The sequence below is a fragment of the Carcharodon carcharias genome, chromosome 15, assembly GCF_017639515.1.
Source record: "Carcharodon carcharias isolate sCarCar2 chromosome 15, sCarCar2.pri, whole genome shotgun sequence".
Lineage (NCBI taxonomy): Eukaryota > Metazoa > Chordata > Chondrichthyes > Lamniformes > Lamnidae > Carcharodon > Carcharodon carcharias.
The window spans coordinates 83,005,205-83,149,383 of record NC_054481.1 but is presented as its reverse complement, the minus strand read 5'-3'; positions in this window follow the sequence as shown (position 1 = coordinate 83,149,383).

Here is a 144,179-nt window from a genome sequence, read left to right as displayed (position 1 = left end):
AAATATCTTCTACTGACATTTGATCTACTTGGCCCACCTCATCCCTATAATCAGGTTTAGCAGTGCCTTATTTCCCATTGGACTGGAAACACACTGCTGTAGAAAATTTTCTTGAACACACTTTAGGAACTCTTGCCCTCTTTGTCCTTTACACTACTACTATCCCAGTCTATATTCAGATAATTAAAGTTCCCCATTATAACTATTCTATAATTCTTGCCCTTCTCTGTAATTTCGTTGCAAGTTTGTTCCTCTTTGTCTTTCCCACTTGTTGGCAGTCTATAGACTAAACCGATCAATGTAATTGCACCTTTTTTGTTCCTTATCTCTAGCCAAATAGATTCTTTTCTTGACCCCTCTGGGACATCCTCTTTCTCCAGTGTTGTAATATTGTCCTTCATCTATTCTGCCATCCTTTCCCATTTCCTGCCTTTCCCATCTTTCCTGAACACCTTGTATCGAGGATTATAGCAAGTTTCCACCATTTTGTATCTGAACTGATAAAACCTGTCCGAGGACAGCCACTAATTAATTGCAACTTCTGTTTAGAACATGGTAAAACTTTATACTGGTAACTCAGTCTGCAAGCACAGGCTGGTTTGAGGGTTTTGAAAAATGATTGACCTTTTACAAGATAGAGTGTATTTTATAACTGATAAAATGGTAGCAAGATTATTACACTGGATATTATTTTATCACAGACTCTAAATGTAAATAAAGATCTGAAAACCAGAATGGGATTGTTATTGTGTGTGCTAGTGCAGGGTCCTTTGAGGCTGATTGAATTTCCCAGATTTGTATCTGATCCCGGTAAGGGCCAAAAGCACCAGTTGACTGTGCTCAACACAGAAGCACAGTGTAAAAATCAGTGTAGGTTTCAGCTCATGAAGAGCATTTTTGCCAGTTTACGAGTTCTCCTTTGCATTTTGCATGTGTAACCTACTTCATCTTTAAACTACATTGAAGTGCAGCAAGTTAAACTGTGTGATCAGAAAATACTGAAAAACTTCACACATTGTCCAAATGCTAAGAGTAAAATTGTCCCCAAAGTATTAGTTAAAATTGAAATAGAGAAACACTTGGTCAGGAGCATTTTATACATTAAATGAATCCGTTTATTGGGAGATCACAGTTGCTGATATTAGTGGATGAGTATTTAACACATGACCCTCTGTCTAGTTTAAAGTGGAGCCATTAACCTATTTAATTAAGTGCCAATATTTTCAACAGTAATTTTAAGAGTCATCTGTCAATGAAAACAGGCTTCATTCCCAGATGGTTATTAAAAGCCACTTTTAGGTCAGTGGCAACCAGGCTACTGGAACCTGAGTGTGGGTAGGTGTTTTAAGGACTGGTGATGCTTGTACAGACTCATTCCTACTAGTGGGCCAATGGTCAACTGACAAAAATGTGGCAACTTGGTTTAGCTGTCACCATCTGACCCCTGAATCAGAAGGTTGTGAGTATAACCATTGAGCATATTTTCTGGGCTAATTCTCCATTGCAGTATTGAGTGAGTCTCTGGAGGTGCCATCTTTTGGATGACATGTTAAACTGAGCTCCATGAATCCCATGGGTGGATAGGAATGATCCCATGATGCTATTGGAAGGTGCACAGGGCTGTTCTGCTGGTGATCCAGCTTACGTTTAGCCTTCAACTAACAGATTATCTTGTTATTTATCCTATTGCTGTTTGTGGGATCTTGCTGTGTAGAAACTAGCTACCATGTTTGCTCAGAAAACAAAGAGCAAACTTCAAAGGTATGGGTGGAATTTTCCCATCCTGCCTGTGGTGGGTTTTGAGACAGGCGTAAGTGGAGAATCTAGTGGAAGCCAAAAAATCAGAATCCCCTCACGTTGAAAACACTTTGCAATCCTCCTGATGGCGGGTTAATGGTGGATCAGGTTTCCTGCTGACTAGTGGTGTGAATGCCATTTGCATTAATTCCATCTCGTGAAGGCTCATTAAATATGCTTCTCACTGTAATTACATGGTGCCTTCCAATTGCATCATGCCAGCGGCAGATCACACCGGTCTGAATCAAGCTTGATGAAGAGCAGCATGCAGCAGTCTGACTTTACTTCGTTTGCGACTTTGAGGTAAGTGCAACATTCATAGCCTACCTGCCACACCGCTGCGCCGGGCTCATTGTGATGCCTGTGGAATGCCACACTGCCGGGGGCGTAGGGTTGGTGTGCTCCCGGTGGGTGCCTCTGTTGTTCTGAAGCACACAACTGTGCAGTGGTATTGAGCCAGGGGTGAACATTCAATCAGAGACCAGCATTTTGACTTGGAGAGGTGGGAGGTGGTGGCCTAGGGTTGGTCTGATCCTAGTGGGTGCCTCTGTTGCCCTGAAGGACACCATTATGCAGCGCGGTACTCAGGCAAGGCTGAATGTTGAAACAGAGACCAACGTTTTAACCGGGGTTGGGGGGGGGGGGGTGGTGGACGGGAATGGTAATGGACACATGGGGGGCAAAGGGGCAGGAGGACTTTGCAAGAGGGTGGAGGAGGAGGGGGAATGATGGCAGGCATAGGGGAGACCAAGGAGGGAGAAGTTGGAGTCCCATAAGGGAAACTGAAATGTGGACAACAGGGGGGTGGATGGGATATCAAATGCATGAATGGGAGGGGATGTATGCAGTCTCCGGATTAGGAAGGTGGAGGAGTGTGATAGTGTGCAATGGAGGGATGGGTTTCACTGAGGAGGGGAGGTGGGAAGGGAGACTGTGTAGTGACCAGTCATGAGGCCAATGGGGAACAACTGAAAGTCAAAATTCTTGTTCTGGGGCCAGCAGGTTAAAGTCAGAGAGTAGAGACATTCCTGGGGCTCACAGTTAATAATGAGAGTAGAAACAGTCCTGGGGTGCAGTGGGCCATGGTACAAGGCTATGCATGGTACACATGTTGTACTCCCTCTCCAGGGAGGGGCAAGAGTTTTGTGCTCAATTGGGATAATGCACAGCTTGGTGGGTAGGGCTTGTCTGGCTCTGTACGGGGCTGCAGATGGGATGGTAATGGTTATAGGAGGCATCTGCAGCCTGTATTTGGGAAAAATATATTAAAGCGGGGGAGGGGGAGTATGTGAAACGTTCGTGGCGATGGGGCAGGGAGTGGTGGGGTTCTCCCCTATAGAAGACCCTGCACACAGATGGAGACATTGGAGGTCCACATGGGGCATGGGCGTGTCAGTGGTGATGGGCTCAGGGGGAGGGTAGGAATGTCGATCACAATAATGATCGGCTCCAGTGTCACTGGGAGAGGCTGGAGAATAACCAGAGGCAGCTTTACCTTCACATTGTGAGGTTCCAGGTATATTTCTGGGACACAGATAGTGAGAGAAGGAGCAACGAAGTTGGTCTCGAAGTAATTATGGAGAACCACCATCTTGCGCTCTCAAACTAATAGCGCAGTTGTAAATCGAAAGTAGAAGCAAATCTGCATGGGAGGGTCCTGAGGCAGTGTGGGAGGAGCACATGGCTGGACTAAGGTGCCCTTTCTGGGGGCGCCCTCTAACTTGCTGGTGCCGTAAGATTAAAACTGAGTAAGAGCTGAGAGAAAGGCATTGGAACCCATGCCTTTTGTCGTGCTGTAACAGGGAAATGTAGGAGTCACTGGCTTAACATCACAGTCACTGCATTTCAACTTTAACACACAGAAATGTGAAATTTTGGAATGCAAGCAATCGTAAGCACGCACAGGTGCTATGTACTTGGCACCCATCAATGTACGATTTTCATGCGCTTTCCAGTATTTGCATTCCTAACAGGCCAAAGGGCATCCAGCCATCAATCATGAGCAACTTATTGTTAATTAGTATGCCAGATCTGAGAATGGAGCATTGAGCTCGGTCAGATCACACATGTTATTCAAACCTCCAGCCATTGTGGCAAGTCTCAGGGATGGTATCTTGGTCACCTCGATGTGTCTGTTAGCGCCTCAGATACAAGGCTGCATCAGCAACAAGGCTAGTCGGTCGAAAGCCATGGTAGACCAATACATTTTCTATTGGTTCAAGATTGTGAGCTTCAAAATGTTCTCCTGCTATTCATTAATCTATTTGTTCTATAATTTCAGAGAGAAGGACAAAACAATTATGGATCCAGGGCTCAATGCTGCCTTTTGAAGGGTTCTAATAGAATGGAGGAGGAGAAGAAAGGAGAGGTGATGCTGAGAGTAGCTTCAGGAGGAGCCCTTGCCTGAGGTCCATGGTGCAGGGGAGCCTCAGCAAGAAGTGGAGGATCAGGAGGATAGACCCAGACGGTGGAGGCGACTCTTGAAGAGGACTCTCCTATTTGCAGATGAGTGAGAGACAATGCCACACACGTCTACACTTGCCCCGAGCTCTGGTAGATCACATCTGCCACATTCTTTGTGAGGAATTAAAGCCCTGTTTAGTGGAGGCTATCTCCTGCCAGTGGCCTTGATAGTGACTGCTGTGTTCAATTTCTTTGCCTGTGGATCATTTCAGGGATCCACAGGGGACCTGTGTAGCATCTTGCAGTCCACCACACATAGATGCATCAAGGAGGCCACAGATGCCCTCTACAGCAAGGCACATCACTGTGAGGTTTACACTCACTGGATAGCCAGGCTGCGAGGTGTGCAGATAACTCAGGCTTCCCAAGAGTACAGGGTACAATCGACTGCACACATGTGGCTTTGAGGGCTCCATCGCAGCAGCCCCTGATGTTTATCAACCATAAAGGGTCCTTCTCCATCAATGTTCAACTGGTCTGTGATCATTGGAAGCACATCATGCATGTTTGTGCCAGATACCCTGGGAGTTGCCATGACTCATACATCCTGAGTCACTCCCAGGTGCCTCACATATTCGAGGGGCCTGAGCGTATACAGGGCTGGCTGATGAGGATAGGGGGTACCCGCTCAAACAATGGCTCATGATACCTGTGCATCAACCTCAGAGTGCCTGGGAGGAGAGGTACAACGCAGCTCAGAGCTCCACACGGTCCCTAATCGAGCAGACCATTGGCATTCTGAAGGTGTACTTCTGATGTGTGGACCTGCAGTGGGGCTCTGCAGTACTCTCCACAGAGGGTCTCCTGCATCACCATTGTGTGTTGCGCCCTTCACAACGTGGCGCTGCAAAGGGGTGATCCCTTGTCAGATGGTGAAATGCAGGAGGATGAGAGCTCCTCGGGGGATGAGGGCAGGACGGCCAGGAACCTGACGAGGAAGATGAGGGTCAACTTCCACAGAACAATGCCATCGAGGAACCTTGACTTGAAAGATGTGCACCAGATTCCAGGAGGAGTAAAGTGAAGGCAAGGGGAGATGGCCACTTCCCTCCTGTCCTTTACTGACACTCCATTGCATTGAAAGGGATATCCAATCAGTCAAATCGAGAACTAGTTCAGCATTCAGACTTCTCCCAGATTTAGAGATCCAAGGGACTAATGAGAATGAGTTGAAGGAAATTAGTATTAGTAAGAAGGCTGTATTGGAGAAATTAATGGGACTGAAAGTTGTTCAGTCCCCTGGACCTGATATTCTGCATCCCAGAGTTTTAAGAGGTTGCAATAAAGAACGTGAAGTCATTGGTGATCATTTTCCAAAATTCTATAGATTCTGGAATGATTCCTGAAGATTGGAAGGTAGCAAATGTCACCCCATTATTTAAGAAGAGAGGAAAAGAGAAAACGGGGAACTACAGACCTGTTAGCCTTATATCAGTAGTAGGGAAAATGCTAGAATCTATTATAAAGGATGTGATGAATGGATACTCGGATATTCATGATCTGATTGGGCAGAGTCAGCATGAATTTGCGAATGAGAAATCATGTTTGACGAACTTGTTGGAATTTTTTGAGGATGTTACTAACAAAATTAATAAAGGACAGTCAATGAACGTAGTATACTTGGATTTTCAGAAGGCTTTCGATAATGTCCTCCACAGGAGGTTGATTAGAAAAATAAAAGCACATGGGGTAAGAATTAATATACTGGCATGGATTAAGGATTGGCTAACAGGCAGAAAACAGAGAGTAGGAATAAACGGGTCATTCTCGTATTGGCAGGCTGTGACTAGTGGGGTACCACGGGGTCAGTACTTGGGCCCAGCTGTTCACAATATATATCAATAATTTGGATGTGGATGATACAAAGCTAGGCAGGAATGTGTGTTGTGATGAAGAAGTAAAGCGGCTGCAGGAAGATTTGGACAGACTTAGTGAGTGGGCAGATGGAATATAATGTAGAAAATGTGAGGTTATCCACTTTGATAGAAGGAACAGAAGTGCAGAATATTCTATAAATGCTAAGAAATTAGAAAGTGTAGATGTACAAAAGGACTTGGGTGTCCTTGTCTATAAGTCATTGAAAGCTAACATGCAGGTGCAGCAAGCAATTAGGAAGGCTAATGGAATGTTAGCCTTTATCACAAGAGGATTTGGACAAGCCAAGTGAGTGGGCAAATGCATGGCAGATGCAGTATAATGTGGATAACTGTGAGGTAGCAAAAACAGGAAGGCAGATTATTATCTGAATGGCTATAAATTTGAGAGAGGGGAATGTGCAACGAGACCTCGATGTCCTCATATACCAGTTGTTAAAGGTAAGCATGCAGATGCAGCAGGTGGTAAAGAGGGCAAATGGTATGTTGGCCTTCATAGCGAGAGGATTGGAGGACAGGAGCAGGGCTTTCGTGAGACCACACTTGGAATATTGTGTGCAGTTTTGGTCTCCTTATCTGAGGAAAGATGTTATTGCTATAGAGGGAGTGCAGCGAAGGTTTACCAGACTGATTCCTGGGAAGGTGGGACTGACATATGAGGAGAGATTGAGTCGGTTAGAATTATATTCACTGGAGTTCAGAAGAATGAGGGGGGATCTCAGAGAAACCTATAAAATTCCAACAGGACTAGACAAGGTAGATGCAAGAAGGATGTTCCCGATGGTGGGGGAGTCCAGAACCAGGGGTCACAGTCTGAGGATACCAGGTCGGCCATTTAGAACTGAGATGAGGAGAAATTTCCTCACTCTGAGAGTGGTGAGCCTTTGGAATTCGCTACCACAGAAAGTAGTTGAGGCCAAAACATTGTATGTTTTCAAGAAGGAGTTAGATATAGGTCTTGGGGCGAAAGGGATCAAAGGATATGGGGAGAAAGCGGGAGCAAGCTATTGAGTTGGATGATCAGCCATGATCATAATGAATGGCGGAGCAGACTCGAGTGGCTGAATGGCCTACTTCTGCTCCTATTTTCTATGTTTCTATGATTTGAGTACAGGAGCAGTGAAGCCTTGCTTCAATTGTGTAGAAGCTTGGTTAGACAGCATCTGTGTGAAGTTTTGGTCTCCTTACCTCAGAAAGGAGATTATTGCCATAGAGGGAATGCAATAAAGGTTCACCAGACTTGCTCCTGGGATGGAAGGACTGTCTTATGAAAAGAGTTTGGTGAAACTGGGCCTGTATTCTCTAGAGGGATAGACAGGGTAGATGCAGGTAAGATGTTTCCCCTGGTTGGGGAGTCTAGAACCAGGAGACACAATTTCAAAATAACGAGTAAGCTACTTAGGACCGAGATGAGGAGAAATTTCTTTACTCAGAGGATTGTGAATGTTTGGAATTCTCTACCCCAGAGGTCAGGCCCAAGCTCAGTCATTGAGTATGTTTAAGGTAGACATTGATAGATTTCTTATTAACAATAATGTAAAGGGTTAAGGGGATAGATTGGGTAAAAGGCATTGTATTGTTGATCAGGCATGATCATATTGAACGGCAGAGCAGGCTCGGCAGGCTGTATGGCCTTCTGTTTCTATGTTCCAATGTTCCTAAATGGCTGTAGGCCCTGCCAATATACCGGCAATAGTACTGAAGACTTGTGCTCCAGAACTTGCCATGTCCCTAGCTAAATTGTTCCAGTACAGCTACAACACTGCATCTACCCCACAATGTGGAAAATTGTCCAGGTATGTCCTGAACAGAAAAAGCAGGGCAAATCCAACCTGGCCAGTTCCCGCAATCTCCAACAAGAGAGAATCTAACCATCTTCCCTTTACATTCAATGGCATGTATCATCACTGAATCCCCCACTCTCAACATTGACCAGAAACTGAACTGGACTAGACATATAAATTGGTTTAGGATTGCTTAGCTCTGTCTAACACATGCTATAAGAGCAGGTAAGAGGCTAGGAATCCTACGGTGAGTAACTCACCTCCTGACTCCCCAAAACCTGTCCACCATCTACAAGGCAGAAGTCAGGTGTGTGATGGAATACTCCCCACTTGTCTGGATAAGTGCAGCTCCAACAACACTCAAGAAGCTTGACACCATCTAGGACAAAGCAGTCTGCTTGATTGACACCACATTCACAAGCATTCACTCCCTCCACCACTGATGCACAGTAGCAGCAGTGTGTACCATCTACAAGATGCACTGCAGGAATTTACCAAGGGTCCTTCGACAGCACCTTCCAAACTCACGACCACTACTATCTCAAACAGGCTTGTACAACTTTTTCGCCCTGGGGGCCACATTTGCATGTTTTCTCACTCTAGAGGCCCAATAGCAAAATTTCAAAAGATGAGGTTTGGCACAACAATAAACTGAATTTCAAAAAAAAGTTAAGGTATTAAGGAAAGAAACAATTGCTGAACACAAGTACAGCGATGTCATAACAATAAATTGTTAGATGATAAAAGAGTAATTAATAAAAATGACCAGAGTGTGAGAGGGTCAGAGTGTGTGTATCTGGCTTCCTCCTAGTCACAGGGTGCTCGCTCACTCAACCCCTCCCCTCTGAGTGGTTGTGCATGTATGTGTTGGTGCGTAGTGGTGAGACAGAGTGAGAAACCTGAGACCTGACTTAAGGCAAACTCACCCCCTCTCGCACCCCCACACACACACACACTCAGTCTCACACTCCCACCCCCCCCACCCCACACACACACACACTCAGTCTCACACCCTCCCCACACACACACTCAGTCTCACACCCCCACATACACACTCAGTCTTACACCCCCACACACACACTCAGTCTTACACCCCCACACACACACACACACTCAGTCTCACACCCCCACACACACACACACACACACTCAGTCTCACACCCCCACACACACACTCAGTCTCACACCCCCACACACACACACACACACTCAGTCTCACACCCCCACACACACACACACTCAGTCTCACACCCCCACACACACATACACACTCAGTCTCACACCCCCACACACACATACACACTCAGTCTCACACCCCCACACACACATACACACTCAGTCTCACAGCCCCACACACACATACACACTCAGTCTCACAACCACACACACACACTCAGTCTCACAACCCCCCCATACACACACACACACACACTCAGTCCCTCACCCCCACACACACATTCAGTCTCTCTCACACACACTCAGCCTATCACTCCCACATACACACCATGGCACTGATTCCTCCCTGGGCCTGATGTGACTTCGCCCTCCCCAGGCCGTCAAAACTGCGCCGTCCCGAGGCCCGAAGTACCTGGCTCCCCGTCTCCAGCCTCACCATTGCTTGACGCCAACCCCACCATAGCCCGGTAACTCTCAGCACACTCACCTGTGCCGGTGTTCACTGCTCCTCCAATCAGAGACTGTTTCTCTCCCTCATTTGCTGCTGATAGGCTCACTAGTGTGCAGAATCATGCAGAATCTTCCATTGGAACTCACCTGTTTGACAAGAATTTTGAAAACTACACTGGGGGCCACATAGAGTGGCTTTGCAGGCCGGACCATATGTTTGATAAGCCTGATCTAGAAGGACAAGGGCAGCAGACACATGGGAACACCACCACCTGGAAGTTCCCCTCCATCCTGACTTGGAAATATATCGCTGTTCCTTCACCGTTGACTCCCTCCCTGACATCACTTTGGATGTACTTACTGCAGAGGTTCATTAAGGAGACTCACCACCACCTTCTCAGGGGCAGTTAGGGTTAAGCAATAAATGATGCCACATCCCATGGATTAATAAAAAAATGTGCAGCATGCTTGGGAGACATAGGTGCCCAAAGTCCTCCACTGCTGGGTTTTCCCTTATGTCACATGTGGATCTATTGTAAACTAATTCGTAGAGATGAATTTCTGTGATTCATCAGCAATTCCCATTAACATTGTATGAATTGGCTGCTAGGATAGTAAAAGACAAACAAGAGAAAAGCTAGTTTGATTACAAATATATGAATGAGGCCCCTCAAGCCTGCTCTGCCATTCAATAAAATCATGGCTGATCTGATTGTAACCTCCCAATAACCTTTTATGCCCTTGCTTATCAAGAATCTTTGTAGCCCTGCCTTAAAGATATTCAAAGACTCTGCTTCCACTACCTTTTGAAGGAGAGAGCTCCAAAGACTCACAACGCACTGAGAGAAAAAATTTCTCCTCGTCTATGTCTTAAATGAGCAGACCCTTATTTTTAAACAGTGACCCTGAGTTCTAGATTCCCCCACATCCCTTTCTACATCCACCCTGTCAAGACCCCTCAAGATCTTATATGTTTCAATCAAGTCGCCTCTTACTCTTCTAAACTCCAGCGGATACAAGCGTAGCCTGTCCAACCTTTCCTCATAAGGCAACCCACCCATTCCAGCTATTAGCCTAGTAAACCTTCTCTGAACTGCTTCCAATGCATTTACACTCATATATAAGGAGACCAGAACTGTACACAGTACTCCAGATGTGGTCTTACGAGTGCTCTGTACAGCTGAAGCATAACCTCCCTACTTTTGTGTTCAATTCTCCTCACAATAAATGATAATATTCCATTAGCTTTCCTAATTACTCGCTGTAATGGCATACTCTAACAATTTCTATGTTCCTATAATTAGGATTCTTTTGAACACCACTTACTGTATATGTTTCAGTAATAGTCGATCATGTGTACAAGTCAACCCTTGTTATTTACCACCTGTTCATTGCCTCTCCCGCAGTCTGGCTCTCCCCGCACCCCCCCATCCCCCCCAACCCTCCTGCTCACTGCTTTCTCTCCCAAAACCTCACTGTGAGCCAGGGCTCAGAAGAGGGGCAGTGAGAGGAAGGAAGTGAGTGAAAGGAGCTGTGAATGGGAGAGAGCATGGGGAGGGGAAGGGGCTGTCCAAAATGGCGCTGATGTGATGCATGCTCCGCCGGCCCTGTTGTGAAACACGCCCTGAAGCGTACCCAAGATTTCAACCCCTCAAACACATTACACGTGTATAAGTCGACCCCCTACTTTTTGCCTAAAAATCTGGGTTCAAAAAGTTGGCTTTCATACGAGTGAGTATATTTGTGGCTGGATTTCTGATATTTCTGATTTTGAAACTCTGAAAGGTGTTTGAGCCTGACTATAACTTGACATGATTAACAATAAATATTACGTACTGTATACTGGTGCACACCAACTGTTACAACTCCTGTTGGGACAGAAGTGCTTAATCTTATCATTCTCAAAACCACTAAGAATGGATCCCTGACCTAAGAACGTCTTATCCATTCAGAAAATAAAAATGTTCTTAATTTTCTAAACTAATGTTGAATGCAATTGAAGAACACCAGAGCAAGGAGATGCACTGTGAAGCACTTGTGTGAAATGCATACGGTAGTCACAGAACTCTGGAAATATGTTACAGGCACCAAGGGGTTAATGATCTGCATCGGCGTCTGGTTAGTTGGCAGGTAGGTAGACCCTTTGGGCACCTTATCAGGAGATTGAAGACAGAGCTGCCTTATGCTCTGGTTAGAAGGTATGTAATGAATGCATTAATCAAAGTTTTAATTGCATCATGACTATTTATGCAAGTTAGTAGAACAAAGCTAAACCTCAGCAAGCCACACTCCCATCTGAATGGGTTTGGTTTTTGTAAGCCTGCTGTAATGAGCAGAAAGAATGGATTAAGTTGGTACTTTCCACAACCTCCCTGGTTCTGTACAGGTTTTCCTGTTGCAAATGTCATCTTTTACTTCATAGAGCGGAACATTTCATGAATAATGTTATGTATTATATTGTACAAAATCAGAAACTTGCACTTAAATAGCACTTTTAACATCATAAATTCACCAGATATTATCAAACAAAAATCTGACACTGAACCACACAAGAAAGTGCTGAGGCAGGTGACCAAGTTCTTGGTCCAAGAGATAGGTTTTAATAAATGTCCTAAAGGAGGAGAGAGGGCAGAGATGCTGAGGGCGGTGGGTGGGGTGGGGAGGGGGCAGGGGTGGCAAATTCCAGAAGTTAGATCCCAGGCCCAAATGGTGGAGCAATGGAAATCTAGGATGTTTGAGAGGCCAGAATAGAAAGATGGCAAAGATATCAGTGGGTGGTAGGGCTGGAAGAAGTTACAGAGATAGGAAGGAGTAAGGTCTTGGAGGGACTTGAATACAAGGATGAGAATTTTAAATTTGAGGTGTTGCTGGACTTGGAGTCAGTGTAGATCAGAGAGCACTACTGAGATGCAATGGGTGAATGGGACTTGGTGTGAGCTAGGTTATGGGCAGCATAGTTTTGGATGAGCTGAAGTTTATAGAGGATGCAAGGCGTGAGACTGGCCAGCAGAGTATCGCAATAGTCAAGTATGGAGCAAAAAAGATCATGGGTGACTGTTTCAGCAGCAGATGGGCTCAAGCAGGTAGTCTTGGTAGTGGACATGATATGAGGTTGGAATATAAGCTCAGGGTCAAATAGACACCAAGGGCTGAATTTCAGAGGGCGTATACTGCTTGCCCCCTAGTTGCAAAAGTCAGACACCAGCTGATCACATTTAAAAAAGGCTGCCCCTCAGTGATAATATGCTGCTGGTGGACTCAGCAAGCAGAGAGTGGGACGTCTGCCCCTCAGTGGGAGGAAATCCTGCCCTCGAGAACTGCTGGCCTATCAGTCCCAGCAGCACATTGCTGATTACTCTGTTTTTCTTCACTATGTGTCTTTCATGGCCCTCTTCTGCGACAGTGTCCTGCTCCTGATCCCATTTTAACTTGTATGAATGCAGTCAGCTCAGCTCTGCTGTTCTACCCTTTCCTGTTATGCCCATACGATACTTGTTCTTTCAGTGTATCAACAATGCACCCAACTCAATCTCCTTGCTAAAAAGGCAAAATAGTATGGGTGCTAGAAATCTGAACTAAAAACAAAATGCTGGAAATACTCAGCAGGTCATGGGGGATTTGTGAAGAGAGAAAAACAGAGTGAACATTTCAGGTCAGTGAACCAGAGCCATTAAATTTCTTCCAGTCAGCTTGTGAAGGAGGAGACTAGAATCAATCTTTACTCAGTTTTATTCATTACAAATGTAGAGTTCCTAACTCTATAAACCATCACCAGTGTTAATAAGTGTCTCTTTATATCTCTATTTGGCACCAATAAACCAATTAAGTGCCCCATGTGAGAGGGGCACTGCAGTGAGGGAAACAGAAACTTGAAAATGGAACTTATCAAATTAAAATGTGCTTTCTGGTATCGATGATGCACTCCAGCACCCACCCTCCGCTCAATGCCCAGCGATTGCAGACGGCCTCAGGTGTACTGGTGGAAGAGTGTCTCTTATGCTCTTTTGAGTAATTGATAAACAAACCAACAAATTAACTAATTAACAACCGTTAAAGGGGTACTGCAATTAAACAAAACCTAAAAGGAAACCCATCAAATTAAAATAACAATAATATTGAGGGTCTGATGATGAACTCTCGTCCTGGGGCATCAATCAGTTGTGGAAAGCCTCAAGTGTACCAGCGTGTACACCATATGCTCCCTCTCCAAGAACAGCTGGGCACAGGTGTAACCACAAAAGAGGGGCAGTCAGTACAGCCACCCACTGCTGCCTGGACCTATTAATGGCCATCTTGGTCAGGCCCAGGAGCAGGTTGAAGAGGAGGTCCTCTTATCTGCCTACTCCCTCTGTGCATCGGGTGGCCAAAGATCAGGAGCATGGGGCTGAAGTGCAAACCAAACTTGAGGAACAGCCCCCTCAAAAAGTGGAACAGGGGATGCAATCTCACAGATCCATGGAAAATATCAAGGCTGCAGAAATTACAGGCAGCCCTTGAGTTCTTAAACCGATTTAATCTATGATTACATGTGACTACTGTGTGCAACGCCCTCTACACCAAATCCCTGATGGAAAAAGGGATGGGGTGGGAGGTGCTTCCACAGCTGTGACACTTGGGGAGTGGGGGGTGTCTGAACCATTACAGTATGCAAACATGAGGAGATAGAGTACTACATGTGCACAAACTTTAAAGGTCTGTCCTGTGCAGCCCAGGACAGTGGACACAGATACAGGTCAATCCCATAACATAAAGGATGCTTGGTCAGGCTCAGAGTCTCCCATCAGGTCACCTCCCCCAACCAGATGGCAAGATGGAACACCACAAGTGTCTCTTTATATCTGCACAAATAATTATTTAATGAGTGCCTGTGTGCACTTAACCTTAATTCATACAACTAATAGGACTATCAGGTTTGAATTCACACCTCAGTGTCAGTGCTGCATGTTATCTTCTGCTATCTAGCTCTCCAGTTTAGCTCCTTGCTGAAGAGTATGGTAGGTCGCACAAGTACAGTTGTTTCACATGGTGATATAGCTCTGGGCCGGATCTGTGGACCCATAAATTTGGGTGACAGTTGGTCTGTGTAACCCACTCCAGGGTGCAGGCAGGCTGCTGACTGATCTAGAGGTTGCCAGAGGAATGGTCATTCAGCCCCAGGCATCATCCCTGAGAGATATGGAAAGAAGCAATAAAAGGAACAAGTCAGTGACAAGCTGCAAAATGGTGAAAGAATTACAGCATAAACAAGATAAATAGACCTGAAAATATAAATTTACCGTCATTGATAAACTAAGAAACAGACAGCTTTAAAGATCAAACTTGTTAAAGGCAGCAAATCAACTTGTTAGTGCCTGACTTTTATACAGGTGAAACATTTGGGAGGGAGCACCCACCCCTACATGTTTTGTGACCTGTAGTGAAGTCAGGTATTCAGGATTGTGATCCTCCTGAATCCCTGGACTCCTTGGTCAGAAATCACCAAGCCGCACACTCCCAGTCCATTCCCAGGAATCTCCCAGCGTATTCCTAGTGCATTCCTAGCACATACACAGCCCTGTTCAAATACCTTCCCAGTACAATCCTAATACAAACCCAGCACACTCCCATGCACAGCCATTCACTCCGATGTGCACTCCCAACACATACCTACCAAACTCCCAACACGCTCCCAGCACACTTTCAGCTTTTTCATGCTGCCCCCAGGTTTTCCACTAGCGTCATAACGCTGTAACGGACACACATACAGATATTCATACCAGCTTCACGACAGAACCCCTTCACAAAAGCGTTTTTGAAAATTGCGCAGATTTTATTTTATTTTGTTGAAATATTGTGTGAAGAGACTGCCAGGCTGGAGTGAACCCCAAGCATAGCACCATTAGGGAGGTGAGTTAGCATAGAGTTAAAGTGACCCATTCACTGGACCATCTGCTGCTAATAGCAACATCTGCACAATATAATCCAGATCACCAGCAGTGCCAGATTTAAGTCAGTTCCTCCAGTAACATAGCCTGGCTTCATCATTTAAAGAAAAATATTCTTTTTTCAAAAATGTGAAGCAGATAAAAGGAGGAGAATAATAAATTGAATAATTCTCTGCAGCTTCCATTAAATCTGATTGCAGTAAATAAAGAAATTGCATTTCTGTAACACTTTTAATAATGTCAGGATGTCCCAAAACATTACAGAGCTAATGAAGCACATTTGAAGTTTAGTCACTGTTGTCCTGTAATAGTGAGGAACTAACAGCTGATTATCAGTGCGCTCATGCAATATATTGTTGTTTCCTTGGGACTGTGTAGGAATTGAATGAGTTTGAATTCCACCATTAAATGATAGAAATGTTAGCCTGAACTCAGTCAGAGTTTCAAGTACAGATCTTTCTCAGGGTGATGGAACAATTCCTTTAATGGATTTGCATCAGTGGATGAGTGAAGGTGCCAGAGGTAGAATGGAAACTGAGAAGGGGAAAAGTCAGGAGACAGGTGGTGAGTTAGAGAAATGGATTAATGTCCAATCAGATATGGGGTTGAAAAGTGACGGGTGACATTGATACAGCCATGACTCCCTGAGAGGTTACGGGGCTTCACACAGTGCTGAGTAACTCAGCAGAAAGGTGGTTAGATATCAGAAGAAACAAGCTGTCAAGCATGGGAGTTGTTTAAAGTTTCTTGTGTGATGCCTGGTTAGAAAGATTTAACAAGACTCTTGTGCAGTGCATGATTCATTTTTTTGTTTCGCTCAGAGACATTTATATATTTTTCTTCATCTCCCTTGATGGAATTAGTTATTTTGAAGGTAGGCAGCCTCTCCCACTCACTCATCAATTCTCTTCCATCTGGTCTACCTCTTCTGTCTCTTTCAGGCTGTGGCCAGATTTGAGTCAGCTACTGTTTGCTGAAAACACTGCCTATGATGTATCTTACTGCTGTGGGTTAGTGCTTTCACAGGGTGTGGGTCTGGGAACCGTGGCCTCACACTGCCTGATTTTCTGTCCATTTACGTGACTGGGTAAAAAATCAGCCTGAGTGAGATGAGTGCTGTTAAGCACTGAGAGCATCTGATCAGGGAATCTACCCTCTAGAGGCTAAATCTGTCCTCAGCCTGTGTCTGTGGCCTTTGTGGTTCTGCAGACTTGGATTCTCACCTGGATTTTCTCTCTTCACTGCCCTAGCCTATCAGGCACAATGACTTGATGGGTGTGAGTCTACCTCAGCCTAGCGCCTATTTCTTACTCAATCACAATTAACAGCAAGTGAAGAGAGCGCTAGGAGTGCATGTACCTCTGCCACACTCTGTTAACTCAAAAGTTATTGCAGTTCTGTAGATCTTCCTTGAGGTTTTCCCTGCTTGGTTGATGCACTGTAACTGCAAAGCTGAAAAATGAAAGAGCTCACTGAAATGTCTTCAGGTCAATCAACATCCAACAACATGCTCTGAAAACTCTGCTCACACTTTGCTGGCTGTGACAAATTCCACTACAGCAGCTAAGGCCATCCACAACATTCTAAAACAATCAACAGCTTTCTAAATAAAACCACCTACAGCATTCTAAAAAAAAGTCAATTTGTCCTATCTCCCAATTTTAACAGATCCTTTATAAAAATCCAGGATCCAGAGCTGCATCTTTACCAAAACTTCCAGATTCACTGATATGTTTGCAATTGTTTCCCTAGTGGGAGTGATCAGAGGATATCTAATACCCCTATATGAATAACTAATACTAAGATACAGATGGGGCAGCTATAGTGTATCACGATGATCAGTGCTGTCATTGTAAAGCTCATTAATGGGGCAGCTTTAATTGCCATTATTCATTGAGTGTACAGAAAATTCCGTTGTCATTCTCATGCCTCAGGCACAGACTGTGAGTAATGACAGAAGTGTAATGTTATTTATGTTCTGATGTGAAAGTTATAAGGAGTGCCCCCTATCAGATTAGTAAAGGAAGATTCTGATATCATATAATGGTCAGCAATAACACCACAATCACAACCTGTCACTGGAAAATGACAAGAGATATTTCAATCCACCTGCTCCAGCTAGAGATTCCTGTCTGCTAGGAATAACGTAGCTCTCAAATTCATTGCAGACCTCCACTGGAGCCACAGCTCGAACTTGCTGTCAGTGGTCAGACAAAGGTCAGACAGACCCACTTCTGCCTCAGTTGGTCAATACTTGTGACACAGCTGCCAATCACATTACAAAATGTATGGTCAGTGTTCGTGAATAAAGTGGCAATGATTTATTCATTAGATTTGGGGATATAATGCAGGAGATTTTCTGTGAATGAGCAGGACTGGTACTATGAAGGAGTGTGATGTCATGTTTGAACTGTGTCTGATAACAACTCAGTGGTACTGTAGCATTGTGAATTGCTGAGATCCATCATTAACACCTTCTTCGTAAAGAACAAAATTGCCTGTCCCCTGCAAGGCATTCCGATTTTATGTAGGCTGCAGATATTTATCCATCTGTCAATATCATACACCTGTCCATCATTCAGGGCCAATTGGAACCAAACCCAGCCATCAGGAGACAGTCCTGGTCAGGTGTAACACTAGTTTTAAGTCTTGCACAGTCCTACTTAGTCAAAGGAATGTTTCAATCTTATTTGAAAAGCTACAAAGTGCATCTAAAATAAATTATTCAAATAAAATGTTATTGGATTTTCAAAAAATACAAATAATATATATAAGGCCCAATTTTAACTTGTCCATGTGGGTGGGTTTTGGATGGGTTAAATTCAGGCTGATATATCTGAATGTGGGTTTGAGAAAGAGTGTGAGGAAATTATTCTTGTTACAAATGTTATGCTCTTATCAACTTCAGGATCTTATCAAGCTGAAGGAGACACAGTGAGAGGGACTGGGTCTAGGGAGAGAAAGAGAGAGAGAAAGACAGAGATGGAGATCAGAGAGACAGAGAGAGAGACTGCGGTCAGAGAGAGTCTGAGGTCTGAGAGAAAGAATGCGGTCAGAGAGACAGTGAGAGAGACTTGGGTCAGAGAGAGAGAGAGACTGAGGTCAGAGAGAGGCTAAAGTCAGAGATAGAGAGCAAGAAAGAGAGAAACTGAGGTCAGAGAACGAGAGACTGAGTTCAGAGAGAAGAGACTGAGGTCAGAGAATGAGATAGAGATTAGGGTCAGAGAGAGAGAGTGAGACTGAGTTCAGAGAGAGAGTGGGACTGGGGTCAGAGAAAGAGAGAATGAGACTGAGTTCAGAGAGATGAGGCCACAGCTGGAGTACTGTGTGCAGTTCTGGTCGCCATGTTATAGGAAGGATGTGATTGCACTGGAGGGGGTGCAGAGGAGATTCATTGGGATGTTGCCTGGGATGAAACATTTAAGTTATGAAGAAAGGTTGGATAGACTTGGGTTGTTTTTGTTGGAGCAGAGAAGCCTGAGGGGCGACCTGATCGAGGTGTACAAGATTATAAGGGGCATGGACAGGGTGCAGCTATTCCCCTTAGCTGAAGAGTCAATCACGAGGGGACATAAGTTCAAAATGAGGGGTAGGAGGTTTAGGGGGGATGTGAAGAAAAACCTTTATACCCGGAGGGTGATGATGGTCTGGAATGCACTGCCTGGAAGAGTGGTGGAGGCGGGTTACCTCACATCCTTTAAAAAGTCTCTGGATGAGCACTTGGCACGTCATAACATTTAAGGCTGTGGGCCAAGTGCTGGTAAATGGGATTAGGTAGGTAGGTCAGGTGTTTCTCACATGTCGGTGCAGACTTGATGGGCCAAAGGGCCTCCTGCACTGTGATTCTGAGAAGAGACTGAGGTCAGAGTAAGAGAGAGATAGACTGAGGCCAGAGAGAGTGAGACTGAGGTCAGAGAGAGAGACTGAGATTAGAAAGAGAGAGAGAGACTGATGTTAGAGAGAGAGAGAGAGAGACGCAGGTCAGAGTGAGAGAGAGACAGAGTTCAGAGAGAGAGAGAGAGAGAGACAGGTCAGAGAGAAGAGACTGAGGTCAGTGAGAAAGAGATTGAGGTTAGAAAGAGACAGGGAGAGAGAGACTGAGGCCAGAGAGAAAGAGACTGAGGCCAGAGAGAAAGAGACTGAGGCCAGAGAGAAAGAGACTGAGGCCAGAGAGAAAGAGACTGAGGCCAGAGGGAGAGAGACTGAGGCCAGAGGGAGAGAGACTGAGGCCAGAGGGAGAGAGACTGAGGCCAGAGGGAGAGAGACTGAGGCCAGAGGGAGAGAGACTGAGGCCAGGGAGAGAGGCCAGAGGGAGAGAGACTGAGGCCAGAGGGGGAGAGACTGAGGCCAGAGGGGGAGAGACTGAGGCCAGAGGGGGAGAGACTGAGGCCAGAGGGGGAGAGACTGAAGCCAGAGGGAGAGAGACTGAAGCCAGAGGGAGAGAGACTGAAGCCAGAGAGAGAGACGGAGGTTAGAAAGAGACAGGGAGAGAGAGACTGAGGTCAAAGGGAAAGAGACTGAGTTTAGAAAGAGACAGATACTGAGGCCAGAGAGAGAGACTGACCTCAGAGAGAAAGAGGGACTGAGATCAGAGAGAGAGAGAGAGAGAGAGGTCATAGAGAGAGAGATTGAGGTTAGAAAGAGAAGGAGAGAGAGGCTGAGGTCGTAGAAAGAGATACTGAGGTTAGAGAGAAAGAGAGCAAGACTGAGGTTAGAAAGAAAGAGACTGAAGCCAGAGAGTGAAAGTGAGACTGAGGTAAGAAAAAGTGAAAGAGAATGAGGCCAGAGAGAGAGAGCGAGAGAGAGACTAAGGTTAGAAAGAGAAAGAGAGACTGAGGTCAGAGAAGGAGAGAGAGAAAGACAGACCAGAGAGAGAGAGAGAGACTGTGGTCTGAGAGAGAGACTGAGGTTAGAAAGAGGGAGAGAGACTGAGGCCAGAGAGAGAAAGTGAGACTCAGGTCACAGTGAGAGAGAGACTGAGGCCAGAGAGAGAGAGAGACTGAGGCCAGAGAGAGAGAGAGACTGAGGCCAGAGAGAGAGAGAGACTGAGGCCAGAGAGAGAGAGAGACTGAGGCCAGAGAGAGAGAGAGACTGAGGCCAGAGAGAGAGAGAGACTGAGGCCAGAGAGAGAGAGAGACTGAGGCCAGAGAGAGAGAGAGACTGAGGCCAGAGAGAGAGAGAGACTGAGGCCAGAGAGAGAGAGAGACTGAGGCCAGAGAGAGAGAGAGACTGAGGCCAGAGAGAGAGAGAGACTGAGGCCAGAGAGAGAGAGAGACTGAGGCCAGAGAGAGAGAGAGACTGAGGCCAGAGAGAGAGAGAGACTGAGGCCAGAGGGAAAGAGGGACTGAGGCCAGAGGGAAAGAGGGACTGAGATCAGAGAGAGAGAGAGACTGAGGTTAGAAAGAGACAGAGAGAGAGGCTGAGGTCAGAGAGAAAGAGAACGAGACTGAGGTCAGAGAAAGAAATTGAGGTTAGAAAGAGACAGAGAGAGAGACTGGGGTCAGAGAGAAGAGACTGAGGTCAGGGGGAGTGATAGAGACTGAGGTCAAAGAGGGACTATAGTCAAAGAGAGAGAGACTGAAATCAGAGAGAAAGAGAGAGGGACTGAGATCAGAGAGAAAGAGATTGAGGTTAGAAAGAGACAGAGAGAGACTGAGGCCAGAGAGAGAGAGAGACTGAGGCCAGAGAGAGAGAGAGACTGAGGCCAGAGAGAGAGAGAGACTGAGGCCAGAGAGAGAGAGAGACTGAAGCCAGAGGGAGAGACACTGAGGTCAGACAGAGAGACACTGAGGTCAGAGAGAAAGAGACTGAGGTCAAAGAGAAAGAGACTGAGGTTAGAGAGACCAGGGAGAGAGACACTGAGGTGAGAGAGAGACACTGAGGTCAAAGGGAAAGAGACTGAGGTTAGAAAGAGACAGACACTGAGGTCAGAGAAAAAGTGACTGAGGCTAGAGAGAAAAAGACTGAGGTTAGAAAGAGACAGAGAGAGATACACTGAGGTCAGAGAGAGGGAGAGGGAGAGAGACTGAGGTCAGAGAGAAAGAGGCACTGAGTTCAGAGAGAGAAAGAGAGGTCATAGAGGGAGAGATTGAGGTTAGGAAGAGAGAGAGTATGTGGTCATAGAGAGAGATACTGAGGTTAGAGAGAAAGAGAGCGAGACTGAGGTCAGAGAAAGAGACTGAGGTCAGCGAGAAAGAGACTGAGGTTAGAAAGAGGGAAAGAGACTGAGGTCAGAGAGAGAGAGCGGGAGAGAGACAGGTTAGAAAGAAAAAGAGAGACTGAGGTCAGAGAAGGAAAGAGAGAAAAACTGAGGTCAAAGAGAAAGAGACTGAAGTCACAGAGAGTGACTGAGTTCAGAGAGAACGAGACTGAGGTTAGAAAGCAAGAGAGAGAGACTAAGGGAGACACTGAGATTAGAGAGAGAGAAAGAGAGAGACCGAGGTCAGAGAGAGACGGATTAAGGTGAGAGAGAACAGCACTGATTGAGGAGGGAGAAGTATAGTCTATATGTTTGAGGACAAGTGAATGTGAGAGGGGATGGAAAGGGAGTGTTTAAGGACCTCATTTTCCCTTTGACCCCCATTGCAAATGTATCCTACATCTATTTTTGACTCCTTTCTCTACCATACCCAGCCCTCATCTAAAGGCAAATGAGAAACAGAAAGAGATTGACCCAAAGGAGAGAGCAGGAAAAGCAGAGTTAAGAGTAGAGAGAAAGTGAAACAGAAACAGAGATGACAGAGAGAGCAACTGTAACACAAAGAGATGGGTAGAAGTGAGAGAGAGCCTTGGATCAGTGGTAGCATTCTTGTCTCTGAGTCAGATGATGTGGGTCCATGCTGCACTTCAGAGATTTGAGCAGATAATCCAGGCCTACATTCGTAGTGCAGAACTGAGAGTGCTGCATTGTTGTCGCAGTGCAGAACTGAGAGTGCTGCATTGTTGTCGCAGTGCAGAACTGAGAGTGCTGCATTGTTGTCGCAGTGCAGAACTGAGAGTGCTGCATTGTTGTCGCAGTGCAGAACTGAGAGTGCTGCATTGTTGTCGCAGTGCAGAACTGAGAGTGCTGCATTGTTGTCGCAGTGCAGAACTGAGAGTGCTGCATTGTTGTCACAGTGCAGAACTGAGAGTGCTGCATTGTTGTAGTGCAGAACTGAGAGTGCTGCATTGTTGTCGCAATGCAGAACTGAGAGTGCTGCATTGTTGTCGCAGTGCAGAACTGAGAGTTCTTCCCTCTTCAATGGGTGTAAACAATCCCACGACTCTATTGAAGAAAGACTGGGGACTTCTCCCCAGTGTGTTGCCAAGCATTTATCCCTCATCTGACAATTATAACAGTTGTTCTGGTCATTGTCTCGTTACGGTTTGTGGAAACTTGCTACACACAAATTGGCTGCCTTGTTTCCCACATTCCCACAGTGACTACACTTCAGAAGTATTTCATTGGCTGCCCATTACTGTACTGAGGGATTGCTGCACTGTCAGAAACGCTGTCTTTTGGGGCAGATGTTAAACCAAGACTTCTTCTGCCTTCTCAGGCAGATTTAAAAGATTTCATTGCATTATTTTGATAATGAGTAGGGGAGGTATATCTAGTATCCTGGCCAATATTTATCCTTCAATCAACATCACAAAGCAGGCTATCTGATCATTATACATTGCTGTTTGTGGGAGTTTGCTGCGCATATAATGGTTTCCTACATTACAGCTGTGACTAAACTTCAGATATGCTGACCACCATGACTTACGAAGATTTTCTGGAACCACTAGAGCTATCGATAGACCAAGGTCAAATGGGCAAAACCTCCTTTGTTCGCAGGATAGTGTCTCTCTTCTTAAGGGTAGCAATGCCATCCGTCAAAGTTGGAAAGAATATTTTCAACAACTCAACCGTGAATCCACAGTGGCAATTGATACTCTCCAGGCTATCTCCCAGTACCCTGTGGTAGAATCTATACATGAGCCACTGTCGATGGGAGAGCTGCAACAAGCGATCAAATGGATGAATAACACCTAAGTCTGTAGCCCTGATTTTATTCCAGCTGAGAACTTCAAAGTTGCTGGGCTTTTGATCGCATCAAGACTCCACACACTCATCCTACAGATATGGGAGGACAAAGAACTCCTGACGCAAGTTCTCCTGAATCACCTACTTCCCATGGCTGAGGAAAGACTCCCAGAGACACAATGTGGGTTTTAGGTCTTCCAGAAGAACCTCCAACATGGCCTTCGTCGCCAGAAAAAATACAAGAAAAATGTTGAGAATAACACCAGGCATTTACTGACCTGACTGAAGGATTTGGTTCAATAAATCGCGAAGTTCCATGGAACCATAGAAAAGTTATGGTACACAAAGAGGCGATTTAGCCCATCATGCCTGTGTCAGCCAAAAAGAGGAATGAAAGGAACTAACTGCTCATTTTAATCCCACAATCCAGCACCTGGTCTGTAGGCTTGCTGGTTACAGCACTTCAGGTGCAAGTCCACATACCTTTCAAATGAGTTGAATGTTTCAGCGTCAGCCACCAACTTAGGCAGAGAATTCCAGGTGTCCACCACCCTCTGGGTGAAAAGGTTTTTCCTCATGACCCTTCTAATTCTTCCACCAATCACGTTAAATCTGTGCCTCCTGGTAATTTATCTCTGCTCGAGGAAACAGGTCTTTCCTGTCTACCCTATCTAGGCCCCTCATAATTTGGTACACCACAATTACGTCACCCCTCAGCCTCCTCTGTTTTAAGGAAAACAACCCTAGCTTATCCAATCTTTCCTCATAGCTGCAATTTTCAAGCCCTGGCAACATTCTTGTAAATCTCCTCTGGACTCTCTCTCGAGCAATTATGTCCTTCCTGTAATGTGGTGACCAGAACTGTACACAAAATTCCGGCTGTGGCCTAACCAGCATTTTACACAGTTCCATTATTACATCCCTGCTTTTGTATTCTATACCTTGCCCAATAAAGGAAAGCATTCCATATGCTTTCTTCACCATCTTGTCCACCTGTCCTTCCACCTCCAGGGATCTGTGGACATGCACACCAAGGTCTCTCATTTCCTCTACCCCTCTCAATATCCTCCCATTTACTGAGTATTCCCTTGCTTTATTTGCTCTCCCCAATGCATTACATCACACTTTTCCGGATTGAATTCCATTTGCCACTTTTCTGCCCACTCAACCAAACCATCGATATCATTCTGGAGCTGACAGCTATCGTCTTCACTATCAACTACACGGCCAATTTTGGTGTCATTTTGCAAATTTCCCAATCATGCCTCCCTCATTTAAGTCTAAATCATTAATATATACTACAAACAGTAAGGGCCCCAATGCTGAGCCCTGTGGAATGCCACTGGAAATCACTTTCCACTCGCAAAAACATCCATTGACCATTATCCTTCGTTTCCTGTTACTGAGCCAATTTTGGATCCAACTTGCCACCTTACCCTGTATTGCATGGGATCTCACTTTTCTGACCAGTCTGCCGTGTGGGACCTTGTCAAAGACCTTACTGAAATCCATGTAGACAACATCCACTGCACTACCCTCATCAACCCTCCTTGTTGCTTTCTCAAAAAATTCTATTAAGTTAGTAAGACACGATCTTCCCCTAACTATGCTGACTATCCCTGATCAATCTGTGCCTCTATAAGTGACAGTTTATCCTGTCTCTCAGAATTGATTCCAATAATTTGCCCAGCACTGAAGTCAGACTGACTGCTCTTTTCTTGCCATCCTTTTAAAATAATGGTACAATGTTTGCAGACTTCCAGTTCTCTGGTACCTTGCCTGTATCTAGTGAGGATTGGAAAATGATCCTCAGAACATCCTCCTTGGCTTTCTTTAAGAGCCCATCTGGCCCTGGTGATTTATCCACCTTCAAGGATGTTGGTCCCTCCTGTACTTCCTCTCTCATGCTTATTGTATCTAATATTTCACACTCCTCCTCTTTCACTAGAATTTCTCCATCATCCCTCTCCTTAGTGAAGTCAGAGACAAAGTACTCACTGAGAACCCAGCCCACATCTTCACCATTAACGCAAAAGTTACCACATACATCTCTGATAGGCCCTACCCTTTCCTTAGTTATTCTCTTGCCCTTAATGTACAGGTAAAAGATCTTTGGGTTTTCTTTGATTTTACCTGCCAATATTGTTTTGTATCCTGTCTTTGCTTTCTTTTTTTTATTTCGCTCCTGTACTTTCTATTCCCCTCCAGGCTTTTTACAGTTTTAAGCTTTTTTGTGACTGTTGTAAGCTTTCTTTTTCTGCTTTATCTTACCCTGTATGCTTCTGGATAACCAGGAGTCTTGAGATTCAGCAACCCCACTTTTTTTCTTTGTGGGGACATGTTTACACTGTACCTGTAGAATCTTGCTTTTGAATGCCTCCCACTGGTCTGTCACTGATTTCCTTTCAAGTAGCTATATCCAGCCCACTTTCGACAGACCACCTTGCAGCTTTGTAAGATTTGTCTTCCCCTAATTTAGAACTTTAACTCCTGTTCCATCTTTGTACTTTTCTATAATGATGCTAAATCTAACTGTATTATGGTCGCTATCTCCAAAATGATTCCCCACTTCATCCACTTGCCCAACTTCATTTCCTAAGACTAAATCTAGAATTGCACCCTCTCTCGTTGGGCTTGTTACATGCTGGCTAAAAAAGTTCCCTTGAATGCAGTTCAAGAATTTTGCGTCCTCTGTGCCCTGTTCGTATTACAATTAATATTAGGGTAGTTGAAGTCTCCAATTATTACTGCCCTATTGTTTTTGCACTCAGAAATTCTTGCTCAGAAAGCAGAACCTCAAAAGGAATAATCTTGGGATTGCTTCCTGAGTCACGGGCAAACTGGCATAGAGTAACAAAAGTCAAGGAGTTAAAATGCATGGCACAGAGACTGGTGTGTGAGGAATGGGTTTCAGTTCATGGGGCACTGGCACAGGCACTTCTACTGGGGTAGAAAGGAGCAGTTCCGGTGCGACGGGCTTCATTTGAACCATGCTGGGACCAGTGTCCTGGCAAATTGAATTACTAGGGCTGTAGAGAAGGCTTTAGACTAAACAGAGGGGCTGGGCTGGGGGGTGGGTGTGGGGGTGTGGGGGAGGGTTCTGGAAAGTGGATGCGTAGGCTTATAAAGGCAGCCTTGCAGGGCAGCTATTTAGGTAATGATTTCCAGATTGGGACAGAGTGTACAAACATAAAAAAACAGCAGTGAATAGGGTCAAAAGGGGAAAAAATTGTAAAAATGCAAATTAATGGCTCTTTACGTAAATGCACGTAATCAGAACAAAATAAATGAATTAATGACACAATTAGAGGATAATGGGTATGATCTTATAGCCATTACAGAGACATCGTCACAAGGAGGTCAAAGCTGGCAACTAAATATTCAGGGGTAAGTGACTTTGCAAAAGGACAGGCAGGAAAGAAAGGGTGGTGGGGTAGCTTTGTTAGTACGAGATGGAATAAATATGATAGCAAGAAAGGATCTTGCATCGGAAGATGTAGAATCCATATGTGTGGAGTTAAGAAGTAACAAGGGGAATAAGATACTGTCGGGAGTAGACTATAGGTCTCCTGACAGTAGTTATACTGTAGGACAGAAAATAAATGAGGAGATAATGAGGGCATGTAAAAAAGGCAGTACATTAATCATGGGTGACTTTAATCTTCATGTAGTTTGGGAAAATCAAATTGGCAGAGGGACACACGACCAAAAACTCAGAGTGTTTTCGGGACGGTTTCTTAGAACAATATGTTGTGAATCCAACCAGGGATCAAGCTATTTTGGATCTGGTAATGTGTAATGAGAGAGGTTTAATAACTTATCTCAGAGTATAGGAGCCCTTAGGAAACAATGACCATAATATGGTAGAATTTAGCATTCAGTTTGAGAGTGAGAAACTTGGGTTGGAAATAACTGTGCTAAACTTAAATAAGGGTAATTACAATGGCATGAGGACAGAGTTGACTGGAGTAGACTGGAAAAGCAGTTTAGCAGAAAAGACGGTTAATGAACAATGGCGGATGTTTAAGAAAATAGTTAATGACTCTTAGCAGTGATATATCCTAGTGAGGAAGAAGGATTCAAGGAAGGGGATAAACCAACCTTGGTTAACCAAGGAAGTTAAGGACAGTATCAAATTGACAGAAAAAACACAATGTGGCAAAGATTAGTGGTAAGCCAGAGGATTGGAAAAGTTATGAAAACCAACAAAATATGACCAAAAAATAATAAAGAGGGAGAAAATAAACTTTGAGGCTAAACTAGCAAGTATATAAAAATGGACAGTAAAAGCTTCTTTAAATGCATGAAAAGTAAGAGAGAAACCAAAGTGAACATAGGCCCCTTAGTGAATGAAGATGGGAAAATAATAATGAGGAATCAGGAAATAGCAGAGGAGTTGAATAAATACTTTGCTTAAGCCTTCAGATACTACTAGCATTCCAAAAATACCAAATAATCAAGGGGCAAAAGAGCGGGAGGAAATAAATACAATAACTATCATTAGAGAAAAAGTGCTAGGGAAACTAATGGGGCTAAAGGCCGATAAGTCTCCTGGACCTGATGGATTGTATCCTTGGACATTAAAGGAAGTAGCTACAGAGATAGTGGATGCACAGCTAATAATCTTCCAAGAATCCTTAGATTCTGGAAAAGTTCCAGAGGATTGGAGAACTGTCAATTTAACACCCTTATTCAGAAAGGGAGGGAGACAAAAAAAAGGTAACTATAGGCCAGTTAGCTTAATATCTGTCCTTGGGAAAATGTTGGAGTCTATTATAAAGGATGTAATAGCAGAGCATTTAGGAATACATAATCTAATCAAACAGAGTCAGCATGGCTTCATGAAGGGGAAATCATGCCTGACAAATTTATTAGAATTATTTGAGGAGCTAACAAGCAGGATAGATAAAGGGGAACCAGTGGACGTAATATATTTGGATTTTCAAAAGGCATCCAAAAGGTACCGCACATAAGGCTATTTAATAAAATAAGAACCCATGGTGTTGGTGGTAGTATATTAGTATGGATAGAGGATTGACTAACTAATAGAAGACAGAGAGTTGGGATAAGAGGTGGGGGGCATTTTCCAGATGGCAGCCTATAACTAGTGGAGTGCCACAGGGAGTGCTGAGGCCACAATTATTTACAAAATATATTAATGACTTAGATGAGGGAAGTGAATGTACTATCACCAAGTTTGCGGATGACACAAAAATAGGTGGGAAGGCAAGTGGTGAGGATGACACAAGGAGTCTATAGAGGGATATAGACAGTTTAAGTGAGTGGGCAAAAACTTTGCAGATAGAATATAACATGAGAAAATGTGAAGTTGTGCACTTTGGCAAGAAGAATAGAGGAACTGAATATTATTTAAATGGTGAAAGACTGCAGAAAGCTACAGCACAAAGGGATTTGGGAGTCCTTGTGCATGAATCCCAAAAAGCTAACATACAAGTCAACAGGTAATAGGGAAGGCAAATTGAATGTTGGCCTTTATTTCAATGGGAATGGAGTATAAAAATAAGAAAGTCTGGCTAAAACTACCCAAGGCACTAATTAGACCACACCTAGTACACTATGAATAGTTTTGTCCCCTTATCTAAGGAAAGATATACTGGCATTGGAGGCAGTCCAGAAAAGGTTCACTAGGTTGATCCTGGGTATGAAGGGATTTTCTTATGAGGAGAGGTTGAGTAGGTTGGGCCTGTACTTATTTGAATTTAGAAAAATGAGAGGCGACCTTATTGTAACATATAAGATTCTTGAGAGAGTCTAGGACCAGAGGGCATAATCTTAGAGTAAGCGGGCACCCATTTAAAACAGAGATGAGGAAGAATTTTTTCTTTTAGGATGTAGTCAATCTGTGGAATTCTTTACTGCAGAGGGCTGTAGAGGCTGGGTCGTTAAGTATATTCAAGGCTGAGATAGACAGATTTTTAATCAGTAAGGGAATCAAGGGGTATGGGGGAAAGGCAGGAAAGTGGAATTGAGGATTATTAGAGCAGCCATGATCTCATTGAATGGCGGAGCAGACTCAATGGGCCGAATGGCCTACTTCTGCTCCTACGTCTTATGGTCTAAATTTGCATACATATTTGCTCTTCTAACTCCCTTCCACTATTTGGGGGCCTATTGTACTCTCCTAGCAATGTGGCTGCCCCTTTTTTATTTCTGAGCTCAACCCAGGTGGCCTAATCTGATCCTTCATTTAGTATATCATCCCTCCTCACAGCTGTAATTGATTCTTTAACACCCCACCTTTTTTATCCCCCTCCCTATCCTGCCTGAAAACCCTATATCCAAGGATGTTGAGCTGCCATTTTGCCCCTCTTTAAGCTAAGTTTCTGTTATAGCGATGATATCATGCTGCCATGTGTCAATCTGGGCCCTCAGCACTCTGGCTTTATTTACTATGTTCCTTGAATTTACACATATACCTTTTAACACTGCCAAATTCCTGTGCTGTATACTTTTTAACCTGTGTTGCTTCTGTCTTTCAGAGTCACTTACTAATTTTTTATCTCCTGTTCCCTGCTCTGAATTTGCCCTCAGATTCCCACCCCCCTGCCAATGTAATTTAAACCCTCTCAGCAGCACAAGCACATCTCCCTGCAAGGATGTTCATCCCAGTCCTGCTCAGGTGTTGTCCATCCGGCTTGTACAGTCCTATCTTCCCCACAACCGGTCCCAGTGCCTCAGAAATCTGATGCCTTCCTTCCTACACCAGCTTTCCAGCCACGTGTTTAATTGTTTTATTCCCCTATTTCTACACTCACTAGCATGTGGGACTGGGATTAATCCTGAGATTACTACTTTAGATGTCCTGCTTTTCAATCTCCTTCTTAGCTCCCTAAAATCTGCTTCCAGGACCTCATCCCCTTTCCTACCTAAGTTGTTGATACCAATGTGAACCACAAACTCTGGCTGATCACCCTCCCCCAGAAGAATGGCCTGAAGCTGCTTCATGACATCCTTGATCCTGGCACCAGGGAGGCAGCATACCATCCTGGAGTCACATCTATGGCCACAGAAATGCCTGTCAGTTCCCCTAACTAACAAGTCACCTATTACTACAGCTGTTCCCCTCTCTTTCTCCCCTCATGTACAGCCGGGCTGCCTGTGGCATCATAAACTTGGTTCTGACTTCACTCCTCCAAGGAACCAACATCCTCACCAACTGACAAGTGGGACCGCAGGGTACTCCTGCACTATCTGCCTAGTTCTCTTGGACTGCCTGGCGGTCACATATTCCCTTTCTGCCTCAAGGCTCTTTAGCTGCACTTGACCACCTCTCTGAATGGGCTATTCATGTAGCTCTCTGCCTTGTGGACGCGCCACAGTGACTCCTGCCACTGCTCGACCTCTGCAAGCCAGAGCTCAAGTTTCTGCAGCAGGTGACACTTCCTGCATATGGTGTCATCAAGGACACTGGTAGCACCCACAACTTCCCACATATTACAGGCTATGCATTCCACATGACTGAGCTATCCTGCCGTAGCTTCAACTTACTTCCCTTATGTTAACTTCATTTTACATTTGTTTCCTTATACTACTTTATTTTACCTAGCCTTGACTTAACTTTACTCTCCTATTGCTTTTGCTTCTTACTTAAATTTAAATGGCTACTTCTTTTGAAAAGCATCTGTTTTTCTAATTTTCATCTACTTAAATACCCTTCCGAACAGCAGTTTCTCATAAACCAATAACTTTATGTTTCTCCTGTGATGTTGCTCTTGGATTTTTTTCATACTCAGCCGTTTCAAGCAGCTTTTCAACTCCTGGTCTCCTGGAAGCTGACAAATGTAGAGAAAGAAAAAGAAAAGAGCAAGAAAAGAACACCTCTCTCCCCTCCTCACTGAACTCCCTTACTCACTAAACTCAGATACAACTGCACTCAGTACCAGTGCACTTAACTCTCGTATTTATACTACTGAGATTCAGATGAGCCTTTTATGTGGCAGTTACTATGTGGCTCTGTGGGTTTATTTGGATGTCCAACAAACTTCATCACAATCCTGCAATTGCTTCACGATGATATGACTGCAACTGTCTTGAGTGGGAGATCTGAAACAGACGCTTTCATAATCTGGACTGGGGTCAAAAAAGACTGTGTGATAACCCTCATATTATTTACAAATAACTGACAGTGGCTGTTCACCTTATCAAAGATCAAATTCCCACTGGTATAATTACTAAATACCGTCTACATGGAAAACCCTTTAACCTTGATCGCCTCCATGACAAAATGAAACTGACCACCTTACAGCCACAGTGATACAAGAGAGTGCTAGAGAAATCTCATCAGCAATGCCTCTGCCGCATCCTCCAGTTCAATGTGAAGAACATTGAACAAATGCTCATGTCCTTCTTGAAGTCAGCTCCCCAAGCATTCAGGCTAAACTTCTGCAAAATGAACTCTGATGGGCTGGACATTGTGTCTGGATGGCTGAAAAGTGTCTTCCCCTCCAGGTCCTGTTTTCTCAAGTCTCAAATGGCCAGCGTTCCAGGAAAGGACAAATAAACTGCTTCAAAGACACTCTGAAGTTCACCTTGACATTAATGACTGGGAGGGGCTTGGTGCTAATTGCTCTAAAATACAAGAACTTGTCCATCAAGCTACACCACGCTTTGAGTAACAACATCTGAATGATGAGGCAGAGCGACGACAGAGAAGGCAAGAAAAGGAAACAAATCCTGCACTCCCGATCCCACTATCTCACAGGATGTCCTATCCAATGTGCCCAAAGATCTGTGAGTTGAGAATTGACCTGCATTTTCAGTCACATGAAGACCCATGGCAGAACTCACAACCCTGAGGAGACTCATCCTTGAATCAAGGGACAGCCGAGGACAAAAACACTTCAGAAGCACTTCATTTGCTGTAAAGTGATTTGGGATTCTGTGAGGTCATGATAGCCGCTATACAATACAGAGATAAAAACAAAAAAACTGCGGATGCTGGAAATCCAAAACAAAAACAGAACTACCTGGAAAAACTCAGCAGGTCCGGCAGCATCGGCGGAGAAGAAAAGAGCCGACGCCCCGAGTCCTCATGACCCCTCGAAAGAACTTGAGTTCGAGTCCAAGAAAGAGTTGAAATATAGAATATTCTAAACTGTGTGATTTTGAAAAGCGTAGATGAGCAGAGAAACCTTGGTGGCCATCTGCACAAATCCTTACAAGTGGTAGGACAATGTTTTAAGTTATTTCATGGGATATGGGTGCCACTGGCAACACCAGCCTTTGTTGAGTCGAATATAAAAGCAAAGAGATCATGCTAGAACTTTATAAATCACTGGCTCAACCTCAGCTGGAGTATTGTGGAGAATTCTGGGCACCACACCAGAAAAAATGTAAAACTTTAGAAAGTCTTCAGAGGAGGTTTACCAGGATATTAACAGGGATCAGGGGCTTCAGTTATCAGGAGAGATTGGACAAATTTGGACTGTTATCCTTGAAACAGAGAAGGTCGAGAGGTGACCTCAGAGAGGTTTCAGGATGATGAGAGCTTTTGATAGAGTGGAGAGAGAAAAGCGATTCCCTCTGGGGAGTGGATCAATAACCAAAGGTCAGAGATTAAACATCATTAGCAAAAGATCTTGAGGGGAAATGAGGAGAATTCTTTTCATATGGAGAGTTGTTGGAACTTGGAAGCCACTATCTGAAAAGGTGATGGAAGCTGATCCTGTAAATAACTTTAAGAGGAGTTGGACAGATACTTGAGGATAAACTTGAGGTAAGAATTGGGGGCATGGATTGGTGCTTGAATAGTCTTTTGAAGAGCCAGCACAGGCATGACAGACTCAATGGCTTCCTTTTGTGCTGTGAGTTTCTGTAATTCCGTGGTATGTGTCTTTTTCCTTTCTCTCCCTGACTGAATCTGTTTATGTATGTTTATTTTGTACTAGCCAGGTGGGAGTTAAGCACAAGTGTAGTGTTCAGGCAAAATGGGTTAAGAGGTTGGGGGAAATTGGATCAGGACAGCAGATGGAATTCTGGAAAACTCGTCTGGAAAAAACAGTGTGCATCTCTTCGAGATAGAAAGCAGGATGCTCCTAACAAGTTAAACTGACACAGGAGCACTTTAATTCTCACTGCCTCGGAGACCATCCTTTCTATAAAGGAGGTGAATAAATGGTGCTAATCTATCTCCCTGAGAGTAACAAAGTCTTCTTTATTCTTATCATCTACTGTGTTCCTGCTGATAGAATAAAATCAAAGGCAATCAAGCAGATAACAAAAGGGCAGGGCAGGAAATGAGATTCTGAAATGGAGGCCGTTCTGAGCCCAGCCCACCACCTATGGCCTTGCTAAAGTTAGTCCTATATAGCTGACAGAATGTTTTTTTAAAAACATAATACCATGAATTATGCATTATTCATAAAATATATACTATGCATGTATAGCGTCTGTGAATTTTAAATGTCCAGCAGTGACTCTAATTGAAACCTTGGTGTTCATTAGGCCCCACACAAACCACGAGCTTTGGTCCTATATTGAGCTTGAGGTGAAAATCCTTCCAATCTGAAGAAACTCTCTCCTAACTTGCTCTGAGTGGGACAGTACAAGCTCTGTTAAAGCAACAACATCTATCAGTCAAAGAAGCAGGAATAGTGTTAGGGTACAGCAAGGACTCTGGAGGTGGAAGAGTACTGGGAGGTGCCATGGTATATGGGGAGATATGAAGGGTACAGGAGGGGGAGTGTACGGGTTGGGGGTGGATTACAGGGGGGAGTATGGGGAGTGGGTAGTATGAGGAAATGAGAACAAGGGTGAGTATGGGAGGGTGTGTGCAGGGGCAGTACAGGGGTACAGAGGGTCTGGGCAAACTGCAGGAGGAATGCAGATGGCTACATACAGGACGTAGGTAAAGGGATAATCGGGGGTGGGGCGGGGGGTGCATGGAGAGGACTCACTAGCAGCTCCTCCAGGGCAATTAGGGTTGGACAATAGATGCTGGTCTCATCTGTGACACCCACATTGTATGAATGAATGAAATAAAAGAATGATGAGTGACATCTTCATACTTGAGCAAGCGCTTGAACTGACAAGATAGCATCAAACAGCCATTACTACTGTCTGCCTGACTGCCTCCCTCCTTCCTCATGATACTTTCCCCTGTGCCCTCCCTGTACAAGGGGATACGTGGTGCCAGGCAAATGGGATGGATATGGGAGCTTGAAGGATACAGGGGGATACAGTTGGGTTATGGATGTATGCAAAAGATGTGCAGAGAGGAAGAGGACTTACAGTGGGGCAGTACAGGGGACAGTAGGTGTCTGCAGTGCGGAGCATGGGAGTACATGGAGGTTTCAAGGGGAATACGAGGGAGGGGAAGTGTACAGAAGGGTGTGTGGGCAGATGTACAGAGGAGAGTGCAGAGAGGTGGAGGGGGAGAGTGTGACCTGGAGTACAGAAGGATACAGGGCAATGTACAGGGGGAGCACGGGGGGAACATGGGATGCAGAGGTGGTGATGGTATAGGGAGAATACAGAGGAATGTGGAGAGCGTACAGAGGATGTTTTTTGAGCAAGTTCAGTTGAAGAACAGGGAGTGTATAGAGGGAATACAGGTGAAGAACAAGGAGATTACAGAAGGCTTACAAGGGGGTTATAGGCGAGTGTGGGAGAATTCAGTGGACCACAGGGGAGCACGGGGGAGTACATGGGGATTGCAAGGGGAGTACAGGGGAAAGTGTAGTGTGGAAGCCGGGAGACAGTGGGTGTATAGTGGTAATGGCTGTTCAATCGCTTGCTCAAGTATGAAGGTGTCACTCATCATTCTTTTATTTCATTCAGTCATACATCTATTGTCCTTGTGGGGGTACTTACAATACATAGACTGTAGAAGTTCAAGATGCTGGTTCACCATGACCTGTTTATGACCAATAAATGCTGGCCTTGCCAATGACACTCACATCTGAAAAATAAATAAATGAAAAGAACACCCAGAGTGCTGTTAGGAAAGAGAGTTACAGGATTTTGACCCAGTGACAGTGAAAGGAACAGTGATATAGTTCCAAGTCAGGATGGTGAGTGGCTTGGAGCAGAACTTGCAGGCAGTGGTGTTCCCATGCATCTACTGTCCTTGTCCTTCTGGGTGATAGAGGCCACAGGTTTGGAAGGCGCTGTTGAAGGAGCCTTGGTGAGTTGCTGCAGTGCATTTTATAGATGGTACACACTGCTGCTACTGTGCGTCGGTGGTGGGGGGAGTGAATGTGAATGTGGTGTTAATCAAGTGGGCTGCTTTTCCCTCGATGGTGTTGAGCTTCTTAAGTGTTGTTGGAGCTGCACTCATCCAGGCAAGTGGGGAATATTCTAACACACTCCTGACTTGTACCTTGTAGATGGTGGACAGGCTTTGGGGCGTCAGGAGGTGAGTTACTCACTGAGTTGTAGGGCTGAATTTTTATAGAGGAGGTGGAAAACTTCCGACTCGGCAGACCTGTTTCCTTTAAAAGGGTCCTTTCCCACCATATTTTCATTTTGGGGAGGCATGGGTAGGATGGAGATTGGCCTGCCACCTCTGGAGGCAATAGAGGAGGCAGTGAAGGTGGACCAATGGCAAGGCTGGCAGGCTAGAACACCTGCCTCTGTTTACTGGGAAATCAGCCCAGCTTTAATGATGAATATCAGGCCCTCAAACCATCATTCCTCACACAACCACCATCCCACATGCCTCCTCTATACCCTCTCATACTCTCCATGCTCCCTCTATACCCCATGATTTCCCCATCCACCCTCTATACCCGCTATTTATCTTCCATAGCCACTTACCCAGTATCCACTATAGTCAGACCTCAGGATGTCTTTGAAATGGACTTTAAAAGAAACAAATATTTAACAATCTAATAGAAAAATAGAAACATAGAAAATAGGAGCAGGAGTAGGTCATTCAGCCATTCGAATCTGTTGTATCATTTATTATGATCATGGCTGATCCTCTATCTCAACGCCATACTCCCAATTCTCTCCCCATACTCTTTGATGCCTTTTTGGTCTAGAAATCTATCTATTTTCTTCTTAAATATATTCAGAGATTTAGCCTCCACAGTCTCTGTGGTAGAGAATTCCATGGGGTCATCACCACCTGAGTGAAGAAGTTTCTCCCCATCTTAGTCCTAAATGGCCTACCCTGTATCCTGAGACTGTGATCCCTTGTTCTAGACCCCCCAGCCAGAGGAAACATCATCCCTGCATCCAGTCTGTCCATCTCTGTCAGAATTCTATATGTTTCAATGAGATCTCCTCTCATTTTTCTAAACTCCAGTGAATACAGGCCTAGTCAACCTAATTTCTCCTCATACGACAATCCTACCATCCCAGGGATCAGTCTGGTGAACCTTCGCTGCACTCCCTCTATGGCAAGTATATCCTTTCTTAGGTAAGGAGACCAAAACTGCTAACAATACTCCAGGTGTGGTCTCACCAAGGCCCTGTACAGTTGCAATAAGAAATCCTTAGTCCTGTACTCAAGTCCTCTCGCAATGAAGGCCAACATACCATTTGCCTTCTTAACTGCTTGCTGCACCTATATGCTTGCTTTCAGTGAGTGATGTACAAGGACACCCAGGTCCTTTTGTACATCAACATTTCCCAATCTATCACCATTTAAATAATACTCAGCCATTCTGTTTTTCCAACAAAGTGGAATACTTCATACTTATTCAACTTATATTGCATCCGCCGTGTATTTGCCCTCTTACTCATCTTGTCTCAATTGCCTTGCTGCCTCTTAACACCTTCCTCATCACTCACATTCCCACCAAGTTTCGTGTTGTGAGCAAGCTTGGAAATATTACATGTGGTTCCCTCATCCGAATCATTGCTATATATTGTAAATAGCTAGGGCCCAAGCACTGATCCCTGCGGTACCCAATAGTCACCACCTGCCACTCCGAAAAAGACCCATTTATTCCTGCTCTCTGTTACCTGTCTGCTAACCAATTCTCAATCTATGCCAATATATTACCACCAATCCCATGTGCTTTAATTTAACACACTAATTTATTATGTGGGACTTTATCAAAAGCTTTCTGAAAATAAAAATACACCACATCCACAGGTTCTCCCTTATCTATTCTAATATTTATGTCCTCAAAAAACTCTAGTTGGTTTGTCAAACATGGTCCCCCTTTCATAAATCCATGTTGGCTTTGTTTAACCTTGTTAACATTTTCTAAGTGCCCTGTTATTACATCCATTATAATAGACTCTGCCATTTTCCTACTACTGATGTTAGGCTAACTGGCTGTAGTTCGCTGTTTTCTCCCTCCCTCCTTTTTTAAATAGTAGGGTTATATTTGCCAAACTCCAATTTGCTGGGGCTGTTCTAGAATCTACAGAATTTTGGAAGGTGACAACCAACGCATCAGCTATTTCCATGGCTACTTTAGTACCTTGCGATGTAGATTATTGGGCCCTGGGGATTTATTGGCTTTCAGTCCCACTAATTTCTGTAGCACTGTGTTTTTAGGAATACTAATTTCCTTCAATTTCTCCTTCTCATTAGATCCTTGGCTTCCTAGCATTTCTGGGAAGTCATTTGTGACTTCTCCCATGAAGACAGAACTGAAGTAGTTGTTGAATTGCTCTGCCATTTCCTTGTTCTCTATTATAAATTCTCTTGTTTCAGACTGTAAGGGACCTACATTTACCTTCACTAATATTTTTATTTTTACATGCTTATAAAAGCTTTTACAGTCTGCTTTTATATTCCTAGCAGGTTTATTATCAGACTCTATCTTACCTCTCTTAATTAATCTCTTGGTCCTGCTTTGCTGAATTCTAAACTGCTCCCAATCCTCAGGCTTGATATTTTTTCTAGCAACTTTATACGACTCCTCTTTGGATCTAATACTATCCTTAATTTCTTTTGTTAGCCATGGTTGGGTCACTTTTCCTGTTGTGTTTTTGCCCCAGAAAGGAATGTGTAGCAACTGCATTGCATACATTCGTTCCATAAATATTAGCCATTGTCTTTCTACCTTTTAATGAAGTTCCCCAATCTATCTTAGCCAACTCATGCCTCGTACCTTTGTAGTTGCGTTTGTTTAGATTTAGGACCCTAGCTTCAGAACGGACTACTTCACTTCCCAGAGATAAAAACAAAAAAAACTGCGGATGCTGGAAATCCAAAACAAAAACAGAATTACCTGGAAAAACTCAGCAGGTCTGGCAGCATTGGCGGAGAAGAAAAGAGTTGACGTTTCGAGTCCTCATGACCCTTCGACAGAACTTGAGTGAGTCCAAGAAAGGGGTAAAATATAAGCTGGTTTAAGGTGTGCTGGTGGTGGGGGGGGGGGGGGGCGTGGGGGGGGGGGGGGGGGGGTTGGGGGGGGGGGTTTGGGTGGGGGGAGAGAGAGAGAAGTGGAGGGGGTTGGTCTGGTTGTAGGGACAAACAAGCAATAATAGAAGCAGATCATCAAAAGATGTCACAAACAACAGAACAAAAGAACACATAGGTGTTAAAGTTGGTGATATTATCTAAACGAATGTGCTAATTAAGAATGGATGGTAGGGCACTCAAGGTATAGCTCTAGTGGGGGTGGGAGGAGCATAAAAGATTTAAAAATATTTAAAAATAATGGAAATAGGTTGGAAAAGAAAAATCTATATAATTTATTGGAAAAAACAAAAGGAAGGGGGAAACAGAAAGGGGGTGGGGATGGAGGAGGGAGCTCAAGACCTAACCTTGAATTCAATATTCAGTCCAGAAGGCTGTAAAATGCCTAGTCGGAAGATGAGCTATACCTTGAGTGCCCTACCATCCATTCTTAATTAGCACATTCGTTTAGATAATATCATCAACTTTAACACCTTTGTGTTCTTTTGTTCTGTTGTTTGTGACATCTTTTGATGATCTGCTTCTATTACTGCTTATTTGTCCCTACAACCAGACCAACCCCCTCCACTTCTCTATCCCCGCACCCAAACCACCCCCCCCAACCCCCAACACACCTTAAACCAGCTTATATTTCACCCCTTTCTTGGACTCACTCAAGTTCTGTCGAAGGGTCATGAGGACTCGAAACGTCAACTCTTTTTCTTCTCCGCCGTTGCTGCCAGACCTGCTGAGTTTTTCCAGGTAATTCTGTTTTTGTTTTGGATTTCCAGCATCCACAGTTTTCTTTTGTTTTTATCTCTGTGTTTAATTGACTGCCACTGCTCTTCAAGAAATGCCTACCTCCTTGAAGAAGTTCTGTTCATCTCTGCGACAAGATTTTCGTATCTCTCTTTTGTCTTGCTCACCTTCATTGCTTTCCATTTCCCTCCTGGTGTTTGACAAGGTGTTTACTAAAACCCGCTTTCATAGCCATATCTCTTTTCTCAGTGACTGTCTCCGTCTCCGACTTACCCCACGTGGATTTCAACTGAAATTCCACCCCTCATGTTTCGAACCCACCCAGGATTACAGGTATCTCCGGGACATAAAACGTTTCTCGGACTGCTGTCCCCGTCACATTCTGAAATCCACACTCAGTGCCATGCGCCGCCATATGAACACACTCGACCTCTCCCTCCAGCAGCACCGCCGTACCCTTTTTCAAAGCTGCGCGTACCCCCAGTTTCATTTTATTCTTCGTCTCATCCGACGCCTCAACAAGAAACTTTTTCTCTTTCTCTCAAGTGCTAAGGAACGCAAGCTCCACCAACTCATCGACACCAACACCCATCTAGGACCCTCCACCCCTGCCTGTCCCTCCGTCCCCACCCCATCTTCCAATCCCAGCCCCAGCCGTGTATTCACTATACCCCCTAACCTTCCCCTCTCCGATGCTGAATGTTCAGTGCTCAGCAAAGGACTTAGTTTCATACCCTTACGCCCTCACCTCAATGAATTTCGGGCTTGGCATGATGCTGAACTCTTCTTCCACCGTCTTCATCTCCGGGTTCACTTATTTGGGCAGGAGTCCTCTCCCCGTTCAACGGATCCTTTCACCCACCTCCAGTATTCTCCCTCCACCTGGACCCCTCCCTCTGGATTCTTACCTTCTCTTGATCTTTTCATTGAGAACTGTCGGTGCGACATTAGTCGTCTCAATTTCTCTGCTCCTCTCACCCATTCTAATCTCTCTCTCTGAACTTACTGCACTCCATTCTCTCAGGTCCAACCCTGACATTATCATCAAACCCGCTGACAAGGGTGGTGCTGTTGTTGTCTGGCACACTGACCTCTACCTCGCAGGGGCTGAGCGTCAACTCGCAGACACTTCCTCCTACCTCTCCCTGGACCATGACCCCACCACTGAACATCAAGCCATTGTTTCCAGGACTGTCACTGACCTCATCTCCTCTGGGGATCTTCCTCCCACAGCTTCCAACCTGATAGTCGCCCAACCTCGTATGGCCCGCTTCTATCTCCTACCCAAAATCCACAAGCAGAACTGCCCCGGTAGACCGATCATCTCAGCTTGCTCCTGCCCCACAGAACTCATTTCTCGTTATCTTGACTCCCTTCTCTCTCCCCTTGTCCAGTCCCTTCCCACCTACATCCGTGATTCCTCTGACACCTTACGTCACATCAACAATTTCCAGTTCCCTGGCCCCAACTGCTTCCTCTTCACCATGGACGTCCAATCCCTCTCCACCTCCATCCCCCACCAGGATGGTCTGAGGGCCCTTAGCTTCTTCCTTGAACAGAGGCCCGAACAATCCCCATCCACCACTACTCTCCTCCATCTGGCTGAACTTGTTCTCACACTGAACAATTTCTCCTTGAACTGCTCTCACTTCCTCCAGATAAAAGGTGTGGCTATGGGTACCCGCATGGGCCCCAGCTATACCTGTCTCTTTATGGGGTATGTGGACCATTCCTTGTTCCAGTCCTACTCCGGCCCCCTTCCACAACTCTTTCTCCGGTACATCAATGATTACTTCGGTGCTGCTTCATGCTCTCGTCGGGACTTGGAAAAATTTATTAATTTTGCTTCCAATCTCCACCCCTCCATCATTTTCACGTAGTCCATCTCTGACACTTCCCTTCCCTTCCTTGATCTCATTGTCTCAATCTCTGGTGATAGACTGTCCACCAATATCCATTACAAACCTACCGACTCCCTCAGCTACCTCGACTACAGCTCCTCACACCCCGCTTCCTGTAAGGACTCCATCCCATTCTGTCAGTTCCTTCGCCTCCGTCGCATCTGTTCCGATGATGCTACCTTCAAAAACAGTTCCTCTGACATGTCCTCCTTCTTCCTTAACCGAGGTTTAACACCCACGGTCGTTGACAGGGCCCTCAACCGTCTCCGGCCCATCTCCCACGCATCCGCCCTCACGCCTTCTCCTCCCTCCCAGAAACATGATAGGGTCCCCCTTGTCCTCACTTATCACCCCACCAGTCTCTGCATTCAAAGGATCATCCTCCGCCATCTCCTCCAACTCCAGCATGGTGCCAGCACCAAACACATCTTCCCTTCACCCCCCCAATCGGCATTCCGTAGGGTTCGTTCCCTCTGGGACACCCTGGTCCACTCCTCCATCACCCCCTACTCCTCAACCCCCTCCTATCGCACCTCCCCATGCCCACGCAAAAGATGCAACACCTGCCCCTTCACTTCCTCTCTCCTCACCATCCAAGGGCCCAAACACTCCTTTCAAGTGAAGCAGCATTTCACTTGCATTTCCCCCAACTTAGTCTACTGCATTCGTTGCTCCCAATGTGGTCTCCTCTACATTGGAGAGACCAAACGTAAACTGGGCGACCGCTTTGCAGAACACCTGCGGTCTGTGCGCAAGAATGACCCAAACCTCCCTGTCGCTTGCCATTTTAACACTCCACCCTGCTCTCTTGCCCACATGTCTGTCCTTGGCTTGCTGCATTGTTCCAGTGAAGCCCAACGCAAAGTGGAGGAACAACACCTCATCTTCCAACTAGGCACTTTACAGCCTTCCGGACTGAATATTGAATTCAACAACTTTAGGTCTTGAGCTCCCTCCTCCATCCCCACCCTCTTTCTGTTTCCCCCTTCCTTTTGTTTTTTCCAATATAGATTTTTCTATTCCAACCTATTTCCATTATTTTTAAATATTTTTAAATCTTTTATGCTCCCCCCACCCCCACTAGAGCTATACCTTGAGTGCCCTACCATCCATTCTTAATTAGCACATTCGTTTAGATAATATCACCAACTTTAACACCTATGCGTTCTTTTGTTCTGTTGTTTGTGACATCTTTTGATGATCTGCTTCTATTACTGCTTGTTTGTCCCTACAACCAGATCAACCCCCTCCACTTCTATCTCTCTCCCCCCACCCAAACCCCCCCACCAACACACCTTAAACCAGCTTATATTTCACCCCTTTCTTGGATTCACTCAAGTTCTGTTGAAGGGTCATGAGGACTCGAAACGTCAACTCTTTTCTTCTCTGCCGATGCTGACAGACCTGCTGAGTTTTTCCAGGTAATTCTGTTTTTGTTTTACTTCACTTCCCATCCTAATGAAGAATTCTTTCATGTTATGGTCACTGTTCCGCACAAGATTATTAATTAACCACTTGTCATTGCACAATGCAAAATCTGGGATAGCCTGTTGGTTCCTCGATGTACTGGTCTGAAAAAACAACTTGTACACCCTCCTGGAATTTATTTGCTACAGTATTATTGTTAATTTGGTTTGCCTATTCTATATGTAGATTAAAATCACTTATGATTACTGTAGCACCTGTGTTATATGCATCTGCCCCTCACTGAGATAAGCGGTTCTTGAGCTTTTTGAAACTCAGCCAAGCATTTATAATAGGCTCAGCTGTAATAAACCATTTCAGCTTATAGCCAATGAAGCCTATTGAAATTGAAATAACAGGTGACTCTGTTTCTCCTAAGCTACGCCAGATTCACTAAGAACCGCTTAGTCTAACAGGCTACTAGGTGGTTTGCCAATGACTACTGGTTACAACTTTGCAGAATATCCAAATATCCTCTGACACAGGGAATGCCAGGGGCATTTATGAAGGGATTTAAAAGGTAACAGTTTCATAAGGAAAGAGAATGCCTCCATTGGAAACAAAGATAGGGGAGCTCATCACTGACTGCAATAAACACTTGGAGAGATGGCCGGAACATTACCTTGATTTATACTTGAGGGAGAACACTTAGGAAGCTCTAGACACCATAGAAAGCTTGACCTCCATGGCAGAGCTGGACAGTGGAGGAGCTTAGCAAAGCTATGCACTCGCTTGTCATGGGTGCTGTTGCTACACCACTTGAATTCATTGAGCACGGGAAACCGGCACTCCTGCAGCATCTGCATGAACTTCTCTGTCTCTGCTGAAGGGAGAGTGGACTCCATGGAATATAAGTGATGCAGAAGTTGTTACCCTGTACAAGGACAAGGGCGACTGCAATGATTACAAGAACTAGTGGGGCGTCTCTCTGCTGAGTATTGTGGGAAAAGCCTGCAGATCTTCACTGAACACGTCCAGAACCAAAGAAAAGTTATAGCACAGAAAGAGGTAATTCGGCCCATCATGTCTGCACCACTGATAAAGAAAAGAAACTAGCTGCCCATTTTAATCCCACCTTCCAGCACCTGGTCCGCAGTCTTGCAAGTTACAGAATTTCAGGTGCAGATCCAGGTACCTTTTAAATGAGTTGATTGTTTCAGCCTCCACCACCAAGCCGAGCAGTGAATTCCAAACACCCGCCACTCAATGACTGAAGAAATTTTTCCTCATGTCCCCTCTAACTCTTCTACCAATCACCTTAAATCTGTGCCCCCTGGTAATTGACCTCACCACTAGGGGAAACAGAGCATCCCTGTCTACTCTATTTTGACCCCTCAATCTTGTACATCTCAGTTAGGTCACCCCTTAGCCTCCTCAGTTCCAAGGAAAACAACCCTAGCCTATCCAATCTTTCCTCATAGCTGCAATTTTCAAGCCCCGGCAACATTCTTGTAAATCTCCTCTGTACTCTCTCCAGAGCAATTATGTCCTTCCTTTAATATGGCGATGAGAACTGTACACAAAATTCCAGCTGTGGCCTAACCAGCATTTTATACAGGTCCATCATTATATCCCTGCTTTTGTATTCTACACCTCATCCAATAAAAGAAAGCATTCCATAAGCTTTCTTTGCCACCTTATCCACCTGTCCTGTCACCTTAGGCACCTGTGGGCATGCACTCCGAGGTATTTCATTTCCTCTGCTCCCCTCCAATATCCTCCAATTTATTGTGTATCGCCTAGCTTTGTTTGCCCTCCCCAAATGCATTACCTCACACTTCTTTGGATTGAATTCCATTTGCCTCTTCTCTGCCCATTCAACCAAACCATTAATATAATTCTGAAGACAACAATTGTCCTTATCACTTTCAACCACACGGCCAATTTTTGTGTCATCTGCAAATTCCCCAATCATGCCACCTACATTTAAGCCCAGGTCATTAACATATATAACAAACAGCAAGGGACCCAACACATTCAGCGGATGTTCGCAAAAGTATGCATCAATCATTATCGCTTGTTTCCTGTTACTAAGTCAATTTTGGACCCAACTCACCACATTCCCCTGTATCGCATAGGCTTTTACTTTCCTGACCAGTCTGCCATGTGGCACCTTGTCAAATGCCTTACCAAAATGCATGTAGACAACATCCATTGCTCCTTGTTATTTCCTCAAAAAATGTGATTAAATTAGTAAGACAAGACCTCCCCCTAAAACCATGCTGACTGTCCCTGATTAATCCATACCTTTCTAAGTGACAGTTTATACTGTCCCTCAGAATTGATTCTAATAATTTGTCTGCCACAGAAGTCAGACTGACCGACCTATAATTATTTGGTCTATCCCTCACACCCCTTTTAAATAATGGTATGATGTTTGCAGACCTCCCATCCTCTGTTACCTTGCCTGTATCTAGTGAGGATTGGAAAATGATCCTCGGAGCCTCCATTATTTCCTCCATGGCTTCCTCTAACAGTCTGGGCTCTATCCAGCCCTGGTGACTTATCCACCTTCAAGGATGTCAGCCCCGCCAGTACTTCCTCTCTCAGTATGCTTATTGTGTCTAATATTTCACACTCCTCCTCTTCAACTAGAATATCTGCTTCATGTATCCCACATCCCAGCGTAGTTTCAGACTGACACGATCATCTCAGTCTGGCATTTGCAAGAGAAATGCCATGAACAAAGGAGACTGACATATCGCCTTCATTGATCTTACCAATGCATTCAGCCATGTGAGCAGAGGCCATCGATTTATGTTGCTGGAGAAAATTGGCTGCTCGCCGGCGCTGCTCAATGTGATTTCTCCTTCCATGACAACATGATGGGTAAAGTCAGCTATGATGGGGGAAACATCAGAACCATTTGAGATCCTCAGTGAGGTCAAACAGGGTTGTGTTATGACATCAACATAGTCGTTGCCATATTTTTCTCTTTGCTGCTCTCATATGCCTTCAGGCCATCTACGGAGCATGTCTACTCACATTGAAAACTGACGGAAAGCTGTTCAGCCTTGCTCTCCAGAGCTCCAAGCAAGGATATGCCAATCCTCACCAGAGAGTTGCTCTATGCTGATGATGTCGCATTAACAGTCCACACCGAGGAACACCTTAAGGGGCAGTTGGACCTGCTTTCTCACACCTGTATAGAGTTTGGTTTGACCATCAGCATCAAGTAGACAAATGTCATGGTTCAGGATGTTGCCATAGCACCATCAATCAGCATTGCAATATGACCCTGGAGGTTGTTGATAGCTTCACATACCTAGGCTCCACAATCACCAGCAATCTGTCACTTGATGGTGAAATTAACACACAGATTGCAAAAGCTGCAGCTGTTATGTCCACTTTTAGTAAGAGAGTGTGGAGCAACAGCAATCTGACTGAGAACACCAAACTGCGAGTTTATCAAGCCTGTGTCCTCAGCGTACTCTTCTACAGTGCTGAAACCTGGACAACAAATGCTAGGCAGGAGAAAAGGCTGAATAGTTTCCACCTTCACTACCTCAGACGTATCTTCGGCATCTCTTGTCATGACAAGGTCACCAATTCAGAAGTCCTGGATCGTGCTAATTTCATAAGTATGTACTCATTGCTAAACCAACCAAGTCTGTGCTAGTTCGGCTATATTCATCAGATGCTCATGTACCCAAGGACCTTCTGTTTGGTGAACTGGCCGCTGGGTCACAGTCTCCTGGGTGTCCTCCTTCAAGGATGCCTCCAAGTGAAATATGAAGATTGTGGACATTGACACTGACAACTGGGAGACGGTCGCTGACGGCCCTGTCCTCTGGAGGCTGACTGTTTGGAAGGGCATTGGAAGAGGTGAGCAGAAACCAGAAGCTCAGAGAAGAGAAGACAGCCCAGAGAAAACAGAGGACAGTGAATTGTCCACCTTCTTAACCTACTGTCTTTCTCTGCAGCAAATGCCATACCAGAATGGGACTGTCAAGCTACACCAGGTGATGCTGAACACAGTGTTCACTATCATAACACAAACTATTATCTTACATGAGAGGAGGCTGGTGCCATACCAGATCACCTGTCAATAAGTGAACTCTAGAAATAGGTGAAAACAAAAACAGAATTACCTGGAAAAACTCAGCAGGTCTGGCAGCATCGGCGGAGAAGAAAAGAGTTGACGTTTCGAGTACTCATGACCCTTCGACAGAACTTGAGTTCTGGACTCGAACTCAAGTTCTGTCAAAGGGTCATGAGGACTCGAAACGTCAACTCTTTTCTTCTCCGCCGATGCTGCCAGACCTGCTGAGTTTTTCCAGGTAATTCTGTTTTTGTTTTGGATTTCCAGCATCTGGAGTTTTTTTGTTTTTATCTAGAAATAGGTGTATGTTTTTTTTCTCTGAGTGAAAGCTGCTGAAAGTTATTTTCACTTTTAAATAGCTGGCGATTTAAATAATTTCAGATGACGACTCTTAGCGTTCCCAAGCAATGCTTTCTTCAGGTTTAAATGCATAAGAGCACTTTTTCCATTGGGAAAAGCATTCTAACACATCTCAACCCTGCACAATGCTTGTGAATGTAATGATCAACTTATCTTTGCAGGATGGAGCCCTATAATCAATCACTGCTATCAAAACACATCCAATATCTAATGCAGATTTGAACTTTTGAAATAGAAAGTTTTTTTTGTTGTGTTTCAAAGCCTGTCAATGAAAGAATTCCAGGAGCAGATGACTGTTTAGCTTTTGGTTCCTCACTTGGGATTGTGGTTCCCCCCATGGTTCATGGCTCCCTGGACATGCTATGAACCACGTAGTCTAACCAAAGGGGCCTGACTGCACAAAATTGTAGTGTGTGTTGGGCTGCCCACCCGGCAATGGAGTACTATGTGTGGGTGGACTAGTTGCACCCTTATCCTGTGCTGGCAAAAATAGCTAGAAATGGGAATGCGTTTGGGAATCTTGGGATAGATCCCAACTCACTCTTTTTAATGGGCTCCCAAGTCAGCCCAACTTGGCGAAAACCTGAGCCCTAAAGTTATTACTGCACAGAAGGAGGCCATTCAACCCATCAAGTCCATGCAAGCTCTTTGTAGCGCAATCCAGTCAGTCCTATTCCGCCCGCTCTCTCCCCTGCTCTGCAATTTTATTTTCCTCAAGTGCCTACAAGTGCCCATCCAGTTTTGTTTTGAAATCATTGACTGTCTCCGCTTCCACCACCCTCATGGGCCGCAAGTTCCAGGTCATTACCACTTGCTACATAAAAAGTGCTTCCTCACATTCCCCCTGCATCTCTTGTGCAAAACCTTCAATCTGTGTCCACTTGTCTTTGTACCATGAACTAATGGAAACAACCTTTATCGAATCTCTACTCTGTCAGGGTACTAAGTCTCACACTCTATATTTTTAGAAAACATATATATAGATATCTTCATGGCTAATTTCTAAAATTTCTAAATCTGGGCAAATACCCTTTTAAAATAGCTGAAGCAATGTGTGTCTGTGACCCTGAACAAATGGAGCCACCATGGCAGGTTCACAGAAACATGTGCTTTGTTATCTCTGAAAAGAAACAAATGACTTCTGTGGGCTGCAGAGACCAAATTCAAAGAGAACTATACAAAGGCCATCTGCATTTCATAAGCTAGGCCTGGCCAACTCGAGCCTATCCATCCGCTAAGAAAAGCGACCCTGCAGCCTTCCTTTCAAGTCTTAATGGGTGGAGCATTTAACTGTCTCAGGAACCCAGATGGGGGATATACACCTTTTGTCAAAGATGCTATGAAAGGGTGGGGGTCATGTGACATGGAATCATCTAGCTTGTATAACCTGTAATATTGCTTTGCTGTACTGAAAAAGCCCTCAGTCTGCTGTTTTTTCACCTACCTAGCAGCAGCACAGAAAAGGGCTCTGCCCAGACTGAGTACCTGACCCCATCCACATTGTTTCTGCTGGAACTTCTGTACCATCGCCTACAAGACTGATCCTTCTCTGAGTGCCTATCTCATCGTGTAAAGTGAACCCCACTGAAAAAGTGCATCATACAGCATCAGTTTTCAACCTGCAGACCTCTGTGAAGGAATGTCTCTTTGGACTTTAATTCTGGATTCTGGACTCATGTGAAACAATATTTCTTCTCTCTATAGTCTTTGCTCTGTAATTTTTTTCTTTCTCTATCCCTCTTTACTATATGTGGTGACTCTCCCGCCATGTTTTGAGTGTGTGCAAATGAACTAGCCTTTTGAGTTCATCCTTTTTAGAGTTTGCCGTGAGGTTATAAATAGAAATTGGATCACAACAAAACTGAGAAATGCGCCACAGCTTACAAAGGGGGAAGCCAATCAAAACACCTTTCTGTTTACAATTGGGTGGCAAGAGGAGAAATCAAGACTATTTAAATTAAACCCCTTCAGTTTGTAACACCTCAATTTCCTTTGCTCCAAGGCAAACAACCCCAACTTGGTCACAGAATTCCCAGCCTCTGTACGAGGCTGCAAAATTAACATTTCAGAGCAGTCTGTCAGAATGAAGATCATTAGACTATGACCAATCCTGTCACCACATCTCTTTTACAATACTAGGATATATTTTTAATTCTTTAAATTTTCTTGCGTTCACTTTGTCCTGTGACATTAATTTCATGTCAGTGTTATTTCTGAACAGACCTACTATTAAACCAGTGCAAGTTTATTGTGCCAATGTCACTGCACCAGAATAATTGACTGTTGACAAAGTGACACACTGGAGTTTTAATTGGAGTCTTATTTTACTTGTTCTGCCTGAAAGCTAATACTGGTGCGAGGGGTCACAGGAGCTGAGGTTGTCAGTTGAACCTCAATCACTGCACTACTGACTCTGAATGAAGAATGAAATACCAAATAACATACTCTATATTCACATTTCCACGGGGGATTTCCCTGACTGCACTGTGCTTCAGCTTTAATACTGACCTTTAATAATTACGCAAGAGATTTGAAATGCGCAACCATGTGCCCAAAGGTGTATCAAAGCTAACTGATGTTAAAGCTGAGCTCCTACCAGAAATTCTAACATTAAAATGATGCTATGCCCAATTCTGTGTGGATGAACTGTCCTAATATGCTCTGAAGTAAAGATTGTTGTGAACGCCAACATGAGCTCATGATCCAGCATGGGAGATGAGTCCGACGAGCTAGCCTTGTAACAATATGCAGATTATAATATTATAATGAGGTTCCTGAGATCCAATTGTGAGAAACACGGCCTACCAACTATGGGCTGAGCGGATGATTGCAAACGGTTTCACGTCTGATTTTTGGCCTTCTCACCATATGTCCACTCATGCTGCCAAGTATGCCCGACGCCAGTGGGCATGGAAAATTCCACTCCATGTCTTTAAATTTAAGATAAAATAAGGGGGTCATGTGACATGTTCTGAAGTCTACCAGGCAATAAACCTGGGATCAAATGGTCAGAAATCAAAGGAAAGCTTAGATTGTTTTACTGGGAGCAAGGTGCCAGTTATTTATGCTTGAAGACAATGGCAGCAGCCTGTGCGTGAACAGTGGAGACTGTGTGTTCCCAAAGTCCCAGAAAAGTATTGAGAATATTGGGCTGTAAACAGTTGTGCTTTGAATGGTCCATTTAATTCCAAGATGAAAGAGAATTGGCCTCTCAAGGATATTCTAATTAGCATTTCTACCTAGATACAAGGCCCATGTGATTCACAATGCTAGAATATCACTGAATATCACACGTGGTGTATTTAGTCTGCCTGGATCTGGGAGCGAGGGAGCAGTTAGAAACCAAAAAACCTCTATGGTTCACTGCACAGGAATGTGGCTGGGAGCTCGCGCTTGGATTGAAAAGACCAAATTCATGGAGAGCTAAAATGAGGCTGGAAAGGTCACCTAGCTTGCGCTAGAAGGTAAGTCTCTGGGAAAAGAAAATCTCACTGCGAAAGACAGTTCTAAGATTGCAAGTTACCAGACTGTGAAAAATAAAGAGCAGGAATGAACCCTCAGGAGCTAAGAATCACTTTGGATTGATTCTGGGAAAATTGTCTACTAAAGGACAATGTGCACCCGGGAAGTGTGTTTTTTCAGTTGGGTTAACAATAAGAAATGGGGTATTCCATTCTGTGACTTAAAGTATAAATTTCCTACAATGATAGTGCTTAGTTATAAGTGTTTTCAACTACTGGTTGCAGTAAATGTCTAAAATGTGAAATCGTGATATGTCATTCTTTCAGCTATTACCTGGAAGGTTGAATTTTTAAAAAAAGTTATCAGCCTCCATGGAGGTTGTAACAATCTACTTTAACGCAACGGGTAAAATTAAAGAGGAAATTATTGTAATGGTAGGCAAACATTCTGAAACCTTTGGAAAAAGCCTCAGATTGTATTCCATTAGCAGCCTTTGCTGTGGATGGAGGGGTTAAGAGACAGGAACGAGGGAAGGGAAAGGAAACTCACAGGATTGTTGTGAGCTTGCAATCCAGAGACAGGCTAATCTAACATTTAACTCACCCACAGTTTCTGGCTTTCCTGATTGCTGAAGTGGAGGGTGTACTGTCTGAGGTGGATGCTCGCTCATTAAGAACTTGGATGTTGTACCACATCAATGGCATCATATAAAAATATGTTCTTGGCCCATTGCACAGTCCAATCCCCAATAGTTGGCATGGCAACATGCCTGCAAGTAAGAGGAGCCAAGTTTCATGTCCTGCTGACCATTTGCCTGCCCCTTTGGAACATGGTCACCGTTGACTTCTTTACAGCTGATGCCACAGTTCTACACCTACCTTGCTGCTGACCCTGGCCCTGAAAAGACCATTCTTCATGTTTACTGCTAGTTTGGAGTGCCAATGCCTGCAGCAATGGTTGGTGGGGTCTTGGCAAGTGTGACCAATCATGCAATGCTGGAGCTTGGCCACCCAGGCAATTCTTCTATCTCACTAAATCTGTGATTGGGGACCTTCTAAGGAGGCAGGCGTTTCTGCAGGAACCCACAGAACCTAGCCACGCTCCTGGGGCTCTGCTCCTGTCTCCTCCTTTGGAAGGAAGAACCTTCTCCAGGACTGTTTATTGTCCAGGGTGAGTTAAGTCATCACTGTCTGCAGATGCAGCTAGGTAATCACTGTCGAGGGTGTATGGAGCATCAACCTGCCAGGTAGCTCTCTGTAGATGGTGTTCTTTATCCAAACCTGTTAGATTAGGGAAATCTACAGATGGTGCAGGTCATAAATAAATAATTGACATTCATTGGCCCTAAGACTAATGAGAATTTAAGTGCTGGTAGAATAAAAGGGGAGAAAATAATTAAGGCATGGTTCCATTTCCTTTTGTATGACTCTATCCTTTCCATAGTCTCCAGGATATTCACTGTTGCCTAGCAATCCCAGGGGCAGGATTTTTCACTTGGCATGCGGGCATGCACCTGACATGCCCAAGCGTGAAGTAATGCACAATATTTTGGGCAGTGGGCACATGCGAGAGTTGGCAGTGTGCCTGTTGACAATGAAGAGACCTATTAAGGCCATCAATGTATTAATTAAGAGCGGCCTTTGGATTTTTGAGGAAACCTCTTCCAAGGGTGGGATGAGATTTCCGATATTAATGTAAAAAAATAAAAAATGTTTGGGGAGAATTTTTATCATTAATATGTTTAGATGAGTGATTCTTATGGTGGAATTTTTTTTCAGAATTTCATGTTTATTTTTGGCTTTAAAATTCTTCAGCTCCCTGAGGCAGCTCTCTGCCTTCAGGAAGCTTTCATTGTGCACTGCCCTCACCCTGGTAGTGCTGGGCCTTTCAATGCGCCTGAAATTGTGGATGGGGGCAGATTGCAGGCAGCAGCCCGTTTCCCGACCACTCCTGGGTCCATCTACCACGCCTGCCCGATCACCCGAAAATCCTGCCTTAGGTGTCAAAGGTGTTCTTTGAGCTGAAGTACCTGCCTGTTTCAGTTGTCTCCTGCCATTGTTCCCACCCTCAGTAAATACGGCAGGGTGGCAGCCCCTCCCCCCAACATCCATAGATCATTGTCGGAAACAGTTGCAACTGTAGAAAATGGGGACTTCCAGTTGAGAAACTAGTAAACAAATACTTTGATGTAAATGCAACTCAAACAAGTTTGAGTTTATTACACTTAAACACGTGTTTATCTTTCAAGGCTAGAGGTGATAGTGAAAAAGCTTAAGTAAGAAATGATCCAGCTCTAAGCTTATAATGGAGCACAGGGGCCTGGAGAGAGTCAATTACATGCAGTAGAAATATAAATTATTCCTATGGGTTGCAGACCCAAAGAGTTGTGTTGAAGGTAAAATAATTTGTTTGCATTTCTATTTGAATCAAACCAAAGCATGGCCCATTGCCATGGTGATTCAGGGTGAAGCCTTGGCTAGAAGTTTTTTTTGTTTAATTTATGGTTTGCTGACAGAAAGCAAATAGTTCAGTTTTGGCTTCATGACGGAAACCCAGTTGGAGGATTTGCTCCAGTTTATAGCTAATGAAAGAAATCTACAGTGGTCCTCACAGAGCCTTGTGGCAGAAAGCAGTCAGCTTGAATATTTAGCTTGGAAAGAGTTGTGTGGAAGCAGTGGGAGTGGATTGGGAAAAGGCAGTCTGTATATGTCCAATGCCAGGATAAGGAACTGAAGAGTCCAGCACAAGAGTCTTCAAAAACATTGGAATTTTGCTTAGCCAAAAATGAAATGAAGAATGAAATTTGTACCTTGAGGAATAGCTGGAATATTACGAATTAAAGTGAGTACTGGAGGGCTAAGACATACCTTTGGGTTGGTCCCAAGAAAGGTGAATGAACCTTCAAGTTTTGTAACATAAGAGAACTCTTGGTTGGAGTTAAAAAGTAAAACTCAGTTCATAATATATGCAGTTGTAAACTAAAGTGTTAAGTTAATATTACTTTGTTTACTTCTTTTTGATATACAGTAAAGTTTATTTTTGTTGAAGAATGTGTAACCATGTAGCATAGTTCAGTTGTTTAATTGGTGGGGTGTTTGGATTTTTTTTAACATTAACAAGAGGATCATAACATAATGAAAGCATAACTGTCATAATCAGACAGGATGTTCTGGATTGCTATTGTCTGAAGAACAAGCTGAGACTAAAGCATTATTTCTCCATTTGGTTTTCATTACGTATTGTGATCCAGTTTCACAAGATAAGGGAATTATCCAAGACACTGGATTAAATTTAGTTCTAGATGACCTGTCAAGTCTGTCATATATATTTTAATATGGATTAATGGCCTCAACCTGGGCGTTCAAGGCATAATTTAAACATGTTTAGATTGACACAAAACTCGGAAACATATTAAACAGTGCGGCAAGCTTCAGGAGGATATAGATTGGTGAAATGGGCAGACACGTGCAGGTAGAGTCATAACAGCACAGAAGGAGACCATTAGACCTGTCAACTGTATGTAACTCAGAGAAGTGTGAATTGATGTATTTTGGTAGGAAGAATGATAAAATAAATGATAATATAGCAAGATAAAATAAATGGTATGATTTTAGAATGGGTCCAGAAACAGAGATCTGGGTGTGCTTGTACACAAATCTTTGAATGTGGCCAGACAACTGAGGACCCTGCTGGGAAATCAATATGGGATCGTTGGCTCTTATAGTGTGGAAACAGAGTATAGAAGGAAGGAAGCTGTCCTAAGCTTTTATAAAACACTGGTTAGGCCTCATTTGAAGTTGTGCATTCAATTCTGGGCACCACATTTTTTACACAGTGAGTTGTGTTGGAGTGGAATGCACTGCCTATTAATTTTTAAAAGAGAATTGGATGTATACTTGAAGATTAATGTGATTAATTGAATAGCATTATGAAAGAGCTGATGGAGGTCTGATGGGCCGATTGGTGTGGCATTATACTTCATTGAAAAGACAACATCAAACTGAGTGACAATGCTCCTCACATCCTTTTGCTATGCAAACGAAGCATGTGTGAAATTGCTTAAAAGAACATATTTCAAGGATGAAGCTGACCAACAGCAGAATTCAACAGGTTCAGTGTTGTCTTCAAATTGTGACATGTCTGAAACTTGTTTCTCTTTCTAACAAATAAGATAAAGGAATTTCTGAATTAAGAACATGAAGGATTTTTTTCTCAGTGGGTGGAAAATCTCAATTCTGTGGAGCAGGTTTTTGGGTATTGATTAAATCTTCAACATTGTTCATTTGATGTGATATTAGAAACTGGGTAAAATTGACTTTTGGAATAAGTACTAATGATCCAGGTTTTCTCCCTGATCTCACCCCCTGCATCATATTTAAAAGCATAGAGAAACCTTACTGCACACTCTCAAATCCAGCGGTTTAGGATTATCAGATGAATGGTTGAATCTAATCAGGAATTGGTGTGACTGACCATTAACTAAAGCATCCTGCTCCATTGGGACCTATTCAGAGAAACTTCAGAAACACACAGAGAATAGCTGTTGTCTCCCTGCTGACCCTCATCCCTTATAGGGTTATAGTTCTCTTTGATGAGCAGCTGAAGTGCAACAGGTTTAATATTGAAGAATAAGACAAATCAGATCGTGTTGGCCAAGCAAATGAACTTGACCCTCTGAAGAGCTCGGGCAATGAAATTGTTTTGTCCAAAACCAGTGGAAAATCTATTAACATTCTTTGCTGCTTTTAATCTATCATCCTTTCAATTCCTGTTTCTCATTTCTTCCCATGAAGCTCAGTAAATGCTCTCTGGAAAATACGATCATTGTCTCTAATCAGTGGCAGTGCTGCGGTAATATTCACCAACAAGACATGTGTTTTTGATTAGATTTTCAGAGGCAAAGCAATTTTTCCATTCCTGCCATCACCCTTCCAACCCACCCCTCCCAACAACACCACTCCATGCTTTAATTGTCAACAAAGCTTTCTGCATACTTACCTAGCCTATAATACATCACAACTAAGTAAATCCTTGGGTCCTTGTAAGATCTCTTTATTAATAAGCAGCAGCCTGCTCATTTATTTCTGAATTAGCTGGTGTTATCTATGTATCCCAGCTGAATGCTGACTGTCAGATGTCCATTATTTCTGCTGTGTTGCCTTTTTCAGCTTTTCTGTTGTAACGGTTTGGACAAGTGTTCCCCAGTTTTACCTAGCAGGGATTCGCTCTGTGAAGCAGCTCAAGAAAATAGCATTCTTGGTAAGGTGGTGTTTGAATAATGCTGGAAAGATCAACATGTTGCTGAACGTTTTCATCTTGCACTCATTGAAACAAACACAAGAATGCCAAATTTCAAACGATCACAACAATTTATACCACAGGAGAAAAGGGTGCTGATTGGTTGGTAAGTTGATTCTGATTGGCCGAGGCATTGCCATGGCGAACAGAACAGTAAACTATAGTCTCTCCACGCTCCCAGGTAATTCAAAAAAGGCCCAAGGCTTCAACATATTCCTTTTGTTTGCAGAGAATGGGTCCCTGTGTGTGAATGTTTGTCACTTCTAGCAAGTGTAAATGAACCACTTTAAGAACTCAGCCAATTTTCCTGTATTGGTTGTTAGTTTAATTATTAAGGCATTTAGGATTGTTCAACAATCGTAGAATCTCATCTAACAGTAGACGTTTGGTTTTGGGTTTTGCACGCGTGGCTTGGTTGAGTAAGGTCTGTGCTCTGTCTATTCCGAGCAACTGAGGCAACATGCAGTTTGATTCAGTCAGCCAATCACTGGGTCATATGGCCAACGTACCTGGCATCGCACTGGCATTGACACTTATACACAACATTGCTCAATTGTGTGGTGCATAGGTCATCATTTTGGACTGATGACAGCATCCTGTTAGTGGAAAATGCCACTTATGTAGTCACTACATAGTGGCAGTGTAAAATGGCTTGCTTAACTTGCTGTCCAAATTTTTGAGCTATTTTGCCTTTCCAGGGTAATTTGAAGTAGACTGGGTACTTTTTAGATCAGAAAGTGGCAGCCTTTGGCCCATTAGCGAATTTGCATGATACACCGTGAACAATGATCTGATCAGGATAGCCATTGTCCTGCAGGATAGCTTTGATGCGCTCAATTTCTGTTTCAAATTTGTAAGTTTAGCAAATGGCTAGGGCCCTCTCTACGGGATTGCTAATAAGGCCAATCTTATAGCCATGGAGCTATTCAAATCCAAACATGTATATTGACTGGTGAGGGTAGGCTTGCGGCAGATAGTATATGAATACATGAATGAATTTTTCAACTAGTACATTTTCAGACTTGAAAAGTACCCGGTCAACCTCAGATTACCCTGGAAAGGCAAAGTACCTCAAAAATTTGAATAACAGGTTAAGCAAATCGCTTCATGCTGCTGCAATGCAGTGGCAATGCAAGTGGTGTTTTCCACTAACAGAATGACACCATTAGTCCAAAAAGACGTTCTGCGTACTACATAGTTGAATAATATTGTGTATGAATTTCAAGTCCTGGTGCGATGCCAGGTACGTAAGCTGTACGACCCAGCGATTGGCTGATCAAATCAAACAGCACGTTCCTTCGGTTGTTTGTAACAGGCAGAGTACAGACTGTACTCAACTAGCCGCGATTGCAAAACACAAAGCAAAATGTCTACTTGTTAGATGTGATTCGGTGATTGGGCAGCACTGACTGAACAATCCCGCTTGCGCTAATAGCTACACTAACACCAATTTAAGCTAATCAGTTGAGCTCATAACATGGCTCATTTATGCTTGCTAGAAGTGACATGCATTTATACTCAAGGACCCATTCTGTGCAAACAAAAGGAATATGTTCAAGCCTCGCTCCTTCTTTGAATTATCTGGGAGCTTGGGCAGCCTATAGCTCCCCCTTGCTTTCTCCATGGCAACACCTCATCCATTCAGAGACAACTTGCCAATTCATCAGCATCCTTTTCTTCTGTAATCATTTGATATTTGACATTCTTGTGTTTGTCCTGATGAGTGTGAGACAATTATCTTTGGCAACAAATCTCTAATTTCAGCAAGACTAATAATCTTGTACTTGTGGCAACCCAATGGCTCAGTGGGTAAGGGTGCTGAGCTGAATGGTGTACATGTTCCTGGCTTTCATCCATGGGCTGTACTGAATTTTCTGAAGGGGTATTAAACATTGGTTTCAGTATTCCTGGGGAGGGAAGAGAGAAACAATCAGGGATGACTGGTTCTTGGTCAGTGTTCAAGTCCTGTTAGAAGTATATGCTTGTGTGTGGGCTTTAGGTGAGATCATGAATGAGCTTGTTGTGATGCATCTGTTGTTGAAGATCCTGCCAAAACTCACGGTTTTGTGTCATGGTTCACAGATGAATGAGCACCAGATGAATGAAGAAAAGTGGAACCTATGGTATCTGAATTCAGCACAGAGAGGACTTGTTTGCATGCAACATGCTGCAGCCCTAATCATCCATATTACTATGTGAAAGAATACTGCAGTGATCGAGGGCACACTCACTGCTCTCGCATTAAAAATCCTAACTGAAAGTTATGAATATTTCAGTTAAGGCAGAGTAAAGCACTGAATGTGTTCGTTGAAAATTACCAAGGCTTCCAGGTTGATGTAAAAACAGAAAGTGCTGGAAATACTCAGCAGGTCTACCAGCATCTGGGGAGGGAGAAACAGAATTAACATTTCAAGTCCAATATAAGTCTTCTTCTGTTCAGGTTCAACTCCAAAAGCTAACTCTATTTCCCTTTGCACAGATTGTGCCAGACCTGCTGAATATTTTCAGCATTTTCTGATTTTATTTCAGATTTCCAGCATCTGCAGTATTTTGCTTCCACATGATGTTGCAGTTTCGAGCTGGACAGAAGCTAATTTAAAAATAATTGAATGCATTGCTGTTGCTGCCTACTTTGCAGATGTCAGATGTATCTGCCTTGGCCAGATGTACCTGTCTCTGCCAGGTGTACCTGCCGTGGTCAGAAGTACCTGCCTCCTTCAGATGTACCTTCCTTGGCTAGATGCACCTGCCTCTGCCAGATGTACCTGCCTCTGCCAGATGTACCTGCCTTGACCAGATGTATCTGCCTCTGTCAGATGTACCTGCCTCTGCCAGATGTTCCTGCCTGTGCCAGATGTACCTGCCTTGACCAGATGTACCTGCCTCTGCCAGATGTACCTGCCTTGACCAGATGTACCTGCCATGGTCAGAAGTACCTGCCTGCGTCAGAGGTACCTTCCTTGGCCAAATGTACCTGCCTCTGCCAGATGTACCTGCCATGGCCAGGTGTGCCTGCCTTGACCAGATGTACCTGACTCTGCCAGATGTACCTGCCTTGACCATATGCACCTGCCTCTGCCAGATGTACCTGTCTTGGCCAAATGTATCTGCCTCTGTCAGAGGTACCTGCCTCTGCCAGATGTACCTGCCGTGGTCAGAAGTACCTGCCTCCATCAGAGGTACCTGCCTTGACCAGATGTATCTGACCCAGTCAGATGTACCTACCTCCACCAGATGTACCTCTCTTGGCTAGATGTATCTGCCTCTGCCAGATGCTTCTGTGTTGTTGAGAGAATAACTGGCTTTTATCTGCAGACCTGGTCTGTCTACCTCAGCAAAAGAAATGTGTAGCTAACAAACAGAGGTTGAGAGTGTAAATACTGCTGGTGTTGGGGGTTTATTGGTATTCAGTCTCCTTTCTTCATGTCTCCATACAAAATGCAAATAATTTTGGTGAATGGCAAATTAAAACTCCAGCTTCTTTTGTGGTCCTTTGAAAAGATGGAAGTGAGAGGAGATGAAGAATTTCATTGAGGGATGATCATTAATCTGAGCCTCGCTGACACTGGTCTGAGCTTTATTCTTTGTGGATTGCATCAGATTAACACATTTTAAGTGATTGCAATCATTGCTGTGAATTAAGTGTCCGAGTTTCAGTTATTACCATGTACCTTCAGTTATTTTATAAATATCCTTATTAAAAATGTAAGAAAAAAATCACCTTTGAGGTTGTTATAGAGAGGGAAATCTTCTTTTCAGCTGTATGTCATTTCCAGCTCTTTGACCCAACATGATTTGTAGGAGAACAGCCTAAATACTTAAATAAAATGAACAAAGCTCAGGATCCTGGTCCACTTGCTTTGCTTCAAATGTATGGAGCTATGGAAATTAAAACAGGGACAAGCTGATAGATGATAGATGTAGATCTTTCAGTTTTTCCTCATTATGACAGGGGTGAGACTCTTATCTGTTGCAGGAACAATGCCTGGGCAGATTGTACTAATATAACTTGGGACAGAAGGGATATGGCTGTATTTTCTTTGCTTCATCATCCCATCCCTGTTGATAATATCCTGATTGTCAATCAGCTTCATTGCTGAGAGGAGATTTGCAATCCCCGAAGAGCCTAATTCAGTGATTGCCCCAGCTGCTCGGTGGGTTTGCAGATCCAAAAACAACGAAGACATGAATATTCCTGGCCTAAAAAAAATCAAACTTTCTCCTGGCTGGTTGGATGTTTTCAGTCCACAAGCTTTCTTCCATTTGGAAGATAAATCGCTTTTTGAATGTGCATATATATATATATATCTTTCTCGCTGTCTGAGTGTCTCTTCTACTTTCTACTTCTCTCAACTCACCTTTCTTGGGATTTTTTTTTCTGATGTGTCTTTCATTTTCTCTCTCCCACTAATCATGCCCCAGTTTGAGAGTCAACAGACTCTTCGTGGCATAGAACATAGAAGGGGACCATTAAGCTTTAACTATATCACTGAATGTGGCTCAGTGGGTAGTGTCCCTGATTCTGAGCCAGAAGCTCAGCTTCAAGTGCTGCTGCAGGGCTTCATGGCCAAGGAAGATGCATTCATAGTGTGCCCAAACAGGTTGAGTATCAACCTGCAAGCGCTTCCAATGCGTGCTGCTAGCAGGTGCTCAAAGCGATTCCTGGTCAGCCATGTGACAGAAGGAAGCAGGAGCATCTACCATCAGTATCCATAGCTTCAGACTACAGCAATGAATGTAGAAGTGCATGTTGCCACAGCAACTCAGTCTCCCTGAGTGAACTGTAACACACCAGCAAGTCATTGAATCTATGAAACTGTGTTAAGATTAGAAGTGGGAATTCTGTGCATCACATTTAACATGTATTTTATGGGAGGTTCTGATGCCATGGCTGAGAAATAATGATTTTTTTCAGTGTACTTTAATGATTTATCAACCATAGTAACATGTTAATTAAATGTAAATGTTTTCTGATGTGTTACTTTGTATGAAAGAACTATTCCTTTGCCATTTTAATGGAGAGATTCACCTATTTAAAACCGTTAACATGGGTTACATTAAAGGAGATATATAAGTGCAAGTTATTGTTCATATTCACAATTCTTTGACAGATGTGGATCCACTGATGTCAACAACAGTAATTTCTTGCCTGTGTCTCGGAATAACTCACTGATAATGTAGTAGGGCACTCGTATAATAGCTGTTGTAGAGGCTTGCAAAGCTCAGAACCTCCTGTTTGTGGATTCTGCAGGTTCCATTCAGGTTCACAACATGAGATTTGACCACAACAAAAACAGAATTACCTGGAAAAACTCAGCGGGTCTGGCAGCATCGGCGGAGAAGAATAAAGTTGACATTTCGAGTCCTCATGACCCTTCAGCAGAACTGAGTAAAAGTAGGAGAGGGGTGAAATATAAGCTGGTTTAAGGTGGAGGGGGGGGGGCGGTGGTGAGGAGTGGGGGGTTGGGGGGGAGAGAAGTGGGGGGCGTGGTTGTAGGGACAAGCAAGCAGTGAAAGGAGCAGATAATCTAAAGATGTCACAGACAAAAGAACAAAGAGATGTTGAGAATGTGCTAATTAAGAATGGATGGCAGGACACTCAAGGTACAGCTCTAGTGGGGGTGGGGTGAAATAAGACTAACGGCATAGAAGGTATAGATTTAAAAATAATGGAGATAGGTGGGAAAAGAAAAATCTATATAAATTATTGGAAAAAACAAAAGGGAGGGGGAGGAAACAGAAAGGGGGTGGGGATGGGGGAGGGAGTTCAAGATCTAAAGTTGTTGAATTCAGTATTCAGTCCGGAAGGCTGTAAAGTGCCTAGTCGGAAGATGAGGTGCTGTTCCTCCAGTTTGCGTTGGGCTTCACTGGAACAATGCAGCAAGCCAAGGACAGACATGTGGGCAAGAGAGCAGGGTGGAGTGTTAAAATGGCAAGCGACAGGGAGATTTGGGTCATTCTTGCGGACAGACTGAAGGTGTTCTGCATAGCGGTCACCCAGTTTGCATTTGGTCTCTCCAATGTAGAGGAGACCGCATTGGGAGCAACGAATGCACTAGACTAAGTTGGGGGAAATGCAAGTGAAATGCTGCTTCACTTGAAAGGAGTGTTTGGGCCCTTGGATGGTGAGGAGAGAGGAAGTGAAGGGGCAGGTGTTGCATCTTTTGCATATACATGGGAGGTGCCATAGGTGGGGGTTGAGGAGTAGGGGAGATGGAGGAGTGGACCAGTGTGTCCAGGAGGGAACGATCCCTATGGAATGCCACCAGTGGGGGTGAAGGGAAAATGTGTTTGGTGGTGGCATCATGCTGGAGTTGGCGGAAATGGCGGTGGATGATCCTTTGAATGCGGAGGCTGGTGGGGTCCCCACCCCATCTTCCAATCCCAGCCCCGGCTGTGTATTCATTATACCCCCTGACCTTCCCCTCTCCGACACTGAACGTTCAGTGCTCAGCAAAGGACTTAGTTTCATTTCCTTATGCCCTCATCTCAATGAATTTCGAGCTCGGCACGAAGCTGAACTCTTCTTCCGCCGCCTTCATCTCCGTGCTCACTTCTTTGGGCAGTAGTCCTTTCCCAGTTCAACAGATCCTTTTACCCACCTCCAATATTCTCCCTCCACCTGGACCTCTCCCTCTGGATTCTTACCTTCTCTTGATCTTTTCATTGAGAACTGTCGGCGTGACAGTAGTCGTCTCAATTTCTCTGCTCCTCTCACCCATTCTAACCTGTCTCTCTCTGAACTTACTGCACTCAGTTCTCTCAGGTCCAACCCTAACCCTCAGGTCAAACCTGCTGACAAAGGTGGTGCTGTTGTTGTCTGGCACACTGACCTCTACCTCGCAGAGGCTGAGTGTCAACTCGCAGACACTTCCTCCTACCTCTCCCTGGACCATGACCCCACCACTGAACATCAAGCTATTGTTTCCAGGACTGTCACTGACCTCATCTCCTCTGGAGATCTTCCTCCCACAGCTTCCAACCTGATAGTCGCCCAACCTCGGACAGCCCGCTTCTACCTCCTACCCAAAATCCACAAACAGGACTGTCCTGGCAGACCGATCGTGTCAGCCTGCTCCTGCCCCACGGAACTCATTTCTCGTTATCTTGACTCCATTCTCTCTCCCCTTGTCCAGTCCCTTCCTACCTACATCCGTGATTCCTCTAACACCTTACGTCACATCAACAATTTCCAGTTCCCTGGCCCCAACCGCCTCCTCTTCACCATGGACATCCAATCCCTCTAGAACTCCATCCTCCACCAGTCTGAGAGCCCTTAGCTTCTTCCTCGAACAGAGGCCCAAACAATCCCCATCCACCACTACTCTCCTCCGTCTGGCTGAACTTGTTCTCTCACTGAACAATTTCACCTTCAACTCCTCTCACTTCCTCCAAATAAAACGTGTGGCTATGGGTACCCGCATGGGTCCCAGCTATGCCTGTCTCTTTATGGGGTATGTGGAACATTCCTTGTTCCAGTCCGACTCCGGCCCCGCCCCCAAATCTTTCTCTGGTACATCGATGATTACTTCGGTGCTGCTTCATGCTCTCGTCGGGACCTGGAAAAATTTATTAATTTTGTTTCCAATCTCCACCCTCCATCATTTTCACATGGTCCATCTCTGACACTTCCCTTCTCTTCCTTGACCTCTCTGTCTCAATTTCTGGTGATAGACTGTCCACCAATATCCATTTCAAGTATTCTACTGTTTACGAAAACCTCTTTTCCAGCTTCCTGTGTAGATTAACCAAGATAAATGGAAAGTATACATATTTCTGGTCCGACTTTCGCTTCACCCGGATTCCTCTTTTAGCAGAACTGGGTGGTTTCTGTGAGCTCTGGTTTTGACAAGCACCCTCCTGTGACCTTATCCATCTGAATGCAGAATCATTGAGGAATAAAACATTTCTTTATATTTTCTAAATCTAAAAGTTATCCCAACCATGTTTTGAAATAGAAATACTAAACATTCTAATAAAGATAGCTTAAGCACTGAGCTTAGAGTGTCTGTCATTGTCCCATGTATTTAAATGGCAGATTCCTGCAGGACGAAACAGACCGTGCAGTTAGAGCAAGAGGATGCTTGGAAATTTACAATTAAAATTGCCATCTCTGTTCTCATTCCTTGTTTTCTTTCCATTCTGTGGGATTTCTCGGTGTTATAGAGCTGATTTTTCAGGCAACTTTTCTTGGTGGGCACATTTAACTTCATGTACAAGACAGCAGCAACTACATGTATGCATCAAACTCTATGGGCTGAATTCTTTGGTTGGCGAGTGGGGGTGGAGCCCGCTTGCCAACATGTAAAATGACACACGGTGACATCGGACATGCGTCCTGAAGTCACTGCGCTTCATTTAGAATTCCAGTTTGGCGGGCGCGCAGCCAAGTTGGCTGCTCGCCGGCCAAACTGTGAAAGGCCTATTAAGGCCTGTTAAAAACTAATTAAAGCAATTAAATGAGCTGCCTGTCCAACCTTAATTGGCCCGCCCATGTAAAATGGCTGTGTGGCCCCGATTGGGTGCGCCGATTGGGTTTGCATTCGTCCCTGGACAACACCTCCCCTACCGGGGTTGGTGTGGGGGGAATGTTTCCTTATAACTAAATAAGAACTCTCTCCGAGAGGTTCCCCACGTTGCTAATTGATTGGTTTGCACAGATCATGTGATCTTACAACACAGGATTATTCTTAAAGCTACAGTACTATGTTCATCAAAACTGTAATTGCTAAATTCCTCCCCCTTTAATTTTTCCGTACATTTTGAATTTACAACGATACTTATCTCATGATGTTACAATATTTACACAGATCATGAAATTACAAGTTCAGTCTTTCAGTTGGCTTCCTGATCTGTGTGGAACGTTGTCGCTCCATGACTTCTGATTCTTTGGCAGGAACCACGTTCTCTGGAACTGCATTAACTTCAGGTACCTCATTAGTCACAGGCAGTTCAGTGTCATCCACTCTGACAGAGACATTGGGCATGTCTGCCCTTGGTTGAGCAACTTTAACAGGAACCACAGGTTCAGCAATGGTTATATCATTTTGTTGGGATATCTCTCATTTTAAATGATCCACATGTTTACGGGTGAACCAGCCCTCCAATTCCACGTGGTACGACAATGGTCCGGTCACAGAGCTTACTTTACCAGGTAACCACTTCGGTCCTCCACTGAAATTCTTTACATATTCTGCTTCTCCAACACGAGTTGTTCTCACGACTATGCAAACCATGAGTCGTTTTTTGGTTCTCTTGACTTTTCTCCACCTTCCCTTCAAATTGGGGAGTACCAGGCTTATTTTTGTTCGAAGACGGCACTGCATCAATAATTCTGCATCCTCTTCCTTTGTGTCTTATTTTTACTGCAAAATTTAGTCTCGGCCTTCTTTCTGACTTCACTGCCGGCCAGACTTTTCTCAGGTGAAATCTCAACTTGTCTTAGTTCAGTAGTTGAGCTACTCTTGACTTGATGCTACTCGCATTTTGGAAAGTTCTACGACTTTTACTTTCAAAGTTTAATTTAGCTGATTTTCAGCTCTTCTGTCTCCTTGTATCTGTTGGCTTCCTTCTGGAACCTTGAACATTGCTGTATGTTCCCTGCCAACTGGTTCCTCAGTTTGTTCAGAATGACGTTAAATTCTTTCTGTTTCTCTTTGTAATTTTGCAGAGGTACAAACTTTGACCTGAGGGATCGTTGTCATGTGTGAAGGTCTTTTAATAGGTTTTCCTTTTCTTTGCAAAACTCATTCACTTCATCTTCAATTCTGTCATTCAGCAGAGTCTCCTTGAGTTTCTTCTGTTGTTCTTCCATGTCATTGTTTAAGACAGTCTTCATTTCTTCAGGTTGCTGAATGGCTACGCACTCCTTTTTCATCCATTTGCGGCCCTTTGACTCTCCAGACTTTTTCCGAAGTATCTTGTCTTGTTCCTTTTTCAACTCAGGAACTCTTCCTGCTTCCTTTTGAAATCTCACTCGCTAATCAAGGTTAATTTCCTTCAACCACTTTCTACCTACAAGGCTTGGTCCGCTGCCATCTAATACCATCACTGATAGTTGTGCTTTTTGGTGTCTATAATGAACTGTTACCCTGGTGATACATTTTACCTGGATTTCTTCGCCTGTGTATGATTTTAAATTGTCAAAGATTTGTTCTAAATTTAATTGTTGAGCACCTTTATTTAAGTACCTGAAAGTGTGTTCTCCTTTTACAGTGGTAGAAACACCAGTATCTACTTCCATTTTTAAGGGTTTACCATTCACTTGCACTGTGACAATAATTGGCTCTGTCTTCCCAACTTTCGTGTTGAATGAAGAATAAATGTCAGAATTGGTTGTTTCTGGCTCTTCTACGCTTTATACTTCATTGGACTTTGATTGTTGCCCGGAAACCTGTTAAAATCTCGCTTTGCAATGTTACAATACGTGTCTACTTCTGTGACAAAGATAATACTCCACCTTTTTAAATTGCTAATCATTAGGCGTATGATTGTTTCCATGTCGATAAAAATTAGTTTTCGCCTTTGCTGCTAAGCTGTTTCCTCTAAATTTTCGGTTAGCGAGGGCGGTTTCCCGTTTCGTGGCGGAGTCCCAGCTTTTCGGCTGACTGTTCCTGCCCAACTAAGAGCATCTTGGATCACTTGTGAATCCCTTACAGTGCTTTCCATCGCAAGTCTACTCCTAACGCTTTCTTAAGTTAAGAACCACTTCAGCCAGTAACCTTCGCTGAATAGCATCCTCCTGCAGCCTGCATGCCAAACGACCCCTAAACATGTCATTCAGGGTTTCACCAAAATCACAATATTCTGTTAGCTGTTTTAATTTCACCACATAGGTAGAATGGTCTCTCCCAGGCCTCTATTCCCTGAATTGAATCTGAACCTCTGCATTGTGACTAAGGGCTTGTTTTAAAAATGTCCCTTAATGAGCTGTACTAATTCACTGAAAGTCTTTGCACCTGGGGCACTGGGAGCCATCAAGCTTTGAATTAAACTGTAGGTTTTGCTTCCACAGGTACTCAGAAGAATCAGTCTCCTCTTCTCCTCCCCCATGATTTCATTGGCTTGAAAGTAGAATGCAAGACATTCTATACATTGAGACTAGTCGTCTGTGGCTGGTTCAAAGGGATTGATTCTGCCAAACTGTGGCATTTTGGATGAGTATACCTTCCTTTCTTTTTAATTATCTTAGACCCTCACAATTGCTGGGCGAGGGACAGTACCGGACCTGATTTATCCTCATCACCGGTTTGTTATAGAGTTGATTTTCCAGTCAACTTTTCTTGGTGGAAATATTTAACTTTATTTACAAGACAGCAGCAGCAGCTACATGTCTTAAAGCTACAGTCCTACGTTTATCAAAATGATAATTACTATACTTTGTATTTCTTCAGTGCTGCTTTCCAAGCAGATGGGATTCTGTTGTAACTGTTAGCAGATGTAAGAGAGCCCAGGGTGATGCCTGCCACTTCCCCTCCCTGGTTGGTTGAACCTGTGAATCGCGGTTGCAAATCCTGCATTTCTGTGAATGCTGGCAGCTGAATGTGTACATTTGTGCTATAAAACTGCAAACTAGGGAAGGACAAAAAGTTAAAGGCAAAATACAATGGATGCTGGAAATCTGAAGTAAAAATAGAAAATGCTGGAATAACTCAGCAGGTCTGGCAGCATCTGTGGAGATTGAAACAGGGTTGATGTTTCGTGTCCGTATGACTTCTTCAGAGCTCAAGGACAAGAAGTTATACTGGTGGGGCCGTGTAACAACCACTAGCCATATTCGTAGCAACATGAGTTTCAACAATTATTAGATTAGCATCAGGTTTCGAAGCTGAATACTAACACAACCGAACCAGGCCCGTCCACTTTCGCAGTATGTGTTCGCAAAGCTTTTCAGCAATTCCAGGATTGCTTGTTAATCTTCTCCAAATGAATGTGGTGCTGAGAGGTGACACACATTGAGTTATTTCTAGAAAAATCCACCTTGCATGTGGAGACGGCGCTGCATTCTCACCAATGGTGATGTCAAGATTCTCAACCTCTTGTTGTTGGTCCTGATATCATCCTGTCAACACTGCGGGGCATATCCTAGTTATTTTCTTTTAAGCAAGTGAAGTCTTTCAATGAGAAATTAGGGGTAAAGCACAGAAGTCATGGTTGAAACAGAAGAACAGTGAATTCTTCACAACAGGAGGTTTTACATTTATTTCAGCTTAACAACAGTGCTGCCAGAATGTGGGTCAGTCTCAGATTCTTAATCTGCTGCACAGCTTCCCTCCCAATATTGCTGATTGTTTCAGTTTTAGACTGAGCTTTAGAGTGTTCTTGAGGGCAGTATTTTTTGTGGAACCGCATGGTAACTGCTTCACCATGCTTCACTGTAAGATCTTTAGATGGTGCATTACTAATCAACTGTGAAATAGTGATAAACAGAATTCATCCTGTGAAGATTACAATATTTGTATATCAAGCAATAATTCTGAAATTTCGTTTCATTTGTTTCATGCATCTTGTGAATTCGAAGGCTTCGATTGTTAGCCAGGGTTTCAAAAGATTAATTCCTATAGCATTGAAACTTGTTGGGGCAACTATTGGTCAAGGCAGGTGTTGTATCTGTAGTTATTCAGACAGCTCTTCAATCTGTTCTTCCACTCACAATTCATGGTTATTAATTAGCTGGTATTTGAAATAAGAGCCATTTTTTCCCATTTAATGCATCCAACGTACATTGAGCATTCCACACTTTCTAAATGGTGAATGAGTCATGCCTGGGAGGGGAAGTGCTTGTGTTCTCATAAACTGGGCTTTGAACCCAGGGCTAGTGATCACTCAAGGCCTTCCAGCTCCTTTTTCATACTTTTTAACTACAACATGTGCAGCAGACATAGGGGGGCAGGGGTGAAGCTGAGTCTTGGGCCAGATCAGGCAGGGCTCCCAGTTGAATTATGCCAGCTCCTTTGAGAAAGGAAGGGAATAAAAATGGAAATAAAGTTATGAAAAACAGAAATTAGCTTAGATCCTGGGTGTGAGTGAGCTGTTCTATACTGTTCAGTGGATCTAGCAGAGCTGACACTGTGTTTGTATGCAGAACACTCCTGCCAGTTGAGATAGGGAGCCGGAAAATGCATCCTTGCTCAGGGACTGGTTGAATCTTTGCCACGTATTAGCCTGTAGCAAACTGGAGGTCAGAGCAATCTGCGATTGCTTTTGTAGCTGTTTCTCATACAGGTGAGATAGCACATACAATCACTTTCATGTATTCAATTCTTATGGATAATTTGTACCGTTTTCACCCACTGACTGAATGCTTGGGTTGAACACTGGCTGATTCTAATTCTCCAGATGTGTGTTGTTACACTTATTGGTTAAGCTTTCTGTTTTTCCAGGGATAAAGCCCATTGCATAAGGGGAAGATATTGTGGAACATGATTTCAGGCATCTTCAACCTCCTGTGACTCGGCAGAGGGGTGGGGGTGGTGGGGAGGTTATAGGATGTGTTTGCTCTTACAGTGGAGACAAGATTTGCTTCTTCTGTTGTTTTACCCAGAAACTACTTTGTAGTTTGCAGCTAGCCAATAAAATGTTCCCATGGTCGACTATGAAAATAACCTCTGATTACTGCAGGTCCAGTTGACTGGTCTGATGTAATCGCACTGTCCATTAGAAAAATGCATGAGGTGTTAGTGTGAGCATGATCACCACAGAAGGTTTTGTGTTCAAACTCATTGCAGAAATTTGAGCACAGATTCTATGCTAATGTTTCAGTACAGCCATGAAGGAATGCTTTGATGAAATGCTAAACCTAGAAAATAAAGGATTCATGGTCATATTCAAAACAGAGCAGGAGAGTTCTCCAAGTGTTCTGACCAATATTCACACTCAACCATTCCAACCAATATTGTCAAAATCAGATTATCTGGTCATTTACCACATTGCTGCTTGTGGGAACTTACTGTGCACAAGCTGTAGTTGCACTGCACTCAGGAACATACAAGCCCAGGAACAGGGGGAGGCCGTTTAACCCCATCAGCCTATTCCATTAGTCAGTGAGATCATGGCTGACCTGTGTGCTGGTACGATGTGCCCATCTTCATTCCATATTAGTTAATACTTCTGTTAACAAAACTCTACCAATCTCTGATTTACAATTGATCGAACATTAATTGCTGCCTATGAGTGTTCTGAATTTCTATCATCCTTTGAGTGTAAAAGTGTTTCCAAATTCCACCCCTGAAAGGCCTGGCTCTAATTTTTGGCCTATGTCCCCTTAGAGTTTAGTCCCAACCAGCAGAAAGAGGATTTCTCTATCTACCCCAGCTGTTCCCCATCATATCTTGAAAACTGATCTAATCACCCCTTAATATTTTAAATTCCAGGCAATACAACCGTAATTTGTGTACTCTCTCCTCATAAGTTAACCTTTCCATTCAAACATCATTCTGGTAAATATGCTGCATTCCCTCCAAGACCAATATCCTTTCTAAAATTCGGTGCCCAGATCTGTCCCAGGAGTTTTTGTATAACTGTAGGAGGTGACCAGGTGTGTAGATGAGGGTAGTGTAGTTGATGTAGTTTATATGGATTTCAGCAAAGCCCACATGGTCCCACATGGAAGACTTATAAAAAAGGCAAATGCACATGGGATACAAGGTAATTTGATAAGGTGGATTCAAAATTGGCTTAGTTGTAGGAGACAAAGGGTGATGACAGAAGGATGCTTTAGTGACTGGAAACCAGTGTCCAGTGGCATACCACAGGGATCTGTGCTGGGTCCCTTATTATATGTCATTTATATGAACGACATAGATAACTATGTGGGGGGTAGGATTAGTAAGTTTGTGGATGACACAAATATTGGCCGGGTGGTTAACAGTGAGGTAGAGTGTCTTGGGCTATAGGAAGATATAGACGGAATGATCAAATGGGCAGATAAGTGGCAGATGGAATTTAACCCTGAAAAGTGTGAGGTTTGGAAGGAGTAATTTGACAAGGAAGTATTTAATGAACGGCATGACATTAGGAAGTTCTGAGGAACAAAGGGACCTTGGCGTGTGTGTCCATAAATCTCTGAAGGCGTAGGGGCATGTTAGTGGGGTGGTGAAAAAGGCATATGGGACACTTGCCTTTATCAATCAAGGCATAGATTACAAAAGTAAGGAGGTCATGTTGGAGTTGTATGGAACCTTCGTGAGGCCACAGCTGGAGTAGTGTGTGCAGTTCTGGTTGCCACTTTATAGGAAGGATGTGAATGCACTGGAAGGGGTGCAGAGGAGATTCACCAGGATGTTGCCTGGGATGAAACATTTAAGTTATGAAGAGAGGTTGGAAAGACTTGGTTTGTTTTCGTTGGAGCAGAGAAGACTGAGGGGCGACCTGATCAAGGTGTACAAGATTACGAGGGGCATGGACAGGGTGGATAGGGAGCAGCTTTTCCCCTTGGTCGAAGGGTCAGCCACAAGGGGACATAAGTTCAAGGTGAGGGGCAGGAGGTTTAGGGGGGGATGTGAGGAAAAACTTTTTTACCCAGAGGGTGGTGACAGTCTGGAATGCACTGCCTGGGAGGGTGGTGGAGGCAGGTTGCCTCACATCCTTTAAAAAGTATCTGGATGAGCACTTGGCACATCATATCATTCAAAGCTATGGACCAAGTGCTGGTAAATGGGATTAGGTAGGTAGGTCAGGTGTTTCTCATGTGTCGATGCAGACTTGAAGGGCCGAAGGGCCTCTTCTGCACTCTGTGATTCTGTGAACTGAAACATACCCCCTTGTACTCTAGACTTTTAGCTGTACAGCCAAGAGTAAATGGAATAACACAGCACAGAAGCAGACTGTTCAGCCCATTGAGTCTGCACCCGCTCTTTCCAAGTCCCACTCCCCTGCCATTTACCCATATCCCTATTAATTTAGAGAAAGAGTGAGCTCACATTACATTTGGACAACACATTAGCTGATGTTATGTTTGGCTGATGGCAGGATAGCATTCCAAGATAAACTCTCTATCTAATTCGAGTTGCCTACTGTGCTTGAAGCTCTACTCCTATGCCCAGTGGGTTATGCAGATCCTTTACTAGACAAAGGAGGACAATGGACTTCCTGCTTGTCAGCAGAAAATATGCTTTATGAGGAGACTTGCATGCTGTGAGAGAGAGCCATCTCTCATTGTGTGTTTACTCAGATTGTGTGCAGGTGTTTATGTGATTTGCAGCGTATCTAGAGAGTACTTTTTTGGATTTAGCTGAACCCCACTGTGAGCACACTGCTGAACAGCATGGCATTTACGACCTGCAATTACAAGACAGCTGTAATCTTCTGCCAACGAGAGAACGTGAAGGAAGGTTATTGAGAGTTGAGCTGATTTTATATATTCTGTACAACGTTAATACTGCACACATTGAGAAGACATTTTATTGTTCGGGTATAATTGAATTTAGAGACCCTTCCTTTCATTCATCACCCACTTAAACCTAGGGCTGACTTTTCCCAGTCCCATGGAGGTGGGTGGAGGCAAGATTGGGAAGAAATGGAGGAATGATATCAGGACAGCTTCCGAATACATTCCAGCCTATAGGAGAACTCCCCAGGGGAGAGCTGGGAAGAAAAGTGGGAGGCTGCTCTGATGAGATGGCAGCCAGTTGCATTACTTAAGGGCCCAACCATGGGTCATTTGCTAAATGGAGACAGGATCACCCTGCTGTTCGATTGCCCCCCACTGCCCTCGCACCACATGTGGAATCTGGCAGCTCTCTAGCAGCAGCCTCTCGTCGATGGGCTGGGTCACCATGTTCCAATAAAGGCATTGCCAAGACAAAAGGCTGCTACTGTGGCCAAAACCAGTCCTGTCGAGGGGTCCCTCTTGACATCTTTTGCGGGCCTCTACAATCTAACATTTGTAGAATGCAGTGGAGAACTCATCAGTAGCATCCAACTCTCCCTTGGGGTTGCCGGCCAGACATTGCTGTGGGCCCTGTCACTGGACCTCCTGCTACTTTGGTCTGTCTGCTGTCCTTAATTGGATGAGGCTTCTGGAGGCAGAATTGCTGAGAAGATCATGCCCAACGTTCTGCCACGGTGACTTCTGGGCCCTAACTTGGAATTGAACCAATGTTGGGATTGCAACCCATACAGTAAAATCTAACCCCTTGTGTTACTTGCAAGTTATAAATTGTTATCCACAACATGTTCCTAATTCTGAAACATGACTCAAAAATGGTGATGAAAAGACTTACTACATTGTCAAGTCCAAATATCCTAAATATTGACCCAAATTTTGCTGGAGCAGGACATCTCACTGTCGGCCCTGTTAGTTTCACTTGTGTGTGCATGCTTCACTTTTCAAATATTCTGCCCAAGAAGCTGCGGGAAGTATGAGCTGATAACAGTGAATGAAACAGGGGCATCTGGGTGGGGCCTTGGTAAACAACAGTGTATCTCCTTAACCAATGAGATTAAAGGAGCAAATAATAGACAGAGGAAGGACAGAGAAGGAGAGTAGTTTCTTTATTATCCAATCACAGAATCAGAGAATTGTTACAGTGCAGGAGGAGGCCTTTCGGCCCATCATGTCTGTGCTGGCTCTTTGAATGAGCTTTTCACCCAGCGCCATTCCCCCACCCTCTCCCTGTAACCCTGCACATTCTTCTTTTTCAGATAACAGCCTAGTTCCCTTTTGAATGTTTCAGTTGCACTTGCCTTCACCACACTCTCAAGCAGTGCATTCTAAGCCTTAACCACTCACTGCCACTTCTGCTTCTTTTGCCAGTTACTTTAAATCTGTGCCCTCTTGTTCATGATCCTTTCATGAATGGGAATAGTTTCTCCCTATCTACTCCGTCCAGACCCAAAATGATTTTGAATACTTCTATCAAATCTCCTCTCAGCCTTCTCTGAGGAAAACAATCTGAACTTCTCCCAATCTGTCTTTGTAACTGAAGTTCCGCATCCATGGAATCATTCTTATGAATCCCCTTTCTGCACTCTCTCCCATGCCTTCACATCCTTCTTGAAATGCGGTGCCCAGAACAGGACTTAATAATCTAGCTGAGGTCTAACTAGTGACTTATACAGCTTCTTGCTCTTGTACTCTATGCCCCTATTAATAAAGCCAAGGACATATTAACTAGCTCAGCATATCCTCCCACCTTCAGTGATTTATGCACGTATACACCCATGTGCCTCTGCTCCTGCACCCACTTTAGTTTGTGTCCTTTATTTTATATTGTCTGTCTGGTCTTCGTACCAAAATGAATCATTTTGTATTTTTCCGCATTGACCTTCATCTGCCACTTGTCTGCCTATTCCACCAACTTGTCTGTGTCCTTTTGAAGTTTAACACCATCCTGCTCATAGTTAACAGTGCTTCTAAGTTTCATATTCACCTTAAATTTCGAAATTGTGCCCTGCACACCAAGGTCTAGATCATTAATAAATATCCAGAAAGAGCAAAGGTTCTAACACTGACCCCTGGGGAACTCCACTACAAACCTTCCTCCACTCCAAAAAACATTCATTAACCATTATTCTTTGTCACCCAGCCAATTTCGTATCCATGTTACTACTATCCCTCTTATCCCATGAGCTATAACCTTTCTCACAAGTCTCTTGTGTGGCACTGTATCAAATGCCTTTTAGAAGTTCATGCGCACCACATCAACAGCATTGCCTATGGAGTAAAGGGTTAACATCAGAAGCACATGATGCTGATGTAATGATGATGTGACACCATGTGATTAAGTAACAGAGACCTGAAGGGAGGGAGAAGTTCCAAACTTGTGCAGAGTTCCCAATATGCATATAATACCTGTCAACAAAAAGTAATGGTTTTAACAAACAACAGTCTCAGACTGCTTACTTGGTGACAGTAGACAAGTCCCAAAGAACCCCATCTAAATTCTGAAGACACAACAAAACATGGTGGCAGTGGGCAGTGAGTAAGTGACTCAAAAAATAAACTCTAAGAAGCAGCAACTATTGTCAGCCTCAGTAAAAGCATGGAAACCACACTGCCACTCCCAGAACCCTTCCAAGGTGCTGAAAGCTTGCGACAGCTGTTAACTAACGTCCTTGGCCCTGGTACCAGGGAAGCAACACACCATTCTAGGTTCACGTCTGCAGCCACAGAAATGTCAATCTATTCCCCGAACTATCAAACTACCTATCACTTGCTCTTCCAGTCTTCTTTGTACCTTCTGTACAGCTGAGCCACCCATGGTGCCATGGATTTGGCTCTGGCTGCATTCCCCAGATGAAACATCTCTCTCATTAGTAATCAAAACTGAATACTGTTTGGTATGTGGGATGCACTCGGGGGACTCCTGCATTACTCCCTGGTTTTACTTCACTGTCTGGCGCTGATACGGAAAAAGAAAGAAACAAAGGGAGAGAAAGGTTGGATTAAGGGAGAGATAAATGAAGATAGAAAGGAAAATTCAGAAGAAAAGTTTTAATTTAAATTTGACATGTTTTAAAATCTCATAAAACATTCGACCCCTGAGAAATGATGCTTCACACTTACTGTTGTTCACTTTTTCTCTAAGAGAATTTAATTAGCCATCATTAACAATAATTACTTAGTTAAAAAGATACATTTGGCAGGGCAAGGTCACCAGCCCAGAGGGCCTGGATCATGCTAATTCCATCAGCAAACACTCATTGCTAAACCAACGATGACTCTGCTGGCTCGGCCATGTTCATCGGATGGATGATGGCCATAAACTCAAGGTACGGTGAATGGGCCACTGGGTCATGACCTCCTAGGTATCCATACCTCTGCTACAAGGATGCCTGAAAGCCAGATATGAAGATCACAGACATTGACACTGAGAACTAGGAGACAGTTGTGATGGCTATGATCTCTGGAGGCTACGGGGAAAGCAGAATCAAAACATTCAGCTGGCTGAGAAGAGGGCCAAGAGAAAACAGAGGCTAGCGAATTGTACACCTTCTCAGCCATCTCTTCCTCTGCAGAAAATGTAGCGGAGACTGCCATGCTAGAGTCGGGCTCCAACATTTAGCTGACCACCATGGCACAAACTTACGAGATGGAATGCTACTGCCATAAAGGGGACACTTTGTTGATAATTACTTGGCATCTTTCTGTGGTGTGTTTAAGGGGTAATTAATGAACAAATTCAGCAACTTCATGGAAATCAGAACAAAATTAAGCAAACTATGTCATTTTTGTGAAGCAAACAGTGGAATGTACAAATTATCCAGCATCTTGTGGTGATTCACAATTCATGGGGTAACGTTCCCTCATTACATATTGCTGGCTGATTCATTAGCAGTGACAACATGTGTCATTCATACAGTGTTATTCTTTTAAAAAATTTAGCCCCAAACTTTCCTTCATTGAAAAAAATCTGCTGTCTGACTCCAGTCCCACACACTGTGGTATTCTGAAATGACCCAGAAAGTGACTCACTTACATCAAAACCATTATAGATCTTATCGGCCTGGGCCTGTGGCAGAAGATGAGGGAATCAACACAAAGGAGAAAAAAATGACTTGACCTTGTCCTCACCAATCTATCTGTCACAGCTGCATCTGTCCAGGATGGTTTTTGTAGGATTGAGCACCGCAAAGTCCTCTGTGAAAATATCTTCACACTAAGGATATCCTCCATTGGGTTACGTAGTATCACCACTATGCTCAATGGGATAGAGTCAGATCAGATGTAACAGCTCAAAACTGGGTATTCATGAGGCACTGTGGGCCATCAACAGCAGCAACATTATTGTATTCAAGCACAATCTGTAACCTTATGGCCCAACGTGACCCACACTCCACCATTACCATCAGGCCAGGGGACCAACTCTGGTTCAATGAAGAGTACAGGAGGGCAAGCCAGGAGCAGCACCAGGCATGACTAAAAAGTGAGGTGTCAACCTGATAAAGTTGCAACAGTACCAACATTCAGTTTAAAGCTCTGCAATCCTGCCACATCTGTCATGAATGCTGGTAGACAATTACACAATAGATGGAAGAGACTCCATTAATACCCCCATCCTCAATGATGGTAGAGCCCAACATGTGAAGGGAAAAGATAAGGTTGAAACATTATCAAACGACTTCCTCCTCTGAGGTCCACACCTTCTTAGATACAACCTTCATTCAACTCGGTGTGATATCAAGAAATGGCTAAATACACTGTATACAGCAAAAGCTATGGGCCCTGGCAACATCCTGGCTATAATTCTGAAGACTAGAATTAGTGGCAGCCCTCACCAAGCTGTTCCAGTACAGCTGCAACACTGGCATTCATCTGACAATGTGGGAAAATGCCCAAGTATGAGCTGTCCACAAAAAAAGGAGAAGCCCAATCTAGCTACTCTTAATCGTAAGCAAAGAGCTGGAAGGTACCTTGTTATTTTCTGAATGGCCTTGATGTAAATGAGTCGCTTTCTGGGTCATTTCCGAATAAAGTCAGGAGGCAATCACAGTGTGTGGGACTGGAGTCAGATAACAGATCTTTTTCAATGAAGGCACGCTGTGAACAAAATCGATTTTTACAACAATTTGGTAGTTTATTATTTCAGATTTATTTAAATTCTCCCAGTGGCCGCAGTGGGATTCAAATCCAAGTCTCCAGATCGGGCTTTCAGATTACTAGTTCAGAAACATAACCACTCTGTTGCTGTTCTTGATTGGGAGCTACTGCTCGCATCCTGCCAATTAGAAGGCATACCCATTCTCCCTAATATCTGTTTCCTACCATTTTCCTAACCGTGTGGAAATTTTTCCCTCAGTTCCATCAGCTTCAAATTTAACTAATCACCTATCAGAGAGGGACATCATCAAGTGTTTTCAGCTAGTTCAAACAACATCCTTTGACATTCCCCTGTTCACTACTTTAGTCACCCCTTCAAAAATTCCGTCAGGTTTGTCAGGCATGACCTAATCTTTACAAACCCATGCTGACTCTCTTGGATCTGCTGTTTTTTTTTTAGGTGTTCAGTAAACCTCTTCTTAACTATAGACTTCAGTAATCCTCCAACCACAGATGCTCTGTAGAAGGGTCATATAGACTCGAAACGTCAACTCTGTTTCCCTCTTCACAAATGCTGTCAGACCTGCTGAGGTTTTCCAGCATTTTCTGTTTTTGTTTCAGATTTCCAGCATCTGCAGTATTTTGCTTTTAATTCTTCAGCATGTTGGCCATTTCTTCATTCACAGTGACCATTTGATCATATCAGTTTTTAAGGGGCCTACATTGCTCCTGACTACTCTCTTTCCTAGTACAATTGTAAAATATTAGTGTTAATATTGATATCCCTTACAAGTTTCTTTGCTTTCGCCCATTTGCAGCTCTTACAATTTGTTTTGTCACTATTTTCCCTGGTTAATATTTCATCTGAAACAAGGCACCTTCCTACACTGGAAGGTCAGACTAGAATTTGTGCTCAAGTCTCTGGACTGGGATTAAAACTTCTAATTCAGAGGTGAGGATGTTAACATTGAGTGGTGACTGACAACATAATAACCACAGTTTAATATTAACTGGTCCATTGTTCAACTGTAACAGCCTCTGAGCAACCTGGTCAAAGAAGGGAAAATCATCCAGGATTCACAGTCCTTATCAGTGTACAGGAGTCCCTAGAGCAAATGCACAAATGCGAACATTGAAGTCAGAGCAGGTTTGGGTTCTAATGTGACATTCACCATCTTAAGCATTCACTCCCTCCACCATCGGCACAAGATGCACCACAGATACTCACCAAGACTCCTGAGACAGCACCTTCCAAACTCCTGAGACAGCACCTTCCAAACGTGTGACCTCTACCATCTAGAAGAATAAGGGCAACAGACACACGGAAACTCCACCACCTGGAAGTTCCCCTCCAAGCCACTCACCATCCTGGCTTGGAAATATATCGCTGTTCCTTCACTGTCGCTGGGTCAATACAAGGAACTCCCTAACAGCACCCTGGGTGTACCTACACCACTTGGACTGCAGCAGTTCAAGAAGGCAGCTCACCATCACCTTCTCAAGGGCAATTAAGGATGGGCAATAAATGCTGGTATGGCCAGCAACCCCACATCCCATGAAAGAATTAACATCCTCTCCTGTGAGCGATCTTTTAACATGCTGTTCAAATATAAGCAATCCCGCTGAGAAGTAACCAGCGCTGGGAGAGATATACCCCAGTGGGAAATCAACACCAAGGGGAGAATTTTCTCCCCGTCGGGCGGGCTGGTCAGGAGCAGGCGCCAGGCTGCCATTTTATGTGTGCGGGCCAATGAAGGCCCGCCCAGCGTGTCATGCACCCGGAAGTGTTCAGCGCTACCTGTGCGGGTGGAGGGAGGAGAGAGAGTCGGGGCCTGCACTCTTTCATGCATATGTGCGGAAGAGCGCAGAAATCTCCCTGAGCTATGAAGCTGCCTCAGGGAGATTAATATAATAATGAAACATTGGAAAAAAGAAAAACTAAAATTACTCAGACATGTCCCAGCTCATGTGTCATTGTCACATGAGCTGGGACATGTTCATGAATTTTCATAAGACATTTTATTTAATTAATAAACACTTCATGAAACCTCATCCCATCCGTGGATGAGGTTTCATGAAAAATACGAAGGCTGCCTGGGCTCTTCGCCTGCCCAACAACCTTAAAGTTGGACGGGCAGCCCTGACAATCACTTTAATTGGTTAATTAATGGCCTTAATAGGCCTTTGACAGTTCTTTGCGTCCGCCGAACCAAAGATCGGAATTATGTGCAGTGATGCTGGGACATGCGCATCATTTTATGTGTCGGCATGCGGGGCTTGCCCCCACAGGCTGAACGGAAGATTCTGGCTTAACGCTTTCACAATGGAATGGAAAAGGAGCCAGCCAGAGAGAAAAACCAGCTTGTTGAATCTGTGCTTTGCCCAGAGGCTTTGCCCTAATCAGAGAGATCCTCTCAGTTTCATGTTTGGATTTTGCTAAACCATGTAGCGTACAAGCAGTGTATTTTGCTGTTTTATTTCTCCAGTAGTAAATACTCCAGAGAACTGGCAACTCACTTGCCTGGCCTATGCCCAAGTCTGGCACAGGATGCTTCTAGTGCTTAGGAGTCAAAATCTATCTTTGAAATTATATCCTAAATTGAATAGTTTTGAAGTATGAATCAGACTGTGCACGAACAACCCAATATCTACACTTTTAGCTGTCCAGATTCACACATCATTAGAACAATCTAGCATAACCCCATCCTGCTACCTGCATTTGTTGTGATCTTACAGTTGATCCCAAACTTTTGGTATGATCCCGGACGAGATCCCCAAATTTTGTTATGATCTGATTAAGGACCTTTGTTTTGTTAAAGTAGATGAAATTTAATATCCCTGTTACTTATTAAGAGAATAAAGCCATAAGATTCCATGGTTTTACTTAAAATGAGTTATTCCCAGATGATGGCATAGAAATACTATTTTTTTAAATTCTTTCATGGGATGTGGGCATCGCTAGCTAGGCCAGCATTTTTATTGCCCATTTCTTTTATTGGAGATGATCATTGCCTGGCATTAGCATGGTATGGATGTTACATTTCCACTTGTCAGCCTAAGCCTGAATGTTGACCAAATTTTGCTGCATTTGGACTGGACTGCTTCAGTATCTGAGGAGTTACGAATGGTGCTGAACATTGTGCAATCATCAGCGAACGTCCCCACTTCTGACCTCATGATGGAAGGAAGGCCATTGATGAAGCAGCTGAAGATGGTTGGGCTGAGGAAATTACCCTGAGGAACTCTTGCAGTGATGTCCTGGAGCTGAGATGGTTGATCCCCTACAACCACAACCAACCATCTTCTTTTGTGCTAGGTATGACTCCAACCAGCGGAGAGATTTTCCCCTGATTCCCATTGGCTCCAGTTTTGCAAGGGCTCCTTGATGCCACCCTCGGTCAAATGCTGCCTTGATAACAAGGCAGTCACTCTCACCGCACCTCTGGAGTTCAGCTCTTTTGGCCAGGTTTGAATCAAGGCTGTAATGAGGTCAGGGGCTGAGTAGCCCTGGCGGAACCCAAACGGCATCAGTGAGAAGGTTATTGCTCGGCAAGTGCTGCTTGATAACACTGTCGATGACCCCTTCTATCACTTTACTGATGATCGAGAGTAGGGTGATTAAAACGATTATTTTTGGCAAGAAACAATTCATGAGGTTGCCCTATATATATATATATATATATATATCAAGAAATACTTTCTACAGCAACATTTTAAAAACTTTATAACAATGCTGAATTGCTCCAGTTCGTGACAAATTTTACATTTGGTGAGGTACAGCTCGGTTCGTGTGGCAAACCGAAGAAAAAAATACTTCTGAAAACAGTTGCAAATTTTCGACCAAATTTTGCACCCAAAGCAGAAAGCTTACTCTAAATTGTCAGGACTGGTCCCATTAGGACTGAGCTAGTTCTCCTGTATAAACTTTGCACTGTCACTTTTCAATTGCAGTTTTGTAACCTTCTGAAATGTACAGTTAGACTTTATATATTTCATCCCTATTACACATGGAAACATTCTTGTTGCTCTTCTCTCCACCACCCCACAGAGTCCTTCATGTAATGTGCTGTTTCAGGCTGAACAAAATATTCCAAGTGGGATTGGAACAGTCCATTGTAACATCTTACATGTATGCTCTATATGTACGTGTATACCCCACTTATTCTTGCTTTTATTCCATCATTCTCTGTGGGCTTTTGTTGCTTCACCACACAAACACACTGTTTAACATTCAAAATGGTGAATCAATCATTATTCCTTGGTGTCGCTAAGTTCTCTGGTCCAGTTATGTACATTTACCAGCATGTTGCCTGGGCTGGAGAGTTTTAGTTATGAGGAGAGATTGGATAGACTGGAGTTATTTTCCCTGGTGCAGAGGAGATTGAGGGGGGGACATAATTGAGGACATAAAATTATGAGGGGCATAGATAGGGTAAACAGGAAGGAAGTTTTCCCCTTGGTGGAGGGATCAATAAGCAGAGGGCATAGATTTAAGGGGCAGGAGGTTTAGAGGGGATGTGAGGAAGAATTCTTTCACCCAGAGGGTGGTGGGAATCTGGAACTCACTGCCTGAAAGGGTGGTAGAGGCAGAAAACCTCATAACATTTAAGAAGTATTTGGAGGTGCACTTGCGATGCCATGGCATACAAGGCTATGGGCCTAGTGCTGGAAAATGGGATTAGAATAGTTAGGTACTTGTTTGACCGGTGCAGACTCGATGGGCTGAAGGGCCTTTTTCTGTGCTGTAGACCTCTATGACTCTATGACTATCTATTATTTTATGCCACACGGGTGACATTTGCTCTGTGAAATATTGGCCCAGGCCTTCTATTCTTCAGGCCATCAGAGACTGGATGTACAACCCATGAAATGACATACTGTACAGACTTACTAATAATGTGTATAATAGATATGATACAGGGTGTTAATGACAGAGTGTATAATATATACTGTATAGCGTGTTAATCACAATATGTATAATAGATTCTGTACAGGGTGTTAATGTCAGTGTGTATGATAGATTCTGTAAAAGGTGTTAATGACACAGTGCATAATAGATAATGTACAGGGTGTTAATGTCACTGTGTATAATAGATAATGTACAGGGTGTTAATGACAGTGTGTATAATACATACTGTACAGGGTGTTAATGACAGTGTATAATAGATGCTGTACAGGGTGCTAATGACAGTGTGTATAATCGGTACTGTACAGGGCGTTAATGACAGTGTCTATAATAGATATGGTGCAGTGTGTTAATGATAGAATTTATAATAGATAATGTTAATGATGGTATGTATAATAGAAACTCTACAAGGTGTTAGTGACAGTATGTACAATAGATACCCTATAAGGTGTTTGTGACAGTGTGTATAATAGATACCCTACAAGGTGTTAGTGACAGTGTGTATAATAGATAGTGTACATGGTGTTAATAGCAGTATGTATAATGGATGCCATACAAGGTGTTAATGACAGTGTGTATAATAGATACCCTACAAGGTATTAGTGACAGTGTGTATAATAGATAGTATACAAGGTGTTAATGACCGTAGGTGTAATAGATACTCTACAAGGTGTTAGTGACAGTGTGTATAATAGATAGTATACAAGGTGTTAATGACAGTAGGTGTAATAGATACTCTACAAGGTGTTAGTGACAGTGTGTATAATAGATTCTAATGACAATGTGCATAATAGATACTTTGCAATTTCAAAAGCTGCTTCAGATTGTTGATTGTTGTCTTTCTGTTTTGCTTTGTTTCATTGTGGTGTGAATCAGTTCAACAATACTTTAATACATTAATTCAGTCCCACTGATATTTGTGAAAGTTACTGCAGGTCTCGCCGGGAATGGAGAAAATGAGCGTGATTTTCTGACTTTGGTTGTGACGTATTCAGCAGGGTTTGAAATGAGACAACAAGGTCTCAATTTATTGCAATGCCTATTGGTGTGAGTCTGCAGGATTGACAGATGATCAAAGTAAATTGCCCAGGGATTTGTCAGCTTTCTGACAAAATGGAGGAGAGGATTATCAACTGGCTTTCTTTTAAATATTGATTTCAATTTCTGTCACTGACCCAGGAATGCGGATCATTACTCCTTGAGTTGGTTTCCTTTGTTAATGGGAGCAGTGTGATTTGTTAAAATGGTAAGGCTTCAGTGAGAATTCTCATAGGGTGGGATTTTTTGAATGGCAAGGGTTTCCCTCTGCCCAAAGTGTCAGCGGGTACACAACCCCACCAATACTAGTTACCCCACAGATATTTAACTTTCTGAGAAGCATTACCTGGCAGGAGATGGGACTTCTGTCCCTTACATGAGAATAAGTCACACACCATGGAGCTGCTGGCCAATCCGATTTGCAGTTGGGAAACTCAAACCAAACATCACATCATCCTCTGACGGAGTCGCCTAATTTATCTTAGGTAGGCAGCTGTGAAGTGCCAGCAGTGCCAGTAGCGCAGTGGCACAGATTCTAAATCTCAGAGTCGAAGGCGTGGATGGTCTCATTGTGGGGAGAGGAGTTAAAGCCCGAGGTGGGTGAGGATCTTGATGGAAAGGTTGGTGAGTGTGGGGGAGATTGGGAAGCAGGGGGCAGACTTTTTTGGAAGGATGCTTGATGTGGAAGGCAGACCTTTGAAGGAGGACCGCCCCCCCCAAACACTCCCACTTCCCATTGGGGTATGAGCAGGATGACTTTCTGGGCTTTCCCACTGCTCCTGAACTCCTCCCATCAGCCTGGAAATAACCCTTAAATTGTCACTAATTGCCCACTTAAGAGTCTTATTAGGGTGACCAGCCTAGCCCTTGCACATCCCACAGTTAAATTGCGGAGAGGTTGGGGTGGGAGACAGATAGGAAGACCATCCGAGGAATTTTACCAGCCTTCTTAGCGCCTCCCAGCCCTCCAGTGGGGAAACATAAAATTCAGCCCATGGAGATTGTGACTGAGTTCCCTATTAATTTGTCCAAGATAGATTAGTTATTCCCTGTTAACTTGGCACATTCCAGGAAATGTTTATATCAGCATATTAGCTATTGTATTGAAAAGCTTCCCCTCTCCTCTGCTGAGTCTTTTTGCAGTGGCCAACATTTTCAACATGGGAATGAATAAGTTCCAGGAAAGGAACTGGTTGTGATAGTATGAACATTGGCATCCCCTTCTCCCTTCTCTTCACTGACTCTCCCCCCCAACCCCTTACTCTTTTATTTGACTTTGTGGTCTTCTCATAATGAAAGATCACCATCATCAAGAAAATAAAGCGTATTGCGTATGTGCACGGACTTGTTGGCATGGTAACATATTAGTAGGCATGAGTTGGAAAATATAGCTTGTGTCTCACCTGTTAAAAGAGTTCACCAGCTGTCACTGAATGGGAGCAGCGTACAATCAGCTGAATTCGACGTGATCACTGAGCGTATCTGCGTGCTGTCCTACAAAGTGACAATACATAAACGTTTCAATCGAGTGTTTCAAAGAACGCATCTATTTGAGGAGAGCAACATTTGAGATCACTTTGCTGCCACAAGACTTGGGAAGCTGCACTGGCAGCTTTTGAATTGAGGGGCTTAGTTGCAGAAAGGTTTCAGCTGTGAGCATCACCTGAGAAGTGATGTTGTGTTTTTGATATTTCCGCTGCCTCATATTTGTGTCAAGTGCAAAGACATATGTAGGAGCAAAGATTCAGTGCAATGGGACATGTCCCTCATAAACTGTGTTTAACTGGTTTGCTTTTTCATATTCCTGTAGACTAGCAGGTTTGAGAAGCAACCCTGTTTTTCATCAAACTGGTGTTGTTTATTCAAAGAACAGCTTGGGCATTAGGCTGGTGTTGGAAACATTTGAATGTGACAGGTTCACGCTGAATGTAAACAGCAGGTTGACTTCGCTGCTTATTTGTTGTACTTTTAGATATCAGAAAATATTTAGCTTTGAAAAGGAGAGGCAATATTCTGCCCAATGGGCTTTGTAAACTTGGTTCATTACTTGTAAAAACAATCACAGTGCACATAGTTAAAAACAAAAAAACTGCGGATGCTGGAAATCCAAAACAAAAACAGAATTACCTGGAAAAACAGTGAACATGTTTAGTCACATCTGAGCAGGGCTTACAACTGCTTGAGAATTATGAATGGCTCTTAACACAATTAGAAATGGTTCATCTCTTGGAGTAAAAACAAGAATTTTGTGAATCGCTGGCGTGTATTATTCATTTAACTTTATCAGGCTCCAATCAGGCTCCAATTTCTGAATAGTGACTTATCTCACAATAGGAATCTCAGCAAGAGCTGGTCTTATTCTAAAACAGTAAAGTTACCAGGCTGGTTCAGAATATTTGAGTCAATACAACAGTGCAGACCACTGAGTGTGTCACTACCCTGAAAATAGAGAGTGGAATCTTCTGTTGCTTTCCGGCATTGAGGCCAGTTCTCTGCCACTGACTCTGTTAAGATTTTGCCGTGCAAACTTCAGATCCATCTTCATGGAGACCGTGTCCTAATTGGCAGCCTTTGTCTCTGCAGTCCAACAAAGGACATGGGTGTGTTCCAGAGGTGAGAGGCCCACAGCTCTGGATAGCTGGCAGCCCCACTGAGTGAGGTGGGTTCTGTTGAGGCAGGTAGGAAACCAGGAGGAAACATCAATATGAAAGCACCTGCAGAAGCTTAAATTAAGTTCTGAAAATAAAGAGGCCTAAGGCTGATAAGGGCATCGGAGTAGAGAGGAAATCCCTGTGGGAGATTGGTGTCGGCCATGGAAATGGCCTTTCATCCTCATGGCTCTGTCAATAGGGCATGGAGTCTCTGGTCCCGAATGTCCCTCAGCCTGCTGCCAAAGGACCATCTCTACAGAACCGTCGGGCTTTGCACTCAAGGCGTGCATGCTCTGATGCTGGGAAGATCCTGATGGAATCCCCATACTTTTCCCTTTGGATACTTAATTGGAATAATTGCCTCCAGCCTCTGATGGGTGGATAGCTGTTCCCACTTTGATCCCATTTCTGGCAAGGTTGCAAGGTTGGGGCATCAACTCAACGCCCTCATCCCTGATCTGCTCCTGCTCTGCCTTCAAACCTGCTTCTGCAGGCCTCGTAAGATTCTACCCAGAGTGCTCATTTCATCCCAGGTGCTCCTTGCTGGGCTGATCACACTCACACTCGCTTTGTTGGAACTGGCACATGCTGGAAGAATGTGAATAGATAGCAGTAGAATGAATCACCACATGTGACTTACCCAGTGTGTCACCGTAGCAGTCACTTCGCAGGAGAATTGGAAGCGGCCTCTCGGATTTCCTGCTATGATGGAAAGACCAGTTTGGGGTGAGAAAGCTAGAGCACATTGGAGGTCAATGAATATCTTTCTTCAGCCACTGACACAAAGTGAGTTGTCTTTCAGTCTAACACAAAGCGATAAAACATCAGGACAAGCTGCCATAATCTCACATGCAACCAACCTCTTCCTGCACATTTCTGATTTGTTCTTTCTGTCTGTCTGGCCCTGCTAATGATGGGGAACCTCAGAATTTTCATCCAAATGTATTTTAAAAAGTCCAATGCTCATGCGGGCATTCTGGTTATTCAACAGCAGACACTGCATTTATATAGCTCCTTTAACATAACAAAACAACCCAAGATGGCAAAAGTAAGGAAAATTCTACAAGCATATCAATGGGAAGAGGATAACCAGGGAAAGAACAGGACCCATTAGGGACCATGGGGCCAATCCATGGGTGGAGCCAAAGGACATCGGTAGAGTTTTGAACTAATACTTCACATCCGTCTTCACCCAAGAGAATGAGGATGAAGGCATCAAACTCGAGGAGAGGGATTGCGAGGTTCTTGAACAAATTGATATAGGGTATCAAGGTATTGGAGGTGTTGGCAGGCTTAAAAGTGGACAAATCTCCAGGTCTGGATGATTTGTGTCCCACACTGCTGAGGGAGGCAAGGGACCCAAATTTTTTATTCCATTCTGGCCACGGGGGAGGTGCCCAGAGAACTGGAGAACAGCTAATGCGGTTCTGCTATTTAAGAAGGGTTGTAGAAAAAAGCCAGGGAACTACAGGCTAGTGAGTCTCACATCAGTGGTAGAGAAACTATTGGAGAAAATTTTGAAGGAGAGAATCTATCTCCACTTGGAGAGGCAAGGTTTGATCAGGGATAGTCAGCACAGCTTTGTAGGGGGAGGTCATGCCTAACAAATTTGATTGAATTTTTTGAGGAGGTGACCAGGTGTGTGGATGATAGTAGTACAGTTGATGTAGTTTATATTGCTAGAATTTTCCGCCTGTTGCGGGGGGAAGTTGATGGGCGGGTGTGTACAGCCGCACTTCCGATCAGCATCCCCAATTGGAGGCGTGGTGCCATTTAACGTGGGCGAGCCAATTAAGGCCCGCCCAGCGTGACGTCGGCAGGGTAGTGCTATTCGCTCCCTGTGCAGGCGGGGGGATTCCCTGAAATCGAGAGTGTGCTCTTTTGCCCATGCGCACGAAGGAGCGCACTCATCTCCCTGAGGCTAGGTGCTGCCTCAGGAAGATCAGCTCAACTGACAACAATATTAAAAATAGGCAATGTCACATGAGTTGGGACATGTTCATAATTTCTGTAACAACTTAATTAAAATTTTTAAAACCCTACTTAAAACCTCATCCCACCATGAGGTTTCATGTTTTTTCTAGTTGCTGCCGGGGCTCCTGGCCTGCTCGCCAACCATAAGGTTGGACGGGCAGGGCCACTAATTACTTTAATTGATCTGTCAATGGCCTCAATTGGCCATTAACAGGTCGACGGGCATGCAGCTGATTTTGCTGCGCCCCGCCTTCCTGAAAATTTAAATGGCGCGCGGTGACGTTGGGAGTTCTGCCCACATAGGAGACTTATAAAGAAGGCAAATGCACATGGGATAGAGGGTAATTTGATAAGGTGGATTCAAAATTGGCTTAGTTGTAGGAGACAGAGGGTGATGACAGAAGGACGCTTTTGTGACTGGAAGCCAGTGTCCAGTGGCCTACCACAGGGATCTGTGCCGGGTCCCCTATTATTCGTCATTTATATAAATGACATAGATAACTATGTGGGGGGTGGGATTAGTAAGTTTGTGGATGACACAAAAATTGGCTGGTGGTTAACAATGAAGTTGAGTGTCTTGGGCTACAGGAAGATATAGACGGGATGGTCAAATGGACAGATAAGTGGCAGATGGAATTTAACCCTGGAAAGTGTGAGGTGATGCACTTTGGAAGGAGTAATTTGACAAGGAAGTGTTCAATGAATGGCATGACACTAGGAAGTTCTGAGGAACAAAGGGACCTTGGCATGTGTGTTCATAGATTTCTGAAGGTGGAGGGACATATTAGTGGGGTGGTGAAAAAGGCATATGGGACACTTGTCTTTATCAATCAAGGCATAGATGACAGAAGTAGGGAGGTCATGTTAGAGTTATATGGAATCTTGGTGAGGCCACAGGTGGAGTACTGTGTGCAGTTCTGATCGCCACATTATAGGATGGCACTGGAGGGGGTGCAGAGGAGATTCACCAGGATGTTGACTGGGATGAAACATTTAAGTTATGAAGAGAAGTTGGATAGACTTGGGTTGTTTTCATTGGAGCAGAGAAGACTGAGGGCCACCTGATCGAGGTGTACAAGATAATGAGGGGCATGGACAGGGTGGATAGGGAGTGGCTGTTCCCCTTATTTGAAGGGTCAGTCACAAGGGGACATAAGTACAAGGTAAGGGGCAGGAGGTTTAGGGGGGATGTGAGGAAAAGCTTTTTTACTCAGAGGGTGGTGACAGTCTGGAATGCACTGTCTGGGAGGGTGGTGGAGGCGGGTTGCCTCACATCCTCTAAAAAGTACCTGGATGAGTACTTGGCACATTATAACACTCAAGGCTATGGGCCAAGTGCTGGTAAATGGGATTAGGTAGGTAGGTCAGGTGTTTCTCACGTGTTGGTGCAGACTTGATGGGCCGCAGGGCCTCTTCTGCACTCTGTGATTCTGTGATTCTGAAGACACTTCACAGGAGCATTATGAAACAAAATGTGACACCAAGCAACATTAGGAAGTATTGGGACAGATGGCCAAAAGCTTGGTCAAGGAGGTAGGTTTCAAGGATGGTGAGTTAGAGTGGAGCTGAGATGTGGGCAGGAAAGATTTAGGGAAGACAGTGACATACTGGTAATCACTGGTCTAGCAATCCAGAGGCCCAGATTAATGCTCTGGGGGCATCGTTCAAATCCCACCATGGCAGCTGATGGAATTTAAATTCAATTAGTAAAAAAAAAATCTGTAATTGAAAGCTAGCCTCAGTAATGACGGCCACAAAAATATCACTGATTGTTGTAAAAACCCAGCTGATTCACAAATTCCCTTTAGGGAAGGAAATCTGTTGTCCTTACCTGGTCTGCTGTACGTGTGACTGGAGACACACAGCAATATGGTTGACTCTTAAGTGCCTTCTGAAATGGCCTAGCAAGCCCCTCAATTCAATGGCAATTATGGATAGGCAACTAATGTTGCCCTTGCCAGCGATGCCCACATCCCATGAAAGAATAAATTTTTTAAATTCCACAGCTTAGAGCTGAGACAGCAGAATGCATGGCCACGAATGATGGCACAATTAAAGTTGGGGATGCTCACAAGGCTAGAATCAAAGGGGCACAGTTATCACCAAGGATTGTGTGATGAGGGAGATTATAGAGATAGGGAGGGGCGAGGCCATGGAAGGATTTGAAAACAAGGACAAGAATTTAAAAATCAAGATGCTGTTCGATCGACAAGGGAGTCAACGGTTATGCGGCAGGGGTGGGTTTGGTGGCAGACAGGAAAGTGGTTTTTCAAGCCACAATCAGATCAGCCATGATCTTATTGAATAGTGGAGCAGGCTAGAGGGACTAAATGGCCTACTCCTATTTTTTATGGTCTTATGAGCTCTTTAGAGTTGTGTTCATGATTTTACATTTCTTTCCTCATTGTTTCTGTTGAATAAATCACTTCACGCTTTGCTGCTTTAAATTTCAACTGCCACATGTCGGACCATTCCATCTGTCCTCCAGTCCTCTCTAACATTCCCCTCACAGTCCACAAAAGTTTTGTATCATCTGCAAATTTTGAAGTTGTATCCTCTATGCCCAAGTCTAGGTCATTATTACAGATCCAGAAGAGCAGGGGTCCTATCATCCGTCCAGGACAATCCCACTATGGACCTTCCTAGAGCCTGACAAACAATCATTCACCACTATCCCCTGTCTGCTGTCATTCAGTCAACTTTCTAGCCATGTTTCCATTGTCCCCTTTATTCCATGGGCTTCAGTTTGCTGACAGGCCTGCTATGTGGCAATTTCTCAAACACCTTTTGGAAGTTGATGTGCACCACATCAACCACATAACCCTCACCAAGCTCTCTGCAGGCTTTCCTTAATAAATCCGCATTTGTCTTATTAGCTGTTAGTTTTATCCTGAATTATTGTTTCTAATGCTTTCCCATTGACACTGACAAATGGGAGATAGTTGCTGACAGCTGTGACCGCTGGAGACTGACTGTTTGGAGGGATATTGGAAGAGGTGAGCAGAAACAAAAAGCTCAGCTGACCAAGAGGAGGGCCCAGAGAAAACAGAGGCCAGCAAGTCATGCATCTTCTCAGCCCACTGTCTTCCTCTGCAGCAAATGCGGCAGAGACTGCAATGCCAGAGCAGGGCTCCTGAGCCACACCAGGTGATGTTTAACACAGAGTTGATTATCACGGTGCAAACCGTCATCTCACAAGGCCGATGCTTTCCCACCACTGAGGTTAAACTGATTGGGCTCTGTTTGCTGGGCTTATCCTTGGATCATATTTTGAATAAGACTGTGTCACTTGTTGTTCTCCAGTCCCCTTGCACCACCCCCTTATCTAAGGAGGATTGGAGGATTATGGCCAGTACCTCTGCAATTTCTACCCTCGCTTCCCTCAGTATCCTTGGATGCATCTGATCTGGTCCCAGCAACTTATTAGCTTTAATTATAGCCAGCATACCTTATACCTCCTCCTTATCAATTTTGAATCCATCTAGTGTCTCAACTACCTCCTTTTTCACCATAGCTTGGATGGCATATTCTTCCTTGATAAAGACAGATGAAAAGTATTCAGATTGCATCGCAACCATGCCCTCTGCCTCTATGCATTATTCCTATTTTCGGTCCCTACTCAGCTCCACTTCTTCTTTTTCCACTGTTTTACGATTTATAAGCCTGTAGAAGACTTTAGGATTTCCTTTCATGTTAGCTGCCATTCTCTACTCTTACTATCTCTTTGTTTTTTTTTCTTTTTTCTGGTTCCCCTCTGAACTTCCTATACTCAGCCTGGTTCTGAATTGTATTCTCCACCTGACATCTGTCGCGTGCACCATTTTTCTGCTTCATTTTACTCTCTATGTCTTTTATCATCCAGGGGCTGTGGCTTTGTTTGTCCTCTCAATTCCTCATGTGAGAATGCACCTTGACTGTGCCTGAACTATCTCCACTGCCTGGTTTCCAACACCCACAGTATTTCCTTTTGACAATAAAATTAAACATTGTGTTCCAAATCAAGTGTATTTGGTATTCTCCCGATCAACCATCTCTGGTTTAAAGTGTAGTTTTTGTGTTGAGATTGATGGTGAATTAATGGTGCTCATTGTCTTTATGGAGTGAATCTAACAGTCCACCCAACTGCAGTTAAATGTGGAAATCCAGAGTTACCCTGCTGCCCCACAATCTGTGCTAGAATCATACCTTGCCTCTAGCCTTGGCACTGAAATCAACGTAAGGGCATGAACTTATCGCACTTAACCAACTACTTAGCCACCAAACACAACAGAAGTTAGGGCTGATGCATTCAGGTAACCGTGAAATTTTAACTGTGATAAGTGATGATTTCTGCCAAACAGCCTCTCTGGACTTGAAAATTTAAATTTATAAATGTGATGTCTCATTCCTTCAGAATATCATTCGTGTTGGAAAAATAAATGTACTTATTTTTAGTTTTTTGTCCTTTTTTCTGTCTCTCTCTAATTCCATCTCTCTTTCTCAATCTTTATTTTGGCTTTCTGTGCATGAAGCATCCTGGTTTCAGCTTTGCATATTTCAATGAGGATTCTTCAACTCTGGTTGGAGAGCCATGCTGTTACTTGACCTGTTCACACATTTGAAAAATCCCTGGAGAGAGAGCTGTGTTGGATCAGGCACCTGATGACAACAAGACTCTGCCCAAATCCCACAGAAACTCTGTCAACACTGAACGCTATGCATTTGGATTACATTGAGTGCAAAGCACAGAAACAGGCTAATCAACCCAACTAGTCTATGTAGGCATTTATGTTTCACCTGAGCCTCCTCCCACCCTTCTTCATTGAAACACATAAGCATAGTCATTCATTTCTTTCTCCCTCATGTGTTTATCTAGCCTTTTGATATACTATGTTCTTTTTACTACTGAACAAGTAGAATTCCTACACAAATGGCTAAATCTCTAATCCCTTTTCACCTTCCCTAACTCTTGCTCATTTGGGATGGTTGAACTCTACTAGGATTATAATACTCATTTCATAGAATTTCTCACATATTCCTGCCTCTACCTTTCTTCCACTATTAGGCAATCTGTCGATTACGCTCATTAATGTGTTTGATCCCTCACTTTCCTTTCTCTCAATCCAGATGGATTCTGTTTTCATCTTAATGCTAGTTTTATCCCTTTTTCTAACAACATGGTTATCTCTCATTATTACAATTATCCAACCCTGCCCTGCCCCTCCATGGAGATGACCTACACTATCCTGGGTTGGCCTTCAGGTGGAGTTGATGGAGGTGGTGCACAGCCGTCATCCAATCCATCAACCTCTGTGCCAACAATGTGACCATCTGGTTAAGGGTACACAGCTCCCCATATACTTTGTAGATATCAGCACTCATACTCTGAATAGACTATTATAATGTGATGCTGCCTCCTCAGATATCTCTTCCCCCTATTGATGCCCGAGCCGGGACCTGTGTGAGGCACGAAAGGAGTTGTTTAGGTGTAGCTGTTCTCATTGTGAAAGCACACTTCGATGCACGAGACTGCCTTAACCATGCTTGTGCTGCCCTTAAGACATAATCCTATCCTTTCACTCCCTGTCATCCCAGTGTCCCCTTGTGCTCACTGATTTCAATGCCACCTTTATCACCTGCAAACGGTGATTCACCATCACCAACAGGCAGCCGCTCCAGCACCCTGGCAATCTCCAGGGCCATCCATGGGATGAATGCGTCTCGACCAGGCTGAGCCAACCCCAGTTTGGTCCATCTCCTCAGTGTTCTTCACCCTGTTCCACTTCAACAACAACATAAATTGATGTTAGCCTGATATATAGTGCATGGAGGGATATTGCTGTTCACTGTGTCTGTGCATCACCGTACTCAATTGCATGTGTTCTATGCGCAGCTACATGAGCAGCTTGCACATATAAGCCTCAGTAGTGAAGCAGAGGTATGTGTCATGTCTCGCACCTTAGCTGCAGCATGCAATTATGGCCTTTCCCTTGGAGCTCTGTGTGGATGCACCCAGCTACTTACCTTGCCGGAAGGCAGCATGTCATTGAACCTTCTCCTGCACTGAATCGATGAGGGCTGATGGTGTCCTGCTGTGCTCACCACAACCACAATTTGAATCCGGTTATCCTTGGGCCGGGATTTTCCAGCTCCGTTGTGGCAGGGCCCACTGTGGGAGATTTGGCAGCCCAACCCAAAGTCCACTGATCTTCGGCAGGACCAGACGATCCCAGCGGTCAGTGGGGCTGGAAAATCCTGCCCAAGATTGCTGAAGGGACATTATGGCAGTCAATAGGGTAGAGGACTGGTCTCCTCTTCTGCACTTCTTCCACCCAAAACGTGAAGGTCCTGATCAGAAAAGTGTGGCACAGCTGGACCCATCCATTCCACTGCATCTCTGTGTAACAGTCCATCAATAAAAATGTAAGGTGAAAAGGGTAGTGAGCCATTCACATTACAATGCTCTCATTCACTTTTGTACACTCATATTCACTAATCATTTTCATCATTGACTACTGGTGAGGTTTGTTGGAGAAGCTGGCTCTGCGCGAATGTTTGGTGCCATGTATTGTGGCTCTTGTCTCCAAGGTAGTGTGTTGTGCTCCCTGACCACTGACAGCCCGACGGGTTTCCTCCGTCTTAGTCACAGTGTTACACTGCGACAGTATGCAGCTGGCTAAGAGTCAACAATGTGGATACATGCTGAAAGATGGGTGGCAGGAGGAAAAGTGGATGGGTTAATGAGCATGACACTGTTCATCATTCATCCACCCACTGAGTCTTGGCAGCGTAATATCTGTAGCAGGTAATGGTGGCAAGACAATGCCATCTCCATGGCTATGTCTTGTGAATGCACTCCATGCTTTCAGTGCTTCAGTAGAGTACACTTTGATTAGACAGCAACAATGACAATTCCTCCATAGGGAAAGCCAATGATGGGCCATCCGTTCCAAGGTCAGCTAACAGCTGGACAACACTTACAGTTTTGGCACTCACCTGACAAGGCAATGACGTCTCTTCCTGGGCTCAGGGACTTCAGCATTAACGATCCCCCTCTCAAAAAATGCCTTTCTGACTTTTTCATCTATACTTGAGTCGTCCAGCCCATGCCAGGCCCACTTCTGACACGTCATTACTTCCGGGGATGCCCGCCCCATTTCCTAATCTTAGCCCACCGTCCCCAACTGAAAATCAGAAGTTCTTAAAGGTTGGGCTCGTGGACCTGGGAATCCTGCCATCTCTCTGCCCCCAACCCGGGAGTGAAAATCTGGGTCAAAGTGTGGCCATTCACGCACTGAAACATGTTTCTGAACCCAGGCAAAAATTCAGCTCCTGGTGTTTATCTTGATGACATATATCATTTTTTTTTAACAACTGTGGTATTTGCGGATTGAAAACTCAGTAAACGCTGTGGTTTGATTTTAATTATCTGTACATTTCCAGTTTGTTTTTTTGTTGAGTCATGAAATTCACAAATACTGGGACTGTTTGGATCTAGTGGAAGTAAAAAATTGTTGCAGCGATCTTGACTATTTTCATTTACCTTTTGTACAAGATGCCACCAACATTGACATCTGCATTCAATCTAGCATTAATGCAGAAGGTATTTTGAAGAACATGCAATGAAATATTTTATTTAAACAAAAGCTGCACTATGGGATTTGGCCATTTGGCAGTTTAAGCCCTATGGCTATAAAGGTCTACAAAGAAACTATTGTCTCTTTAAATTATTCCATAGCATTTGGACTGATTTTTCGGCTTTAATTCAGATCTTATGTAAATTCAGAAGCTTAATTGACCATTTGAAAAGGGCGGTGGAACTGTGCTTATGCTAATAGGTTGAAAATGGAAAAGTCTTTCCTTTCTGTCCTTCTATCCCATTCCTTTTGTTTCATTCCTTTCTGATTCTGTACTGTCACAGGCCTGGTTCAGATAGAAAACATTTTGTGGGCTGGATTTTGTTCCCAACAAGCATCTCAAATTCTGTCAGCTTTGCATTATAAAGCACAAAAATTGTAAAAAGGGAAGTGAAATCGACAGTAATGTTTCCTGCAGAGATTTCCACCTTTGAAGTGAAAAATGGTAAATGGAGTCCAACTTTAATTAAGCAGAAAATCCCTGATGCTTGGCGGAATAATTGGACTGACAGGCTTGGCTTGGAGATGTTCAGGCGCACTGACATAGAGCCGCATTGCACTCGAGCTTATTTTGGTTCTAAAACCTTGTGCAATGATTGCAGATTTTTTTTTTTATTTTGTGATGGATTAACCAGATATTATCCTTGGCCTGCTTCTAATCTTTTGCTTTGAACTACTAAACACTGAATGTTCTGACACTGCATGTACTGCTCTGTAATATAAATATGTCAAATCCAAAAGAACTTACTTTAACATTTTTTCTTTCTGTGTCAATCACAAACTGTAATGAATCAACAAAAAGTGAGATAGAAAAACCATGATGTAGCTAGCTAACTTGGACAGAGGTGATTAACATCTGGAAACCTGTTATTTTCAAGACCTTCACCACTGTTAGGGTTAGCACTGGGTCAGTCAGTAGATAATGTGAAACTCAGCTGTTTACATCAGGATGATTCATCCTCAGTCCTTGGTCATTCCCCAGGACAGTGGAGGAATCATTACATCATCTGCTTTATTTAGAATTGCTGGGCCTAGGAAGGGGAAAAGCCAGCTGTTCCTGACTGGAACACAAAGATGTGGACATCGGTTGATAATCTGGAATTCTGCCTACGGTTACATAATCTACAAATACTCATACTAGAGGAACACCCATTTCATTGAGATATTGAACGTTTGGCTGCAGCTAGTACTCCAAATCACCAGCATGGACCATTTAGACTCAGTAGCTTCTTTTGGTGTCATGTCAGGACCGGGCGCTGGGTGTCTTTGATAGAAGAGAGCTGGAAACAATGCTATTGCAAAGTAGTGAATATTTATTGACTCTTCACAGAGACAGACTTTATCAGGGCTCCATCAGAATCTTTTTCCCTCAGGTTCCAGTTGCATGTGATCTGACACCACTGATGATGCACTATTAGCATAATAGCGATTAACCCTTTATACTACACCTATACCCAAGTCTTTCATTCTACTCAAGCTATTTACACTTTTACCCTACTCACACCGCTCCTCAAGGTTACCATCTGGCCCCCGAGTCAGAGGGTAAAATTATCAGCCTGACCGTGTCCATGTTCCTTTTGGAGGAAGGGTAGGAACACAGCCATCCTGCGAGGGAGCATATGAACATCTTCCACTTCATCTGGGTAGTCATTCTAGGCCTGATAAGGCACTTGCTGGTAGATACCAATGCTGATCTTTTGTGCCTGAGAACACCATGGTCAGTATGGACTAAGTAAGAACGAGGATGAACCGAGAGACTCAAAACTTGGCCAGGTCAGTTCTGGCCCTGGATCCAGACACACTCTCCAAGGCGGAGTGCTGGCAGTTCCTGCACCTAAAGGCGGTGGTTGAAGGTGACAGTCGTATTCTAGTTGGCAGGATGTGACAAGTGGTGTGATCAGTTACAATTTATGCAAATGACTTGTATGAAGGTATAGTTGCCAAATTTGCTGACGACACAAAGATAGGTAGGAAAGTAAATTGTGAAGAGGACATAAGGAAGCCACAAAGTGACATAGATAGGTTAAGTGAGTTGCAAACATCTGGCAAATTGGAGTATGATGTGGGAAAATGTGAAATTGTCCATTTTGAGAGGAAGAATAAAAAAGAAGCATATTATCTAAATGGTGAGAGATTGCAGAGCTCTGTGATGCAGCAGGATCTGGGTGTCTTAGTACATGAATCACAAAAGGTTAGTATGCAGGTACAGCAAGTAATTAGGAAAATTAATAGACTGTTATTGTTTATTGTGAGGGGAATTGAATACAAAACTAGGGAGGTTATGATTCAGTTGCACAGGGCATTGGTGAGACTACATCTGGAGTATTGTGTATAGTATTGGTCTCCTTATTTAAAGGAGGATGTAAATGCATTGGAAGTAGTTCAGAGAAGGTTTACTAATACCTGGAATGGGCTGGTTGTCTTGTGAGGAAAGGTTGTACAGGCTTGGCTTGTATCCACTGGAATTTAGAAGAGCAAGAGGTGACTTAATTGAACCATATAAGATCCTGAGCGGTCTTGACAGGGTGGATGTGGAGAGGGTGTTTCCTTTTGTAGGAGAATCTATAACTAGGTGTCACTGTTTAAAAATAAGGAGTTGCTCATTTAAGACAGAGATGAGGAGATACTTATTTTTTCAGAGGGTTGAGTCTTTGGAACTCTCTTCCTCAAAAGGTGGTGGAAGCAGAGTCTTTGAATATCTTTAAGACCAAACTAAATAGATTCTTGATAAGCAGGGGTAAAAGATTATCGGGGGTAGGCAGGAATGTGGAGTTGAGGTTAAAGTTAGATCAGCCATGACCTTATTGGATGGCAGGGGCTCAAGGGGCCGAGTGACCTACTCCTGCTCCTAACTTGTATGTTTGTATGTCTGGTTTACATGATAATAATCCTCTTTCTGCTGGACACTATCCAAGTTAGTCTCTGTGATAACCCGTCAGAGAGAGTGCAGGAGACTTGCAGGCTGAGTATGTAAACTCCTATCCATTAGGAGCTCCGAAGGAATTAGACCGTTGAGTAAAGGTGTGGACTGGTAACTAAGCAAGGCCAGGTCAATGTCTTTGTTTTTCATTAAAAGGGCCTTGAACATACTGACCCCTGGTTCAGCCTTGCCTGTGGTCATCCAGGTGAGTTGGTAACATGTACGGAACTGTAAGATTCAGTTTGAAGCAGTCTTTAACAAACTGCAGGCTGTTATCTGAAATTACCATATCCAGGATGTCATGTGTGGTGAAAATCTCTCTCAGCATAGCGGTATCTGCCGTTGAGGTGGGCCTGTGTAATCACTTGACCTCAATCCATTGGGAATAGTAAACAACAACAATGAGAAAGGTTTCACCCTTGAAGACGAACAGATCCATCCTGAGGTGCTCCCATGGGTGAAATGGGAAAGACGAGGGTTCCTCAAGGTCTTGCCTATGGATAGCACCCATTGGACAATTAGAAACCATGTCTTCAATGGACTTGGATGTGCCAGGCCATCAGATGGAGATGTGGGCTTGTGCTCGGCATTTGGTAATACCTGGGTGGCCCTGGTGTAAGTGTTGGAGAATGTCCAGCCTGAGGACCTTGGGAGTAACAATGTGGTCATTATAGATTAGCAGGCCATCATAAGGGTAAAATGACAATGTGGTTCGAAGTATTGTCTTAAAATGCAATTAGTGGGAACACATGCAAGCCAACCAGTGATACAATACTGTCGAATTTCCGGGCATTCAGCGACCACTTTCAGAGCTGCATGAATTTCTTCCAATTTTTGAGCAGTCTGTGGGAGAAACATGGTTGACAAAGAGGCATAGGACTCTATGTCCTCAACAAAGGAGACATAATTTTGTGCAGGCTTCCCCACAGAGACGTGGGATAAAGCATTTGTCATAGGTGGAGTTTGTCCTGAATATATTCTGTGCCAGTGTCAAAGCTTATAAGGTTTAACTAGAATCATGGGATGGCATCTTTGCCAGCTCCTTGGTATTGAAGAAGGTTACTAACAGCTTATGATCCATCTGTATGATGAATTTGGGTCCGAGGACATAATCAGAGAACTTCCCATAGGCCCCTGTGACTGCCAGGGCCTCTTTCTCAATGACAGTGTGCCGCTGTTTGGTACTCGTTAGCACCCAAGATGTGCAGTAAACTGGCCACTGGGAGCCCACATGCTGGATTTGAAATAAATGGAGGAGGCATCGGCTGAAACAATAGTGGACAGTTCCAGGTCACAGGGGCCAGGGTTTGGGTAGACAGGTGCTTGATTGCTTTAAAGGCTTGTTTTTGGTATGTGTCCCAATACCAAGCCTGGTCCTTGCCCAAGTGGTTAACTATTTCCATAAAGCAGTGGAGTGCGGTCACAGTAGGGAGTGCTGGAAAATTCTTGATGGCTGCTGTCTTGACTCCTCACGCATCGAGAGTGTGGCCAGGAAGCTGATGGCAGGGTTGGAAAGCTCACACTTGCGCTTTAGTATGAGCCCTGCAGCCTGCAGATGTGGTGGCACTGCCCACACTCTGGTATTGTGTTCCGCTGTGGTGGAGCCTCGGATAAAAATGTCATCTACGTGACAGATGATATCTTCAAGTCCCTCTAAGACGCCTGTCAGAGTGTGTTGGAAGATTTCAGGTGCTGAGGTGATTCCAAGTGGTATTTTCCAAAGTGAGTGATAAACGTAGTTAACAGTTTGAGCCCTTTGTCCAGTGGCATCTAATTTCATGAAGACTGAGCTCCCGCGAGCTTCGTCAAACGCTCGTCAAATGGATGCCTTGGGGTGAATTTCTTTTTCTACTGCCTATTCAATTTCATAAAGTTGACGCAAATGCACAAAAAACTATCAGGTTTCAGTATGGGTACCCTGCCGGAATACCATGAAGTGGGCTGGGTGACGGCTGCACTCACCCCCTGGTGTAGCATGGTGTCTATCTCCCTCTTGACCTTTTGTGAGTAAAAAGAAGGAACACATGGAGGCAGTGTGTATATTAGGGAAGGTGCAGAACTTTACGCGGGATAAATAAGCACACCAGCTTAGCAGTTGGTTTCAAGGTGATGTGATATGTTTGTTGTAGCTTCCCCAGTCCAGTGAACAATTCAGGGAATTCTGTCGTGAACATTGACAGCTCATCTATCCTGTGAATAAGGTGCAAGTCAGTACAAGTTCTGCAGCTGAGTAGGGAGCACTCCTGATGGTGGATAATATAAAGGACTTCAGTGATTTTTCTTTCTTTATAATAAAGAGAGGCAGCCATCTAGCCTTGTAACTTCAGTGGAGTTCCCCCTGGGCCATGGAGTTGAGTGGTGGACAGCTGGGAGAACCCAGGTTTCAGCCAGGGTGGGTTGTCAGAGAGAATGGACACACCAGCTCCTGTATCCAATTTAAACATTGTCTTGTGGCCATTAACAATTATTTTTACTGTCCAAAAGTGCCCTGTTGATTCTATGACCTCAGCTAAAAAAAGTGGTTGATACTCACAAGGGTTCTCTAATGTTTTCGAAGCTTTTACTGGGAGTATTGTGCCTTCAAATTTTTGACTTGGAGCGGAAGGCTTCCAGTCACAGCGGACTGTTTGAGAATGCCCCACCTGTGGCAGGAATGGCACTCTGTGTTAATGGCTGGACAGACGTGGCAGTGACGTGATCGTTTCCCACCACAACAGAAACATCTAACAATGGCTGTGATTGTGCCCATCTCTTCCCGCTCTGCTCGTTGGCGGGTGTTCTGGGTCCTCTGTGAACTGGCAGCTGCTAACAATCATTTTGAAAGGAGTCAATACTTGCTGCAGAGTTTTGGGTGGCTGTGTGGAAATTTCCCTGGGCTGTGCCAGCATCACGTTTCAAACTAAAGTAGGAGTCGAAAGCACTAAGGACTTCTGCATGTCCAATGGTTTGCTCAGTCGAACCACTGCCGTATTAAACTGTCTTTGGCTCTGCTGTTGACTGTGTACAGTAGCTGTCGACTGACCTGATCCTTATCTGGTTTCACCACATGTCCAGAGGCTGTGTGATAGTGGTGGACGTGGTACTTGGGAAGGGGTAAGGCTTTCTCCATATCCCTGGGCATCTATTTTTGGCTGTCGCGGGACTCACACTCCACTAACAATTCATGGCTCCATTGCTGCTACAGGCGTTTCTCGAGTGTGCTCTGCTAAGCTGACTGCTTTTACGCTTTCCCACTTTTCTCAGCCTCAACACGGATCCTTAAAAACGGTTCGCAAACCACTGCTACCATGTATTAATATCATAACCAGGCTCTGGATGTCTTTGATGGAAGAGAGTTAGAAACCAAGCTATTGCAAACTAGTGAGCTTTTGTTGACCATTTACACTATTTACGGAGAGGGACTTTGGCAAATGCTCCATTGGAACCCTCTTCCCTCAGTTTCCAGTTACATGTGATCTGACATCATCTGACATCACTGCACTCTATTAATCCTTTATACTACAAAACTCAATGTAATAAAATATCCTGTTTTGATCTCTATTTTCTTTCATTTCTCGAATCCTGTAATGAATAGTGTTGAGTGTGTCTTGCAGATGGATAAAATTATGCAGTTTGTGGGGTTTGTTGAGCGTCCTACAGGCACCAACATTGTGTCCTATGAGCAGATGATCAGAAATGCAGGCCAAGATGACATAAGTATCATACCAAACATCAACTCACTTTTTGTAATCACATCTTAATTGATTTTGCCTGGTTATATTCTGTGTTGATGTCTGATGAATGGTAATTGCTTATAGTTGTATCCTATTAATGCAGGATAGGAGCCAAATACAGAAAAAAAAAATCAGACCAAAGCCAAACAAATGCATAGGTCAAGTCTGTGAATCCACTGAATACAGAATTACACCATACTGATTTATAGCTGGCACACACACAACTTCAGAAATAGAATGGGTTCTATATACGTCCAAACCCTTGGGAGAATGGCCTCCTGACTCAGGGAAACCTAGGACATTTTAAATTGCTTTGGTTAAAGGGTAATATTTAATAATAACTGTTTGTGTATTCCCTATCCCATGCTAGAAGAGATGAACGTTTGTGCCAAAAGCTTTTTGTAGACATGTGCAAGTGACAGGGTTACTTTACACAGTTCTTCCATTCTTTGCACTGATATATCACCAGCACCAGTGTGATCTATAAGCACAACCTCTAGAGGGAGTGCATTTATTACTGAAAGTTATGTTCTGATAAACAATAGTAGCTTACTGAAAAAGATTCATCAATCCTGAAAAGTGGCATTTTCCATTTTCAATTCTGGTGAAGTATTTGTTTAATGCTGTCTGTGCCTTGCTGGGTATTTCACGGGGAAAAGTCCATTTCTACTAATTCAGTATCATCAGGCAAATCTCTCCATCCCTTTAACTGTCCAGGGTTTGTCAAGGCGTTGAGAAGTAGAGTACCCTCAGGATCAGTGCTGGGTCACTGTAGCTCTGTAGATGATTAGAACATTGTCACAGAGAGCACATGCTGATGAAACTCCAGTAGGAGGTTTTCTGAAATGTGAGGAGCTCTGTAACAGACTCTGGGGAAAGTAGCAGGTTAGTGGAATGAATAGACCCAGTTTAACATGGAGCAGTGAGAGTGGCTATATTATGGAAGGAAGAACAAGGAACATGAGTCTTCATTTTTTTTATTCTTTCATGGGATGTGGGCATCACTGGCTGGGCCAGCATTTATTGCCCATCCCTAGTTGTCCTTGAGAAGGTGGTGGTGAGCTGCCTCCTTGAACTGCTGCAGTCCATGTGGTGTAGGTACACCCATAGTATTGTTAGGAAGGGAGTTCCAGGATTTTGATCCAGCGACGGTGAAGGAATGGTGATATATTTCCAAGTCAGGATGGTGAGTGACTTGGAGGGGAACTTCCAGATGGTGGCGTTCCCATGCATCTGCTGCTGTTGTCTTCCTAGATGGTAGAGATCATGGGTTTGGAAGGTGCTGTCTAAGGACCTGTGATGAATTGCTGTAGTGCATCTTGTTGATGGTACACACTGCTGCCACTATGTATCAGTGGTGGAGGGAGTGAACGTTTAAGGTGGTTGATGAGGTGCCAATCAAGCGTGCTGCTTTGGCCTGAATGGTATCAATCTTCTTGAATGTTGTGGAGAATATTCCATCACACTCCTGACGTGTGCCTTGTAGATGGTGGACAGGCTTTGGGGAGTCAGGAGGTGAGTAACTTGTTGCAGGATTTCTAACCTCTGACCTGCTCTTGTAGCCACAGTATTTATATGGCTGGTCCACTTCAGTTTCTGGTCAATGGTAACCTCCAGGATGTTGATAGTGGGGGATTCAGCAATGGTAATGCAATTGAATGTCAATGGGAGATGGTTGGATTCTCTTTTGTTAGAGATGTTCATTTCCTGGCCCTTGTTTGGCTCGAATGTTACTGGGAATTCACCTGAAGATGCTGAAGGCTCAGTGTACTGTGAGTGACCTCTGATGAATGGGGAGAGCTGGGGCTTCTAAGTCATTGAGAGAGTACAGTATAAGTTCACCAATATGATGTCAGGGTTGGAATTTATGGGGTAAACTCACCTGACAAAAATTGATCAAAAACCATTTTTACATCCTTCCAATGCCACGTAAAATCAGGCAGGGTTCCCCCTACACCTAGGATTACATACAATAGCACAAAAACAATCCATTCAGCCCAACCAGTTCATGTCAGTGTTCATGCTCCACTCGAGCCTCCTGCCTGGTTATAAGCTTCCCGCTATACCAAGATCCTTTCTAATTATGAAGGTGTTTAACCATTTACACAGGAAACACTAAAGGTGAGGAATAGATATAATGCACATTTTTCAGATAGATATTGAAAAAGAAGGCTGAGGGTGAGCTAATAGAGATATCTCAAATTATAACAAGATTTGGAAGAGTGGACCCAGAGAGAATGGTTCCACTGAGGATGAGTATAACTAGAGGCCGTCAATATAAGATAGTTACCAAGAAAACAATAGGGAATTTAGAAGAAGCCTCTTTATGCAAAAAGTGGTGAGAATGTGGAATTTGCTACCAAAGGGTATGCTTGAAGTGAAAAGTATAAACGCATTAGAAGGAAACTGGACAAGTACATGAGGGAGAAGGGAATAGAGGGTTATGCAGATAGATTTAGGTGAAGAAAGATGGCAGGAGGCTCGAGTGGAGCATGAACACTGACGTGAACTGGTTGGGCTGAATGGATTGTTTCTGTGCCATCTATTGTATGTAATCCTATGCAGTGTGATAGCTATTTCCTATGGCAGAGTTCTATGGTTTCCCACCAGCAGGTTTGCAGGCAGGTGTTTCGTAAAATTCCATGGATGGCCTCCCCGCTGCCCACGTGTTTGTTTCTGACCTGACAGCGATTTTATGGGGATCACGTGTGTAGACCAGCCCACCCACCCTCACCCCAACTGAGGCCCTCAAGTGGCCATTTCCCAGTTTTTCCAGCTATACTGGAACAGCTTGGCTATGGGCGAGGAGAACAAGTTTTCAACACTACAGCTAGGTTGTTGGCTGGGCCCGTAGCCTTTACCGCATCCAGTGTGCTCAGCTGTTTGTTGATATCATATGGAATGAATTGATTGACTGGACACTGGCCTCTGTGATCATGAAGACCTCAGGAGGAGCCCAAACCGAGATGGATCATTTACTCAGTACTTCTGGCTGAAAATAGTTGCAGACGCTTTAGCTTTCTCTTTTGAATTGAGATTCTGGACTCTAAATCATTGAGGATATGGATGTTCATGGAGTTTCCTCCTATTAGTTGCTTAATTATCCAGAACCATTCACAACTGGACTGCAGAGCTAATCTGTTGGCCGTGGGATCATTATAAGTGATGTTTAAGGTGGTGGATGGGTTTCCGATCAAGCGGACTGCCTTGTCCTGGATAGCTGTGTCCTTCTTGAACGATTTTGGAGCAGCACTCATCCATGTAGTTGATCACATTCCTGACATGTGCTTGTAGATGGTGGATAGGCTTTTAACTTTCAGCCTCCTCTAATTATATACTGGACCAATAATTCAGAGGCTGGACCAATAATCCCAAGAACACAAGTAAATCATAGCATCGCAGTTTGAGAATATGAATTCAGATTTAAAACTCTAGAAATAAAAAACTGGTATTAGTGAACTTGATCATGAAACCATTGGATTATTGTAAAATCCCAACTGGCTCACTGATGTCCGTAAAGGAAGGACACCTTCAGTTCTTACTTAGTCTGTGCCTATATGTGATTCCAGTCCCATATCAACATGATTGACTCTTATCTACTTTCTGAAGTGGCTATGAAAATCATCTATTTTATCAAACTACACTATTTCATCAAGGGCAGCCAGAAAGAAGGTTTATTGGCCTTGCCAATGTTGCTTGCACCCTGAAAATGAATTTGATAAATTATATTGGAACAAAGTTATGAGGTATCAGGCATGACTGAGTCGGTAGACCACTTGTGGCTGAATCAGGAGGTTGTATTCTCAAGATCCATTCCAGAGACCTGAGCACAAAATCTAGGCTAGCATTCCAGTGGAACACAGAGAGTTCGCTGCACTGTCAAAAGTGTCATCTTTCAGCTGAAGCAGTACAAGCAGACTTGACTGCCCTCCCAGGTGGATTTTAAAATATGCAATAGCACTATTTGAAGAATTGTGATAATGAATAGATCAATGACAATGATGAAAACTTTGCCTTTAAACTCAAATAAATCCACCCCCAGGCGCTGCCATGGACTTGGAGGGTGCCAGTGGTTCGCTCAACTGTTGGCTATTCACTGCACATGTAAGACAATTCATAATTAACTCTTCAATGGAGTGACTGATACCTGCTGTGATTTGCTATTCCCAAGTGACCTTGGTTGATTTTTCAGGAGAGTGTGGAGTTGAAGTGTTTTAGGGATGACTAGTCTGCATTAAAAACTAAGAAATCATCGATGATTGTCAGATGTTTTCTCTGTTCAAAGTATTGGTGAAGTATTGGGTTGTTAAGAGTATATTCCAGCCATCTGTTCTGGCAATACACTTTTATTTTGGTTCAGTTGTCATCCTACTGTTGTGCTTGTTTAATCGCTTATAGTTTATTTTCCATGGCTGGTAAGTTTTTCATAATGAGTGAAGTCTGTGCTTCCACTTCCTCAATAAAATTTAAATCTTCCAGCCTGACTCTTTCCGTTGGCATTCTTTGGTACTTTCCTCGAACAGACTCAGGAACTGAATCCTATCTCATGAGTCAGTCTAAAACATTGAATTTCAGATGGCATTTTTGCAATTTCCTTTAGTTTAAGAAGAATAACCGAAGGTGTGTGATCAGTTTCAATTTTAAATCTTAATCCCATGACACAATCAGAGAGCTTGTCGCAGTCCCATGTGGCTACTAATTCTTCTTTCTCAGTTGTTGCATACCTCTATGTCTGTGAGAGGTCTTGAGGTGTAATAAACTTCTCTTCTTTGTCCATCCTTTTGGACTAGAAACAGCACTGCACCAAGCCTGTAAGTGATGTGTCCGCTGCTACAGTTGTTGGCAACTCTGGATCATAGCGTGCAACTAGAATTTCTGGTGAAATTAGGAGATTTTTCATCTTGTCAAAAGCATTTAGTCATGTGACATTGCATCATAGTTACATCATTAGTTACATCAGTATCAGGTATTCCTGGTGTTAACCCTTTACTCTACACTAACAGCTAATGGAAACAGCTTTTCTTTCTTTACCTTATATAAGCTCGTCATAATCTTCTATACTCAGATCAAATCTCCCCTCGATCTCTCTTACTCCAAAGAACTCCTCTAACCTAATACAAAAGCAAAATACTGTGGATGCTGGCGATCTGTAATAAAAACAAAAAGTGCTGGAAAAGCTCAGCAGGTCTGGCAGCATCTGTGGCTCAGCATAACTCCACAGTTTTTTGAATCAATAACTTGATTTATGAAGCCCAAGATCCCATATGCTCTGCTAATTACTCTCTCAATATGTCCTTCAACCTTTAAAGATCTATGCATATGGACCTTCAGGTGCCTCCTCTCTGCACATTCAATAGAAAGGTGCCATTTAGTTTAAATTACTTCTCTCTAAACCTTCTGCCAAAATGCTTCACCTGACACTTGTCAATATTAAATTTCATCTGCTCCAGTTCTGTCGAAGGGTCATGAGGACTCGAAACGTCAACTTTTTTCTTCTCCGTCGATGCTGCCAGACCTGCTGAGTTTTTCCAGGTAATTCTGTTTTTGTTTTGGATTTCCAGCATCCGCAGTTTTTTTGTTTTTATCTCTGGTAGCCTGTGTCCTGTTATACTCAATTGGTATACGCCTCACTGTTTGCCACATCTACAAGTTAGGCATCATTGGTAAATTTTGAAATGTATTCCAATATGCAAGTTATTTATAAATATCAAGAGAAGCAGTGGTCCTAGCACTGGCCCTTAGGGAACATCACTGTCTTTGATCTCTGTTCTGAAAAATAACCCTTTATCATGACTTGCAGTTTTCTTAAGCAATTTTTTTAACCCAACATGACACTGATCCAACTATTCCATGAGCCTCAGTAGTGCTTTATTTGGTATTTTGTCAAGTGCTTTCTTAAAATCCACATAGACAAGAACTATTGCATTCCCTTCCATGTTCTTGGTTAATTCAATTCGATTAGTCAAACATGATCTGCCTTTTTCAAATCCATGCTGGCTACCTTTAATTAACTCAAACCTCCCCGTTCGTTTTTTTCCCCAATTATTATTTCCGAAACTCTTTTTCAACACTGAGTTAAACTGACCAGCCTTGCTCCCTCTTTTCAACACTGCCATCCCTTCCCTAGTCAGTACTGCCACCCCACCTCCCTTTTCTTCCTTCCCTCTCTTCTCTCAACACTTTGCATTACTAAAGATTATGTGCTTAGCCCTCACCATGTTCAAACCACATTTCTGTTATTGCCATTACATCATATTCCCACACCGGCTGTTTGTACTTGGAGCTGACAAACTGTATTCACCACACTTTGTGTGTTTACCTACATTCATTGTAAACCTGTCTGTATATTCTCCTAGTCCTCAGCCTACCGCTATCTAATGATTTCTAATACTATCCAACGCTTTCACTCCTTTATGCAACTTATTTTTCTTATCTACTTCAATATGCTGGGGCAGGATTTTGCCCTAGGCGGGGGTGCTTGGCGGGGGCGGACGGGGGCAGTTGGGAAGCCAACTGCCGCCCGCGATTGGCTCCACACCGCGATTTTACACAGGTGGGCCAATTAAGGCCTGCCCAGCGTGGAACGCAAGCGGCAGCGCTCAGCACTACCTATGCAGACAAGAGGAGGAAGGCGAGTGGGTCGGGTGCAAACTTCACACATGCGCACAAAAGAGTGCATCGTTCTCCCTGATGCACAGAGCTGCCTCAGGGAGATGAAGCGCTCTTTGAAAAAACTTAATATACAAAATAAAATTGTCATAAATCATGTTCCCTTATGGGTCATATGAGCAGGGACATGTTTTTAATTCAAGTGTGAAAGTTTTATTTTATTTTTATTTGCTTTAGGAAACCTCATCCCGCCCGTGAGGTTTCCTAAAAAGTGCAAAAGCCACTTGGCATTTTCGCCTGCCTGCCAACCATGTCTCACTAACTTGGTCGAGTTTTTTGAGGAAGTGACAAAGATGATCGACGCTGGAAGGGCAGTGGATGTTATATACCTGGATTTCAGTAAGGCCTTTGACAAGGTCCCTCATGGCAGACTGGTACAGAAGGTAAAGTCGCATGGGATCAGAGGTGAGCTGGCAAGATGGATACAGAATTGGCTTGCTCAGGGAAGACAGAGGGTAGCAGTGGGAGGATGCTTTTCTGAATGGAGAGCTATGACTAGTGGAATTCCACAGGGATCAGTGCTGGGACCTTTGCTGTTTGTAGTATATGTAAATGATTTGGAGGAAAATATAACTGGGCTAATTAGTAAGTTTGCAGATGACACTAAGGTTGGAGGAGTTGCAGATAGTGAAGAGGATTGTCAAAGGATACAACGGGAGATAGATCGGTTGGAGACTTGGGCGGAGAAATGGCAGATGGAGTTTAATCCGGACAAATGTGTGGTAATGCATTTTGTAAGGTCTAATACAGGCAGGAATTATACAGTAAATGGCAGAACCCTTAAGTGCATCGATGGGCAGAGGGATCTGGGTGTACAGGTCCACAGGTCACTGAAAGTGGCAACGCAGGTGGATAAGGTAGTCAGGAGGGCATATGGCATGCTTGCCTTCATTGGCAGGGGTATTGCGTACAAAAGCTGGGAAGTCATGCTGCAGCTATATAGAACCTTGGTTAGGCCACACTTGGAATATTGTGTGCAATTCTGCTCACCACATTACCAGAGGCTGCAGAGGAGGTTTACTGGGATGCTGCCTGGTCTGGAGGTTATTAGCTATGAGGAGAGGTTGGAGAAACTCGGATTGTTCTCACTAGAGCGACGGAGATTGAGGGGCGACTTGATAGTAGTTTACAAAATTATGAGTGGCATGCATAGAGTAGATAGTCAGAAGATTTTTCCCAGGATGGAAGAGTCAATTACTAGGGGGACATAGATTTAAGGTGAGAGGAGAAAACTATAGAGGAGATGTGCGGGCCAAGTTTTTTACGCAGAGGGTAGTGAGTGTCTAGAATTCGCTGCCAGAGGAGGTGGTGGAAGCAGGTACGATAGTGGTGTTTAAGAGGCAGCTTGACAAATACATGATGGGAATAGAGGGATACGGACCCCAGAAGTGCAAAATATTTTAGTTGGCAGGCAATATGATCAGCGCAGGTTTGGAGGGCCGAAGGTCCTGTTCCTGTGCTGTACTTTTTGTTCTTTGTTCTTTAATGGCCTTAATAGGCCTTTTACTTGTTGGCGGGTGCACTGCTGACTCCGATGCATGCCTGCCAAACAAAATAGCACGGGACTACGCGATGACCTCAGGGCCCTTGCCTGACATCATCACCTGACATTTTACGTCTGGCTGGGTCAGGAGTGCATCCGCCCACCGAGCTCAATATTCTGCCCCTGGTGTTTAGATGAATGGAGGTGATTTAATTGAAATATTTAAGATTCTGAGGAGGGCTTGACAGGCTAGATGCTGAGAGGGTGTTTCCCCTCTTGGGGAATCTAGAACTAGAGGAGCTCCATTTTAAAATAAGGGAGTAATTTCTTCCCTCAGAGATTTGATAGTCTTTGGAATCCTCTTCCCCAGAGAGCAGTGGAGGCTGGCTCATTGAATATATTCAAGACTGAGTTAGACAGAATTCTGATCAACAAGGGAGTCAAGCGTTATTGGAGGGCAGACAGGAAAGCGGAGTTAGGGTCAGAATCAGATCAGCCATGATCATCTTGAATGGCAGAGCAGGCTTGAAGGGCTGAATGGCCTCCTCCTGCTCCTGTTTCCTATGATCTTATGATCTATGCTAGTGTCAATTCCCCTACCAAGTTAGCTTAAACTGTTCCGAACCTCCCTGCGAGGACATTGGTTCCAATCCAATTGATGTGCAACCCATCCCTTTTGAACAGGTGCCCCTTGCCCCAGAACTGGTCCCAATGCTCCAAGAATCTGAAATTCTCCGGCCTGCACCATGCTTCAAGCTACTCATTGATCTTCCTCTATCCTCCTAGTTTCAGTCTAGCTGATGCGTGGCACTGGGAGTAATCCGGAGATTACTACCTTTCAGGTCCTCCTTTTTAAATTCTTCCCCAGCTCCTGAAAACCTGATCGTCAGACCTCAATACCTGCCCTCTCTACATCCTTGATGCTGAAGTGTACCACAACTCCTGGCTCACCCCCTTCCCCCTGCAGAATATCCTGTACTCTCTCCGTGATGTCCTTTACCCTGGCACCATGTGGGACTCGGGCTGGTGGTTACAGAAACGCCTTTTGACCCCTTAATTACAGAATCTCCTGCAATGACTGAATTTTAACTCTTTGCAGTTCCCTCTTGTGCAGTCCCTTGCCCATTGGTTCCGTGGTCTGGAAAATACTCCATCAAGCTGTTGTCTCTCCCGTCATCTCCGAAGCTGAATGCTGAGTGAGGGGCTGAGAATTTCCTACATTAAAGTAATGCGCTGTAACTTCCAAGCTCCAGGGCAATGTAGCTGGGGGTACCCAAAGATGCGCTGGGGAACACCCCACCCACAAAGCTTGCACTCCCCACTGCCCCCCCAGGAGGTGTCCAAGTAAGTTTTGCATGACAATTGCCTGGGAGGCTCAAACTGCATTGGGTGTTTGCCGTACACTGGGAACCATCCGAAAAGCGATTTAAATTGCAAATTTCGTATGGGGCCAACTATCTTAGAGCATTAGTTACCCAGAAAAAGTTAGAAGAATTATAACTACTTCCAGCTTTTGGGTAACAATTACACAGGCCCACACCGACCCCCCCATTGGACTCCCCTCACCATCACCCCCACTAATCCCTAAGAACCCCGCCCTGACTCTTCATCCCCTCGAGACTCCCCTCACATCCCCGAACCCCCAGGGGACTCCCCCACACCCCCTCCCAACTAACACCCCCATGGAACACCACCCATAGGAGTCCCCTCCAGCCCCACATAGGACCTCCTCCCTGCAAAGGGACACTCCGGAACTCCCTCAACTGCACACTCCCCCCCCCCTCACCCGACTACCTCCCCCATGGGACTCCTTTCCTCTACATAACTCCCCCCAACACCCAACTAACACCCGCCAGGCCTGACGCAACCTGACCCTGCACATACTGCATGCTGCCCAACCCCTCTGCCAACTGCCCGATCACAGCCCCCCTGATGGGCCGAGCCCCACCTGCTGACAGCCAGAACCCCCCCCCACCCCCTGATTTCCCAACTCCCCCCAGTGACTGTCCAGTCCTTCCTGGCTGTCCGAGCCCTGCCCCCCCCAGCTGTCAGAGCCCTGCCCACAGACTGTCTGAGCCCCACCTCCGACTGCCCGAGCCTCGCCCCAGACTGACCGAGCCTCGCCCCGACTGACCGAGCCTCACCCCCGTCTGCCCGAGCCCTGCCCCCGACTGCCCGAGCCCTGCCCCCGACTGCCTGAGCATCACCCCCGACTGTCCGAGCTCCGCCCCCCGACTGTCCGAGCCCCGCCGACCGACTGTGTGAACAACCCTGACTGTCTGAACCCCCACAACTATCTGAACCCCCCCTGCCGCTGACTGTCTGAACCACCCCCTCTGACAGCCCAACCCACACCCCCCCTCACCCCCCCAGCACCCCTCAGTCTGAACACCCCCCCAACTGCCTGACTCTCCCCCACACCTCCCAGTCTGAACATCCCCCTAAATGCCTGAAACCCCCTCCCAACTGTCCAAGCTCTCCCCTCAACTGGCCACCCCCGACTATCTGATTTGCCCCCGACCGTCTGAATGCCCCCTGCCTGACTGAACACCCTCCAACTGTCCAAACACCTCCCAATTGTCTGAACCCCCCCCCCCCCACCGACTGACCGAGCACCCCTGACTGTCTGAACCCCCTTGACTGTCTGACCCTCCCCCATCTGCCCGACCTACCTCCCCCACACTGACTGACTGATGCACCACCCCCATCAGTCTGAAACCCCTCCCCCAGCTGCCTGAGTGCCGCCCCCCAGACTGGCCGAAACTGCCCCCCCCAACTGTCCGAACAACTCCCCAGGTTGTGCACTCAGCCCCACCAGCTGTCTGAAGCATCCCCGCATGTTCAAACCACCCCACCCCCACACTCACCCACCAATTGTCTGAACTCCTCTGACTGTCTGCAACCACCCGCGATTGGCTGAACCCCCACCTGAATACCTGAAGCCCTCCTAACTCTCCGAACATTCCTCCCATCCCCAACTCCCGGCATCTTTCCGAACTCCCTCCCCCCAAGCCATTCTAACCACTTACTTGACAAACGTACCTTCTCCCTGGCTTGAAAGTAGCTGGACCTTTAAACTCACCTGATTTAAGATCATAAGATTTAGGAGCAAAAGTTGGCTATATGGCCCATCGAGTCTGCTCCGCCATTCAATGAGATCATGGCTGATCTGATGATCCTCAATTCCACTTTCCTGCCTTTTCCCCATAACTCTTGATTTCTTTACTGATTAAAAATCTGTCTGTCTCAGCCTTGAATATGCTTAATGACCTAGCCTCTACAGCTCTCTGAGGTAAAGAATTCCACAAGTTCACTACCCTCTGAGAGAAGAAATTCCTTCTCATCTCTGCCTTAAATGGTCTTTTACTGTCCGTTTTTATATTACTTGCTAGTTTACCATCAAACTTTATTTTCTCCTTTTTTTTGGTAATCTTTTGTTGGTTTTTAAAACGTTCCCAATCCTCTGGTTTACCGCCAATCTTTGCCACATTTTATGTTTTTTCTTTCAATTTGATACTATCCTTAACTTCCTTGGTTACCCATGATTGGTTCATCTCCTTCCTAGAATCCTTCTTCCTCAATGGGATATATCTTTGTTGTGAGTCATGAACTATTTTCTTAAACGTCTGCCATTGTTCATCAACTGTCTTTTTGTTTTTTCTGCTAAACTCCTTTCCCAGTCAACTCCTACCAACTCTGCCCTCATTCCTTTGTAATTACCCTCATTTAAGTTTAGCACAGTTGTTTCTGACTCAAGTTTCTCACTCTCAAACTGAACGCTAAATTCTACCATGTTATGGTCACTGTTGCCTAGGGGATCTTTTACTCTGAGATCATTTATTAAACCTGCCTCATCACAAATTACCAGATCTAAATAGCCTGATCCCTGCTTGGATCCACAACACATTGTTCTAGGAAACTGCCCCGAATGCGCTCTATGAATTCTTGTCCACGGCTACCTCTGCCAATTTGATTTTCCCAATCTACATGAAGATTAAAGTCACCCATGGTAAATGTACTGCCTTTTTTACATGCCGTCATTATCTCCTGATTAATTCTCTGTCCTATAGTATAGCTACTGTCAGGGGGCCTGTAGACTACTCCCACCAGTGTCTTCTTCCCCTTGTCATTTCTTACCTCCACCCATATGGATTCTACATCTTCCTATCCAAGATCCTTTCTTGCTATCATACTTATTCCAACTTGTACTAACAAAGTTACCCCGCCACCCTTTCCTTCCTACCTGTCCTTTCAAAAGTTACATACCCCGAATATTTAGTTCTCATCTTTGATCTCCTTGTAACCATGTCTCCGTTTACTAGGTGCATTTAAGTAAAGAGCCATTACTTTTGCCTTGTTACCACTTTTCCCCCTATTTGCTGTTGTTTTTTAATGTTTGTACACTCTGTCCCTTCCTGTCACACATCATTACCTAAATAGCTGCCCTGCAATGCCGTCATGTCCTTTTGCTTTGTAAGCCTATGTATCCCCTCTCTAGAACACTCCCCCCCTTTATTTAATTTAAAGTCCTCCCTACAGCCCTAGTTATTCAATTGGCCAGGACACTGGTCCCAGCATGGTTCCAGTGAAGCCCATCCCACTAGAACAGCTCCCTTCTACCCCAATATTGCTGCCAGTGCCCCCATGAACTGAAACCCATTCCTCCCACACCAATCTTTGAGCCATGCATTTAACTCCTTGACTTTATTTACCGTTTGCCAGTTTGCCTGTGGCTCAGGTAGTAATCCTGAGGTTATTAGCTTGGAGATTCTGCTTTTTAATTAAGCTCCAAACTGTTCATATTCTTTCAGCAGAACCTCCTTTCTAGTCCAATCAATGTCTTTGGTACCAACATGGATGATGAAAATGGGATCCCTCCCCTCCCCCGCCAAGTTGCTCTCTAGCCCTCCGGAGATGTCTTCAACCCTGGCACTGGCAGGCAACACACCCACATGCTGCAGCAGCAACACATCACCCGTCCTGCCATCACTATTGTATTTTATTTAATTCATGAATTAATTACTCTAGTATCCCTGCTCTTTACACTGGAAGAGTCCCCTGCTCTTTACACTTTATTATAATTAATTTTTACACCAGTATCGATCTTATACTTAAAAAGCTATTTTTAAAAAAAAAATGAAAAAAAAGACTAGAGACCTAAACACAAACAAAAGACCTTACTTTTACTATAAAGACTAGAAATACTCACCAATCCTACTCACCAATTAGCTGCTTTCCCTGCACTCATGTCACGTTGTGGTTTGTGATGTTACTCCGCTGCTGGCCTCACTGCAGGTAGGTATCTCGATCCACGGCTTTCAACCTCTCCCACTCACCTCTGCTCAAAATATAATATTTTGAGCCTTAGGAATAGAATAAACTTTAATCACTTACCAGATACTCACCAATTAACCAGCTTCTTCTCCTGGAGTAGAGCAAGAATCACTTCCTGAAGGCTGAAAAAGTTTAGGCAAAAGCAACCAAACACCTCTTTCCCTTCCAAAGCTTAACTCCCTGAAGTGCTCAACTCTGGCACTCTATTTACGGCAGCCAGTGCTGTAAAAAAGTGGATGTGTTCTGCTTGTGTCCGACACTCTGAAGCCCTCCACAGAAGGTCCCGGGAGTGCGCTGCCCTGCACAGTTTTCGCCCAGCCTGAGTCAGAAAGTCAGGTTAGACAGGATCGAGAAGATTTCCAGGTAAGAAAGTAGGAGCCAAGTGGCAATCCTACTCTGATTGCTGCTCTGCGGAAGTTCAGGCCAAATGACTGCACTTCAAAATTAATTCATTGGCTGTGGGGCATCCCCTGATTGTGAAAGACATGATGTTAATACCAGTGTTCTCTTTCATTTGGCTGCTCTGTTTTTACCCCGTTGGTCACAGGAAGCTCACACCATGCTGAGAATTAAGTGGCTCCAACCTCCGTAATGATTCTCCTTCCCAGAGTCTTTATAAAACCTTTGCTATTTCCCTTAATCTTGAAGCTAGGTTTCACCACATCCCCCGAGCTCTCTTGCTTTCTGTGTTATTGGAGATTCTGCTTTTTTTTCCAGTCGCTGCTATGTTCACTCCATTTCGATGATTTTTTTCTTAAGTTTTTTATTTTTAACTTAATCTGATTGTTCATTCAAAGAAGCACGACCCAAGATCAAACTCTGTTTTCTCTCATTAGACTCGGCTGTACCAATCTCACGTTTTTATATTTGCTGCTGATGCTCTGTTGTTTTATCAGTTAACTTCTCCCCTTTAATCCATCCTGAAGCAGTCCTTTGTCATCTCCCTGAAGTTTGCTCTTCTTTTATCAACCTTTGCTTTTGATGCATTCTTCTCTTTTCCATTTTACCATTCAAGGTAATTATGTTAAGACTGCTGATCTCTGATATTTCTCCTGCCCTCATGTTGCTGACCTGTTCCCATTCATTATTTTGAACCAGGTCTACTTTTTTACATCTTTTTTGTAGGCTTCTTATGTGCTGACTCAGGTTTGAATGTACAATATCATAAAATTCACCTACGTTACCCCTGTCAATGTGCTTCCCAGTCTACCTCGTACCATTATTATTGTCCTCTTGTATCAATCCCACTCTCGGAACTGTCTTTCATTTATTACACCAATTTGCTGTTTGCGAAGGAATGGTCTGAAGATTAAACTGTGCCCCCTAGTTCTAGATTCCCACACAAGGGGAAACATCCTCTCGGCATCCATCCTGTCAAGCCCCCTCAGAATCTCATATGTTTCAATAAGATAACCTCTCATTCTTCTAAACTCCAATGAGTATAAGTCCAACCTTCCTATCATTTCCTCATAACGCAAACACCTCATTCTAGGAACCAGCCTGGTGAAACTTCTCTGAATTGTTTCCAATGCAAGTATGTCCCTCGTTAAGTAATGTGACCAAAACTGTGCACAGAACATCAGGTGCGGTCTCACCAATACCCTGTACGGTTGTAGCAAGACTTCCCTACTTTGATACTCCACTCCCCTTGCAATAAAGGCCAACATTCTATTTGCTGTACCTGCATGCTAACATTTTGTAATTCATGAACAAGGACACCCAGATCCCTCTGTACCACAGCATTCTCCCACCCCTCTGCTGAAAGTAGGGGAAATCCATGTCGGAATGGCCCTCTGGCATATTCCCACCTATGGGTTAATTTTCCAGGGCAGCTGCCACTGGGATCAGCAACCCACTTGCCAGAGGTGGGCAGATAATCAATGCAATTAAGGACATTGTCTGAGAATGATGCAAGTTTGTCAGTGTGGTACCTGTGTTGTGCCAGGGAGGACATGGTTTGTGATTTTGTGACTCCAGCACTGTAAGTGGAGGAACTTTTGCAATTGCAGAGTAAATATTACATATCCCTGTGGTTGTGTTGCTTCTCTTTCTATATCTTAGTATGAATATGAAAGGCTTGCCTGAGAATATTATCATTAAAGCCTGCAGTGAGCCCATATGGAAGGGAGAGCAATTAAGAGACTGTAATTGGATTGGGAAGGGCTTGGCTCATTCAGGTAATGGGGTCACTGATGGCCCATTTGGTTAATTAGAAGTAAGTGTAGAATAATATGGAAGGACTAAAAGAAGGAGTATTTATCAAATGGCACAGCTTGCAGTCTGCTCATCTGCAAATTTATGTAACTGAAATGGTGTTAGGCAACAATTAAAAATAAATTAGACATTCAGTTACATTAGCAGAGGGATGGAGAACATATCATTCCAAAGATTGTACAGTCTGGTCAAGCAATCATAACTACTCCTCTCTGGGCGTCAGAGAGGGAGATGTAAAGATAACTATCAGGAATTTACAATGGCAACATATTCAAAAGGCAGACGACATGAGGTAGAAATGAAAAAGTTAGGCCAGGAGAACGTGTTTGCACACAGCACAACAGACCTGCTCAGTAAATTGCTCGAGCGGGTCCTTGAAGCAAACAGTGAGACGGAGTCGAGACACTGAGATGTATTTCGGGAGTGAGTAGATTAATGGGTATGGTTAGTCATGGTTAGGTAGAGATATGATTGGTCAAAGGGCCAGAGATTGTTTCCTGTTTCTAAAATTCTCTTAGGTGAGGCATGACCTAGAAATGTTTGCTCCCTAGTTTATTATATTTATTACATTAAAGGTGCTATATAAATATAAGTTGTTGTTACCCAGTAAGTGCAAAGACAGGGATTCTTCTCTAGGTGGGCAACTGAGGCAAAGTAACTCCTTTACTTTTCATGTCATTGGGAACCAGTATGGTTCATTCATAGATAATTACTTAAATACTTCAGAAAACGCCCCTCTTTAGATAAGTGAATAATTTGGATAATTCATTACACATTAATCTCAATGTTTTACTTTGTTAAATAAACTAATTTTCCATGGAATTGATGTGCACTGTGATGAGCTAATTATACACATCAGGCGTGGTGGGAGGCATTCTGCTCCATATCATTTATCACAATTTTAACCTTGGAGTTAAGAGCTTGTGTTTTCAGCATGTATTGCATCGTCCTTTTGGGAAATGCACTATTAAGCTGAAAGCTGAATCATTTTTAAGCAAGCCTTTTCCACTTGTTGGGAGAAATGTTCTACAAATTGCTGTGACAAAGCAAGGTATAGTCACATTATATATGGGTTATGGTGATGCTGCGGTACTCACAGTGTGATTTGTGCCTCATGATAATGATGTTTTCAATGCAGTCTTTCAAGGTTGAAGACAGCATTTTGTAACTAATCCTTGGAGCTGTGAAGTGTCTGTGGGTTTTTTTTATGAAGGAGATTTTATATTTAATGTGACATGAGCTGTAAGACTGGACTGTACCTCAAAGCCAAGTTGTCACATCACCAAATGTTTAAGTGTTAAAAATAGCTGAATGACTGTTAACAAATATAATCATACAATATTGAATTCTGGTGGGTCCCTCAGGACAGTCTTAAATGACCAGTCTACCTCATTCGACTGGGAATGTTAACCGGTGCTGCTGTTGTCAGGTACCACCTGGTTGCTGGTGCGCACACACCGATGTTTAATGCAGCAGATCCTGGGAACTAAAAGATAATCAAAATCACAATAGAGGCCTGATCTGCGGCAGGTCGAAACCTACACATAACAAGTGGAAGCTGAGCAAAAGTGGAGGGAAAAGTGGTGCAGGAAAGGACAAGGTATGAAGGTGACAGGGTAGGGTGGCACTTTCACACATGGCATCAGGCTCCCCATGGCACTGTATCAATTCCAGGATTGGGTCAGCTTTAATATTTGGGCGGCTGTCTTTATCTCTTGGGAAGTTTGAGATTCTTGACCAATGTGGCTGCTGGAAATTTGGAGCAGACCCCAGTTATCAAGCCCAGATATAAAGTCCCAAAAAGCAGGGTGAACTGTAGCAGTCTTTAAGAACAGATTCCTATCCTTGTCATACCATTATAGCCTTCTTAAGTCTAAGCTATGTTGGTCCTGCTGCAGCTATCAGATGGGGAGTTGGACAGATTGCCCCAGATAGACTGGAACCTCAATATGATTCCCTTCCAAACCCAAGGCTCTTCCCCCAGTTGGTTATTTGATCATGTGAGGTAGAAAGCCAGTGTAACCAGATTTACCCCACATTGTGACACCCCCCACACTGATATACACAAACAGAATTCATCATATCCAGGGAGTCGCAGTTCTGCCCTTGCGTTTTGCAATAACCTTTCTGGCTTTATTTCCACATATTTCATTGTGGGTAAATGAAAAGTTAATGGGGAGGTGGCTGTTCCTCAAATTGGACAAGAGCTTAAAGATGTATGATAAATAATAGAATAATAATAATCATCAGATTAATAATGGAACAAGAAAGAGTGTAGAAAGTACAGTGGACTAACAAGAAAGGATTATAGAAACACTGAGGGAGGCTGTGAAGACAGACTAGCAGGGAGCAGAAAGAGAAATGGCAAATAATTTTACACAGATATGGAATGTAAAGAGGACACTTGGCAAAGGATGGCACAATTAATGGTAGGAAGGGAAATCTTACAGACGATGAAGTAGTGACAGTGACTCTAAATAAGGACTTGTGGTTTTACTGAAAACTGAAGTAGTGAGAAGAGAAGGCAGGGTACAAAGGGAAGAGGTGGAAGAATTATGTAGGGCCTTTTTCATTTGTTCATGGGATGTGAGCATCACGAGTACTACAAGCATTTATTGTCCATCTCTAATTGCCTTTGAGAAGGTAGCCGAGGCATAGAATATAAGAGCAGGGAGGCTATGCTGGGACTATATAAAACATTAGTTAGGCCACAGTTTGAGTACCATGTGCAGTTCTGGTCACCTCATTACAGAAATGATTTAACTCCATTAGAGAGGAGACAGAGGAGATTTACAAGGATGTTGCCAGGACTGGAAAATTGCAGCTATGGAGAAAGATTGGATAGGTTGGGGTTGTTCTCCTTGGAACAGAAGAAGCTGTGGGGAGATTTGATTGAGATGTACAAAATTGTGAGGGGCCTTGGTAGACTGGATGGGAAGGGCCTATTTACTTTAGCAGAGAGGTCAGTGACTAGGGGGCATAAATTTAAAGTGATTAGTAGAAAGATTAGAGGGGAGATGAGGAAAACTTTTCACCCAGAAGTTTGTGAGGGTCTGGAACTCAGTGCCTGAAAGAGGAGTAGAGGCAGAAACCCTGAACTCATTTAAAAAGTGCCTGGATATGCATCTCAAGACCTGCAGGGCGATGGACCAAATGCTGGAAAGTGGGATTAGGCTGGGTGGCTCATTTTTCGGCCGATGCAAACACGATGAGCCAAGTGGCCTCTTTCTGTGCCATAAACTTTCAATGATTCTATTGTATGGTATGTGGTCCTGATTTGTATTTGCTTTGGGGAGTCAGGAGGTGAGTTACTCACTGCAGAATTCCCAGTCTCTGAGCTGCTTTTGTGGCCACAGTACTTATATGGCTGGCCCAGTTCAGTTTCTGGTCGATGGTAACCCCCAGGATGTTGGTGTTGGGGAATTTAGAGATGGTAATGCCATTGAATATCAAAGGGAGATAGATACACTCTCTCTTGTCATTGCCTGGCATTTTTGTGATGTGGAATGTTACTTGTCACTTTTCAGCCCAAGCCTGAAGGTTGAATGTTGTCCAAGTCTGGTTACATGGAAGCACAGGCTGTTTCAGTATCAAAGGAGTTGCAAATGGTACGGCAATCATCAGTGAACATACCTATTTTTGATCATGTAGTGGAGGGAAAGTCATTGATAAAGCAGTTGAAGCTGGTTAGGTCTGGGATACCACCCTGCGGAACTCTATTCCTGATGTCCTGGGGCTGAGATGATTGGCCTCCAGCAACCATTACTTTGTACTAGGTATGACTCCAACCAGTGAAGAGTTTTCCCCCAATTCCCATTGATGTCAGTCAGTCAAATGCTACTTTGATGTCAGGGGCAGTCACTCTTACTGCCCATCTTGAATTCAGCTCTTTTGTTCTTGGGAACATAGGAGCAGGAGTAGACCATACACCCCATTGAGCCTGCTCTGCCATTCATTGCAATCATGGCTGATCAGCCACTTCAATGCCTTTTTCCCACACAATCCCCAAATCCCTTTACATCATTGGCATTTAGAAACCTGTCAATCATACTCTAAACTTTAAACATGCTCAATGATTAAGCTTCCATAGGCCTCTGGGGTAGAGAATTCCAAAGATTCCCAACCCTCTGAATAAAAAGAAATTCCCTTCATCTCAGTCCTAAGTGACTTCCTCCTTATTTTGAAATTATGTCCCCTGGTTCTAGACTCCCCAATTAGGGGAAACATCTTACCTGTATCTACCCTGTCTATCCCTTTAAGTATTTTGTATGTTTCAATGAGATCACCTCTCATTCTTCGAAACCCTAGAGAATACAGGCCCAGTTTCCCCAATTTCTCTTCATAGGGCAGTCCCACCATCCCAGAAACAAGTCTGGTGAACCTTCATTGCACTCTCTCTATGGCAATAATGTCCTTCCTAAGGTGAGGGGACCAAAACTGCTCAGAGTGCTCCAGGTGCAGTCTAGCCAAGGTTCTATACAATTGAAGCTGGACTTCACTACTCCTGTACTCAGGTCCTCTTGCAATAAAGGCCAACATACCATTAGCCTTCCTAGTAGCTTGCTGCACCTGCATGTTAGGCTTCAGTGACTCATTGATGAGGGCACCCAGGTCCCTTTGTACATCAACACTCTCTAATCTCTTATCATTTAAGAAATACTCTGCATATCTATTCCTCCTACCAAAGTGGATAACCTTATATTTTTCCACATTAGCTTGTTAAGGGGTGCGGCAAGTTCTGGGGCAAATGTCTTAAGTACCTCAGCCGGGGTGTTGTCAGGGTCCTTAGTCTTTATAATATACAGTGACTTTACCCATGTTTTGATATCATATGGAGAAAATTGAATTGGCTGAAGACTGGCATCTGCGATGCTGGGGACCTCCAGAGGAGGCTGAGACTGGATGTGGCAGGACTGCAGAGCTTTGAACTGATCTGTTGGTTGTGGAATCACTTAGCCCTGTCCATCACTTGCTGCTTATACTGTTTGACATGCAGGTAGTCCTGTGTTGTAGCTTTGCCAGGTTGGTACCTCATTTTTAGGTATGCCTGGTGTTGCTCCTCGAATGCCCTCCTGTACTCATCATTGTATCAGAATGGATGGTAAAGATAGAGTGGGGGATTTGCCAGACCATGAGGTTACAGATTGTGGTTGAGTACAATTCTGCGGCTGCTGATGGCCCACTTCATGGATGCCCAGTATTGAGCTGAGCGATTTGTTGTAAATCTATCCCATTTAGCACAGAGTTAGTGACACACAACACGATGGAGGGTGCCCTCAGTGTGAAAATGGGGATGGTCTCCACAAGGAGTCACTCCTGCCAATACTGTCATGGACAGGTCCATCTGCGACTGGTAGATTGGTAGACTTTTCTCTCTTGTTCATTCTCCCACCACCTGCCACAAACCTAAACTGGCAAATATGTCTTTCAGGACTGGGCCAGCAGTCAGTAGTGGTGTCACCAAGTCAGTCTTGGTGATGAACATTGAAGCCCCTCACCCTTAGTTCTTCTTTCAATTGCTGTTCAACATGGAGGGGCACTGATTCATCAACTGAGGGTACAGCGGGTCAGATGGGGGGCGGGGGTGGTATGGGGAGTGTTGGGTAGTGATCAGCAGGAGATTTCTTTGCCCATGTTTAACCTGATGTCATGGAACATTGTGGGATCCGAAGTCAATGTTGAATGAGACCAATGAACAATAGAGCATAATTTGTCTGAAAACAGTGTGCTAAAGTGATAATTCATCTGCTGAGTCTGTGGTGTAGAATTAATTGAATTGATGAATAATTATAATGTCAGCCTTTTGTGTAGAGACTGCCTGGGGTGTGTCTGTCCTAGTTAGAGAGCCAAAGGTGATGTGTTCAAGATTCTGAATTCATATGAGTCAGCTATCTGAAAGTGGGTAGAAATCCTCACATTTGCAGTCTCTTTGATTGAGTACCCCACCCACTAGCATAAACATCAACCTCCTCCACCACAGGCATTGCAATGTGCACTATCTTCAGGATGCACTGCAGGAACTCTCAAACCCATGATCTATATCATCTAGAAGGAAAAGGGCAGGAGGTGAATGGCATTACTACCACCTCCAAGATCTCCAAATTGCACATCATCTTGACTTGGCCATATATTATAGATATCACTGTTCCTTCATCACCACTAGTTCCAAATGTTTAGCCCTCCACATTGTGAGAGTATGCTCGCTATACAAACTGAAAGATGGAAGAAGCCCACTGCCATCTTCTTGAGGAAAATTGGAGGTGAACAATAAATGTTGCTCTCACCAGTGATGGCCACATCTTGAAGAATAATTAGAAAAAAATCAGGATGTAATTCTGAAGAAATTTGTGGAAATTAAATGGCTGACCTTCAATTGAATTGGGTAAAAGGGCTTAATGCTGTTACTCCCTCTCTCACTCTGACATAAATAAAAAGATTAAAAGTTATTTGCCAAGGCAGTCCTTCTCCAAATAAAACGTTTTCTCCTCAGGTGGAATAGTATTTGTGTTGAAGCCTGGTTTATTTTCTCCAGACTGTAAGGCTTTACACTCCAAAACCTGACTACAATTGTTTCACATTCTGTGTCTAGTAAGTTCAATACTAACAGTCACAGGACGATGAGCACTGCAGGATTTCATACCCCACTCAAAAGGAGGTAATATAAGAAAGAAAATAAAGACTTGTATTTATATAGCACCTTTCATGACTTGAAAATATATACAACCAATGAAATACCTTTTGAAATACCGTCACTGTTGTAATGTCGGAAACAGTTTGAGCTGTTGAGCTTTTTAAACTTTAAGCATACTTGTTTACAGCCTTATCTCACTAAATTGCCTGATTGTTATAGAATGAATAAAATCAGCTTCATTGAAGAATATTTTACTGTGTTTATCGATTAGTATTGAAATAATCACTGAAGCAAAATAAGAGGTGGTTTAAAAACCAATATTTTAAAATATAAAAGCATCTGAGAGCTGGGATTGAAGAAGCTGGGAAATAGGAAGATAGTAGAAAGCTGTGGAATGAATGGCCTGTGATTCTGTTAAAATGAGCTTCATCTTAAATATTGGCTGAACAGTGGAACTCTCCCCTCCAAGTCAGGTTTAAGTCCAAGCCCCACTCCAGAGACACAATGTTACCGACTAAGAAACGTTTTTGCCATTGAGACCAAATCTGAGTCCTGACTCTGATATTGTAGCTGGCCCTCAGCGTTGCAATCTTACAGGAGGCGTCCAATCACGATGCTGCCTCGGCTTTTGGTGCCAGTTAAGGATGACAGGAGGGTCCCCATGATGGGAGCCTCGAAGGGCTGAAGCTTCTGGGGGGTCTGGCAGCCCCATGGGTGAGGTGGGTGCTATTGAGGCAGATAGGGAGGTGTGAGCCCATAATCTAGGCCCTCACTTCAGTGCCACACAGAGGGAGCACTGAACTGTCGAAGATATTGTCTTTAGGATTACTAAACTGAGGCTCCATTTGCCTACTCAGGTGGATGTGACACCAGTCAAAAATTTATCTCAGTAAAATGGCCGACATTAATTTGTTAATTCCATCAAAAATGGATCCTTAATTGGATAGCTTCGGGGGAGTCTTATTATGTATCCAGCTGTCATAGAGCCACTGATGTTTACAGTGCACGAGGCCATTCAATTCATCATATATAGGCCAGCTCCTTTCTAGAATAATGCAAAACAAATTCCACTGCCCATTCTCTCTTTAAAACCCAGTGTCAGCCTCGGCTTCAAATATTTCATTACTCTTCCCTTTAAAAAGTGCAAGTTTCTTGACAATAACCATTCTGCTGCAAAGCTCTAATCATCCTTTACAGAAAGATCTAACCTGGGTCAGTGAACATTTTTAACCAGAGGAGATTATTTTTCTCTTCATTCTAGCAAAATCTTTCAAAAATAAGTCTAGTAATTTCCAATTAAACTCCTCAGTTCTTGTGGAAATAAATTCTGCAGATTTCTCACATCAATATTGAATATAGCCCCTAGTGAACAGGATTAATGGATTCGTATTGATCTACAATCCACCCTTAAGGATTGCGAAACTTTCTCTACAATCACCCCTAACCATTCTTTCGCCACTCTGAAGATATCCAGCTGCTGCAGCCTGTCCCCGTATCACATTCCCTAATTGCAGATCATGGTCCAGATATCCTTAACAATATCCTCATCAATGTTTAGATGTTCTGTTCCATTTTAGGGTACAGACCAGTGCCCATCCAATGCACCAGCCTCTTTCACACATTCTACAAGAGAGGAGGAAAAAGAATGGCAGGGCCAAAGAGATAGGGGATTCAATAGTAAAGGGAACAGACAGGCGATTCTGCGGCTGCGAAAGAGACTCCAGTATAGAATGTTGCTCTCTGGTGCTGGGGTCAAGGATGTCTCGGAGAGGCTGCAGGGCATTCTGAAGGGGAGGGGAGAACAACTAGTGTTCATGTTAGTACCGACGACATAGGCAAAAAAAGGATAAGCTGAATATAGGGAGGTAGGATGTAAATTAAAAAGTAGGACCTCAAATGTAGTAATCTGAGGATTACTACCAGTGCCACATGCTAGGGAGAGTAGAAATAACAGGATATATTGGATGAATATGTGGCTGAAGAAATGGTGTAGAGAGGAGGGACTCAGATTCCTGGGACATTGGGACCAATTCTCGGGAAGGTGGGACCAGTTCAAACAGGATGGGTTGCATCTGGGCAAGACCGGGACCAATGTTCTTGGGGAGGGCGGTGTGTTTGCTAGTGCTGTCGGGGAGGGTTTAAACTAGAATGGCAGGGGGAATGGGAACCTGAGCAGGGAGACAGAGGAGGGGGGAACAAGGATAGAAAAGTTAGAAGGAAAACTGGAAGGCAGAAAAAACAAGGGTGAAAAATAAGTGGGGTCATAGTGTAAAATAAGATGATTAACAAGGTTAAAAAGACAAGCCTAAAGACATTGTATCTTAATGCGTAGAGCATTCGCAATAAGGTTGATGAATAAACAGCGCAAATAGATATAAATGGTCATGATATAGTTGCAATTATGGAGACATGAGTGACCAAGGATGGGAACTGAACATCCGGGCGTATTCAATATTTAGGAAGGACAGACAAAAAGGGAAAGGAGGTGGGGTAGCACCGTTAGTAAAGGAGGAAATCTATGCAATAGTGAGGAAGGATATTAGCGCAGAAAATCATGATGCGGAATCTATTAGGAGGAGATAAGAAACACCAAGGGGCAGAAAACATTGGTGGGGATTGTCTATATGCCCCCAAACAGTAATGGAAATGGAAGGCATTGAACAGGAAATTATAGATACAATTATAGATACATGTAAAAAAGGTACAACTGTAATCATGAGTGACTTTAATTTACATATAGATTGGACAAACCAAACTAGCAATAATACTGTGGATGAGGATTTCCTGGAGTGTGTTCGTGATGGTTTTTTAGAGCAATACGTTGAGGAATCAATTAGAAAGCTGGCTATCCTAGACTGGGTATTGTGCAATGAGAAACGATGAATTAACAATCTTGGGGAAGAATGATATCAAAATGATAGAATTGTCCATTAAAATGGAGAGTGGAGAAGTTGAATCCGAAACTAGGATTCTGAATCTAAATAAAAGGAAATTTGAGGATATGAGGCACGAGTTGGCAATGATGGATTGGGGAACCTTGCTAAAAGGGTTGACAGTAGATAGGCAATAGCTAATAGTTAAGGAATGTATGCATGAATTACAACAATTATTCATTCCTGTCTGGCGCAAAAATAAAACAGGAAAGGTGGCTCAACCATAAATACAAAAAAAAATTAGGAATAGTATTAGATCCAAAGAGGAGACATATAAAATTGCCAGAAAAAACAGCAAGTCTGAGGATTGGGAGCAGTTTAGAATTCAGCAAAAGTGGACAAAAATATTGATCAGGATGTGCAAAATGGAGTATGAGAGTAAACTTGCAGGGAACATAAAAACTGACTGTAAAAGCTTCCATAAATATGTGAAGAGAAAAAGTTTAGCAAAGACAAATGTAGGCCCCTTACAGTCAGAAACAGATGAAATTATAATGGGGAACAAAGAAATGGCAGAAAAATCGAACACATATTTTGGTTTTGTCTTCACAAAAGAGAACACAAACATTTTCCCAGAAATGTTAGGGAACCAAGGGCCAAGTGAGAGGGAGGAATTGAAGAAAATCAGTCTTAGTAAAAAAAGTGTAAGAGAAACACACATTGTACCCAATCCATATCCCCACCCCCTCGCACACACACTATACCCCAACCAACTCCCCACCCCCTCACATACATATTATACCCCATCCATCTCCCCACCCCCACGTACACACTGTACCCCATGCAACCCCCACCCCCTCACACGCACACTGTACCCACCCTCCCCACCCTCACACACACACATTGTGCCCCATCCAACTCCCCACCCTTTCATATCAGGATCTTACCTCAAATATCATTGGATTTGAGTAATTCACATGCTTCCAATCTGAGACAATCGTCCCCTTGCTGACCTGCTCAGGTTTCTGATTTAAAAGACACTTGTAATCTAAGTAATTGTATGGTACCCCTTGCACCCCCTGTGAGTTATTTGCATGGTATCTAATTCTATCTGGAACGTAGGGACAGGAGCAGCTTATTCAGCTCATTCTTTCATTCAGTTAGCTTGTGGCTAATCAGTTTCACAATCGGCCAGTTCTGGCCTTGGTGAATTTCAGGAGATTAAACTGTGTTGTCGGCAGCTTCCTGCAGCTGGGCAGGAAAGTATGAGAAAGGTTCCAATGAGTGTAGCTCCGCAACTACAATAGCCTTAACTTTCCCTGTCTAAGGCACTATTTGGGGCCCAACATTAGCTGTCACAGCCTGCAATTTGGTTTGATTCACAGTCCATAGAAAGCCTGTCTGCTAACCAATAGCTCACTTTTCACAGGCCAAGAAGGTCACCAGGGATTGAGACACATGACAATGAAATTATCTGCCTGCATTGAGCCAGAAATATTGTGTGCAGCAGTGAAGTCATTAGTAATAGCACCTTTTTACTGTCTGCTGGAACTCCCCATGTTTTCATCAGCTTATATTTATCCTAACTAATTCTATCAGTGTGAAAGATGCTATATTTCATTGATGTCCAGAGAGCTGACAATAAAGCAAAAAATTACTGTGGATGTGCTTGTCAGAAGATTGGGGATGAGAATTTAATTGACTGGGATCTCTTCTCTTTTTAAACACTAAATGTTCTCTGCCTACAGACACGTGTAAGCCTTTCACGTTGCTAAATGTCATTCATTGTTTTTGACAGTCAAAATTGCTCTATTAGCAAAATATATTTTGGAGTGTAGTAGTTACACTGATATCTCACATAGACATGAGCTTCCAGAGAGACCAACCAGGAATCATTCTTTCCAATAATAATTTTACATCTGTTTTTGTTAAGACTGGCATGTGTCTCATTAAGTTCCTTCTGCCACAAACTGGAAGCATTTTGCTGTATCACCTCAAAGGCCCATGGATAATGTTTCACTCATTTAATGCAATGTCCACATGTTGGATTAACATTAAAGATAATAATCAAATGCTCATACATGCTGTTGGTTATTATGGATATCTTAAGGACATTAGGTTGAATTTTAACTGGGAGCAGGTTCCGCAGGGAGGTGGTCCGAAGCTTACTGTACCGAATTCAACAACTGCTGGCTCACTTGCCACCCGGAACAGGTCACCACATCTGGCTGCAGAAGGCTGCAGGTTGATATTGTAAATAGTCAGAATCTGCCATTGGCCTCCTTCATTACAATTTATCATGTGGAGCTACCTCAGTCGCAGGGTGCACCCAAATCCATATCCCCAGAGTGTTTTCAACAAATGAGGACATAATGTGGCCTGCTTCATGACATTCCAGTGGAATTGGATATTTTCAGATGTGGCCTATTTTTGTCTGAATGTGGATTGAACTATAATAACCATAGCAAATAAATCGTACCAACAAGATGACCAATGGCACAGTGCACAGCCTTCTCCATACATGGTAAATTCTCTCAGCCCATTGTGACAGTTTGCAGCAAACATGCTGTAAACTCCAGTGTCACTCTCAGGCACTATCTGCCATTGCACCTGGCAGTGACCTTCCCGTAACGGTGGAGATGGCTGCTACATGAATTCAAGAAAATTATAGCAATTGCAAGCCGTGGGAGAACGTGCCAACAGTGTTGTTGTCGACAGTGCTATCAAGCAGTGCTTAATCAGAAATAACCTGCTCACTGACACTCAGTTTGAGTTCCACCAGGGCCACTCAGCTCCTGACCTCAGTGCAGCCGTGGTCCAAATGTGGAAAAAAGAGCTGAACTCAAGAGGTGTGGTGACAGTGACTACCCTTGACATCAATGCAGCATTTGACCGAGTGTGGCATCAAGGAGCCCTGGTAAAACTGGAGTCAGTGGGAATTGGGGGAAAACTCTCCAATGGTTGGAGTCATACCTAGCATAAAGGAAGATGGTTGCGGTTGTTGGAGGTCAATCATCTCAGTTCCTGGACATCACTGCAGGAGTTCCTCAGGTTTGTGTCCTTGGCCCAACCATCTTCAGCTGCATCATCAACAACCTTGCTTCCATCATAAGGTCAGAAGTGCGGATGTTTCCTGATGATTGCACAATGTTCAGCACCATTCACGTCTCCTCAGACACTGAAGCATTCCATGTCCAAATGCAGCAAGGTCTGGAAAATATCCAGGCTTGAGCTGACAAGTGACAAGTAACATTTGGATCACACAACTGCCAGGCAATGACCATCTCCAACAAGAGAGAATTCAACATTTTCCCCTTGACATTCATTGGCATTACCATCGCTGTCACCACTATCAACACACGAACATACGAATTAGGAGCAGGAGTAGGCCACTCGGCCCCTCAAGCCTGCACCGCCATTCAATAAGATCATGGCAGATCTGAGTGTAACCTTAACGCCACATCCCTGCCTACACCATTGTTAATCAAGAATCTATCTAGCTCTGCATTAAAAATATTCAAAGGCTCTGCTTCCACCACCTTTTGAGGAAAAGACTTCCAAAGACTCACAAATCTCTGAGAGGGTTCTCATTTCTCCCCATCTCAGTCTTAAATGAGCAACACCTTATTTTCAAACAACGACCCCTAGTTCTGGATTCTCCCACGAGAGCAAACATCCTCTCCACAACCACCCTGTCAAGACCCCTCAGGATCTTAAAGTTTTTCAATTAAGTCGCCTCTTACTCTTCTAAATTCCAGCAGATACCAGCCGAACGTGTCCAACCTTTCTTCATAAGACAACCCACCCATTCCTGGTATTAGTCTAGTAAATCTTCTCTGAACTGCTTCTAACGCATTCACATCTTTATTTAGATAAGGAGACCAGTACTATACACAATACCCCAAACATAGCCTCACCAGTGCCCTGGATAACTGAAGCTTAACCTCCTTACTTTTGTAATCAATTCCCCTCACAATAAATGATACCATTCTATTAGCTTTCCTAGTTATTTGTTGTATCTCCATACTCACCTTTTGTAATTCATGCACTAGGACACCCAGGTCCTTCGGAATCTCAGAGCTCTGCAATTTCTCAGCATTTAGATAATAAGCTTCCTTTTTATCCTTCCTGCCAAAATGAAAGATTTCACATTTGCCCACATTATGCTCCATTTGCCAGATCTTTGCCCACTCAATTAACTTATCTATGCCACTTTGTAGCCTCCTTACATCCTCTTTTTAATTTAATTTCCTACCTATCTTTGTGCCAACAGTAAATTTAGCCACCATTCCTTTGGTCCCTTCATCCAGGTCATTTATATAAATTGTAAAAAGCTGAGGCCCCAGCACTAATCCCTGTGGCATACCATTGGTCACATCCTGCCAACCAGAAGAAGACCCATTTATGCCAACTCTCTGCTTTCTGTTAGCTAGCCCACATCAAGGGGAGGTGGTGGCATAGTGGCATTTTCACTGGACTAGTATTTCACAGACCCAGGGTAATGATTTAGGTTCTAAATCCCACTGCAGTAGCTGGTGAAATTTGAATTCAATAAAAGCCTGATGATAGCCATAAAACCATTGCTGATCGTCATTAAAAACCCACTTGGTTCACTAATGTCCTTTAGGGAAGGACATCCTGTATCCATGTCTCTGTAATGGCAATCAAATTGTATTTATTTGTGCTATTAGTTCAGCTGTTTCATTTCGAATGCTACATGCATTTAGATACAGAGCCTTTAGTTTTGTCCTTTTATTATTTTTGTGGTGTCTGGACTTATCTCCCTTTAGGGAAGGAAATCTGCCATCCTTACCTGGCCTGGCCTATATGTGACCAACAACAATGTAGATTACTTTTAGGGGTAGGTAATAAATACTGGCCTAGCCAGCAATGCCTTCATCCCATTAACCAATATTTTTAAAAAGTCCCCCGTAATTATTGCTGTACCTTTTTGGCAAGCTCTCATTATCTCTTCTTTTATACTCTGTCCTACTGTGTAGTGACAATTAGGGGGCCTGTACACCACTCCCACAAGTGACTTCTTGTCTTTATTATTCTTTATCTCAACCAAAACCACTTCTATATCCTGGTCTCCAGAACTTAGGTCATCCCTCTCTAATGTGTAAATATGATCATTAATTAACAGAGTCAGTCCTCCACCTTTTCCTAACTTCCTGTCCTTCCTAAATGTCACGAACCGTTCAATATTCAAGTCCCAATCTATTTCATCCTGTAGCGACGTTTCTGTAATGACTATCAGATCATACTTATTTACTTCTATTTGCGCTATCAGTTCATCTGCTTTGTTTTGAATGCTACGTGTGTTTAGATACACAGCCTTTTATTATTTTAGTAGTGTCAAGCCTTATCTGTTGATTTACTCTTAGAATTGTACTCTCCCTACCTTCCTGTCACAGCCTGTTTACCATTTCCCATATTAATACCTTTCTCTCTTGCCTTGTCTCTACTCTTTGGTTTATCACATCTTCCCAAATTTGATCCCTTGCCCAAACGATTCAGTTTAAAACCCTCTCTACTTTCCGAGTGAGGTGGCTTGTGAGGGCACCAGCCCCAGCACAGATCAGGTGTAGACCATCCCAACAGTACAGATCCCACTTTCCCCAGTACTGGTGCCAGTGCACCACAAACTGGAACCCACTTCTCCCACACCAGCCTTTGAGCCACGCATTCATTTCTCTAATCTTATTTGCCCTGTGCCAATTTGAAGGTGGCTCACGTAATAATCCAGAAATTATTAACTTTGAGTTTCTGCTTCCTAATTTGGTGCCCAGTTTATCATACTGACTATGCAGAGCCTCCTTCCTCATCCTGCTTGTGTTGTTGGTACCAACATGGACCATGACCACTGGATTCTCCCCCTTCCACTGCAAGTTCCTCTCCAGCCCTGAGCAGATGTCCTGAATCCTGGCACCGGGCAGGCAACAAAGCCGTCGGGACTCTCGCTCTTTGCTGCAGAGAACAGTGTCAATCCCTCTTACTGTTCTGTCCCCTAGTACCACTATATTCCTTTTTTGTTCCCCCTGCTTAGATGGCTTTCTGTACCAAGGTGCCATGGTCAGTTTGATTATCCACCCTGCGGCTCCCGCTCTCATCCAAACAAGCTGAGAGAACCTCAAACCTGTTGGACAATTGCAGAGGCTCATACTCCTGCACTTCTGCCCCCTGTGTCCCTTTACAGTCAGACAGCATCTGTGAAGAGGGTAACCAAGATAATCAGCAGAATTTTCCCAGCCTGTTGGAGGTGAGTTTGTGGAGAGTGGATTGGGAAAATTAAGGATAAGGACTTTGAGTCAGCACCCCAATGTCAACCAGTCCTCCTGCAGCTTTCCTGTGCAGCGGAGAATCCATGTGGGTGTGGTGGGAAAGCAATTGTTTTTGTTTAAAAGACCAATCTGAGCCTTCTTAAGCATAGAATAATTTTTTTCAAAAATTCACACTTTCTTAGAAGTTCAAATTTGACATCATGTAAAGCACAGTATAGATCTGTTTTTTGCAATCCAATACAGGATGTTCCTCACTACACTTACCATTACAAGTTATATTTATCATTCACATTTACATTTCATTTCTAACATTCTTTGCTGCATATAGCCCAAGGGGTTTTACATAATTTCCAGCTCCTCAGTGTACGGATGGGTGGCCTTGGACAGTGACTTTTTCCATTGACCCTTGTGGCAGTTGCCCTAAGCTTTAGTGCATGCAAGTGGGCCTGGACCATGGAAAATACCAGTCTGCAACCTTCTTAAACATGGATTTCCTCATTCCTAACAGCACACTGCTGACACACTGTGTCTCCAACTTGCCAGGTTAGAGAAGGCCAGTGCAAAGTCATCAGAGTCAGACTGATTTGATATGAGCAGCGGAAAGGGTAAAACCAGCAAGCCACAGTGAATGGCTTGCACTAACAAGAACAGTTCCTTCAACTTAAAAGTCACTGATTTTATTGGGAACTGCAAAATTGTGCAACTTATTTCAAGTGCCCTTAGATACCTCTGAGGAACTCCTCACCGTATCAGATATCTCTGAGGAACGCCTCACCATGTTGGATACCTCTGAGGAACGCCTCACTGTATTGGATATCCCTGAGGAACACCTCACCGTATCAGATGTCTCTGGGGAACACCTCACCGTATCGGATATCTCTGAGGAACACCTCACCGTATTGTATATCTCTGAGGAACACCTCACTGTATTGGATATCCCTGAGGAACACCTCACCGTATCAGATGTCTCTGAGGAACACCTCACCGTATCGGATATCTCTGAGGAACACCTCACCGTATTGTATATCTCTGAGGAACACCTCACTGTATTGGATATCTCTGAGGAACACCTCACCGTATCGGATATCTCTGAGGAACACCTCACCGTATTGTATATCTCTGAGGAACATCTCACTGTATTGTATATCTCTGAGGAACGCCTCACTGTATTGGATATCTCTGAGGAACACCTCACCGTATCGGGTATCCCTGAGGAACACCTCACCGTATTGGATATCTCTGAGGAACACCTCACTGTGTCGGATATCTCTGAGGAATGCCACACCGTATTGTATATCTCTGAGGAACACCTCACTGTATTGGATATCTCTGAGGAACGCCTCACCGTATCGGATATCTCTGAGGAACGCCTCACCGTATCGGATATCTCTGAGGAACGCCTCACCGTATCGGATATCTCTGAGGAACGCCTCACCGTATCGGATATCTCTGAGGAACATCTCACTGTTTTGGATATCTCTGAGGAACATCTCACCGTATCGGATATCTCTGAGGAACATTTCACCGAATCGGATATTTCTGAAGAAGATCTCACCGTATAGCCCATGCGACCTCTCACTGTGGTGGGATCTGGATATTCAGAAGTTGAGTAGACCTCTGAGAAGGAGGTGCAGCCTCCTGTGGCCACAGGGGCAACAACTTCAGCATAACTGCTGTCTTTTCCATGACCACATGCAGCTGGGTGGAGCACAGAAGACACCCTCAGCACAGGGTTAGGAGGCTAAGCGTCAGCTTCCCTGACCTCTCTGAACAGCAATGTTACTGAAGACTCGATCTCTTGTGGCAGGTGGTCACAGAACGACCTCTGCGGCCTCTTGGAGGTAGACTTCAACATGTTGCTGTCAAGATCTTAATTTCATTGTGTCCAGATCCCTCCAGGGCTCAGCTGCTGATATTTGTAGGATCTCGCAATCTGTAGTCCGCAACTATATAAGTTAGATCACCGATACCTTGTTTGCTCCCAACTATCTTAAATTTGAGATGGATCAGGCCAGCTAAACCCAGAGGATTGTTGGCTTCCTTCCCTCCCAGGGTTTCCACATGTCCAGGAGGTCATAGACTGCATCCTGTGGCAATCAATGTGCCATCAGTACAGCTACCCATATCAGTCAGCCAGAAGGGATTCCAGTCTTTCAGCGTTCAGTTGGTACATGAGCACCACAAGAGGAGAATACAAGTATGAGCCAAGTATTCAGCGATCTGCCATAATGCATTTATTATTCAGCAGATTCAAGTTGTGCTGCACTTCTCTCTATCAGACAGCCTCAATGGTTGGCTCCTGGGACACACTCAGTAAATGACTGATGACCCAAGGGAGGTTCCATTCCCTTCGTGATCTGGAGATGGTCTTCAACACAGACTGGCAAGGCTCTCCCAGATTCTGTGTTCTGCTGTACTCTGTACAACATTGCACTGCAGAGAGAACTGAAGCTGGGATCAGAAGAAGGTGCACTTGAGGAAGATGGAAAGTGTCCGGCACACACAGAGGAGGAGGAGAAGCATCCTGAATGACTCCAACCACAGGGGTTCTGCCCAGAGAAGCTCACAACATTCTTATCCAGGCACGCATGACTTGAGAACTGTGCTTTCTGAATAGAAATGATCTCATAACAACCCCTGTGCAAACCCTGCCCCCTCCAACCAGCAAACCTCCTTAAAGACACAGATCCACCCATCACATTCACAACCTTACCACCTCATCATAGCTCAGGCCATTTAGTGGCATTTAGCTGACCACAATCAACATGTCATCCAGCAACATAAATGTTAATGATAATATGTATGTCACAAAAACTCATGTCTTCGTTGGTAATAAACATCATCCATGAGACAGTAATATTGGAATAGACAGCCATGTTAATCCCTTTGTGCAATTAAGACCAGTTTTACATCCTTTTCCTCTTCTTCATGGTGCAACCGTGGTTTCAGCAGAGCTACAAGCATTCCCCTGCTCTGACACTTTAGGTGCCCATGGTAAGTGTGTGCTGGGTCACCAAAGACTGACCCACCTGCAGCTGTGCAGGGGCAGTCTCAGTCATCAGGTGGGATGCAGTGTCTGATTGTTAGATGAGGGTGAGGGCAATGGAGTGAAGGTGCCAAGAGCAGAGCCCACACTGCTTATCATTCCTGTATCTCTCTCTTCCCTCTGAGGGCCCACTCTGCTAACCAAGAGCTGGAGAACACTCAGCTTTGGCCATTAGGGCACATCTTTGGAAAATGGCAGCCATAGCCTGTAGGCCATTGATGTAGGCCAGCATACACTCCATGGCCTGCTGTACCTGACTGTCCGTGAGCTTCAGTGGAGATGGTCATAGCACAAATGCCTAAGTGGTTCAATGAAGAGTACATTTCAGGGGTAGCACCAGGCATACCTAGGAATGAGGTGTCAACCTGGTAAGACTACAACACAGGACTACTTGAATGCTAAACAGTATAAGCAGCAAGTTGTAGGGTAGAGCTAAGCGATGCTACAATCAATGGATCACATCTAAGCTCTGCAGTCCTGCCACATCCAGTCGTGAATGGTGGTGGACAATTAAGCAACTCACTGAAGGAGGAGCCTCCATAAATATCCCCACCCTCAGTGATGAAGGAGCCCAGCACAGCAGTGCGAAAGATAAGGCTGAAGCATTCACAACAATCTTCAGCCAGAAGTGCTGAGTGGATGATCCATCTCGGCCTCCTCCGGAGGCCCCCAGCATCACAGATGCCAGTCTTCAGCCAGTTTGATTCACTCTATGTGATGTTAGGAAATGGCTGAAGGTACTGGATACTGTAAAGGCTATGGGCTCTGGCAACATTCTGGAAATAATGCTGAAGACTTGTGCTCCAGAACTAGCCGTCCCCATAGCCAAGCTGTTCCAATGCAGCTACAACATTAGCATCTGCCTGACAATGTGGAAAATTGCTCTGGTGTGTCCTGAACACAAAAAACAGGACAAATCCAACCTGGCCGATTACCGCCCCATCAGTCTACCCTCCATCATCAGTAAATTGATGGAAGAGGTCATTGACAGTGCTAACAAGTGACACTTGCTTAGCAATAACCTGGTTACCTGTTCCTCCAGGGCCACTCAGCTCCTGACCTTGTTACAGACTTGGTTCAAGCATCGACAAAAGAGCTGAATTCCCGAGGTGAGGTGAGAGTAACTGCCCTTGACATCAAGGCAGCATTTGATCAAGTGTGGCATCAAGGAGCCCTAGCAAAACTGGAATCAATGGGAAGCAGGGGGAAAATTCTCCGCTGGCTGGAGTCATACCCAACAAAAAGAAAGATGGTTATGGTTGTTGGAGGTCAGACATCTCAGCTGCAGGACATCACTGCAGGAGTTCCTCATGGTAGTGTCCTCGTCCCAACCATCTTCAGCTGCTTCATCAATTACCTTCCTTCCATCTTAATGTCAGGAGTGGGAATGTTCGCTGATGATTGCACAATGTTCAGCACCATTCATGACTCCTCAGATACTAAAGCAGTCCATGTCCAAATGCAGCAAAACCTGGACAATATTCAGGCTTGGGCTGATAAGTGGCAAGTAACTTTCGTGCCACACAAGTGCCAAGCAATAATCATCTCCAACAAGATGAAAATCTAACCATCTCTCCTTGATGTTCAATGAAATTACCATCACTGAATCCCCTACTGTCAACATCCTGGGGGTTACTATTGACCAGAAACTGAACTGGACTAGCCATATAAATACTCTGACTGCTACCGCAGGTCAGAGGCTGGGAGTTCTGCAGAAAGTAACTCACCTCCTGATCCCCCAAAGCCTGTCCACCATCCACAAGGCACAAGTCAGGAGTGTGATGGAATACTCTCCACTTCCTTGGATGAGTGCAGCTCCAACAACACTCAAAAAGTTTGACAACATCCAGGACAACACAGCCCACTTGATTAGCACCCTTTCATAAACATTCATTCCCTCCACCACCAATGCACAATGGCAGGAATGTATACCATCTACAAGATGCACTGCAGCAACTCACCAAGCCTCCTTCAACAGCACCTTCCGAACCGGCAATCTCTATCCCCTAGAGGGACAAGGGCAGCAGATGCTTGGGGAACACCACAACCTTCAAGTTCCCCTCCAAGCCAGTCACCATCTTGACTTGGAAATATGCCGCCTGCTGTTCCTTCACTGCTGCTGGGTCTAAATCCTGAAACTACCCTCCTTATAGCACTGTGGAGTACCTATACCACATAGAGTGCAGCAGTTCAAGAAGGCAGCTCACCACCACCTTCTCAAGGGAAATTAGGGGTGGGCAATAAATGCTGGCCTCGCCAGTGATACCTACATCCCGTGAAAGAATTTTAAAAAAGACATCATGGCATTCATGCTGGAAATTGACTTTTCCGTTTTCTGCATAACGCTGTGCATCACCTCGCAAAATTCTAACAGATTAAGATGTATCCCTTAATTTATTGAAACTTTTTTGAGGAAGAAACAAACAAGATGGATAAAGGGGAACCTATAGATGTGGTGTACTTGGGTTTCCAAAAGGCATTTGATAAGGTGCCACATCAAAGGTTACTACACAAGACAAGAGAACATGGTTTAGTGGGTAACATATTAGCATGGTTATCTAACAGGAAGCACAGAGGAGGGATAAATAAATTTTGGGCTGGCAAGCTGTAACTAGTGGAGACTGTCACAGGGATTAGTGCTGGGGCTTCAATTATTTGCAGTCTTGACTTGAATGAAGGGAGCAAACATATGGGAGCTAAATTTGCCAATGACACCAAGATAGGTAGAAAAATAACTTGTCAAGAGGAGGTTGAGAGTTTATAAAGGAATACTGGTTAAGTGAGTGGGCAAAAAATTGACATGTAATATAATGTGGAAAAATGTGAACTTGTCCACTTTGGCAGGAAGAATAGAAAAGCAGTGTACTATTGAAATGGATAGAGATTACAGAACTTGGTGGTACAGAGGGATGTGGGTGTCCTGGTACATGAATCACAAAAAGTTAGTATGCAGTTACAGCAAGTGATTAGAAAAGCAAACAGAATGTTGTCATTTATTGCAAGGGGAATGGAATATAAAATTATGGAAGTTATACTGCAGCTGCACAGAGCCTTGGTGAGACCATATCTGGAGTACTGAGTACAGTTTTAGTCTCCTTATTTGAAAAAAGATATAATTGTGTGAAAAGCAGTAGAGAGAAGGTTCACTTGATTCATTCCTGGGATGAGAGGTTTATAGGAACATAAGAACTAGGAGCTGGAGTAGGCAATTCAGCCCCTCGAGCCTGCTCCGCCATTCAGTACAATCATGACTGATCTCAAATCGGCCTCACTCCAATTTCCCGCCCTCTCCTCATAACCTTTCAACCCATTACTAATTAAAAATCTGTCTGTCTCCTCCTTAAATGTATTCAGCGTACTGGCATCCACTGCACTCTGAGGTAGTGAATTCCACAGATTCATGACCCTTTGAAAAAAGTAATTTCTCCTCATCTCTGACTTAAATCTACCACCTCTTAGCCTAAAACTATAGCCTCTTGTTCTAGAATGCCCCACAAGGGGAAACATCCGCTCCACGTCTACTTTGTTTATCCCCTTTAGCATCTTATATACCTCAATTAGATCTCCTCTCATCCTTCTAAACTCTAGCAGGAATAGGCCTAAACTGCTCAATCTCTCCTCATAAGACAAGCCTTGCATCTCTGGAATCAATCTGGTGAACCTCCTCTGAACAGTCTCCAATGCAACTACATCCTTCCTCAAGTAAGGGGAGCAAAACTGTGCACAGTATTCTGGGTGTGGTCTCACCAATGCCTTGCACAGTTGCAACAACACTCCCCTAGTTTTATACTCTATTCCTTTAGCAATAAATGCCAAAATTCCATTTGCCTTCCTTATTACCTGCTGTACCTGCATACTAGCTTTCAGCGATTCATGCACGAGGACACCCAGATCCCTCTGCACTGAAGCATTCTGAAGTTGTTCTCCATTTAAATAATAAGTCGCCTTTTTATTCTTACGACCAAAATGGATAACCTCACACTTATCCACATTAAACTCCATCTGCCAAATGTTGGCCCATTCACCTAACCTGTCCATATCTATTTGTAAATTTCTTATTTCTTCATTGCAACTTACTTTCCCACCTATTTTGGTGTCATCTTCAAATTTAGCGATAGTACCTTCTATCCCTGAATCCAAGTCATTATTATAGATTGTAAATAGTTGGGGCCCAAGGACCTGTGGCACCCCACTAGTTACAGCTTGCCATCCAGAAAAAGACCCATTTATCCCGACTCTCTGCTTTCTGTTGGTTAGCCAATCTTCTATCAAAGCTAATATATTACCCCTTACTCCGTGTGATCTTATCTTGTGTATTAATCTTTTGTGTGGCACCTTATCAAAGTCTTATCTTGTGAAGAAAGGTTGAACAGGTTATACCTATACCCATTGGAGCTTAGAAGAATTATTGAACAATTAAGATTCTGAAGGGGTTTGACAGGGTGGATGCCGGGAGGTGTTTCCTGTGGGTGAGACTAGAACCAAGAAACAAAGTTTAAGAAGTTTTAGGACATTGATGAGCAGAATTTCCTCCTCTCAGAGGGTTGTTAGTATGCGGAATTCTCTTCACTAGAAAGCAGTGGAGATTAGGTCATTGAATATATTCAAGACTGAGTTGGACAGATTTTTGATAGACAAGGGAGTCAAGGGTTATGGGGGACAGACAGGAAAGTGGAGTTGAGATCGCAACCAGATCAGCCATGATTTTATTGAATCACAGAGTAGACTCAAAGGGCTGAATGGCCTAATCCTGTTCCTAAATCCCATGTTCCTATTTTCCCTTGCTGCTTCACAAGTGCTTGTTAAGTAAATGACCTCCAATGCTCACCACTTGTGTCTGGCTGAGCATTGTTTGGAGTGTCCAATGTCTCCAACAGGAACCTTCCACTGCTGCCCCTGTCATCTTATCTATCATGGTACTTCACACCATGTGCCACCCTATCTACCTGGGGAGGTGGACCCACCATGGAGGTGTCTCTGTGCATTGGAGAGTGTTCAGGAGTCATGTGACAGTGCATCCTCAGAATGCTGGTCCTGTTCCTTGGGTCCCTCCCTCACCTCCTCTGCCGATTCTCACTATACACCTGTGGGAGATGAGGGACATGAGCTCATGCTGAACAAGGGTGAAATAGTCATCCAAGTTAGAGGAGTGGAGACCATGTTGTTTAATGTATTTGTGACAATGATTAAACATGAGTGACAGTTAAGTGCTCAGTGGCAGTGTGATATTTAATGGTGTCGCCAAGTCTCAAACAAACCCCATCTTTCCATCGTCAATGGTTTGCATTGGTGCCACCCTGCCAGTCTCCAGGGCTTTCTCCTCCATTGTGGTCAGAGTGGCCAGGGCTACAGGGTTACAATCAATCAGGGTCAAATTACAATCAGTCAGGACTGGGATCACATCATTTAGGGCTTGGCTGCTCTTGCAATGAGAGAAGGCACAAAGTTAGGAGTGTGATAAATAAAGTAATTGGTAAGGATGAAGGATAAACATTTGAGGAAGGCGAGAGAGGCAATAGGATGAGTGTGAGTGTGAGTGCTGTCTGTTGAGAGTGTGAGTGCTGTCTGTTGAGAGTGTGAGTGCTGTCTGTTGAGAGTGTGATTTGGGGAGAAGGCTGGAGATGACAGACGTGTGTAACACCAACGTGTGCCACAGTAACTAACGTGTGCCACAGTAACGTGTGCCACAGTAATGTGTGCCACAGTATAGTGTGTCACAGTAACCTGTGCCACAGTAACGTGTGTCACAGTAATGTGTACCACATTAATGTGTGTCACAATAATGTGTTCCAAAGTAAGGCGTGTCACAGTAATGTGTGCCAAAATAATGTGTGTCACAGTAATGTGTATCACAGTAATGTGTGCCATAGCGACGTGTGTAACAGTAATGTGTGCCAAAGTAAGGCATGCCACAGTCATGTGTGTCACAGTAAGGCGTGTCACAGTAATGTGCATCACAGTAATGTGTGTAACAGTAACATGTGCCACAGTAACGTGTATCACAGAACGCGTGCCACAGTAACGTGTGTAACAGTAACGTGTGCCACAGTAACATGTCTCACAGTAAGGTGTGTCACAGTAATGTGTATAACAGTAAGTGTGCCACAATAATGTGTCTCACAGTAAGGTGTGTCACAGTAATGTGTGTAACAGTAGCGTGTGCCACAATAATGTGTGTCACAGTAACGTGTGCCATAGTAATGTAACAGTAACGTGTGTCACAGTAATGTGTAGCACAGTAAGGTGTGTCACAGTAATGTGTATCACTGTAATGTGTGCCACAGTAACATGTGTAACAGTAACATGTGCCACAGTAACGTGTGTCACAGTAAGTTGTGCCATAGTAATGTAACAGTAACGTGTGTCACAGTAATGTGTGGCACAGTAAGATGTGTCACAGTGATGTGTATCACAGTAATGTGTGTAACAGTAACATGTGCCACAGTAACGTGTATCACAGTAATGCGTGCCACAATAACGTATGTAACATAATGTGTGTCACAGTAATATGTGTCACAGTAATGTGTGCCATAGAAATGTAACAGTAACATGTGTCACAGTAATGTGTGGCACAGTAAGGTGTGTCACAATAATGTGTCGTGGTAAAGTGTGTCACAGTAAAGCATGACACAGTAATGTGTGCCACAGAAAGGTGTGCTGCAGTATTGTGTGTCACAGTAATGTTTGTTGGTCAAAGGAGTGCTGCGCGCTGCTGGGGCAGTAAGAGAGTGATGGTTTTGAGCTGAGAGATTCAGGACACTCACTTTGCTGACATCATGAGCTCACTTACCATTTGTTGGCCCTGGATCCAGTTGCTGGGCACCACATGCCCACTGCTCATACTTCAGCAGCTTCATGCCATGCTTGCTTGGTGAGTCTGATCTTCTCCTGCTGTCCTCCATAAAGTGGACTCTTCTCCATGCCCAGACTGCTTAAAGAATAACCTATGAACTACAGAATAGCCTGTGAAATGGATGGGCAGCCTTTCCACACCCTACACCCCAGATGCTGCCTCACACCGCCCATTTTCCGACAAAACTGCTGTTATTATAAGTCTCCCTTTCAGTCAGGAATCCTTCACTGCTGCTTTAATCGTGTCATCTCATCAGGCTTCCCTAATTGGTCGGGAACCCCCCCCCCCCCCAACCCAAGCTGGGGCTCCTGATTGGTTTGCTATGGGAAAGAGAAAACTGAAGGTGCACAAATCAACAATTCGATTTCCCAGCCTGGAAATGGCACAGCCGATCCAGCTGCTGATC